General features: G+C 45.1%; 2 protein-coding genes across 6 annotated transcripts; one reads left to right on the plus strand and one right to left on the minus strand.

Annotated features, from left to right (window-relative positions):
* Positions 1 to 36,269: 36,269 nt before the first annotated feature.
* Positions 36,270 to 64,037, minus strand: POP1 (POP1 homolog, ribonuclease P/MRP subunit). Of its 3 annotated transcripts, none has more exons than XM_044293525.1 (16): positions 63,937 to 64,037; positions 61,448 to 61,597; positions 58,342 to 58,464; positions 57,377 to 57,552; positions 56,837 to 57,085; positions 56,148 to 56,235; positions 53,975 to 54,162; positions 52,167 to 52,420; positions 49,790 to 49,883; positions 48,173 to 48,278; positions 47,301 to 47,420; positions 46,799 to 46,914; positions 39,628 to 39,819; positions 39,371 to 39,525; positions 38,242 to 38,484; positions 36,270 to 37,299 (listed from the first exon to the last, which is right to left on the minus strand). In XM_044293525.1, exons 2-16 carry the CDS (start codon positions 61,584 to 61,586, stop codon positions 36,675 to 36,677), a joined length of 2,868 nt encoding a protein of 955 aa, XP_044149460.1. In that variant the 5' UTR covers positions 61,587 to 61,597; positions 63,937 to 64,037; the 3' UTR covers positions 36,270 to 36,674. The 3 variants fall into 3 exon arrangements, with proteins under 3 accessions (XP_044149460.1, XP_044149462.1, XP_044149461.1); XM_044293527.1 differs by having other exon boundaries at positions 63,932 to 63,984; XM_044293526.1 differs by having other exon boundaries at positions 63,868 to 63,955.
* A 135-nt stretch (positions 64,038 to 64,172) lies between these two features.
* Positions 64,173 to 99,317, plus strand: RIDA (reactive intermediate imine deaminase A homolog). Of its 3 annotated transcripts, none has more exons than XM_044293603.1 (6): positions 64,173 to 64,305; positions 91,363 to 91,468; positions 92,208 to 92,262; positions 96,583 to 96,651; positions 97,476 to 97,531; positions 99,091 to 99,317. In XM_044293603.1, exons 1-6 carry the CDS (start codon positions 64,232 to 64,234, stop codon positions 99,157 to 99,159), a joined length of 429 nt encoding a protein of 142 aa, XP_044149538.1. In that variant the 5' UTR covers positions 64,173 to 64,231; the 3' UTR covers positions 99,160 to 99,317. The 3 variants fall into 3 exon arrangements, with proteins under 3 accessions (XP_044149538.1, XP_044149539.1, XP_044149540.1); XM_044293604.1 differs by lacking the exon at positions 64,173 to 64,305 and adding an exon at positions 83,861 to 84,017; XM_044293605.1 differs by lacking the exon at positions 64,173 to 64,305 and adding an exon at positions 87,744 to 87,868.
* The last annotated feature ends 44,862 nt before the right edge of the window (positions 99,318 to 144,179 follow it).

Below are 144,179 nucleotides of genomic sequence, written 5' to 3' on the forward strand. Positions count from 1 at the left end.
TTCTAAGAAATAACAAAAGTGAAAACTACCAAAAAGTTTGTAATACTCCTTTGCTAACAATCTTCACTTGCTCAAAGTATAACACATCAGTGAAGCTTGTGGTAAAACAGCTCTATGGACAAACGACTTCAAAAGCATCTTTCAGCATGATCAACGCTATTTAATCAGGCATACAGCCTGGCAGGGTTTGATTATGCTGATAAAAATGATACCCTTATTATAACTCTCAGTGCTCCCATTACTGAGAAAACTGCATTTTTATTTATATGCCAATGACCTAACTGGAGCATCGAGGGGCTGGTCAGAGCCGTTGACGCACTTTTCTTTTTTTTTTTTTTTTGAGGTTTAAATGAATAAAATCAAGCTTTATGGAATCTTTCCCATAAAACTATATACAGGTGAAACTCGAAAAATTTGAATATCATGCAAAAGTTTATTTATTTTAGTAATGCAAATTAAAAGGAATTGCATTAATGCAGCTTAAAATTAGAATTTTGTGAAAAGGTTTAATATTCTAGGCTCAAAGTGTCACACTCTAGTCAGCTAATTAATCCATACCCCCTGAGCAAAGGGTACCGCAAAATTGTACCTTTTGGGTTTCATAAACTGTAAGCCATAATCATCCAAATTATAACAAATAAAGGCTTGAAATATCTCGCTTTGCATGTAATGAGTCTCATATGTTAGTTTCACCTTTTAAGTTGCATTACTGAAATAAATGAACTTTGCACGACATTCTAATTTTTCGAGTTTCACCTGTATATACAGTACAGACCAAAAGTTTGGACACACCTTCTCATTCAAAGAGTTTTCTTTATTTTCATGACTATGAAAATTGTAGATTCAAACTGAAGGCATCAAAACTATGAATTAAAACATGTGGAATTATATACATAACAAAAAAGTGTGAAACAACTGAAAATATGTCATATTCTAGGTTCTTCAAAGTAGTCACCCTTTGCTTTGATTCCTGCTTTGCACATTCTTGGCATTCTCTTGATGAGCTTCAAGAGGTAGTCACCTGAAATGGTCTTCCAACAGTCTTGAAGGAGTTCCCGGAGATGCTTAGGACTTGTTGGCCCTTTTGCCTTCACTCTGCGGTCCAGCTCACCCCAAACCATCTCGATTGGGTTCAGGTCCGGTGACTGTGGAGGCCAGGTCAACTGGCGCAGCACCCCATCACTCTCCTTCATGGTCAAATAGCCCTTACACAGCCTGGAGGTGTGTTTGGGGTCATTGTCCTGTTAAAAAATAAATGATGGTCCAACTAAACGCAAACCGGATGGAATAGCATGCCGCTGCAAGATGCTGTGGTAGCCATGCTGGTTCAGTATGCCTTCAATTTTGAATAAATTCCCAACAGTGTCACCAGCAAAGCACCCCCACACCATCACACCTCCTCCTCCATGCTTCACGGTGGGAACCAGGCATGTAGAGTCCATCCGTTCACCTTTTCTGCGTCGCACAAAAACACGGTGGTTGGAACCAAAGATCTCAAATTTGGACTCATCAGACCAAAGCACAGATTTCCACTGGTCTAATGTCCATTCCTTGTGTTCTTTAGCTCAAACAAGTCTCTTCTGCTTGTTGCCTGTCCTTAGCAGTGGTTTCCTAGCAGATATTCTACCATGAAGGCCTGATTCACACAGTCTCCTCTTAACAGTTGTTCTAGAGATGTGTCTGCTGCTAGAAGTCTGTGTGGCATTGACCTGGTCTCTAATCTCAGCTGCTGTTAACCTGCGATTTCTGAGGCTGGTGACTCGGATGAACTTATCCTCCGCAGCAGAGGTGACTCTTGGTCTTCCTTTCCTGGGGCAGTCCGCATGTGAGCCAGTTTCTTTGTAGCGCTTGATGGTTTTTGTGACTGCACACCTGTGAAGTGAAAACCATTTCAGGTGACTACCTCTTGAAGCTCATCAAGAGAATGCCAAGAGTGTGCAAAGCAGTAATCAAAGCAAAAAGGTGGCTACTTTGAAGAACCTAGAATATGACATATTTTCAGTTGTTTCACACTTTTTTGTTATGTATATAATTCCACATGTGTTAATTTATAGTTTTGATGCCTTCAGTGTGACTCTACAATTTTTATAGTCATGAAAATAAAAAAACTCTTTGAATGAGAAGGTGTGTCCAAACTTTTGGTCTGTACTGTATATTGTGGGGTTTCGCCCCGGTAGATAGGGTAAGCGGATGCAGTACAGAGGCAAAAGACAAGTTCTTAACGCAAAACTTCAGTGTTTTATTCACACTTGAGGCAAATGCACAAAACAATGCGTTACTTTTCAGTCTTGGTGTTTACTTCACACACAATGGAAAGTACATCTTGGTGTTACTTCACACAAATTGGAAAGTTCATATAAGAGAAGTCACCTTGATGTCAGTTCTGCCTCCAGCAGTCCACGGCAGGCTTTAGGGGGCCTGTATCCTCGGCGCATGGGTCTCAGCCCTCCAACCTGGCACCGAGCCTCATATCCCAACACAGAGATCCTGCTGCTGAGCCCAGCTGCCTATTTAAGGACAGCTGGTATTTGACCCTACCTGGCTGGAAATCAGCCCAGCAGTACACGCTGAAAGGAAAATACCTGTTTTCCCAAACCATTCCCCTCACTGTGTCACAATAAATAAATATATATATATACATACACTGAACAAAAATTCACTGTGTCACAATAAATAAATATATATATATATATATATATATATATATACACTGAACAAAAATATAAACGCAACACATGAGCTGAACTCAACTGCAACATTTTCTACAAACACAAAAGACCCATTACTCTCAAATATTGTTCACAAATTTGTCTAAATCTGTGTTAGTGAGCACTTCTCCTTTGCCGAGATAATCCATCCCACCTCATAGGTGTGGCATATCAAAGTACTGATTAGACAGCATGAATATTGCACAGGTGTGCCTTAGACTGCCCACAATAAAAGTCCACTCTGAAATGTGCACAGTTTTGCCTTACTGGGGCAAAACCAGTCAGTATCTGGTGTGGCCACCATTTGCCTCACGAAGTGCAACACATGTCCGTCGCATAGAGTTGATCAGGTTGTTGATTGTGGCCTGTGGAATGTTGGTCCACTCCTCTTCTGTGTGAAGTTGCAGAATATTGTCAGGAACTGGAACACGCTGTCGTATACACCGATCCAGAGCATCCTAAACATGCTCTATGGGTGACATGTCCAGTGAGTATGCTGGCCATGCAAGAACTGGGATGTTTTTAGCTTCCAGGAATTGTGTACAGATCCTTGCAATATCCGTGCATTATCATGCTGCAACATGAGGTGATGGTTGTGGTTTTTGAACAGGTTGCTGTGCTTAAAGTACACATCCACAAAATCTACCTTGAGATATGAAGGTTTTCACACTGGGCCAAACTGTTACATGGTAGACTCAGGCACTGGAGGCAACTCCTGAACATGGATGCCATAGAGTCAATAAATCCTTTTAGACAGGTTATCTCTACTAGGCTTTCTCTACACATCTGTTACATCTGGCCTGCTTTTGTAATTGTTCTCTCTGGCCTTGCTATGGATGAAACCGAGTCTATGCTAGCTCAGGCGTCAGCAACATGTCATCCTATTACTAATGAGCCTAAGCTCAGACTGTCTGACAAGTCTCTCCCTGTGTACTCTGTACTCCCTCTAGAATGTTCCTACCTCTCTATATGAAGAGGGTGGCACCACCCCATCTAGTGGTGGCTGTGGATATGGCCTATCAATAACTTGTGCATATCAAATACAGTAAATACATGTTTTACACAAAAATACATTATTTTGCACTTTGCAGTGTACCGTGACTCTGGATGTACACATTAACCCTATTTTAACTTCAAGACAATCCTGTCTTTTCTGAGTCCCCAGAGATGGTGATGCAAATGGCACCCCTATATTGTACATAATAATACCTGCGCAGTCCAGACTGTTGCAACCCCATGGCCACATGGTACCTACACAGTGCTGCCAATTTACAGCTATCCCCTACTATTGTGCATTTGTGGGCCAAAGAGTAGGGTCAGTTTAGTAACGGCATCATATAGGCATGCCAAAAGAATAGTGACTAATATAACACTGTACATACAAATGTGCTAGCCTGACGACTGACCATACAAATAAGTCTTATGGTAGCTTATTTGTATACCTCCAGCTTCTTGACTGGTTTTACTTGTCTTGTTTTCAGTAACTTTTTTATTCCCTTGTGTGATTTACCTCTAATTCTGCAACATTCGAGTAATTCTACCCTGTCAAATCGAATTATCATGTAGTCCATTGGGAGAAACTTCCTCTTTCTCTGTAGGTGGATATAATCTGTCAAAACAGTGGAAGAATCCATTTTGTGGTTTGTTCTTTTATTCATCAATGTTACACTTTTACCTTTTGGGAAATCAAACAAATATTGATCCTGAGGAAACCTATTCCCTGGACATCTCTTTAAATGCTGAAGAAAGGGTATGGGATGTTAAACGTTCTGCACTCCCCACAATAGATAACAATTCCAGAAAAAGGCTTTTCTGGTGTTTACCGTATTTTTCGCCCCATAAGACGCACTTTTTCTTCCCCCAAAATGGGGGAGAAATGCCCCTGCGTCTTATGGGGCGAATGCTGCCAGTTTTACATCGCAAGCTGCGATGTATGGGCAGAGCGGGGACTCGGGGAGGGACTGGGAGGAGGAGCTGGGGGCCGGCAAAAGCGGAGGGGCGGTGCAGTCAGTGTAGTATAGCACCGCCCCGCCGCTCCGGTATAAGATCTTAAATTCAAGTAATAGATATTAAACATGCCCCCCAACTGCTATTACTACCTTACATCCTAATCCTTCTGTAGAATTCAGGCCGGGCGGGCGGCAGCGTAACTCGTGTCACGTGCCTGCGCCGCCTACTTTATGAATGAAGTAGGCGGCGCAGGCAAGTGACGTCAGTGAGACGCGCCGGCCGCCCGGCCTGAATTTTACAGAAGCGATTACCGTAGGATGTGAGGTAGTTATAGGAGTTGGGGGGCATGTTTAATATCTATTAATTCAATGTGACATCTTATATTTGTATGGCGGCGGCGGCGGGCGGGGGGGGATGGGGATTCGGATCGCGATCTGTGGATGGCACTGTTACAGGGGGGGGTGATCTGTGAATGGCACTGTTATGGGCTGGGGGGTCTGTGGATGGCACATACGGTATATAATAGTGCCATCCACAGATCCCCCTGTAACAGTGCCATCCACAGATCCCCCCTGTACCAGTGTCAGCCACAGATCCCCCCCCCCTGTAACAGTGCAAGCCACAGATCCCCCCCATAACAGTGTCAGTCATCCACAGATCCCCCCATAACAGTGTCCGTCATCCACAGATCCCACATAACAGTGTCCGTCATCCACAGATCCCCCCATAACAGTGTTTGTCATCCACAGATCCCCCCCCATAACAGTGTCCGTCATCCACAGATCCCCAGTAATAGTGCCATCCACAGACCACCATTAGTTCCAAACCCACCAAACACACAGCACACCTTTTTGGTTAAAAATATTTTTTTTCTTATTTTCCTCCCCAAAAACCTAGGTGCGTCTTATGGGCCGGTGCGTCTTATAGGGCGAAAAATACGGTAATTGGACAATTTATCGAAAGTAGTATAGAGAAGTCTTCTCATGGCAACTAATCACAGCTGGAATCTAACTGATACTGGCAAGGACAGCTCCAAGTATTTGTGGGCCCTTGGACAACAGAGCCCCAGTAGGTCACCTGCCTGTAAGATAATTTCCGCAGCAAAACACCAGAAATCTGCAAGTCAAAGCCACATAGACTCATTTGCCTCTGCAGGTTTTCCTGTGAAATGCACTTAGATAATGAAAAAAAGTTGAAAATAAATAAATAAAATAAACTATATACAAGATGGTAAATGTAAAATGGTCAGGAAAATATGGTGAAAATGATGGTAAAAATTCAATATTTCTGATGAAGTAACATATAATATACACTGATTATCATGTCCATAGAGCCAAATACAACAAAATATACAAAAAAAAGTGTCTAAAGCGAAAAGCCAGACTATTTACAAGGCATCTAAGAATAGACGACCAAATATTCTGAGGAACAGCTCAATGACTGATTCAAATGCCTTTGTCAGTATAATTGCTGTCGAATACGAGTGATATACCAGTTACACTATGGCCATGTGAGGTTTGTGCTAAGGAGCAATCAGTTCAATGTTTTCTCGGTTCTCGCTATAGCTCTATGGTAATGGCTCCACAGTGCCCTGCACAGCTAATGGCCTATTCTCATATCAGTGTGATGGCTTTACTAAAATAAATAAATGACCCATTACAAGCTACATCTTAAAATACATTTTATTTATCAGTATAACAGGGGAAGGATAAATTATTAAGATTCCATTAACTGATAGGGTTATTTATAAGCAGGTCAGAAATGCCTTCTAATATATTTCATGGGGGGGGGGGGGGGGTGACTAAGAACAATGCTTGCCCATGCAGTGTCCCACTGCTAAAAGGATTAAAATGTGAGTGTAGTTATCCAACCAGCTTGAGACAGAGCCACATACCAAGCCTCTGAGGAAGCAATTGAGTTGTTTTGGGGTGTATCAGCCTTTAAGGAGAGAGGTGCGTACTAAAAACACTTTGGAGATAACCTGCATAAAGCTTCCCGACTCCATAGTATACTAGTCTGGAATATTTGGGAGAGCAAGCATCCAGGCATACTGTACTTTAAGAGCCAGATTGCCAATCTGCTAAAGGACCTTGCAAAGCATTGTAGCTCTGCATTGCTGCTGTTTGATGAGAAAGAAAGAAAAAAAGAGATATTGCACCCCTGTGGCTGAACCAGGAAGAAAATACGGATACTAGAAGACTGACTCAGAGAGGGAAATATCTAGGCCTGTCTACCACCTTTCTAGATGATTGAGAATCATAAAAGTTGCCACTTGAGGGAGATCTGTGGCTCCATGCATCATCTGAACTGTGACAACTACTGTGAGTACATGTATTTGCATTTTGCTGCAACTTTCAGCTAAGAACTGTTGCTTATTGCAAATTCGACCAACACCTGCATTGCTACATTATCTCATTGCCTCTCACTGATAGTCCTGTCTACCTGCCTTGTACCCCACTACTCACCAACACCAAGGGCACCACAAGCAACCACTAGGCTGGAAATCATCACCAAGCTGTGCCCCGTGGGGAAGAAGAGGTTGCCCCTCCATACAGTGTGTACCAGCCCCAGGGTTGGGGATAACCAAAGCCACTGTGCTGACTACCACCACCATCGGGCCCCTACTACTACTTCCATCCTTTTGCTTCCTGCCTGGGCTCGCTTCACCCATATGGCCCATTAGGGTATATAGATATCACAGAGGGCTTCCCCTGATCAAGACATACTATAACGAGCCAGGACAGAGATCCACTATGCAAGCCCAGCTCCAGTGCTGGCTAACCAGTTCTTTCCTTTCAGTACTTGGGTGGCTCTACCTTTACCTCTTAGGCCATATAGCAGTAGCATAGCTAATACATATTGTGGATATCGTTGATGTTTAATTTAAGACAGAAAAGTTTTGTATGGGCCTCATTTACATTAGGGACAGATACAAGCTGGGTGTCAGACAGCAAGTATCCAATTATCCCCCAGCATAGCTGAAGGAAGGTCAGTTTCCCATTGAAATCCCATAGAGTACCCATAAAGTCTGAACTTGATTTTCTCACCAATCAATCACCTATCAATAGGTCATAAAATGTTCATCATCGTTGCCTTACCACCACTCACCACCAACACTAACGCTGAGAAAGGGCCTGTTTGCCGAGACTAATCCTGAGAAAGGGTCTGGTTGCCAAGACCATTTCTGAGAAAGGAGCGGTTTGCCAACACAAAACAAAACCTTAGAAAGGGCCTTTTTTTGAAGACTAACTCTGAGAAAGGGTATGCTTACCGAGACCAACACTGAGAAAGGGTATGCTTACCGAGACCAACAATAATAAAGGGTATGCTTACCGAGATCAACACTGAGAAAGGGTCTGTTTACCGAGACCAACACTGAGAAAGGGTCTGTTTGCCAAGACCAATCCTGAGAAAAAGCCTGTTTACAAAGACCAAGCCTGAGAAAGACTTGTTTGCAGAGGGAAAAGAAACAGGACACATTGTACCTGGTCTTTCCCTAGGTAAATTCATGAGATTAATGGAGATTACTCCCATTTGGCAGTTTTGTCCAAGCATGTACATCCAGCTCTTCTCTAAAATAATGGGTCTAAAACCAGTCTGTTCTCAGAAATTAGTGAAGGTCCCAGTGGTCTATGGCTACTTTCACACTAGCGTTTTGGCTTTCTGTTTGTGAGATCCGTCATGGGCTTTCACAAGCGGTCCAAAACGGATCAGTTTTGCCCTAATGCATTCTGAATGGAAAAGAATCCGCTCAGAATGCATCAGTTTGGCTCCGTTCAGTCACCATTCCGCTCTGGAGGCGGACACCAAAACGCTGCCTGCAGCGTTTTGCTGTCCACCTGACGAAGCGGAGCCAAACGGATCCGTCCTGGCACACAATGTAAGTCAATGGAGACGGATCTGTTTTCTCTGACTCAATGTGGCACAATAGAAAACTGATCCGTCCCCCATTGACTTTCATTGGTGTTCAGGACAGATCCGTCATGGCTATATAAGACATAATACAACCAAATCTGTTCATGATGGATGCATGCGGTTGTATTATTGTAACGGAAGCGTTTTTGCAGATCCATGATGGATCAGCAAAAAACGCTAGTGTAAAAAACCCTAATTGATCAAAGTTTTATAATCTAAGAAATCAAGAGGTCATAAAACATTATAATTGGAAACTCCCTTTAAGGCACATTCTCTGCTACTAGTCTCTTCTACAGCACCTTGTTTAAAATATGAATGCTATCTGGAAGAGGGTGTTTACACAAGCCACCATCTAATCCCCAAATTGCTTAGTTTTTACAGCTAGCTATAAATTCTAGTCTCATCTGCAACTGCAGGGGGAAACTTGGGAAAAGTTTAGTTTTATTTGGATTAGAGACTGAGAATGATTTGTTAGGCGTACTGGGAGAAAGATCAAATATTCAAGAGTTTTCTAATGATAACTTTTGCCTGGAGACTTTTGTGTAAATATGCACATACTAATGGGAATGCAGAGCGATCGGCTGCAGTTAACAATCTAAAAAGGGCACTTATTAAAAAAAAGTTTATTGAGATGGATGTTGTTTGAATAAGTGACATTTTACAGCACAGCTTTAGCCGTAATAATAGGGTCTGGCAATTTTTTTCTTCCTTGTATACCAAATATTATATACACACACACCATATATATATGGATATTATAAAGAAATAAAATGAAAATAAATAAAATGTAAATTAAATTACTTCTAGAAATGTATTATGTATGGAACACAATATCTAAAATGTAAATGGAATCCCTCAGAAATCCTTAAAGATGGACATACACCTTAGATAGCTGTCAACTGTAAGCTTGTTCAGCTGACAGCCATTCCTCCAGACCCCCTCATACACATGCAGACTGGGTTCAGCCAAGTGTGCATATGTTCTTCATAGGGAAAGCGGAATAAACTGCCATACACCTCTAGGGGTGATTTAACTCCCTTGAAAACATAAAGATTGGGCACCCAACAGTCAGATCCTTATCTTCCCAGACATCTGTGATTGGGGGGAGTTGGGAAGGCCCCATACATATTAGATTGTCAGTTTCATCAAGCCAAAATTAGCAGGTTCCTTTAACATACAACTAATGCATATGGCCGACTTTGCCTAACGTTTTCCAGAAAAAAATATTGTTGACATATCCTCATGATAGGTCCCAGAAAATACCTTTAGTACGTGATGGACCCAACTCCTAATTGTTCTTCTAAGTTCTTCATTTGTTGTAGACCTAGTGAAGGAGGATGCACTTGTGTAGCCTCTCTCTACTCTGGCTAATGAAGTGTCACAACCAGACAGCTGAGAAGCTCTGACAGAAGCCTTTCAGAACCTCCTCCTTGAGTTCTCTTTGTTGTGCTGTTCAGTTCCTCATCTCGATGGCCTCTCTCAGCTGTCATGTGGTTGGACTGATTGCTTCCCTTTAAATTCCTCCCCATGGTGCATTACTGGGCGGCTTATACTATTTCCTGGAGTGTGTGTGCATGCTGATCTTGTTTTCCAGTCTGCTACAAAGTTAAGTGCTGAACATTTATCTGTTATTTTCTGTTTGCTGGATCCCAGGTGACCCTGACTCCCTCCGTGTCTGGTGTAGGGAGCCGGTGGTCGTGTCCCCTCACTATTGTAGGGTGTTCAGGGGTTATATAGTCGAGGTACGTGGATATGCAACCATCCACCTCTGGGATCTTTGCATAGGCTGAGCAGCCAGGGAAAGTCTCAGGTCTTGTGCAGGGGTCTCTCTTTTGGTTCCTTAGCTTTGGATCCACTCAGTCATATATGCATGTTGCTTTGTCTTGTTTCCTGTACACCGTCCGTGACATGAAGGTCCTGAATTAAGAACCCCTTTAAAATTACTTGTAGAGTATTTGAAAATGGGTGTTGTCAAGCACACAACCCCTTTAAATGCTAAAAACTATTATCTGCATAGAAAGAATGTAAGTGATTCTTCCATTTTGTCGCCACAGAATAAGAATGGAGCCGACACGCTCATTTACCAGCTTCTTCATTGATGTTGAACTTAATGACTAAAAAATGTGAGTAATCAGGACAATATGACAGGTTTTACTATAGAACATTTTTATCATGGCAAAGTTACCGTATGTTTCGTGAACTTGAAGTGACCAGAATAAAATTCTGACATCCATCACCCTTCAAGGATTGTCTGGAGAGTGACAGGTTAATTATTATTCCTTCAAGACTGTTCCGTAAGCTCTTGGAAAATTAAATATTACAAGCCTGAGGTCTAATTAGATTAGGACTTTCGCCAGACACATTGCACCCTAGGGAACTGTTTCGGACATAATTATTTAGTACTATTTGGATATTATTAACATAACATTTCTTAGATTTCCTTTTTCTGCATATTGTAGACAAAATATAATAAATATCAGTAAAACTGTGAAAATTAACCTACCTGTTCCTTAGGGCTTTTGATATTTGCATCATGACAGCTCCCTCTATGGGAATAGAAAGGTTTGACACTTGGTTGCATTTAGATTGATATCTGAAAATTTGCGACTCTTGAAATGCAGGAGAAATTCTGAATAGCTGACATCTGACTGACATCTTAGACACTGTCATATATTATTATTATGAACATTTTATTCTCCATTCAAAACACTTGAGATCATGTGAACTTCCATGAAATGAAGAACTTACTGTAAAGGACAAATCCAAAGTGGACATACAGTGGGGAAAATAAATATTTGATACACTAGAGATTTTGCAGGTTTTCCCACAAAGAATGGAGAGGTCTGTAAATTTTATCAAAGGTACACTTCAACTGTGAGAGACAGACTCCACAAATCACATTCCAGAAAATCACATTGTATGATTTTTAAATAATACATTTGCATTTTATTGCATATAATAAGTATTTGATACAATAGAAAAACAGAACTTAATATTTGGTACAGAAACCTTTGTTTGCAATTACAGAGGTCAGACGTTTCCTGTAGTTCTTGACCAAGTTTGCACACGCTGCAGCAGGGATTTTGGACCATTCCTCCATACAGATCTTCTCCAGATCTTTCGGCTTTCAGGGCTGTCACTGGACTACATTGAGTTTCAGCTACCTCCAAAGATTTTTAATTGGGTTCAGGTCTGGAGACTGGCTAGGCCACTCCAGGACCTTGAAATGCTTCTTATGGAGTCACTCCTTAGTTGCCCTGGCTGTGTGTTCCGGGTCATTGTCATGCTAGAAGACCCAGCCACAACCCATCTTCAGTGCTCTTACTGAGGGAAGGACGTTTTGGGCAAAATCTTGCGATACATGGCCCCCATCCATCCTCCCTTCAATATGTTGCAGTCGCCCTGTTCCCTTTGCAGAAAGGCACACCCAAAGTATGATGTTTCCACCCCCGTGCTTCACGGTTGGGATGGTCATTGGTGAACTTCAAACAGGCCTCGACATGTGCTGGCGTGAGCAGGGGGACCTTGCGTCCCCTGCAGGATTTGAATCCATGATGGCGTAGTGTGTTAACGGTAATCTTTGAGCCTGTGGTCCCAGCTCTCTTCAGATCATTGACCAGGTCCTACCGTGTAGTTCTGGGCTGATTCCTGACCTTTCTCAGAATCATCCTTACCCCACGAGGTGAGATCTGGCATAGAGCCCCAGACCGAGGAAGATTGACAGTCATCTTGTGTTTCTTCCATTTTCTAATCATTGTGCAAACAGTTGTTGCCTTCTTACCAAGCTGCTTGCCTATTGTCCAGTGGCCCATCCCAGCCTTGTGCAGGTCTACAATTTTGCTCCTTGTGTCCTTAGACAGCTCTTTGGTCGTTGCCATGGTGGAGAGGTTGGAGTGTGATTGATTGAGTGTGTGGACAGGTGTTTTTTTATACAAGTAACAAGTTCAAACAAGTGCAATTAATACAGGTAATGAGTGCAGCATAGGAGAGCTTCTTAAAGAAAAACTAACAAGTCTGTGAGAGCCAAAATTCTTGCTGGTTGGTAAGTGATCAAATAATTATTTCATGCAATAAAATGCAAATGAATTACTTAAAAATCATGTGATTTTCTGGATTTTTTTTTTAGATTCTTTCTCTTTCTGTCTCTCACAGTTGAAGTGTACCTATGATAAAATTACAGACCTCTCCATTCTTTGTAGGTGGGTAAACTTGCATAATCGCCAGTGTATTACTTTTTTTTCCCATTGTATACATCTGGCAGAAAATTGCTGGCCCCTTTATCTATAAAAACGAACAAAATGATAACCTAATTTCTTAACAATTTAGTATCATCGAATAAATGATCTATCAAACTATTTATAATCTATCTACACTGCCTGTCCCCAAAAAAAAGTCACCACTAAAAAAAAGCCTTTAGCTTTGATTACGACACACATTGTGGCATTGTTTCAATAAGCTTCTGCAATGTCACAAGATTTATTTCCATCCAGTGTCCATCTCCAGCACATCCCAAAGATTCTCAATGGGGTTAAGGTCTGGACTCTGTGGTGGCCAATCTATGTGTGAAAATGATCTCTCATGCTCCCTGAACCACTCTTTCACAATTTGAGCCTGATGAATCCTGGCATTGTCATCTTGGAAGAAAAAAATCCATTGATGGAATAACCTGGTCATTCAGTATGTTCAGGTAGTCAGTTGACCTCATTCTTGGAGCACATACTGTTGCTGAACCTAGACCTGACCAACTGCAGCAACCCCAGATCATAGCACTGCCCCCGCAGGCTTGTACAGTAAGCAGTAGGCATGATGGGTGCATCACTTCATCTGCCTCTCTTCTTACCCTGATGCGCCCATCACTCTGGACCAGGGTAAATCTGGACTCATCAGACCACATGACCTTCTTCTATTGCGCCAGAGTCCAATCTTTATGCTTCCTAGCAAATTGAAGCCTTTTTTTCTGGTTTGCCTCACTGATTAAGAGGTTTTTTTTACAGCTACACAGCTGTTCAGTCCCAATCCCTTGAGTTCCCTTCGCATTGTGCATGTGGAAATGCTCTTACTTTTACTATTAAACATAGCCCTGAGTTCTACTGTTGTTTTTTCCTTCGATTTGATTTCACCAAACGGCTGGCCTGCCGTAAGCAAATGGAGGCGGTAAGTTTGATAAAAAAAAAAAATTATTGTTAATTTTGCACTCAGATACCGCGATCATCTATAATATAAATATAAACGCGGCATCTGAGGGATACAATGATGGGGCAGCGCTATCGCAGCTCCCTGTCATTGCACCCGCTACTTTTAAAAAAATGCGCTTTGTGACTTTGTAATTCGTCACAAAGCTAATTTTTTGTGTGAAATTCGGCGAATAAGCTGAATAAAACTTTTAAGAAATTCACTAATTTCTAGTGCCTACAATACTTTGTTGCTATGCGTGTGGATAGTTTGTAGTTTTGGACGCCTACCACATTTTTGAGATTATTATTTTTTATTTTAATCTTTTTCATAACATACAAATAGGGCGTAACACCCAATATAAGCATTATTATCCAAATAGAGGCATTGAGTTATAGCAAATATAATATGGGTACGCAGACCCAAATACACAATAAATAGAGAAACAATGAGATTTAGAACAAATCTCCAAGAAAAGCACAGTGTGAAAAATAATAAAAAACAACATCTTAAGAACATCACTCGCAATATCAAAGGATCAACAAGTGTGGAAAATATCATGCATCTTGCCTGAATTGGAATCTTACATATGACAATCTGCCTGACCAAATTTTGTTTATACTTTGTGTGAGTAACAATACTTCAAAGACCAAAGAGGGTCTTGTTCAACAACCCACCTATCCTACTATGTTCATGTCCCTAATCTGTAGTCTGCCCAATCTTCTTTCAGTTGTTCTAGTAAATACCATTCTGTTAAGGAAAATGGTTTCATTCGGAATTGAATCTCATTGTCTGACATGTGCTTGAGAACAAAATGTTTCCATTTTTTGAACAATTTATGAGTGGATCGTTCTTTTGACTGAAAAGTCGCCAAACATTCTAGATGAAACAACTGTTTTAGTTGTGTAATGATAGTGCAAAATGTGGGGATTTCAGGTTGCAGCCATTGCTGTAAGATAAATCGTTTAACAACCATACAAATTGAGTGAAAAAGATCAGGAAGGCTTCCCCCATTATTTTCTTCCTCTTCACAGTGAAAAAGGAACAACATTGGGGTCAATCTAAATTTTTCCCCCCATAATTCCTCCACCATATCACCCACCTCAGACCAGAGCTGTCTACTACTGGAACACGTCCAAAGTCCATGAAAAAGGTCTGTATGACCTATCTGACATTTAGGACAGTGTGTTATACAGTCCTGTTTGAGCGGGTTAGAAGGTACATTGAAACCAAAGATGGCCCTATGGATAATTCTCAACTGAGTGTCTCTCCATATCTCATTTATTATATGCTTCCTAACTCGCAACCATCCCTTATGCATCAATTGTGTAATGTTTACTAAACCCAGCTGCTCTTCCCATTTTTGAAAACTTCCTTCTCTATCATTTAATAGTTCTTCAGTTCGCAATCTGTAGTATAAGTGGGAGACTGAAGTTCTCCCTCCAACTCCAATATTTTGTCCAAAATATTATGTTTTATTTCCTTGTGAGCCATTAGTAGATTTGAGTGTATGGCTGCCTTTACTTGAGCATTTTTTTACCACTGAGGAAGGGGATATTTTAACCCCGAAACGCGTCTGGTCAGACCCTCCATCTGAATGTGAGTGCACCACAAGTAACCAGTGAAGGACCATTGCCGAAAAACTTACTGTGAAATTCCACGGGAGAAGGTGAGAGTGAGCTGGAGCCTGAATTTGAACTGGCGGGCCCACGTGAAACAATCCACGATGCGACAAACGAACATCCTGGAAGACAAAGGGAAAGTATCCCACTAGAGTCCACAGGACGGCAGGACTTCAAAAACTGGTAAGACTGTTCCGATAGTAGAGTGATTACCAACTTCATCATTCACCTCTAGCGGGACGCCGCTAGGTTCAGTGACAGCGGGACGCCGCTGTATTCAGTCTAAGTACTGTCACTTTAGATGCACCTGCGGTTTTGGCACTGACCTACCGTATAGGTTGCAATATCTCATGGTTGAAATTACGGAGACCATTTGCTGATCTTTGTGCATGACTTTGATTATCAGAATGGACATATAACAATGAAATAACTTGCGAATGTTTGCGGCTGTTAGTCGCCTTTATACATTTGGTTACATCCGATTCTCTTTGCTGCAACAAATTTATCATTATTGGAGACACTAGATTTACGCTGCTATACAGAGCCTTGGCCCAAAACACTAACGCTGCTATATATGACACATGCTGCTATATTTATTGTATTGTTATTTTATCGATCTATGTTTTAATCTTATCTTATTCATCCAAATAGGAGGTCAGCTGATTCATTTAGTCTATCGTATATCCTGTATATTGTGCATCACCTACACACTGGTGTTATATACTGTATTTTCATTACACAGCCTATTATATACCTACACATTGGAGCGCTTAGTGAGTGTACTATCCTTTTAGTGACGTGCTTTTAGCCTTATATTTCAATTAATAAACGTAGTGACCAAATTTCCTCAGGTGTGCCCAGTCTCTATATAAATATATTTTTTGTCCTTTACTTGAGCATTTCGTATAGTTTGAAAAGGGGTAATTTATCTACCACTTCCGACTCCCTAAGCCATCTTGGCTCCACAGGATGTAGCAAGTGTTTGACCTGTAGGATTCCCTTCAATGCCCACTCTTTAAAAAGACTATTTGTATATCCTTGTGGAAACTCTGGGTTATTCCACAATGGAAGGTGTTTAGATATCCTATATGAGCTTCAAATGCAATCAAATACGAGTCCAACAACCAATCAAATGTATTCACCTGACCTATTTATGGATGACCCTCCTCTCTGTCAACCAATACACCTTGAAAAAGCTGTACGCGAAACGTGCGTTGGGGAGTGGACCGGTGGTATTGCTGCACGATACAATCAAATCAATTGGTCAGTATATATAACGCTTTCCATCATGTGTCAAATACAATTGTGATTATTGTTTATTGTTATTGCCCCAGTTTTGATAACTTTGGTGTATATTTTTACACCGGCTTGTGGCAAACTTTGACACATATATACATGTGGATATTTTTGGTATCTAACAGCTACAGCTTGTGGATACTATATGCCCACTATTGATGACCATTTGGGTACAATTATGCACTTGCACTTTACTTTGGATATATGTATTGGCAGCCCACCATCGGTTCACTTGGTTTTTAACATGTATTGTAACCTGTGTGTATTGTCTTATTTGTGACCAGTGCTGATCATGTGTCTTTTTTGTGATTTTCTTAATAAAATTGAGTATTTTTGTACTATTGTAGTATATATTCTTTGAATTAAAATATACTCTACTCACCTTACTCCTTCAATCGGTTATATATATTCTAATTAGGGGTAAGCCCGTAATTTTGTTAGGGCTATATATAGGTGTATCCTATATGATAACCAAAACTTTTTCCTCAGAATTCTCCATGTAGCAATGGTATCCTTGATGAGGACAGAGTTTTTAATTCAAGCAGGAATGCTAATCAATCTCACGGACAAGGACCAGGGAGTGCAGAAACCAGCTTCGAAAGGCAAGGCAGAATAAAAGCCAGTGCCATTAAACCAATCAGCAATGTGTCTTGCCATACAAGCCAGGTTATAACCTCTTACATCTGGGAAAGCTATACTACACAATTCCTTAGGGTCCATTAGCTTACGCAAACTAAATTCTTGGGCGCTTGCCGTGCCAAAGAAAGGTTGTGAAGGCTTTGTTTATCCTATTTATGTCAGCATGCTTCAAGAGAATAGGTATAGTTTGTAGGGGATATAATAGTTTTTTTTGTTTTTGTTTTTGTTTTGCACGCTTGTGATTATCTTGGAAAGCTTAGAAAGTGTTTAGAAGAAGGCCAGGGACTACTATTATTAGGAGACTGTCCTACACAAACCAACCATGGAATTGATTCTTTTATATATTGATTGAAAAGAAGCATGTTACATTGCCAAGGAGTCATGATCAATATATGTGGCTGGTAATAAAACTCCACCCCAACACAATGCCACCTTTATAAAGCCTAGAGCAGGGGTAGGCAACCTCTGGCACTCCAGGTGTTGTGAAACTACAACTCCCAACATGCATACTTGCTCTGCTCTTCTCAGAACTCTCAAAGAAATGAATGGAGCATGATGGGAGTTGTAGATTCAGAACAGCTGGAGTGCCGAAGGCTGCTGACCCCCTGGCCTAGAGCTCCTCGAAGAAGAGAAGGGCTGTAGAACAGATGCCATGGTTTCTTGTAAACGTGTTCGATAACAGGTGTCAAGAGGGGGAGTTGCCCGCCATCCACACTGTCCATAAGGAAGGACAATGGAGCCAATTTCACCTCTGTCCAAGTAGTATTGCTGATGTACCTACACTCTTGGTCTACTGTACACTGGCTACCATAAAGTGGACTTCCGTGAATTTTGGTGTGCTACCTTGGTGCAGAGACTGTCTACCACAAAATTAAGGCCTGGAGTTGTATGACAAGTTAGACGAGCATCATTTGGAATGGTGGAAACAGAAATGCAGGGATTCATTAGTGTAGTTGCCACTCTGCCAAACCTTTCTTGACAGGGTTTATTCAGACGAACAACACAAATATCCGGAGGGAAATTCTGAAAGTGATCTTTTTGTGAGATTATAGCTGTAGGCAACCGGAAGCTAAAATGAGAGGTGCATGCCAAGTCTTCATCCACACATTGCCGTACATGGGACACCGCGTTCGCTCCACCACAGATCTGCTCTCCTCTGGTTAGGACGTCATGTCAAATGACATTATACACACTACTTGTTTAAGTAAACCTCCTGTTTCCTACACAGAATTCAGCCCAAAGATATTTTTATTCAGAGCAGAAAACCCTCCAAACCACTAACAGGGAAAAACAAACTTCTCCATTCTTTCCAGATCCGTTTACTGGATGGTAATTAGCTTCCCAGATGCGTACGCTCAGTGATCCTGGAAGTGTGCAGATCACTGCCGCGAGGTGAGCCTGCTCTTCTACATGCTGAAGTAACTTACCAAAAGGAGGTGATATTTGAGATCTGGTCCTAAAAAATATATGTACTGTGTTAGGGAGGAAGTAGAAATTGTCGACAACGTTGTAGATTTTACCGAATTTTAACATCTTTAGTGTAGATTTAGATTTATGAACCCTGATAGGCCAGGACATGCCGATGAATTTGTATACATTAGCAAATCTATGGATGATACAGGGGAAGACTGTGTGTTCTCTGAAGCCCGGGCCGGAGATTAATGAAGTCACCAACCCAATGCAATGACTGCTTTTAATGCAGGGACACTTAATTACTGGGGGAGATTTATCAAAACTGGTGTAAAGAAAAACTGGCTGATCAGATTCCACCTTTCACTTTTCAGAACTGCTTTGGAAAATGAAAGGTGGAATCTGATTGGTTGCTATGGGCAACCAAACTAGTTTTCCTTTAAACCAGTTTTGATAAATCTCCCCCATTTATGGAGCAGATTGTAATTCACGCTGCTGTCATGGTGTAAAAGATAGATTCCATTAGTTGTTAGGTCCCTTAACCCCTTCAGGACGCTGGGATTTTCCATTTTTGCGTTTTCTTTTTTCACTCCCCGCCTTCCCATAGTCCTAACTTTTCTATTTTTCCATTCACATAGCCTTATGAGGGCTTATTTTTTGTGGAACAGGTTGTACTTTCTAATGGCACCAATTACAGTTGCATACCATGTAGTAGGGAGTAGGAAAAAAAAACAACATCCCAAATGGGGTAGAATTGTAAAAAAACACATTTCTGATAAAGTTTTTTTTTTTTTTCTTTTACAGTGTACACTATGCGGTAAAATTGACCTGTTATCTTCATTCTCTAGGTCAGTACAGTTCCAACGATACCACACCTAAATAATTTCTTTCATTTTAATACTGAATTTTTTTTTTTTAAACCTTTGAGGGAAATTTTTATTTTTTTTCACAACCATATTCTGACCCCTATAATTTTTTTGTAGTTACAGTATGTGTACGGGGCTGTGTGAGGGCAAATTTTTTGTGCGATGATCTGTTCTTTTCAGTGATACCAATTTTAGTGTGTGCAACTTTTTGATAACTTTTTATTAAAAAATGATTGGGTAGTTGAAGTGACAAAAAATGGCAAATTGGCTGGTTTTTCATTTTATGTCATTAATATTGTTATATTTTAATAGTATGGGCATTTTCGCATGCGGCGATGCCCATGATGTTTATTTTTTTATTGGTTAGGTATTTTTATTTTAAGGAACTTTTGAACTTTTTTTTTTTATATTTGTAAAAACTTTTTTTTACTTTAATAATACTTTTTTCAAGACAATAACTGGCAATCATTCGATTGCCCACAGTATTCAGTGATGGCTAAATAGCCATCATCGAAGCCTTCAATTTCACTATAATCAGGGCCGCTCAACCTGCGGCCCTCCAGCTGTTGTAAAACTACAACTCCCACCATGCCCTGCTGTAGACTGATAGCTGTACGCTGGCCGGGAATGCTGGGAGTTGTAGTTTTGCAACAGCTGGAGGGCCACAGGTTGAGCATGCCTACACTATATCAATACAAGGCTGCCACCTAGTGGCCTATATTGATATATATATATATATCTAATTGACTCGGAAGCCGGCTTGGGGCTTCGGTCAATTAGATCGAGGTAACAGGTCTGCCGATTTTAGCTGGGGATAGCTATTACCGGACTGGAAGCGCGTGACTTCCGGTACACATTTGACCACGGCATCTGAAAGGTAAGATTTATGTGCCGCGGGTCTCTGCTATTTAAAATAGCAGAGAGCCCGCGGCTAAGGTGCCTGCGGCGGGCACCGTGTTTAGGGATCGGACCCATGACGTACAGCTACGTCATGGGTCCTTAAGGGGTTGGCTCATCTTGGACATTGGGGGCATATGGTATCTCTAAGATATGCTCCCAATGTCAGGTGGTCAGCTATTTTTGGAAATCCCATAGAAATAAATGGAGGGAGCTCCGTTCTAGGTCATCTGGGATCTGCATCTATCAGACATTAGTGGCATATCCTAGTCATATGCCACCAATGTATGAGGTGAGACTAGGGGCGAACTGGGAACTTAAAGTGGCCCTGGAAAAAAGAAATAAAAGTGGCCCCTATGAAGTAGGCGGGTCCAAATTAACAGAAGGCGGGAATACAGGTAGGCAGGCCCAACAGAACTACCTTAATGCATCACAAAATACCGCCCGGCCGTACCATATACCATCGTGCAGCACAAAATACTGCCCCTGCAGAACCATACACCGCAGAGCAACACAAAATACTGCCTCATCAGAACCATATATCACAGTGCAGCACAAAATACTGCCCCAGCATAACCATATATCACAATGCAGCACAAAATACTGCCCTAGCAGAACCATATACCACAGTGTGGCACCACATACTGCACTAACAGAACCAAATACTGCCCCTGGTGCAGTATTTAACTGTATCACAGTCATGAGGATGGTGATCATACAGTTGAATTCAAGAGAGCACCTGTGCATAAATACTTGATACTCCCAGCATTAATTAATGCTGAGAGTATCAGATGTACCCTGCCGGCAGCCATGAGGGGGGCTTGGGTGACCCCTTGGGCATCGGCCCAGAGGGAAATTTAGGGAATGTAGGATCTATGGCCAGTTCGCCCCTGGGTGTGACAACCCCTTCGGTCCCAATTTTCATAGATCTCCGAGGACCATCTCTACAAAAACCATTGAACAAACAACTGGAAATAAGCTTTCATATAAGACGTGATATTCAAGGGCATTGTAAATGAAGTGTGTTCGGGACTTTCCATCAAACGTATATATAGGGCTCCGTGCCATAAGGACTGAAGACTGAGAGAACATGCATTCTGATTAGAAGAACTTTGTAGAGCCCAGGTGTCCCTCCTCAGATAACTCTGTACGAGAAGCGTCTCCGCACGGATCACAGCTGACTGGGAATGTTGTGATTTTTCTGGGTTAGATAAGTAGAATATGGAGCAGCTGTGAATTACAGCTTACTGTTTTTTACATCTACGTCAAACGCTTTGACACTTGTTTATTGACTTTTCTGTGTTTTTTGCAGACTAGAGCAAGGGGAAAATCGAAGATCTCATTACAAAGTGTGAGGTTAGTTCAAAAGCAAGACATCTGTGTATAACAAAGCTTCAGGATATCAAGAAAAACTCTGCTGACTTATGGGTCATCTTAAAGAGGTCAGCAATCATGATAGGTCCGTTTTTGTATTCCCCCCAAAAACTGCTGGAGAATTTTTTTGCAGAACTTTGTACCGTTCCTCTATTATTCCTTCTTAAACTCTATGAATATAGTTACAACTGAGTATTACCATACCTTTCGTCAATAGGTAGACAATCTGAGGCCTCGTTCACATTACCATTTCTCACTGACGTGCGCGATTCGCATTTAGCATGGACAGCACATGTACCCATTAATTGTAATGCGTCTGTTCACACATCAGTGTTTTTTTTTACTGACTGGGTGAGACATGCACTACTTTTGGACCTAACATGCCCATTGAAGTCTATGGGTCCTTGGGGGAAAGAAAAAAAAAAACGGACACGACATGGATGGCATCCGTTTTTCATTGACCACTGATAGATGCTTTAGGAATTACTTTTCAGCTGAGCAGCATCTGTGGAATATGGTGACACACAGAGGGCAAAACACGGACACACGGACCAAACACAGACATCTTCACAGATGAAACACCACGTACAGATTATTTTTCACGGACATGGAATCGTGAACAAGGCCTTATACTGTTGGCGCCTAGATGGCACACTGTCCAAGTGTATTGACAGTAAAATGGTAACACCCTGCTGTCCGTTTTTCATATATTTTCTTGGAGGAATAAAAGAGGAATGACAACATAGAATTCTAAGGAAAGAAGCTCCAGAATTGGCATTTATGCAGAATTTACAAAAAAAAGACGTGTTAGGGTGCATTCACATCACCGTGTAGCTTTCCGTTCTTCTGATCCGTCAGAAGAAGAGAGGAGGGGGGGAAACAGGATCCAGTATAAAAAAAAAAAAAAAAAAAAACACGATCCTGTTGCATCAGTTGTCATCTATTAGAGCCATTTCAGTCTGAGATCCATTTTCTTAGGCTACTTTCACACTAGCGTTTTTACTGGATCCAGCAGGGTTCAGCAAAAACCCTTCCGTTACTGATAATACAACCATCTGCATCCGTTATGAACGGATCCGGTTGTATTATCTTTAACATGGCCAAGACGGATCCGTCATGAACTTCACTGAAAGTCAATTGGGGACGGATCCATTTTCTATTGTGGTAGATTCTGTCAGAGAAAACGAATCCGTCCCCATTGACCTTGCATTGGGGGTCATGTCGGATCAGTCTTGCTACGCATCTCAGGACGGAAAGCAAAGTACAACATGTTGCGGTTTGCTCTCCGGTATGGGAACGCAACTAAACGGAACGGAATGCATTTTGGAACATTCCATTCTGTTAAGTTTTGTTCCTTATTGACAATGAATGGGGACAAAACTGAAGTGTTTTTTTTTCCGGTATTGAGCCCCTATGACGGAACTCAATACCGGAAAACTTAAACGCTGGTGTGAAAGTAGCGTTAGATGGGGGGGAAAAAAAGTCCTGCATGCAGTACTTTTGTTTCCGTCTAAAAAAACGGATCTCAGACAGAAATGGCTCAAACGGATGACAACTGATGCAACAGGATCCATTATTTTTTATTTATTTTTACAGGATCCCCCCCCCCCCTCTCTCTCTGACGGATCAGAAGAACGGAAAGCTAAACGGTTATGTGAATGCACCCTTAGAAGAGCTGACAGGTCTTCTTTTGGGATTGTAGCAGTGATCCAGACTGATATTGATGGCAAATTTCTCATTCATGGGCACGCTCTGTGTAAGAGACGAAGCAGTCTTCACCCACAATGCCCAAAATCTGAAATATTTATGGCAAATTCACTACAGAAACAGACACCCCATGTAGGGGTGTAGCTCTATGGGGGGTGCAGTGTTAGTAGTCAACCCAGACCATGGCCCGAAGGCGTCTCCACCACACAAGACGACACTATTACCTATAGCAGAAGGAAGGTGGCACCCCATTACAGATCTAGGCATGGCCAATGTGCATCAATGATTATACGCAGTGAATATACATAATACACCCACTCAGCTCTGCTACACTCATACAATGGTGGTTTAATGACCTATTGATTATATTAAGTTTTTATATTACACTTTTTTTATTTGTGAAGGTATTTTTATTTTATTTTACATGTACTAAAATGATTCCAAAGCATGGCAGTTTTCACCATGGTCACGGAGGTGACAGTTGCTGTGTACACCTGGACACCAGCCATCTCTAGAGGCAGACAATACGGTAAAGCCACCGAGGCCGAGTGCTGCAGCGGTACGTGTGACGTTACAGCTGAACGCCGTACAAACGATATAAATCCCTATGTTTCTCCTCAGTATTCTGCGGCATCACCAATGATGATGTAATGATCGCACTCGTCTCGTTGTGGATTCACAGCTTGGTGCAGAGCCCCCCTTAATATCCAGCACTGTTAACCTCATTACATACTGCGGACGGTAAAATCCTGCAGTATTTATCTGGAGTAATACGTGAGGATGCTGAAGTGGTTGCCTAGCAACAGCCAATAGTAGAGTCACCTGCAAAGCAATGAGCACAAACTTCAGTCGGAGATGTTTCCATGAACACCTCAGGGACAGCTCAATATTAGGCAAGAAGATCAAACCGGCGGTGTAAACGATACAGACTAGACCGGAGGAAAATATCTAATCACTCTCATCATCTGTTATCTGTCTTTTATAGCTTTCACTCTCTAATGTCTATATCTCTGTATCTATCATTTATTATCTATCCATCCACCTATTATAGATAGATGCCAGCCAGGTACAGAACGACTGGACGCATGTACCTAGCCTATGCCCACAGATGCCCTCCTGAATTCAACGGTATCGCTGTTCTCACTGCTATACTGTAGTATTTTGTTCTGCTGGGGCAGTATTTCTGACCCTGGCTACTTCTGTTGTACCCACCTACTTGCATTCACCCCATCTCCTGTCAATTTGGAACCACCTAGAACATGAGGCCACTATAAGTTCCCAGTCTTTCCCTGCTATCTAAGCCCCACATTAGGGGCACCATTGGCCTTGGTGGCCTGAGCGCCCGTAGCTTCTCTGTTTATTGACTGAGCAGAGGTGTCATTTTAGTTTCATACACTATAGGAACAAACGTATTGGGACACCTAACCCATTCATTTGAATGGGTCTGTGTACATGAACGTTATTTTTTTTTTTCATGAATCAGTTCTGCGTTGCGTGAAAAACGCAGCATGTTCTATATTCTGTGTTTCCACGCAGCCCTGGCCCCATAGAAGTGAATGGGGCTTCAGTGAAAAGTAAGTAAGTGCGGATGCAATGTGTTTTTCACTGATGGTTGCTAAGAGGTTTGTAAACCTTCCATTTTTTTATTACGCGCGTGAAAAAACTGAACGCAATCGCAAACAAAACTGACTAAACTTGCATGCAAAATGGTGTGAGTTTCACTGAACGCGACCTGAATCAATCAGCACATGAGTCCATTAAAATACAATTCAGTATTATCACAACTCCTCTTTCCCAAAGTGACTGAATCATAGTGATTTATGATGCAATAAGTTCCTATCTGATCGCAGATCTATTGCGCTGTGCTCACATGACTTATCATCAATCACTATGATGTAGACTGTTTGGGTCATCTAAAAACCTAATAAAAAACTGCCACAAAAAGCTGTAGGTGACACCACGCTTACTGACATTACCACTTACCACTTCATAATGCAGTGTCCCAGCCTGACCCGAACTTGCCCCCCTCAGAATCTCATGGCCCCTGCGGGTTGTATATTGCCCCAACTCAGTTCAGTACAACCATTGTGTGGTTTGGATATTGTAGTCCTAATAGAACGCTTGTACTATGGTTAGCTGAGACTGGTCCAATTTAATACTTTAAAGCTACTTTCAGATTAGCGACTTTCTGAACGGACCATCAGTCCATGGCACAATTCACACGACAGTGCTCAGTCCCGGAAACATGGTCCATGTGTCGGCTGCATCTCCCGGACAAACTGCAGTTCCCCAGACCTGAATGGATTGCATCGTAGTAATTTAGAAAGCAATGGGTTCCTACCTGATTGTGGGTCTATTGTACTGTACTAACATCATGTGAGTACAGTACAATAGAGGAACGGACTATCATAAATGACTATGATGCAGCGAGTTCAGGTCAGGGGAACTGCGGCCGACACAAGCACCATGTTTTCCAGACTGAGCACGGTTGTGCGAATCAGGCCTTAGGCCCCTTTCACACGAGCGAGTTTTCCACAATGGTGCAATCACGCATCAGTTCTGCTTTGCGTGAAAAACGCAGCATGTTCTATATTCTGTGTTTTTCACGCAGCCCTGGCCCCATAGAAGTGAATGGGGCTTCAGTAATAATTGCAAGTGCGTTTTTCACTGATGGTTGCTAAGAGATGTTGTTTGTAAACCTTCAGTTTTTTTATCAAGCGCGTGAAAAACGCAACAAAACGCATTGCACTCGCGCAGAAAAAACTGAACAACTGAATGCAATCGCAGACAAAACTGACTGAAGTTGCTTGCAAAATGGTGCGAGTTTCCCTGAACGCATCCGGACCTAATCTGTCACACTGGTGTGAAAGAGGCCTTAAAATAAGTGCACACAATGCAAAAAAAAAAAAACGCAAATTTGCAATGAAATCCACTTCTGTTACGTTGCAGGTGCACATGGAGTATAGATAGGGCATGCTGGAGATTTTTAAAATTTGCAGCATCATTTTTACATTGTGAATAGGGTATTATTGTTTACCGTCTTTGATGGGAGTCTGATTAAATCCAGAGAAAAAGCACTTTTATTATATATGCAAATTACTAGTTATGTGCACAGAGGGCGGGTCTCAGCCACCCCGTGCACCCTTGCTCCTCCTGCTCCCTCTCTTCGACTGACAGGCCTGTTGAGACGACTATTCAGGAACCTGTCCCTGTCAATCAAGGAGAGGGAGGGGCTGGCAGAGAAAGGAGGAGGAGCAAGAGTGCACAAAGTGGTTTGGGCCCACCCTCGGTGCACATAACTGCTCATTTGCATATGGAATAAAAGTACTTTTTCTCCAGAATTAATCAGTGGATCACTAGGTGAAAGGGATCAGCAGCGGAGTTAGACTTACCAGTCATTGTGTTAACACAGTGGGGGTCATTTATCAAAGACCAGCTTTTTATGGGCGATTTTTTATTTATTTTTTTACTCCAAAAACTGGTGTACTACTGATAGTAAGTGACCCCCCCCCCAGTGAGTTTCCTGGTGACAGACTCCTCTTTAACAGTGTATGCTATTGAAATGAGCATTATTCTGAGCCCTGCAGCGTCAGGGCCTCATGCAGAACCGTTGCGATATGTAACCCATTTAATACACAAGCTCCGATTTCATCGCCTCTCTCCCGAGCCGACGTGACTGCAGATGTTCAGCTGCAATTACCCTGCTGACCCGGTTCAAAGTAATAGATCGATGTACAGCAGATCAATAATTCTTATAAGGTAACATAGTATGGCTTCTAACCAAATGGATGCATCCCACATCATGTGGAACCATAGAGCTTCCTGAGCCAGCCTGGGGGGTACAAGGGACTAATTAAAAAAACACAGGAAGCTGGGCCTTGAACGATCGGATACAAAAAAACTGCTATTTCCCACAGGGGGAGACCAAGCTCCACTTCGCCAGTAATTCACTTATATTCTATGATATAATCCCCGTCCCTTGATGTATGTACCAGTTAATTTACTAAAATACTAACAGTTGCCATGCTCCAGTGAAAGCAGAACACTGCGTCATTCCGAGCGCTGACCTGCTGCTCCGCTGGCTTTTTCATCTCCAATAAAAGTGAAATAGAAGCAATGGTAAAAGCGTGAAGGGAAACACTGAAAACCAAAGCGCCTGCAGGAACGGTTACAGAAATGGCATAGCACCAGTCTATTACTCTACAGAGTAGGCAGCGTGGGATGTCCAGGTTCCTAAATATCGCATTAGGAAAGCATCCAAGCAATGCAGTAAACCACAGCATAATTCCAGCTTTAGAACATGAATAATTGTCTTTTACCAGGTTACTGAGCTTTTTAGGGAACTCAGAATTAGAGGACTAAAACATAGAGAATAGAATTTGGAATGTTCCAATACTGCCATCTTGTGGCTGAAATAAAATGCTACGTTTAATGTAACTCCCTGATGTAATTTTAACTTTGAATAGGATGCCAGGGCATTAGGGTTCCATTGCTGTAGGCAGAGAAGATACATTTTAGCCACATTCTCTATTTCTGAATCCAGTACTTGGTGTCCACCTCATCTCCTCAGGACCCAGTGCTGTCTGTTGCCCCAATCACTAGTCCACAACTAGGCTAGCAGGCAGCGAGAGTGCAGGGATCCTGACATACAGACAACCATTAACAAGTGGACAGTCAGAGGAAGGCTTACCCTGGCAATAATACAGCATATAAACACGCATACCATACCTGCACAGCTATGGTCACGAGATGTTCCCCATGCAGGTCCTTTTACAGCAATATCTGCAGACATTTTTTTGCTTCAGGGATCTTGTCACCTTGCAGTTGTGTCACAGTTTTTGCTAAATCAAAATTGCGATTTGCATACAATCTTTCATTGTAATTACTGGTATTTGGTTTGTGGTCTAAGGCTCTGCTGACCTGCCCTTGTCTTCTGCATTCTGGCAGCACGGACCCGCCTCCCGTTCTCCCCTTCTTTGCAGCGGGCCCAGCCGCACATGGATGCTTTGTCTATCCATGCCAGCAAGGCCTCTCCTCCTTGGCCCGAAGGTTGAGCACACTCCCTCAATGGCAACCTTGGGGTACTTTAGGCATGTTCCCCTATGTGAGGATGCCTGAACAACAGGTTCTAGTTTTCTAGAGTCCTCCAAGGTATGCTGTTCTACTTTTGTCACACAAACTGATTGGCTCAGGATGCGTTCAGTGAAACTCGCACCATTTTGCAAGCAAGTTCAGTCAGTTTTGTATGTGATTGTGTTCATTTTTTTCCGTGCGAGTGCAATGCGTTTTGATGCATTTTTCACACACATGAAAAAAAAAAACAAAAAAAAAAAACCTGAAGGTTTACAAACAACATCTCTTTTTTTCCACTGCAGCCCCACTAACTTCTATGGGACCAGGGCTGCATGAAAAACGCAGAATATAGAACATGCTGCAACTCTCACACAACGCAGAACTGATGAGTGAAAAAGCCGGAATTAGACTTTCCGGTAATTCAGTTTCCACAAAATCACCACGACGGCCCACAAGGAGATTGACCTCTGTAGGGACAGGAACAGAGAGAGGGTTTAAATCTCCCCCTCCCACCACCAACACCAGCGTGTCCAAAATTACAGAGACATAAATAAAAGGTAGCGAGAGAAAACAAATAAGTCAAGAGGATATTACTTCATAACCTCCAAGATCAAGACCAAAATTTAGGGTAGGGAATATATGTGCCGTCGTGGTGATTTCGTAGAAACTGAATTACCGGTAAGTCTAATTCCGGCTTTCCACCTCATCATCACGACGGCCCACAAGGAGATATAAAAAATTATAAACTGGGGGGGGACCGCCTGGAGGACTTTACGTCCAAAAGACAAGTCTGAACTACTTGATAGGTCATAGGTCTAGTCTATAGTGGTTCATAAAAGTGTGAATGCTAGACCATGTAGCAGCTTTACAGATGTCCTCTAGAGAAGCTCCAGCCCTTTCAGCCTGGGAAGAAGACATGGCTCTAGTCGAGTGGGCTCTCGGGTTGGAGGGGCAAGGGTGGCCCTGGATCTCATAACAAAGAGAGATGGAGTCCTTAATCAATTATGCTAGAGAGGACTTGGAGGTCCTCAGACCCCTATTCTTACCTGAGAATAGGACTAACAGGTTATCTGTTTTACAGAATTCTTTTGTAACCTCAGGGTACCGTAAGACTGAGCGTCTAACATCTAGTGAATGAAAACTTGATTCTCTACTCAGGGGTGTAGCTAAAGGTTTATGGGCCCTGGTGCAAGAGTTCAGCTTGGGCCCCCCTTCCCTCAGTGCAATGTGGCCAGGGGCAGGGAAGCGCATAGGCTTCGTGCTGCCAGTGGCAAAAATGTTAATGCCACCCCCCCCCCCCCCATGCCAAATTCTTGACCTAACCCCTTCCCTCCAGCCAGAGGTGTATTCTTATGTGGCACAAGTCTTTTTGGGCCCCCTTAGGCTCCTGGGCCCGGTAGCGACTGCTACCTCTGCACCCCCTATAGCTACGCCCCTGTCTCTACTGTTAGAGGGATTTCTACAGAAGGAAGGTAAAATTATCTCCTAGTTCTGGTGGAAATCAGATACCATTTTAGGGAGAAAACCAGGATCTAGTCTGAGAATGATTCTATCATCGGTAATACGGAGATATGGTTCTTGTATGGATAAGGTTTGTATTTCGCCCAGCCTCCTTGCGGATGCGATAGCAATAAGGAAAGTGGTTTTCAGAGATAGGTGTTTAATGGAACAATCTGACAGAGGCCCGAAGAGGGCGAGTGTCAGGCCGTGGCAGGCCTGTAATCACAACATTTAGGTCCCAAGTAGGGATCCGGGACTTTAGAGAAGGATGGAGCCGAGAAGCTGCTTTCATAAATCTTCTAATCCACCAGTGGTTGGCTAGATCTTGATCAAAGAAACAAGCTAGGTCTGAGATCTGTACCTTCAGGGTGGAAGGTCTAAGACCTAGCTCAAGACCTTGCTGGAGGAACTCTAGGATTTTCTGAAAGTAAAGAGGTCCAGAGTTTGGGGCGGGAGCAAAACCTATTCCAAATTTTCAGATAAGTAGAAAGAAAGTCACCTATTCGATCTAAGGGTAGATATTACTCGATCGGAGAGACCTTGTGATTTTAGCATCTGGACCTCAGGATCCAGGCTAATAATATTAGGAGGTTCGGATTGTGGTGCAGGATTGGTCCCTGATGAAGCAGATCCCTCCTGGATGGGAGAGGCCACAGGTTCTCTACCGATAGGTTCTTTAGGGAAGGGAACCAACTTCTCTTCGGCCAATAAGGGGCTATTAGTATTAGAGTTGTATCTTCTTGGTTGAGCTTCTGGATTATTTTGGGAAGTAGAGGCAGAGGTGGAAATGCGTAACAGAGGTTCCAATTCCACCGTATCGTGAGCGCGTCCAGCGCCCAGGGATTGTTCCGTGGATCTAGAGAGCAGAACCTTGGTACCTTCGCGTTCTTCTTTGAGGTGAATGGATCTATTTGAGGGGTGCCCCATCTGTCTATCAGCATCTGAAACACGTCCTGGCTCAGTGACCATTCAGTGTGGTCTATTAGCTGTCGACTGAGGTAGTCTGCCTCTAAGTTTAGTGCTCCTTTTAGGTGAATCGCGGAGATGGATCTTACGTGGGACTCCGCCCAATTGAAGATCTTTTCTGCCATGAACATCAGCTTCCCTGATCTTATCCCTCCTTGGTGAGAAAGGTACGCTACTGCTGTCGTGTTGTCGGAAAGGACCTTCACATGTAGGCCCTCGAGTAGATGTTCTGCTGCCTTTAACGTTTCCCAAACCGCTTTCAGCTCTCTGAAGTTGGAGGATTGAGAACAAGTTGTTGGCAGCCAGGGACCCTGAAAATAATGATCTCCCACTTTCGCTCCCCATCCTTGAATGTAAGGAGTTTTCTCCAAAGGAACTCCTAAGGAGAGGTTGTTTGAGCTCGCCCACCAGTCTAGGGAGGCCTTTACTGTTGGAGGGATGAACACTGATTTAAGGAGGTCTGCTGTCTGTTCCAAACTTTGAGAATCCAAGCCTGGAGGGTTCGGAAGTGTGACTGGTTCCAGGGAACAGAAGGTATGAGATTTTATTGACTCCATCCTGAATTTCCAATATACTATGAACTTGTTTAGGGTCTTTAAGTTTATGATGGTGCAAAATGAACCTTCCTTCTTTTGCACCAAGAAGAGATTTGAATAGAACCCCTGTCCTAGCTGTGTTTATGGTACTTGGGTTACCACGCCCATCTCTAAAAGGTTCTGAACCCCCTGCAGGATCTTCTTGCATACATTGAAAGAGCCAGGATTGGTTACAATGAAGCGGTTTGGGGGAGATGAAGAAAACTATCTGGTAGCCGGATTTTATGATCTCCCGGACCCAAGGATTCAGGGTAATGGATTCCCATGGGGCTAAAAAATTCTTTAATCTCCCCCCGATCCTGGCGTTTTTGTCTGTCAGTAGATTTGTTCTGGGAAGAGGTGGGGGGGTACCTCTTCCCCTGCCTCTTTTAGGGTAGCTCCAGCGCCCCGACTTCCCTTTATCTCTGTAGGGCCTACTCTGACTAGTGAGGGCACGAAAGGGATATCTCCTTTTATAGGGTCGTTCCTTCGGAAAACCCTTCTTCTTGTCTGCCGCCTTTTCTAAAATACGGTGTAACACAGGGCCGAAGATGTACTCCCCCGAGAATGGGATGGAGCACAGCTTCATCTTTGAGGTGTTATCCCCCGACCAGCACTCCACCGGAAGTGACGTTGCCGCATACCTGAAGCGCCCGACGCGCAGCCCAGCTACAGCCATAGGAGGCCCGGTGGAAGATCGCGTCCAGGGGAGCAGGCTCACGTATCAAACAGAGCGAGACCTCCCACCAAGGTAATTAGGTGGTGGTGTTTAGGAAACTTCCATCTTCATCTCCCTGGATAGGGAGACACCTCTCTGCCCTTGTCCTCTGTAGGGACAGGAAACACTGGTGTTGGGAGGAGGGGATTTAAACCCTCTCTCTGTTCCTGCCCCTACAGAGGTCAGGGGTCAATCTCCTTGTGCGCCGTCGTTGTGATGAGGTTGAAACAATGTGCACAGACCCATTGATTCAGGATTCAGTACGGGCACAATGCGTTCATGCACCGCAACCGCGCAGAAAAACTTGCTTGTATGAAGGGGGCCTTAAGCCAGTTTTCCAGATTTGACCCTTTGCTGTCTGATCTTTGCACTGACCTTGAGCTGTGCACCCTGTCCTCGTACTGTTTCAGATTGCATGTACTCTGCCTGCTCTGACCTCGGCCTGTCCCCGACTACCGTCTTGCCTGACTATTCGGTGCCTGGCACCAATGTCTCTTGAACCCCCTGGGTCTACAGTTAACCAAAGAGAGACTACTTCTGGAGGAAGTGGCCTGTTCATTACCGTGCAGTGAAGTTCCAATCCCTATACAGGGGTTAGGGTCTATTCACACATCCGCAAATGGGTCCACATCCGTTCCGCAATATCGGGAACGGGTGCGGACCCATTCATTCTCAATGGGGCAGGAATAGATGCGGAGAGCACACTATGTGCTCTTCGCATCCGCATTTCCGGAGCACGGCCCCGCAAAAAAAAAAAAAAAAAATAGAACCTGTCCTATTCTTGTCTGCAATTTCAGACAAGAATAGGCAGTTCTATGGGGGTGCCGGCCGGGTGTATTGTGGATCCGAAATACAACACGGACGTGTAAATGGACCCTTGAAGGGTGAAAACCAGGGGACTGCTAGGAGAACGCTCTTAGGAGTAGCGTCAAATCTATAGAGTTGACACATTGGTTCTACAGCCACTGTCATTGACTGTGCTGACACTTGTGTGACCTGCCACCGACTGAAAGACTGCTGCATCTTCACACAAGTGACAGACCACTGAAGTAAGCGTGCCTGCCAAAACTTTATGCAGTTACCAAAAGGGGATAAAAGAGGAAAAAATAAAAATTGTAGTCAATGAGCTATTCAATAAAATGTATCTATATAGAACCACCTTATGTTTGTTCTCCTCTCTCTCAGGGCCGTCTTTAACAAGGGGCAAAAGGGGCAGCTGCCCCGGGCCCAGTTGCTCCTGGGAGGCCCAAGGCAGCTGCCTCTTGAGCCCTGCTGGCCACTGCCCCGGGTGCCAGCTACACGGGGGTGCTGCCATGCCATGCCTGCCGGCACTCCAGGCAGCGAACTGTGATTCTCTTAGGAGAAAGGACCTTAGATGACATCATCACCATGTGACCAGTAACCTAGAAATATTACTGGTTACATGGCTATGAGGTCATAAAAGGTCCTTTCTCTCTACCAGGAGTGTTGCTGCAGGAGAAGTTTGCCTTAACTGTGGAGCTTTTTTGTGAAGATTACATCAGGAAAAGGTGACAGGGGCTGTTATGCTAAAATACTATAAGCTACTTTATACTGTGGGGGGCTGTATACTGCAGGGTGCTGTACTGCGCTACTGTATACCATGGGGTGCTGTATATTGTTGGGTGCTGTATAGTGTGGGATGCTATACTGCATACTGTGGGTTGCTGTATACTATGGGGTGCTATACTGCATACTGTGGAGTGCTGGGGTGCACTTTAACGCTAGGGTGAGCCGAGCCCTGGTCTCCTTCCTGCAGAGCAGTGCCACTTCCAGCCCAGAACACTGATCCTGAGCCGCTGGAGTCTTCAGAACTGGAAGTATTTACAGTCATTCACTGTACTCTACCAGATGTGTGGATTTTGTGTGTGTGTGTGTGTGTGTGTGGATTCTGTGTGTGTGTGTGTATGGGTGGATTTGTGTGTGTGTGTGTGTGTGTGGATGGGTGTGTGTGTGTGTGGATGGGTGTGTGTGTGTGTGGATGGGTGTGTGTGTGTGTGGGGGTGTGTGGATGGGTGTGTGTGTGTGTGTGTGTGTGTGTGTGTGTGTGTGTGTGTGTGTGTGTGTATGGGTGTGTGTGTGTGTGTGTGTGTGTGTGTGTGTGTGTGTGTGTGTGTGTGTGTGTGTGTGTGTGTGTGTGTATGGGTGTGTGTGTGTGTGTATGGGTGTGTGTGTGTGTGTATGGGTATGTGTGTGTGTGATGGGTATGTGTGTGTGTGGGTGTGTGTGTGGATGTGTGTGTGGATGTGTGGGTGTGTGTGTGGTGTGTGTGGATGTGTGTGTGGATGTGTGTGTGTGTGGATGTGTGTGTGTGTGGATGTGTGTGTGTGTGGATGGATGTGTGTGGATGTGTGTGGATGTATGTGTGTGTGTGTGTGGATGTATGTGTGTGTGTGTGGATGTATGTGTGTGTGTGTGGATGTATGTGTGTGTGTGTGGATGTGTGTGTGTGTGTGGATGTATGTGTGTGTGTGGATGTATGTGTGTGTGTGGATGTATGGTGTGTGATGTATGTGTGGATGTATGTGTGTGTGTGTGTGTGGATGTGTGTGTGTGTGTGTGGATGTGTGTGTGTGTGTGTGGATGTGTGTGTGTGTGTGGATGTATGTGGTGTGTGTGGATGTATGTGTGTGTGTGTGGATGTATGTGTGTGTGTGTGGATGTATGTGTGTGTGTGTGGATGTATGTGTGTGTGTGTGGATGTGTGTGTGTGGTGTGTGGTGGTGTGTGTGTGGTGTGGTGTGGGTGGATGTGTGGGTGTGGGTGGCTGTGTGTGTGTGTGGATGTGTGTGTGTGTGGATGTGTGTATGTGTGTGTGTGTGGATGTGTGTGTGTGTGGGTGTGTGTGTGTGTGTGTGTGTGTGTGTGTGTGTGTGTGTGTGTGTGTGGTGGTAGAGGGCATGATTGCATGCTAGGGTGTGGGAAGGCAGGATCCAGGGGCCCAAGAAAACTTTTGCCCAGGGTCCAATCAATATTAAAGACGGCCCTGCTTTCTCTGTCCACCTTAGTAACACTGCTGAGGTGGATGTACATTCCCTCGATCAACTGGCACCAGCCATATCTACTGTTAGAAGCTGACAATTACTGAGAGAGCTGCAGCAGAAAGGACATACCTGCTGAGAAAGGGCGCACCTCCTCCACTGCAATTTAGCAGAGCAATTGGGCCAATAAATAGGAGATCTCTGGCTCTATTAATCATGGTGATGTTAAGAAAAAAAAAGCCCCCATACACACAGATACATCGGCAGTAAGGGTGGGTTCACATCAAATTTTATGCCTCTATTTGACGTACACGTTAGGAGGAGAAAAAAAAAAAAAACACAGCACACCACATTCTCGAATCCTGCATAGTCTGGTAAAAAAAAACAGATGCTGCTTTTACAATAAAAATAAAAACATTATTTTAATAATAGAACTCTATGGGGAACAGATACCAGTGTATGGTATCGGTTTGAGACATCTCTTTAAAAACGTATACGGAGAGGAAAAACGTGACATGAACCCAGCCTTACAATATTCACTGGCACATACATGCCTTAAGATGGCACAAGGACGAATGTATACTTATGCATGTTTATATACAGGAGGCAAAAGGTAAAGGAGACATGGTGCATTCATACATGGACACAGATGACAGGTTAGCGGCTACAAACAGAAGTCTATTGCAAACTTCAGCCAAATTGTGGCTCCTGAAAATAAAGGCCAAGTAACACCTTTCTGTGTCATCAGCTAAAGCATTTGAAATAATATATCAAACTTTTGGTCTTGGGACTCATGCACATGGCATCATGTAACGCCACATTTTACTGAGCCGTTTCTGTACAAACCCAGCAGGAGGGGGGGGGGGGGGGGGGGAGAGAAGAAGGTCATATGTGCATGCCTCATCATAAATTAGGGGCATCCTCCAGCTGCGCAGGGGCTATCAAAGACCGGCATAAAACATTATATTTGATAAATAACCCCTACTGTGTCCAATGGAGAATGTCACAATTTATTTTCCTGCCTCCTTCACCCAGACTAACAGAAAATAGCTTCATACAAATTGGGAGGCACACGGAGGTACAGTAAGGGCCTGTTACAGACCGTTAATACGACCATGTGCATAAGGCCTTGCAGATATTTATTCATATCTGTTAATAACTTAGGAATTCATCATCTACATAAGGCTGATACTTCTTAAAGCATGTGCAGAATTATTGCACACCTCAGAGTGGGCGACAGAGACATCCTCAGCGTATTAGAATATTTTCCCTGGATCCTGTTGAAATTTATACCTCAATGGTTAATTTGGCAAATCTGTACTGAAGGGATGTTAGATTCCTAATTAGTACCAGTCCAGTCTGGTGTTGCGGTTGACCAGATAACATGTGGGCCAGTCCTGTTAAACTTACAAAGCCTAAAGCCTCACCACAGCCCATAGCCATGGAGAAATCTCCTTGGGTTACATAACCTAGAAGCACTCTACTGCAGTGACCCGTGAGCTCCGGGAGAGGACTAGGCCAGAGCCCGAGCATCAGATCATCACCACATGAGGCCTCCCCCGCCGCATCGTTCTTCTCCAAAACCTTCTTTGTCTTGTCTTTCTTTTTGTCCTTCTTAAGTTTCAATACTTTATTCTTAAATGGATCCCCATGTTTGGGCTCCACGGGACCAGGGAATGACTTGTCTTGTTTTAGGTGATGCAAGTCCTGTTCAGTTGGAATGCAAATCAAGGAGTGGAGCTCAGGGTTGCCCTTTGTCATTGACAGCCTGACCCAAACCAATGACCTTGGATAGTCTGCTAGAACAGAGGTAACCTGATTAGACAATTCCGGAGGTTGATCATTTGCTCTTTTACCTCCACGGATTTCTGGTGAAACAAGTGCAGAAAGTATCTTCAGGATCTTTTTACTCCTATTAGAAAGAGGGAAAAAAAAATAAAAAAAATTATATATATATATATATATATAATGATAATGAAATGCTTCTGATTAGGGACTCCATGCTGAAACAGAGTTAAAGGGGTTGTCTCATCTAAGACAATGGTGGAATATCGCTAGGATATGCCCCTATTGTCTTATAGATGCGGGTCCCACCGCTGGGAGCCGAACCGATATTGGGAACAGAGCCCCGCAAAGTGGTGGCTGGAGCACTCTCCCCATAGAAGTGAAGTGAATGGGAGCGCACCGCGCATAACCGGCCACTGTTCCCATTCACTTCTATGGTCCCGACGGAAATAGCCGAGTCAGTGCTCGGCTATTTTCGGCGGCCCCATAGAAAATGAACGGAGGGTGGTTGCGCAGTGCACCCTCCACCAGTTTTGGGGCTCAGTTCTGGATATAATTGTGGGTCCTGGCGGTGGGACCCGCACCTATAAGACAATGGGGGCATATCCTTGCGGGAAAGCTGGAGGAGGCTGCAGTGATCACAGGAGTGCCAATGCCATCTCAAACAGCTGATTAGAGGAGGTCCCGGGTGTCAGACCCACACCGATCAGATATTGATGACCTATCCAGAGAAATAGGTCATCATTTATAAAGTATCGGAAAATCCCTTTAAATGAGCACTGTCTACACAATCAGATTTAACAATTACTAACCATTTAGTGTCGTGTGTGCATGTATAGTACCAAGACTGGCCATAGACATAACCGTTTTAGTATGCAGCCAGGTTTCACAACCACAATGACTATTGAGATCTCAGAATGTGGATTCAGGTATTCCAGCCAGATAAGCCCAGAAAGGTGGACTGAAGACAGGCAGAACCATACAACCACATCGAGTCGGTGGCTGCTCAGAGAGCTCAGCTTCATGTCTTTTAGTTTACACTGTAAAACCATTACCCCCTTCCACCAACCTCAGCACAGAGAAGTCTTTTCTACCCTTGTGGTCTTCCTCCAGCACAGTCTCCTCAGTGCTTACTGCAGAAGATAACTCCATTTTCATTTCTTCTGGTGATTCACAGGTCTTTTCTTTGGTTTCGGGGTCATCTATCATAGAAGGCCGCATCTCCCATTCTCTAGTCAGCTGATCCCAGGGGCAACGGAAAGGGGCCAAAACGCCATGTTTGATAAAGTTGGTTCTCTTTGCGGGTGGACGCCTGGAGTAGATAGTGGGAACACAACATTATAGCCATGTGTCATAATACAGGGCAGGTCCAGCTACAATTTTGTATTCTCCAATAACGTCTGAGTTGCACATTTTACTGCATTGCTCATGCTTTTTTTTTGTGAATTAGACTTCACAGTAATTCTATGGGGTGCTATGTACGCCTCGCATTTCATGTGAAGCATTTTTATGTCCCACTCTGTATGAAGCCATATAGGATGAAAACAGGACACGTTCAATTAGACGTCACATTACAATATGATGTTGTGCGGAGCACCACCAAAGTGGCCCACAGATAGCCTGGAGAGTTGTAGTACAGTGTGCATGAGGCTTGATGTGTATTGGTGTGGCAGCACTTCAATTCATGGCATTTTTTATTGTTTTAAGCCACAATTTTCTGAATTACAAGTTGATGAGCTATGGCAGTAATTGTCAGGGTAATGCAAGTGGCCAGTGGACACAAAGTATATAAAATATTCAATATTCCGCTCTTTTCTGTCTTACACTTGAGCGTTGGTAATACACACTTTTGTGGTACGAGCAGGACAGTCGGGAGTCCAGCAAGTATTTTTGATGCATTAGTAGTCACCATTTAGTATCTGTTCACTGCAGCCATTTATTATTTACCATTAAGTGAATGGGTTTGCAGGATGAACAGGGCCGAAGCATGTGTTTTGCAGATCCACAGTCCACAAAACAGACAAGGCCGTCACACGGTCATGTGAATGCAGCATTATCCATACCAGCTACAATAACATGAAAACAAGACCTATTAATCTAATGTGCATGGACAGGAGTGGTGAGTAGAGAGGATACCTAAATGCACAGTCTATTCAATGCTCAATATACCATGGTCTACTCTCAGCATAAAGTCTTACCTGGTGTATTTTTCAAGCAATTGTGCCTTAGCCTCCTGTGCAGACTGAGCTCCAGCTGGGGTGTCGGGGAACTCGCCAGGAACATTTGGAGCCCCCATATACTGGTAGTGCTGCAGTCCTTGCTGTAGACCTCCAACCCGGACACCTCTGTAAATCTGAGAGGTTATCATTATAGACTCTATACTGCATAAGAGTAAGATATACACAAATACAATTCTGTAATTCTATATAAAAAGAAGGAAAAAGCATAAACTTACAAGTGGAATCCAGAAAGCCATTCCCCATCCTTTTGGCAGGCAAATGTCCCATCCGCTCCCCCACCCTGGGCGATCTTTACCAGTGACCTTACCAGACTGCTGGATTAGCAGGACTGGGATTTTAGATTCATTATTGCCAAGGTCTAGCTTTGAACCCGGTACAAGCAGCTCACTTCTTAGTCTGTTAATTTCCTGTAATAGAACAGTTTTCATGCGTTAAGGGCTAAAGAATAATAATAATAATAATAATAATAATAATAATAATAATAATAATAATAATAATAATAATAACACACACACATATTCCCCACCCTCAGTAATACATGCTGGATCGGGGTTCAGGATGCTGCCGCCTTCCCCCTACAGACTACATTGTGTGGCTTTCCTCCACATCTACAGGCTATATGAGCTGCCTCATTGAATCCTCTCCCCTTTTTCCATCCTCTATCTCAGAGGTCAGCAACCTTCGGCACTCCAGCTGTTGTGAAACTACAATTCCCAGCATGCTCCATGCATTTCTAAGGGAGTTATGAGAACAGCAGAGCAAGTGTGCATTCTGGGAGTTGTAGTTTCCCAACACCTGAAGTGCCGGAGGTTGCCTACCCATGTTCTATCGCTAAGATAAGTCTCACATCTGCAGTAGCGGTTCCAGCACTGCCGGATGCAACTGGAATGCAAGCCGACCCCATTAACTACAATGGGGTCCAGCGGAGATTCGTTCTCAATCATGAAAAAAAAAAAGAAATGCACAAAAACGAGATTTTTGTATTACTTACCAGTAAAATCTCTTTCTCGCTCTTTCCTTGGGGGACACAGAAGACCTTGGGTATAGCTCATCTCCCTAGGAGGCGTGACACTAAGAAAAAACTGTTAAGCCCCTCCTCCACAGCTATACCCTCAGCCTGGAGAGAGAGGCTGCCAGTTGCGTGTCCAAGTAGTGAAAAAAGGCAAAGTCCAAAAGTGGAACCAACAAGCCAACTACCCAACGGGTAAAACAACTCGGAAACCGTGCAGAGAAAAACAAAGAATGGGTGGGTGCTGTGTCCCCCAAGGAAAGAGCGAGAAAGAGATTTTACTGGTAAGTAATACAAAAATCTCGTTTTCTCGCCCAGTTTCCTTGGGGGACACAGAAGACCTTGGGACGTTCAAAAGCAGTCCAAGAGGGGAGGGACCACAGCACCAAGGCGAAGCACCCGAAGGCATCAAGAAACCGCCGCCTGCAGACCAGGCAGCCCAAGACAGCATCCGCTGAAGCCCGAGAATGCACCCTGTAGAACTCGGTAAGGTGTGCAAGGAAGACCGCCTTGCACAAATGCATGGCCGAAGCCCAATGCCTCCGGCCCAGGGGACACCGACCGCTCTGGTGAAATGAACAGCGACACCAAAAGCAGAACCCTGCCCTTGGTGCGGTAACCACAGCAATAGCCACTCTGAGAAAGCGGAGGAAAGCCACCCCGGAGGCCGCAACCCTTGCACGGACCTCCTAGAAACACAGGAGACCAAACGTCGACAAGAGCCGGAGATCTCCAAGTAAAAACGCAAGGCCCAAACAACGTCCAAACGGTGAAGTGTCCGTTCCCGGGGGCGGGAAGGGGAGGACGAATGCCTCGCGGAACTGAAAGACAAACGCCACCTTCAGAAGGAAGGAAGAGACGGGATGGAGAACAGCCCTGTCCTAGGGAAAGACAGAAGGCTCGGAACAAGAAGGACCGCCACTCAGGCACCCGTCAAAGACCCAATGGCTACGGAAACACAACCGCACAGGACAGAAGGAGTAGAGAGAACTACTGTAACGGCTCCAAAGGAAAGATAGGAGCGCCAAGAACCCAGTATGTAGATCCCAGGGCGGTACCGGAGGGCAGTACAAAAGGAACCCAAGAGCCGCTCCATGGAAGAAGGTCTTGACAGGCCCAGAGGGCCGTGGAACGCTGAAAGAGGAGGGACAGCGCCGACACTTGAAGCAACAGGGTCCCAGTCCCAGTCCCAGGCCGGACTGGAGAAAGACAGAACCATGGAGAAAGAAAGGCAGAGAGGGGAAAACGCCCAGCTTCCCACAGAACCCCAGGTAAAAACCCTAAGTCCTACAACAGATCCTGGACGAAACACGGCCAGGAGCGAACACTAACGAGCCCGCTAGAGTCGCCTGGGCAAGCGGGTGAAAACCCAACGATATCAGGCGCAGACCAGTAACACGGGCAGAACGGGCAGAACGGAAGACGCTCTACAGTCCCGGTGTGGGAGATCCAAGGACAATCCTGACCGAATGGTAGTCCTCCCAAGTTACCGAGAAGGTAAGTCCATAGCAGAACCATTGCCGAGAATGGAAAAAACGCAATCTGCACCCAGCTGGAGGACAGAACGCGGCAGACCCGGTAAATAGGCACACAGCTAGTACAGCCAGTGTGAACAAGGGAGACAGTACGAGGCCAAAAGGAACACCGGAACCATCCACATGAACAACCATGCTCTCCCCAGAGGGGAGGGCAGTGAAGGAACAGCCCCTGAAGCGTGGCCGGGACAGAAGCCACATCGGAGTGAACTGTACCGAGCGGGAGCCAAACAGAGCCGGCGAGAAAAGGCAGTCGAGACAGAGGCCGGCATAACACCCTCCAACCGAAAGGAGGGGTGGGCAACAGGAAAGCCATAGGACAGCTCAAGAGCAGAACCCCGCTACACCGAGACGCCCGGTTCACCGCCTCGCAGAAGGCGAATACCCTGAAGAACCCAAGATGGAGGTCCTCCGGACCTGGGTACGCGAGCACCCAAGAGAAGTTGGGTGACCTTCCCGAGAAGAGCGGCCCGAACCTGGTAACAGATCAGACTGAAGCGCAGAGGGCGCCAACCGGAAGGACTCATACCACACCACATCTGAAGAGGAGGAAATGGTAGTAGGCGAGGGAACCGTAGTCCCGCCAGAGAAAACGCAGAAATCGAGGGACGCTGAGACAGCACTTCCGACCATGTGACCACTAACGCAGGGAAACAATGCCGCGGGAGGACGAATGGGTACGTATCTAGGGACCACGAACACACCCCGGGCGGAAGGGCCAACGAAAGGAATGAGTACCACCCAGCTCGGTGCAGTAGCGAACAAGTAGAGCTCGTCTACTTATATATAAGGTATATACCTTTGAACACAGTGGGCATTCATTTGCTGTTTGTTGAACACCACCTTAGGCTCACACAGGTGGACAGAACGAGCTCTTTAGAGAAATAGCGCAAGGCTTGCTGCAAGCATCGTATCTCAAGAGAAAAAAAGTATGTCGCAGGAGAAAGGGAGGCATACGTACGAGTAGCCCCGTAAGCAGTGAGAAGGCCAACCCACCCATGGGAGGAGAAGGCATACCCGGCCCAAACAACGGACAGAGCGCACAAGAAAGTCCGCTCACTGCAAAAAATAGTCACTCAGCGAAGGATCAGCCAGAGTCCAACCGTACCAACGGAAGTGCAAAGTGCAACCTGAAAGGCAGTCATGCACAAGACCATCACGTCATGCAATGGAACGCAAGCAGTCCGCCCAGAAAAAGGGGGGAAATGTACCTGGCCAACACTGCAGTCGGCAAGAGTGCAGAAGCCCGCCCCAAAAAAGGGGGGGATACCAAGGCCAGTACCAACTTCGGAAAAGTAGGACATACCATATTCCGCCCAGAAGGAGGCCATGCCCATGGCCGCACATGTCCAGCAGAACGCAGGAAGGTACACTTAGGGAAAGGGGGCATGCACAGGGTTATTCTATCATTAAGTGATTGTGCAAAAATCCACCCAACACCGAATTTCGTGAGAGTGCACCACTCCGCCAATGAAGGGGGACGTGTACCAGTCCAGCACCGCATAAACACGGACAGCCGTGGATCGCGTGAGCGTGCAAAATGCCGCCCATGGAATAAGGGGTGGCCATGCACAAGACCAGCACAGATTCCAATGGGAGTGCAAGCATTCCACCCAAGTTAGAGGGCATGCTCATGACCGGCAACGCACCCAGCGAGTGCAGTATTCCGCCCAGAAATGGGGGTCATGCACATGGTCAGATCGCCTCCAGTGAGAGTGCGAGCACCCCGCCATGGATGGGGCCATGCACATGGCCAGCAACGCACTGGCGAGAGAACAAACACAGTCAGTGAGAGTGTACGTAAGTCGCCTGAGGAAAGGAGACATGTCCAAGGCCAGCAGCGAATCCAGTGAGAGTGCGGCACACCACCCACGGAAGGGGGGGGGGGGGGGGGTCATGCACATGGCCGGCAACGGATCCAGTGAGGTCCAGTGTTCCGCCTATGGAAGGGGAACGTGCACATGGCCGGCACCGTATCCGTGGAGAGTACAGTGTACCTCCTATGGGAGGGGTACACGCACATGGCCGGCACCGTATCCGGTGAGAGTGCAGTATTCCGCCTATGGAAGGGTTCATGCACATGGCCGGCAGCGAATCCAGTGTTCCCCCTATGGAAGGGGAACGTGCACATGGCCGGCACCGTATCCGGGGAGAGTGCAGTATACCTCCTATGGAAGGGGTTCATGCACATGGCCAGCACCGTAACCGGTGAGAGTGCAGTATTCCGCCTATAAATGGGGTTCATGCACATGGCCGGCAGCGAATCCAGTGAGTGCAACGTCCCGCCTGTGGAAGGGGGTCGTGCACATGGCCAGCACCGCATCCGGTGAAAGTGCAGCAGTCCGCCTAGAAAAGGGGGGTCATGCACAAGGCCAGGCCGCAGCCAGAGAGAGTGCAGTATTCCGCCTAGGAAGGAGGGCCATGCACCTGCAGCCACCAGAACTGGGTGACGAATTCTGGCCAGAAAAATTTTTTGCATGCACTTGACCAGCGCCGTATCCCGGGGCAAGAAAACGCCCGGGAGGGGGAATATGTCCTGGCCAGCGCCGCAGCCGGGGAGCGCGACATACCGCCTAAGAGAGGGGGGCATGCCTACAGACAGCATACCGAATGATGAGGCTGCCGCGTCCTGCGCAGCCCACAAGTCCAGTTATTTAAAACAAAATTATATATATATATATATATATATATATATATATATATATATATATATATATATATATATATATATATATATATATATTTTTTTTTTTATTTATTTATTATTATTATTTATTTATTTTTAATATCACAGCCTCCCTGAGGCAGAAAGGGGGGCCACCATACAGGGGCACAGGCCGTACAGGCCCATCAGGAGCCGGCCAGTACCCAAAGGGTTAACAGGCATCTGGCCTGGAGGGCGGCGCTGCGAACTCTTGGGGGCGGGGAACCTCCAGGCGGGAAGAATTCGCGCTTGGAGAGTTCCCGCCCCCCCCCCCCCCCAGAGGCCTGAATTTGCGGCCTATTAGGCCGTGAAGCCGGGGCCTAAATTTTAGCGGCGCCCGGCTGACCGGGGCCGCAAGCATTTGAAGTACCGGCCGGGCCTAAGCCGGCCGCGGGTGCCCACATACCGGCCGCGGGAGCCCCCATATCGGTCGCGGGTGCCCACCCCGAGCGCCGGAATTGCGGCCAGCAGGCCGCAAAGCCTGAACAAACAATGCAGCGCCCGGCCGGAATGCACCGACGGCCGGCCGGGGCCTGTTGGAACACAGCTTCAGCCAATGCCGGCCGCGGGTGCCCACCCCGCGGCCGGAAGAATCAGGGACCCGGAGGAGCGTGAGATGCGGCTCAGCAGGCCGCGATGCCTGGGCCAAAATTTGCGGCGTCCGGCCGACCGAACCGATGGTCGGCCGGCCTAGTTGGAGCATAGCTCGCACATGTAACGCCGGCCGCGGGAGCCCACCCCGCGGCCAGGAAGAGTCAGGGGCCCGGGAAGGAGCACCGGATGGTGCGGCCCAGCGGGCCGCGAAGCGTGGACTAAATTTCTGCGGCGCCCTGAGCAGCGCACCGGCAAGCGCCCCCTCTTTGCGCGGACCTCCATCCTGCAGCCAGCTTATGATCTATGGAGGGGAGGAGAGGGAATGGGTGAGTGCTGTAGCAGACTGCCGCCTTGCGACACCCCAGGGACCAGCCTAGGTCCAGCAGGGCCACCTAATAGCCACTCTGCTTGGATAGGCTACCAGTATGGGGGTCAGTCACGCAGGAGACCGGGGTGGGGGGTGGGGGACGTAGGGCTGGAGAAGCCAATCTCTCACCATAGCCGTCTTCACCCTCGGTCAGTTCCAGCAGGGTCGCCCCTTCAGCTACTGGCACCGTAGTGGCAGGACGCTGGAAGAGGGGCTTGGCGTGCGGGCGACCCTTGCGCTGGCGGGATGCAGGGGAGCTGGGCTGCCCTGGTCCACCTTGCCTTCTGTGGGGGAGGCAGCAGTGCGGATGACCGGCACTGGCGCAGCTCGACCCCGGGAGAAACAGAGAGGTCTAGTGCGACTCTGTTGTCCCTGATTGTCTGGAACAAAAAGAAAAGAAAAAGAAAAAAGTAAAAATCAAAATTTAAACAAGGAGAAAACAGCCCTGCAGAGCAGGGAGTGTCTTGCCTCCTTGGACACTAAGCAAAAACTGGCAGCCTCTCTCTCCAGGCTGAGGGTATAGCTGTGGAGGAGGGGCTTAACAGTTTTTTCTTAGTGTCACGCCTCCTAGGGAGATGAGCTATACCCAAGGTCTTCTGTGTCCCCCAAGGAAACTGGGCGAGAAATAGGCCGGACACAAACAGCTGCGCGCTGCAGTTTGCATTCAGCCAACTCCCGGATTACAATGCCACAGACGTGAAGGCATCTTAACGAGCTTGGCCGGGCTTTTATTATTAATGACCTATCCTAAGGATAGTTCATCAATATTAGACCGGCACCCCCGCCGATCAGCTGTATGAGCAGACAGCGCACGTGCCGTCTCCTTTCTCTCTTCCTGTCCGCTGCTGCCGTCTGAGGGAAGGGGAGAGCAGGAAAAGCCATCAAAACAAGTATAGATTAAGAACTTACACACACTGCAGAAGCAAAACTGTATGAAATTTGTAATGAATTTCTAGAAGTTTTTTAATTTTGCAGTTAGGAAGCCTTATTCCCATGATCACTGAGGTCCCAGAGGTGAGCCCCCCATGATCACACATTTATCACTACCCTATGGAGCTAAGCATAAGACTCATGTCTCCAATAAAAATATATTGCAAAATTTATCTGCACATTAAGTTGAACTTTAGCATATATTGCACTGTACAACATGAAACTAGATATATTAACCTGCACTTACCTGCTCAGATATTTTATTATCCGTTACACGAGATCGAACATCAGACGACCAGATAAGACCATCACTGCACTCCACGGGAACTCCGGCCAACATTAAGGAATTCACTTTATCTCTATCTGCAGAATCAGAGCACAGAGAGGACAAATTCCATCCATCAAGAGGCAAACTCTGCCAAGTCCTGTGCGTCCATAGACATAACAGCAAACAGTCCACCAAATAACTACATGGCCCTTAAAGGGGAAAGTCAGATCACCACCAGAAACCACGTGCATATAATTTAACCTGGCACATCATTGGGAATGATAACCATATAAGACGACGCATTAGGCAACAAAATAGTCAGGTCTGGATCGCACATTCTAGTTGGCCTTGCCAGGACTTGAACCTGGGTCATCTGTATGGAAAGACAGAGGCTCCCAACGAGCACAAGGCCAGTAGATAAACAGAAAGGCAATGCAACAGAATAGGCATATGACTGTTCAGACACAGTTATGAGGTTCACCTTCATAGTTTTCTAGATTTGGAAAGGATTTTGTCCTCCTTTTAGGCAAGTTCAGTCTTGGATCCCCAACAGTGAGGCCTAAAACGGTTCCAGATGGTATCTGTGCCGGAGACTCCAAGCCTGGAAACATACAATAATAGGCTTATATAACGTTGGACAATTCTACACAGGAAGCACAGATTTGTCAATATCATAAACAAAAAATTTTGATGCACAGGAGAATCTCCAAACAGGTTGCAATAAATCAGGGACTCTTCGACAGAACATATATATTAAAGTGCAAACAGCACCATTATTGTCTACGGGCCGTGTCTGGTACTGAAGCTCACCTCCACTGAAGTCAATGCAACTGAGCTCCAATACCATGCATAACCCATGGACAGGTGTGGGGCTGGTTGTTTTTCTTACCATTGAAGAGACTTGTTTTATTAAGATAATTACTACAATTGTTAAACATTTCGTTGGTCGTTCTGTAGCAAGGAAACTGAGACGGAGGTTTTGTACAAAAGGGCAGTGGGATAATATCAATGGTGTTGGCTACAGGTAGCAGGCCGTCGAAATACCACCAAGAACACAACAGATGTGTCCTAATACTGATCAGCGGCATATGAACCTAAAGCCAGGGGTATTCTAAATCTCATGTCAAGATCGGGGGAGGTGGGAGGAATGGGGACAACAGTAAGGGTGGTGAACCAGTAGGTGCAGGTAGTTTCTTCAGCTGCACATGGCTGACCACCTCTCCAATGAGATCAACAGGATGAAAGCAAAAACTTCAATGAACAACTATTAACTGTTATTAGTGCACAAACACAGAACAGGAGATGAAGTACATGAAAACACTTGTGAAATACACACTGTACGCAAAAACTTACCTTTTAGTAGCTTAAACAAGGATTCCTGATTGCTATGTCGGAGAAGGTTATCTGGATTTCCACAATAACCTGCCCACCAGCCATGCGGTCCTGAATCTTCACTTTCCTGTGTAGGAAGGAGATTAATCATCATTAAAAAAAAAAATATATATTCATATCAGACAAAAAATGGAAGTGATAAATAATTCAATGAGACTTTCCACAAAGCGCATGTTCACATTATGATTGTACAGCAGACCATGAAAAGGCATCCGTCAGCAGTTTTGTACCTATGACACTGTCTGACCTGTTACATGTGCACCTGGCAGCTGAAGGCATCTGTGTTGGTCCCATGTTCATATGTTGCCCGCATTGCTGAGAAAAATTATGTTTTAATACATTCAAATGAGCCTCTAGGAGCAACGGTTACACTAGAGGCTCTGCCAATGCCACGCCGAATTTTGACAGGGCCACGCAGTGAAAACAAAGTGCAGAGAGTGCGGCAAAGCCCCTGTTGCTCCTAGAAGATAGTTTGCATATATCAAAACTTTGTTTTTCCCAGCAATGCGGGCACATGTGAACATGGGACCAACACAGATGCCTTCAGCTGCCAAGTGCACATGTAACAGGTCGGCCAGTGTCATAGGTACAAATCTGCTGACAGATTAAAGGGGTTGTCTGAACTACAGATACTGACTGAGGACCTATCGTCAATATGAAAATCAGTGCAGGTCCAACTCTCCGCACCCCCCGTCGATCAGCTGTTTGAAGAGGCTGCGGTGCAAGTGCTGCATCCTCTTCATTGTTTACCTGCATGCCATCTACTTTGAATTGAATGGGGCAAACAACTGTAGAAAGCTAGCTGAGGAGGATAGGTCATCAACATCTGTAGTCTGGACAACCCCCTCAAGTCTCACAATGAATACTGTAGGTGATCTGCTGACTCTGGATAGATGACGACAATGGAGGAGATTCATCAAGAAAGGAGTTTCCTATGCCAGTCTTGATCTCGTGTGCTGGACTGAGATGCGGCTCATTTATTAAGCGGCACACATCTTAGTAAATCAGCACCTCTCTGTGGGTCAGCTAGAAGCTGGAGTAGACTGCAGCGCTAAGGCAGTTTCTGTAGTAAATCTCTTGTAAATCCAGCAGAGGGTGGCTCCATCCCCTCCTGCTAAATCCCTGTTCCTTTTCTTGCCACTTTAGAAAAAAAGTGTCGAGAAGCGCTAATAGGCGCAGATGATGGTGTGTGTCATAATTAGCAACTTTTACAAATCAATGGCGGGGTAGAAGCCTTTATAAATCTCCCCCACAGAATACATCACATAGCAGACCTCATTTACAATCCCTGCAAGCCGCAAGCCCATACAGCTCAGTAGATAGAACTGCAAAACTAGGGACCCGGCTTCAAATCTGTTTGGAGAAAACATCTGAATGGAGTCTATAGGTTCTCCTTATGTTTACATACATTTTACACCATGTCCTCCAACACTCAAAGGGGAAAGAAAAAAAAACAACAAAAAGACCCACAAACACACCTTCCTATGATTTTGAGATAAAGGAGGTCAAATGAGGATAAAGACTGAATCATAAAGCCACGTGGACATCCAGGGCCATACCATACCAGTCACTACATACCTTATGAAGTGGGGCAACATGCAGAGCATCACCAAGCACACAGTTAGACAATGGGCCAACAAGTCTATAGCGTACAATTTCCATGGTCAGGTCACTGAAAAGAAAGTGGATTTCTATTGTTTACTACATTGTTGAAGCATGTTACACTCAAGTGGAACAAAGAAATGATACCATGTTGCACCCAAAAAATCTGGCCAGACACATTAGACCTATGTTGGATGACCCTCTAATGAGAATGTGGCCTCCACAGTAGATAAGGGGTTGGAAAGTTGGATTTCAATTGCCCAATCCAAATATTTTTTTATTATCGTATTCCAAGAGATTTCTTTTTCCTACCTAGCCATATGAACACTTGTTTTTTGTGGGACGAGTTGTAATTTTAAATGGCATTATTTTGGTATCCATATAAGGCTACTTTCACACTGGCGTTTCTGGGTCCGCTTGTGAGATCTGTTTCAGGGCTCTCACAAGCGGCCCAAAACAGATCACTTTAGCCCCAATGTATTCTGAATGGATAAGGATCTGTTCAGAATGCATCAGTTTTTTCCTCCGTTCCGCTCTGGAGGTGGACACCAAAACGCAGCTTGCGTTTTGATGTCCGCCTGACGACGCAAAGCCAAACGGATCCGTCCTGACACACAATGTAAGTCAATGGGGACGGACCCGTTTTCACTGACAATATGGTGCAATTGAAAACGGATCCGCCTCCCATTGAATTTCAGTGTAAAAATATATATATTTTTTTTGTTCATGGTAATGCAAACGGATACAAGCGTTTGCATTATAGGTGCGGATCCGTCTGTGCAGATACCAGACGGATCCGCACCTAAACACAGGTGTGAAAGTAGCCTTACTCATTGATTAACTTCATCAATTCTTTATGAAGGGGGGTGGGAAAAACATCAAATACTGAAATTTTTTTAAGTTGTAAATTTTGCAACGTTCACTGTGGCATGAATGACATGACAATTTCATTCGCTGCTCTCGTCCTATATACGCCGGTTTAGTGGGCGGCACAAAATATAATTCCCAATGAATCGGCTAGCTGCATACATGAACACTATAAAAACAAATTACCATTAAAGACCAAAATGTGAGCATAACATAAAAAAGTACATCTATAAAAACATACTGAGGTCGTTTTTCCCATTTAGACCTAAAGGGCCCATAACTTCAGAGCGTATGATCCACCTCGCTTCCTTTCTCAATAGGGCAATTATGATTATCATTATCCAACAGAAGTGCTCAACTTAAGTACAATGTTTAAAGTATAACTGTCATATTTTTTATTTTATTTGCTAGTTTATTAGAGCTAGGCCTCATGCACACAACCGTATGTATTTTGCTGTCCGCAAAAAAATACGGATGATGTCCGTGTGCATTCTGTATTTTGCAGAACGGAGGAGCTAACGTAATACGGACAACAGGACATGTAGAGATACGGTTGGGTGAATTTGGTGTAGAAGAATTTCACTGGCCCGCATAGAGCCCTGACCTTAACCCAATCCTACACACATGGGATGAAGTAGAATGGTGCTTGCAAGTCAGGCCCTCTCATCCAAAATTAGAGTCTGACCTCACATATGCTCTTCTGGATGAATGGGCAAAAATTCTCACCGGCATACTCCAAAATCTTTTAGAAAGTTTTCCTAGAGGAGTGGAAGTTGTTTTTAGCTACAAAGGGTTGGCCAACCTCATATTAATGCCTATGGATTTATAATCCTGTAGGGGTCACAATACTTTTCCACACACAGTGTATGTATCTCAGGAGAAATTTGGCCAGAGTGCATGTATGTTTGAAGTGTGCATGGTTTAAAAAAAAACTTGTAAAAAAGAAAGCCATGTCCCCTTTTACCTACATAAATTGTGCTCTGGCAGCCGATTAAATAGGACGTACTCAATCATGGCCGTCAGGTATAGCCTAAAGGGATATTCCCATCTCAGTAAATGTGGGCCTATCACTAGGATATGCCCCCATTGTCTGATAGGTACAGGTCTCGCAGACGCAGCCGAAAACAAAGCTGGCAAAGTAGAGGCTGGCAGTGCTGGGTCCGGCCACCACCAAGCCCTTCTATTAACCCGCCGAAAATAGAAATGAATGGGAGTGCACTGCTGTGGTCAGCCACCACTTCTATTGGGCTGACAGAAATTGCCGAGCTCGGCCATTTTCGGCGGCCCCATAGAATCGAATGGAGGGCAGCCGCTCATGCTCAGTGCACCCTTCACTTTGCTGGCTCCGTTTAGGAGATAGGTGCGGGTCCCAGAGGTGGGACCAGCACAGAGTAAACAATGGGGGCATATCCTAGCGATATGCCCCCATTGTCTGATATGGGAAATCTCCTTTCAATGACAGAACATGAAAACTATCCGCACGTACCGAATAGTAATGCCAGTCTGTGTTGAGGTCCAGTAATAAGGGTCGGGGGTAGCTCTCGTTCCATCCCCAATTATCTTTTTGACAGGAACAGCCTTTTCTCCCTCTTTATTCTGCAATTTCCTCTTCTTCCCTGCTTTAGTTGCAGTTGCTGGTGGCTCTTCCTTCACCGGGGGTGGTGCTGGTTCCGGGATACATACAAAATTGTCAGGTCTGTCTTCGCATACACACACAAGCCTGAGCTCCTTTAAGACATCCTGACGACAAAAAAATAATAATAATTATGGTGAAAACTAACATACTGGGAGGCCATTGGTATTAAGCCTACAAGTCAGTGTGAAACATGGAAATTGTGATCAAGGTGGCGGGGACAGATAGGACCAATTAAAACTCGGCACAGATTACCAGTGGGTGACAGGAGAAGTGTGTAGACTATAACAATGGTGGGGGCATAAGGGCAACAACTGATGCTGCCAACAGACAGTAACCAGTGTTGTGTCCTTGTGGTCCATATGCCTCACATCAGATCAGAAGACATGGAGGAACATGGTCAAAATACCGCTAACATTGCAAACTTCCATTATGGTAATTCAAACCGTTGATTTTCCAAAGGAGCTGTGAAAAATGAAAGGTGGAATCTAATTGGTTAATATGGGCAACGAAGGCTACTTTCACACTAGCGTTTTTACTGGTTCCGGCAGGGTTCCGAAAAAATGCTTCAGTTACTGATAATCCAACCGTCTGCATCCGTTATGTACGGATCCGGTTGTATTATCTTTAACATAACAATGACGATCTGTCATGAACTCCACTGGAAGTCAAAGGAGGACGGATCAGTTTTCTATTGTGTCAGAGAAAATGGATCCGTCCCCATTGACTTGCATTGTGGGTCATGATGGATCCGTCTTGCTCCGCATCCCATGACGGAAAGAAAACCGCAGCATGCTCTCCGGTATGAGAACGCAACCAAATGGAACGGAATGCATTTTGGAGCACTCCGTTCCGTTACGTTTTGTCACTATTGACAATGAATGGGGACAAAAACAGAAGCATTTTTTTTGGGGGGGGATATTGAGACCCTATGACGGATCTCAATACCGGAAAACAGAAATGCTAGTGTGAAAGTAGCCTAAGCCAGTTCTTTTTTACACTAGTTTTGATAAGAGTTCCCCTTTATGGTATGAATTAAATATATGGTGTCCGTACACAAACTCATCCACCACTTTTTGCCTTATTAATGAACACCTTCCACCAAGCCACTTTTCCATTTACAAAAACGTCACAGCCGAGAACCACTGCATGCTTCCATTTTCATGTTATATCACTCAGTACGTCAATTCAGAACTGGCACAACGTACAAATGCAATATGGGCAACAAGAAGGCATCATGAGCTCATGCCCACGAACATTTTCTTTCTGTTCCATTTTTTATTTTATTTTTTTGTGGCCCGTATGCGGAACCATTCACTTCAATGTGTCCGTAAAAATACTGAAATGACTCTGCGTGCATTGCGTTTCCGTATGTCCATTCTCCCCAAAAAATAGAACATGTCCTATTATTTTCTGCATAACGGACAAGAATAGGACTGTTCTATTAGGGGCCAGCAGTTCCATTCCATAAAATACACACGGACATCATCTGTATTTTTGGCGGATTTGTGTTTTGCAGACCACAATACACATGTGGTCGTGTGCATGAGCCCTAACAGATGGAGAGGACGACCGACACGTTGATGCTGCCAAGCTGCTCCCCTCCAGTCACCACACAGCTTTGCCATGGTGTAACGCTCAGCGAGTCTGCATTTTATTACCTCTTTGAGGGCTGGGTGCATCCATATCCAAAGCTGTCTCTCATCACATGCCATTCCTGAAACACTTCGGGGCTTCCATATGAAGGTGATGTGACCTAGCGCCTCCCCTGGGTATTTATCAGCTCTGTAGAGAACTAGGGAGCCCTGTCGCTTCCCAGATATACATGGGGCGGCCATAAATGTTGGACCTGGGCAAAAATAATAATAAAAAATATATAGACAAAATAATAATATATAAAAAAAAAAAAATACTGAAATCAGACTTCTAGTAGTAAGGTTCAGGGCCGCCATCAGGGGGGTACAGCCAATACCCCAGTAAGGGGCCCAGACCCTGGGGGGGGGGGGGCCCAGCCAGTTCCAAAAAAAAAATAAAAAAATTTTTTTTAATTTTTTTTAAACTATTTTTTCCCCTCTCCCATTTGTCAGTGACTAGAGTCTGAGTCACACTGTACAGGAGTCTAAGAAAGAATCGAATGAGTCACAGGTTAAAAGAATCTAAAGATCCGACTGCAAGCAGCGTTTTGGTGTCTGCCTCCAGAGCGGAATGGAGGCAGAACGGAGCCAAACGGATGCATTCCGAATGGATCCTTATCCATTCTGAATACATTGGGGCTGAACTGATCCGCTTGTGAGATCCCTGAAACAGATCTCACAGGCGGACCCAGAAACGGCAGTGTGACAGTAGCCTATGCCACATACTGAGCTGAGCCATTTCAAAGGCTCCAAATTATTTATTTTCATATTGATCCTTATGTTGTCTACTTGGCTAGGCTGCTCTATGTTGTGTGGTCTTTGCTCGGGGGTAAAATACAAAGCTGTTTTCTGGATTATCCCACAGGACCAGGATCCTCCATCATTTATTGTTATTAACCCCTCCCTTGCCAGCCCACCCAGCTCTATTTAGCTTTGTGTTATGCTTTGAAAAAAAATGTTTAGGCCATGAAGGGGTTAATTAAGTGTTGGAGGGGGTGGGGGTGTGTGTTATTGTGCATATTGTGTTTGGGATCCATTTAACAAGTTTGACCAGTTAGGTTTGAGAGTGGTTGAGTGTCATCCACAGATCCCCCATAAAAGTGTCATCCACAGATCCCCCATAAAAGTGTCATCCACAGATCCCCCATAACAGTGTTCGTCATCCACAGATCCCCCATAACAGTGTTCGTCATCCACAGATCCCCCCCCATAACAGTGTTCGTCATCCACAGATCCCCCCCCATAACAGTGTTCGTCATCCACAGATCCCCCCCCATAACAGTGTTCGTCATCCACAGATCCCCCCCCATAACAGCGTGTCATCCACAGATCCCCCCCCATAACAGCGTGTCATCCACAGATCCCCCCCCATAACAGTGTGTCATCCACAGATTCCCCCCCATAACAGTGTGTCATCCACAGATTCCCCCCCATAACAGTGTGTCATCCACAGATTCCCCCCATAACAGTGTGTCATCCACAGATTCCCACCATAACAGTAAGTCATCCACCGATCCCCCCCATAACACTAACAGTAAACCTTGTGCTTTTAAGGTGTTTTTTCTTAAATGTGCCAGGGAAAGATTGCTAGGGCAGATTAGAACAGGTACTGTAGTTAGTGTTACTGTGGGGTCCTGCTTAAAAGAGTCTATCTTGTCGTGGTAGCAGGCTTCATATTATTTGGTCAAGAATTCCTTACTGAAATCGCTGATTATCACTTTTTACTGTCTTTGTAGTTGTAAAAAAATAATGAAATTGGGGGTAGGTCCTTGGGGGTGGAGGGGAGGTGGAGTCAGGATGAATTCTGAAGGGTAGGAGGGGGGGCCCGGGCCTTGAGCTGTGTAAGGGGCCCCAAAGTTTCTGATGGCAGCCCTGGTAAGGTTACTAAAGCTTAATTAACACCACATTTAGGATTAACGTTCAGTAGGATCATCCCTCAGAATGTACACAAATGAATGCCAATACAGTTAAATATGTCTACCACTAGACTAAGGGCACGTCAGTGTATACGTCACGGTTTTTCCTCAAGGCGTGTCCCAACAGTGCAACCCAGAAAGCGTATGAATCGAACCCAGTTGGACCTGGTCACAAGTTGTGTCCACTACTGAAAAGGCCACGACTCATGACATTTTTAATACTATTGCTACACATCAAGTATAAGAACATCAATTCAAAAGGATGGTTGAAAGCCAATTAATACCTGCATCTACACTGCAAAGCCTTGACAGTGCCAACAAGAGATCTTCTTCTTTTCCCAATAGCTCCACACAACAGTAGTAAGTCAGGTCCTAGAAAATCAGAGCAGAATTGTCATACTAAATATTGGTCACCATAGCACTGAGTTGGTTTAATTCCATTTCCTTTTTTCTGAAAACAAAGTCTTAATAAAGAAGTGAGATTATTTGGGTGGACAACCCTTGCTGATCTGTACATGCTCCAACAAGGGACACTCAATAGGGTAATCTCCAATGATGAGGAGCTCTGCTACCGCTAGCACAGAGTTGCATCGGTGCTAGGACAACACACCATGCCACTCTGCTTTTCAAGTGGGTCACATGGATGACCGCTATGTTTGGCCAGGCGGCAGCTCACAAGGGGCCGAGTGGAGAAGACAGGAGACAAGGTTGGTGGCACTTCTCTACCACAGCAGTTTATGCTAGCCACCTCTAGAGTTAAAAGCAGACATGCCATTGGCAATCGAGGACTGGTAGCTTATCTAAGGAATACTCCTGCAATATTTGAGCCTTTAAAAAAAAAAAAATCTAACAAGCTTGGTAAATGTAAATTGGTAATGAGGTTCTTTAGGTTTCTTTCACAATGTGAGAGAGCCATCAGTTCATTGTAACCAACACAGCAGGGCCAGTCTAAGTGAGCTTATAAAATTATCACCTGAAGAAGACAATGACTAGACATGGCCCGGTAACATGCTCTGTAGCTCTTCATCGTAGGTCGGTGTGCCAAGCAGTACCCCCATTTCTTCAGCATGTGGAAACGCTTAGCATGCCATATGTGGGTCTCCAGCCAGATGTTCTTCCTCTGCCTTCGGTTAAACTCTAGCTGAAGATTCCCGTGGCGTCTCCGTGCCTTCCGACATTTGCTTTTGGACTGTTCTTTCTTCTGGTGCATGGTTTTCTCCATCTAAGTACAGATAAGTGTAAGAATCTTTAAAGTGGTTGTCCAGCTTTATTAAGTGGTCTATCCTGAGGATAAGCCATCACTTAGTAAACACTGGACAACCACTTAAATATTTGGAAGCAACAAAAATTATACTAGCCAAGCGTAAGTTCACATATTTCAAAAATGATCCAATATATGTGAATGGTGGTTAACAGTAGCCAAGAGAGAGAGATTGTTGCCAAAATACTCTATAGGCTGCAAGGTCAACCATAACAACTACAAAATTTAAGAACATAAAATGTCTAAACATACCTCTTTTTTAGCAATTTCACGTAATCTTCTAGGCAAGCGCTTAATGTTGTGCCCCATGGCTCGTCTGCGCATGTGTCTGGGTAAAGACTGAAACACCAGGGAGTTGGAAGATTTCTGAGAGACGGCCTTCACCATGGCGTTTATTTCTGCAGCTCGGGCCTGTGCAAACATTGATGCTGGAGAAGAACGAACACATGACAGACGTGCCAAATTATAGTAACTCAATACAGTGATTATACGGTCCAATATGTAGTCCTACAAAGTAAACAATGAATTTGACAATTTTTAGGTGCCCAAAGCAAGAGGTTTAAAACTAAGCAAGACTGGTCTACATTCCAGTGATAAACCTCTGCACGTATGCCATGTGACAGAATTTCATGTCAATTCTGCTCAGTTACAGGAGTGTACAGAGATGAAGCTGCTTATAGAGAATTTTCCGAGACTTGCATACAGATGACCTATGCTCTGGATAGGTTATCAGTATCTGATCAAGGGAGGGGGTGTCAGACACCCAGGACCCCCGCCGATCAGCCTGTGAGTGCCGCAGCCTTCTCCCTGCTCAACAAGCACAGTGCCATACATTGTATAGTGGTTGGGCTTGGTATTGCAGCTCAGCCCCATTCACTTCAATGGGGCTGAACTGTGCAGAGACCATGTGAACAATGATCGTGATGACACATGGCCTACGGAAAGCTGAGAGAAGGCTGCAGCGCCACAGCGAGCACTGGTGCCTTCTCAAACAGCTGATCGGTGGGGGTCCTGTGTGTCGGACCACCACCAATCAGATACTGATGACCTATCCAGAGGGTAGGTCATCAGTATATAAGCCTTTAATGACATTCACCTTTAATTTTCAATAATTTCAAACTTGCGAACAACTACAAAAGCAATGTGATGGCAGAATATAAAAATCACACACTGTATCTATGCATAGTAGAAAAGAAACACACACAGCATGCACTTACCCGTCACATATTTTGGAATTTGCTGAGACTCGCTGGGTGCTCCCCTTCCTCTACCACCCCTAGAGTGGAAATGTGACTGGTGGGCACCCCTATGCTGCTGCCCAGAGGAGCCAGGGCTAGCGCCTACAAAAAGTAACAAGAATTAACAATGGGTCCATCTGTGTAATCAGCCGCATTGTTGGCCGAGTAAAAGTTATGACGGTGCAATTAAAAAACAAAATAAAAGAACATTCACTTCACCAGTACCCCGCTGACCTTTCTGATACTGCCCGGGGCCCCTGATGTTCTGTGTTGTCTCTAAACATGCAGGAAATGTCCACTCAGCCAATCACTGGCTGCGGTAGCAGACGTTTCACTGGTATCGACCACAAAGCATAGAAAGCAGCAGGAGATCCTGGCAGCGTCAGAACGGAAGTGGTGGAGGATTGGCGAGATTGGCGAGAACCATGTGTGACACAGAGAGGTTTTGTCTGGGAAAACAGATATTTTGCTCCCAGTATGTGCTGCTGGGTTGATTTACAGCCAGGTGAGGTCAAATACCGGACCGCATTTCAAGTGCTGGCTGTCCTTAAATAGGCAGCTGGGCTCAGAAGCCATGTCTGTGTTGGGATCTGGGAGCCTTGTGTCTGGATGAAGGCTTGCCATCTGTTTGGTGTGAAAACAGGTTGGTGCTGCTATAGTCAAGGACTCTGAGGCAGAATTGCTGCATGGTGTGAATTACCACCAACACCGCAAGGTGACTTTTTGTTTGATTATGACTGCTCGTTTTGTCACTTGCCTAAAGTGCAAATAAAACACTGAACTGTTTTATCCAAAGAACTTGTTATTGCCTCTATACTGCGTACGCTAATCCTGTCTATCAGAGCAAAACCCCTGGCCTGGTTTAAAAGTCATTTTTACTTGCTGGCCCAATGGCATATTATAATAGGGACGTTTGGGTCAGCCGTCCCGGGCCCAGACCCATCGCACTATAACACATTCTCATATGATATGTATACACAGCGCTACTGCTGCGATAATAACAGCCGGGGCAGAGTGGAAGAAGAGAGAGTGAGGGACCGGCGTCACTGCACACCTCCTCCAATCTCTTTCAAGCAGAGAATTCCTGCAGTGCCCGCCCCTCTCCCCCCAGCAGCGGCTTGGGGACGCGCAGGGCTGGGTCTGTGCGAAGGCTCTCAGTCAAAGCTCCAGCGGGTGTCTCTAATTGATTACTAATCCAGTGTGTGTGTTCTTGTGCTGGGCACCTGGGAAGAGAGGGGCAAAATCCCACCTTTATTTTTCAGATGTCCTTTGGAAAAGGAAAGAGGAATCCGACAGTTCTGATAAATCTCCTCTAATATTTTTAGATGACTATTTCCTATTGTTTAATAAAGGGTCAAAGTTAGCAAAGAATGTCATGTTGTATAGTCATCTTAAATATTTACTACTAGCAGAAGGACCCGGCTTTGCACGGGTATATTTGATCTATTTCATTTAATGTTTGAGTAGGTTGTTAAAAAATAGACAGTATCCTCCATAACAGTGACCTCTACAGCACCCTGTCCTTTTTAACGGTGAACTCCACAGTCCCCCACCCCTTAACATTGACCCCCCCACAGTGCCCCGCCACTATAAAATGGGACCTTCACAGCACCCCACTCCCTTAACCGTGACCTCCACAGCACCTGCCCCTTTAATGCTAGGGCTACACGACAATTTTTATAATGATAGGCTATGGTGTCGCACTGCAACATGTGACATACTGCGACACGACAGTTGCAAAAAATCCATCAGAGATGGATTTTTCCGCTACTGTCATGTCGCAGCATGTCACATGTCGCAGTGCGACGCCATAGCCTTTCATTATAAAAATTGTCGTGTGACACATGTTGTGTAGCCCTAGCCTAAAGCTGACCTACAGCAGTGAAGAAAAATGGCTGGGTTGTTATGGAAACCTGGAGTAAGACTGTGTGTGGAGACTAAGGGCCTGCAAGCTTCTATTGGCTGATAACGGACATGTGACCATGTGTATGGCAGTTGGGATATGAAGAGAAAGACTTGCAGGCTTGTATTGGCTAATGCAGGTCATTTTGGGGGAATATCTCAGGAATGGTACATCCTAGAGAGCCGAGACCCCCACAAGATTTCTTTATTTCTTTGCAGGTAGCAAGATATGTGTATACCAAGTTTATACTGGACCCCATAGGTAAAACACGCAACAAGAAGTATTCAACTTCCCAATCCTCCTACATTCCACTGTCACCATGCCTTTTGTTTTCAAATGAATTGCATTTTTTTCACTGATCAGCCATTTTTAAGACTGATCAGGATCCTGATCAGTCTTACTAATGCCATCAGTTGGCATACGTTTTGTCGGATCAGGCAGGCCGTTCTGGCGATGGAACCGCTTGCCGGATCACTCTGCCGCAGGTGTGAAAGTAGCCTTACCCCTGCGGCCAATTGCCACACTCCCCTGTGACCTTATGTTCACACTGATGCCAATAGAAGTAATGTAATGTCGCCTTAATGAAACATCACTGGAAGGTGATCGGCCTCTGCAATCATATTACGGGACATAGGCGCAATTTCAAAAGCAAAGAATACCTGGACTGGGCCGGCAGTGGAGGTGCAGGAAGCCGCCATGGCAAAGTAAGGCAACTTATATATTTTGAAGAAGAACTGCCCCCTCTCCAGACGTGTCCATTTCAGTAATTCCTTGCATTCCCCATGTAATAATTCTGGAGCAACTATTCTTTATTATTCCTGCTAGAAGGTATGAATGAGTTACTAGCTGTTTGCAATGAAGGTCTAGATGGTAGTAACCAGTTGGTGGGGTGGGGGGGGTCCCTGCACAGACTGAAACTGGCAGCACTGACTGGATATTGTCAGACACCCAGAGCTGGTAACCCCTATATGGACCTTCATTGCAAACTGCTAGCAATTCATTCATAACTTCTAGAAGAAATAATAAAGGAATGGCACATCATAGAGTGATAAGAATAGATGCAGGTAGTTGATAAATGAGACGTGTCAGGAGAGGCGGCAGAGCCTCTTTAGGCCATATTTGCATAGACGGGAAATCGCTTTAACTGTTTATGACCCTTGGTGTCACAAGAGACTTATTTACCACTGTATGGTTGAAAGGAGCCGCGTCCTCCATGGTGGGGGGGAGCTCCATCACTCTGATCTAGGCTCACATTAGAGGGCTGATTTCGCATCCGTTTTGCATATTTCTTTTCTTTTGCCGTAGACATGATTTTATTCATTGGATGGCATCCTGCAGATAAAACAGTCACACAGCTAACGTTTACTGGACAGAAACTGCGACTAAAACACAAGGTCTTAATAAGGCTGGGATTCACACAGACAGCATTACAGCAGTGAAAAGGGAGAGTGGATCCGCTCCCCTATACTGGTTGGGATCTCCCACCTGACCCCACATGGGTCACAGAGAGATACTACTGCAAGCTGAGTGGCATATTTGCAGTGGGATCACTACTGGCACTGTACAGCTGTCATGCCAGAGTTGGGGCCCAGCATTCAGTAGCATATTACCACCCCATGTTAGCTCAGGAGGGAGACTGCAACTGGAGGTTCACTTTAAAAGGGCACCTGTCAGCAGTTTTGTACCTATGATACCGGCTGGTCCCATGTTTATATGTGACCGCATTGCCGAGAAAAATTATGTTTCATTATATGCAAATGAGTCTCTAGGAGCAACGGGGGCGTTGCCTTTACTCTTAGAGGCAAAGCTCTCTTTGCAACTGCCGCACCCTCTCCACTTTGAATGACAGGACCAGGCAGTGCAAATCAAAGTGCAGAGGGTGTTGTTCCAGCTGCAGAGAGCAGACCCTCTAGGTGTACCGGCAACGCCTCTTTGCTCCTAGACACTCATTTGCATATATTAAAACTAGGGCTGCAGCTATCGACTATTTTTGTAATAGAATATTCTATCGATTAATCCAACGATTAATTGGGTACTCTAATAACAAAAGCTAATTAAAAAGAACTCATCAGCCCCCCCCCCCCCCCGTGCCACCAGCTTACCCCACCACAGTGTCACCAGCTTTTCCCATCCCCAAGCCATGTTCTCAGCTCCAGTGAAATAAAACACTTACCTCTCCTGTAGGGACACCGCTCCACAGCTCCTCCATTTTCTTCACACAGCGGCAGGTCATAGAGCGTGCTTACGTGCACTATGTCCCAACGACGTGTCAGGAGGAAAGTGCAGGGCGGTGCGGGTCGGCGGGTGACTACAGAGCGGTGAGTAATAGCAAGCGCTTCACTCCTGCTCCATGGTCACATGACACAAACAAATCCTCGATGCAAAAAAATTTGCATTGAGGATTTTTGTGTGTCGAATTAGTCGATTCAATTGAGTATGCGTTTCAGCCCTAAATAAAACATTTTTCTCAGCAATGCAGGCAAATATGAAGATGGGACCAACACAGATGTCTTCAGCTGCCAAGCGCACATGTAACAGGTCAGCCAGTGTCATAGGTACAGAACTGCTGACAGATGCCCTTTAAATACCGAAGGAATTCTAAACACTAGAAGTCTAGTACGAATGAAGGTAACACTTACAGGAGAAGCTTCTAATAGATTTCAGCATGCAATGTTTCTGAAGACTTATGTGACAATAGCGATCATGAGGCCACACATTCTGGACTCAGTAATCCCAATAACAAACCCTCCACTTTATCACTACCCAGCCTTATCTGGACAATAGCTTGCATTAATAAGCAATGCAAAAGCAGATACAGTAGAGGCCATATTTAAGTCCCTTTAAAAAGAGGACCTTTCACCGATCCTGACATGTCTGTTTTATTAGCGTCATGCATTCCCCATGTAATAACAATTCTGGAGACTATTCTAATGTCTATGTTGTGCCATTCCTTTATTATTTCTACTAGAAGTTATGAATGAATTGCTAGCAGTCTGCAGTAAGGGTACAGAGGGGCGGTAACCAGTTGGGGGTGTGTACCTGCAATCTGAAAATGGCAGCCCCGATTGGATAGAGTCAGACTGTGCAGGTACACCCCCCCCAACTGGTTACCACTAGAGATGAGCGAACCTCTGTTTTAAGTTCGGCGTCTAAAGTTCGGGTTTGGATTAGCGGAGAATCCCGATCTGGAACCGGATATGGATTCCAACTTCCGTTGTGGTCCGTGGTAGCAGAATCAATAATGGCCGATTATTGATTCCGCTACCACGGACCACAACGGAAGTCGGAATCCATATCCGGTTCCAGATCGGGATTCTCCGCTAATCCAAACCCGAACTTTAGACGCCGAACTTAAAACAGAAGTTCGCTCATCTCTAGTTACCACCCCTCTGGACCCTTACTGCAGACTGCTAGCAATTCATTCATAACTTCTAGTAGAAATAATAAAGGAATGGCACAACATATAGCCATAAGAATAGATGCTCCAGAATTGTTACTACACGGGGAATGCATGGAGCTATTAAAACAGACATGTCAGGTGTGGTGACAGGTCCACTTTAAGGCCTCCACATCACAACCGAAGATACAGAAAGAGAAACTACCTTACTATGCAGCTGTAATGCAATACAATACATGCGCCATGCTACAATTAAACCACGAATTTACCGCACCAGACAGGACTCAGTGCTGGACTCTCCGCAAGTCACTGAGCAGAGGCAGCCGAACTTCCAGGTTCAGGGACTACACTCCGTTCACACGTGGAGGAGGCGCTCTGTGTTCCAAGCCTCAGTCTAGAACACAGGCGGGGAACGTGATTGGTGGATTTGGAGGCGGAGTGACGTCGTTAGAACGTTTCCCAGAGAGTGCGAGCGCTTTGGCACTGCGCGTGCGCACATACCATGTGGCTTTTTTTTTTTTTTTTTACTGGGCGATAGAAAGTAGGTAGTGCAGGTGGAAACACCGCAAATGTCAGTCATGGCTTCCGTGGTCAGGAAAATCATCTCCAGTGCGAAGGCTCCAGCTGCAATTGGACCGTACAGGTAATGCTCCTTCTGCAAGATTAGAAGACGTTGTGTAAGGTGACCGGACAGTTGTCGCTGCTGTCACCTCTTCTGCAGGCAGCAGTTTTCTAGTGCTTATCTCTACTGCTTTCATGCACAGGTTTTCAGTAGCGTTTTTCTGCACTTTGAGGTGTTTTTTTTTTATTACTTTTTTAGGTTTTTTTAGTGCATTTTTTTTGTAGCAGAAGTGGTGAGGTTGGCATAGAAACCGGACTTGTGCCTAAATTAAATGCAGTGGTGTTTAAAAAAAACAGGGGCCTGTGGACTGTGACTTTGTACGGCCCTTGTAGGTGACCCCCAGTGTGCCTTACCATCAGCATTTTCTTCATGGTGCTTTTCCCCATAGAGAAGGTAAAGTGAAAACTACCAAGAGCTCCAGCGTGCCCTTTTTTGAAAAGAAGCAAGAATGACAAAAAACACACTACCTAATGAACAAAAACGGCAGGTGGGACCCGCACCTATCCGACACTCATGGCATATCCTAGCGATATACCATTGATGTCCCAGATGAGCCAACTCCTTTAAGACAAATATAAGAGAGAAGATGTTATCCGTCTTAGGCTACATTCACACTTGCGTTTTTGCTGGATCCGGCAGGGTTCAGAAAAAGCACTTCCGTTACTGATAGGACGGGTCAATGGAGGACGGGTCCGTTTTCTATTGCGTCTGAGAAAACTGATCCGTCCCCATTGACTTGCATTGTGGGTCAATGACAGAAAGAAAACCACAGCATGTTGCGGTTTGCTCTCCGGTATGAGAACGCAACCAAACTGAATAGAATGCACTCTGTTCTTGACAATGAATGGGGACAAAACGGAAATGTTTTGTTTTTTTCCGGTATTGAGACCCTATGACGGAACTCAATACCGGAAAATGTAAACGCAAGTGTTAAAGTAGCCTTAGGGGTCATTTACACGACAATGGTTTTGGTCTCCATCCGATCTGCAGTTTTGGCGGATCGGTTGTGAACCCATTTATTTCAGCAGGGCCGCAAAAGATGCGGACAGTACACAGTGTGCTGTCCGCATCCATATGTCAGTTCCGCGTCCCCCCAAAAAAATAGAATATCTTATTCTTGCCCGTTTTGCGCAAATTTGCAATGTTTAGAGTAGCAGTGATTTCCATACCAGATACATGGCGGCAGAACCCAGCAACTTCCAAAGGAAATCTAATGTGTATGGGGGTCTCCCTCTCCCCCTGTTCTCACTGGACATAAGCCATCTCTAGAGGTTTCCAGTAGTGACTTAGGCTTGTTTCACACCTCCGGTGTAAATTCCGGCAGACGAGGCTGGGAATCAGCGGTTTATGTCCGACCGATTCTCCGCATTGTCTGCCGGAATGCAGCCGGATCTCCACCGGACCTCATTATACTTAATAAGGCAGGCGGATCGTCCGTTTATATCCAGCAGTGCCGTATTTGGAGAATTCCAGCAGGCTGTTCTTTGCCAGAACCGCCTGCCGGAATGCACACCGCAGGTGTATACTAGCCGTACCCCATTTTCTTCACTGAGACTTGCATGTATACAGGCAGCAATAGTTGTTGACTTCTGAAAACATCTGTTATGTAGGGTCCCACATGTGCGTCAGTTATGCCTAATGCACACAACTGTATGACAAATCTGTACTGTACGGTACTCCATACAGATGGACAGACTGCACTTGAAGTTCTTTATTAGTGCCATATGTCTGCATGGTCTACCGTACAGGGACTGTATGATTTTCAAAGTATTTTGGGATTTTCCACTTGAAAAGCAGCTGTCCTTGTCAGCTGTTTAGGGCTTCTGCAAATAATATACCTGAGAGGAGATATTTTGTTGGGCAGCCCAAGGCTTTCTGCAGGCCCCTTTCAGATTAGGCCTCTTGCACACGAACGTTGTGTGGTCATATTGCGGGCCACATACAGCGGGTCCGCAATACACGGGATTCTGTATTAAGAGTGCTTTTATTTTCCCTTGTAACCATGTTATATGGGAAAATAATAACATCTACACAACACCGAACCCAAACTTCAGTGAAGAAGTTCGGATCTGGGTACCACATTCAGTTTTTTATCACGCGCATGAAAAAACGGAACAACGTAATCACAGTGAAAACTGACAGAAATTGCGTGAGCAGTCGCGCAGGTTTTCCGCAATGCGCATGCGACGCATCCGGAGCAAATCCGGGATGCCCGTGTGAAAGAGGCCTAACTGTTTGCAGAACCTATCTAAACAGGCAGATTTGAGGAGGTCAAAGTGGATGTAAAAACCTTAGCAAAACCTAAGCTAAAGGGTGCAGCATACAGAGGAACGTGACTCAAGTCGAGGATCGCACGGTCCCACTCCTCAGGTGACTGCAGGACCTGGAAGCAAAAAAGACGACTGACGCAATAATATTAGAATCATCGGCACGCCATAGCAAGCTGAAGGCAAGTCATAGCGTGATGGATCAAAAGTCTATTTCCATAAGCCACCTTCTCAGGAGCATTTGCAGTGGAAAGGGCACTTCATGGGCCTCCTCGGCACAGGGCTCCTCCGGGTCCACTCCTGGCGTGTATGCTTAAAGAGGACCTTTCACCTCTCCTGACATATCTGTATTAATAGCTCCATGCGATCCCCATGTAATAACAATTCTGGGGCATCTATTCTTATGGATCCGTTCAGATAGTACAGCCATCTGCATCTGTTCTGAACGGATCCGTTTGTATTATCTGTAACATGGCTAAAGACGGATCCGTCTTGAACACCATTGAAAGTCAGTGGAGTGGTTTTGTATTGTGTCAGTGAAAAGGGATTTGTTCCCATTGACTTTCATTGTGTGTTAGGACGGATCCGTTTGGCTCAGTTTCATCAGACGGACGCCAAAGCGGAATGGAGACTGAACTGATGCATTCTGAGCGGATCCTTTTCCATTCAGAATGCAAACTGATCCATTTTGGACCGCTTGTGAGAGCCCTGAATGGATCAGAAAGCCAAAACGCGAGTGTGAAAGTAGACTTTGTCTGTTCCCGGATTTCTCCATGGAATTACAAAAACAAACAGCCACTTAAGTAAAGCGCCGATTCTGTGAACGGAAAATTCCATATTCCATGGTTACGCCTCACACGGCCGTTGTGTGGCCGTTCCATGAATTGGGGAACGCAATTTGCGGTCCCCAATGCACGGGCAACATCTGTGCGGTGGCCAGGACAAATCGAGACCCATTCAACTTGAATGCATCCGTGATTCGTCCGCACCGTAAAACAAATAGAACATGTTCTATTTTTGCGGTGCGGAAACACGGACAGAAGCACTCCGTAGTGCTTCCGTGGGGTTCCGCGCCTCCGTTCTGCACTGCAGCTCCGGATTGCAGACCCATGCAAGTGAATGGGTCCGCATCCGTGATGCTGAAAGCACACGGCCGGTGCCCGCATATTGCAACGGCCGTGTGCATGAGGCCTTACTTGGTTAAAATACGCATCGTTCATGCAGAGCAGACTATGTTCTTTGACACTCCAGGAGAAGCTTCTGAATGGCTGGTACTTCACCCCAGATCTCCACATCTTTGACACGAAACCTCAGGCTTCTCTACTGTTGTCTATGCTGATGTCCTGCGGGACACATGCCCTTCCGTTATCGGAAGTAGGATATTATCCTGACCTCTCCTGTCACTGTTTACTGATCTATAATGTGCCAACTTTTCTCTGTAGCTATACACCAATATCATGGGTCCTTGTCCAGAGTGTCCAGGCTTCCGTTTTCACATTCCGTCTGAGAATTCCGTTACATTCCGATATAACGGAATACCTTAACTCAAGTGCGAACCCACCCTTAATCGTAAGCTTGATAAATGTACAGTCCATGCAACCGGCTCTTCTGTGCAGTCCCCATCCACTTTAGCTACTTTTCTAGCTACAATGGTTTGGATAGATCACTGGAGGTTTTGTAACCCTTACACCGGACAAAAACCGCTGCACGCCAATTCTTGGCTTATTTCCCGGGTAGCGGCTGGATCTCTGCTGGACCCCATTATAGTCGGTGAGGTCCACAGGGAAGAAGGTAATGCCAGGTCCAGAGAACTAAGGCGGGCTGTTTTCTACCAGAACAACCTGCCTGGTTTCCCTGCTGCAAATGTGAAAATCTTCCATTTCATATGAATTTAAAAAAAGTTTAGAAATTTTAATCATATAAATATTATTTCCATAGCATCATCACGACGGCATACAAGGAGATTGACCCCTGACCTCTGTAGGGGCAGGAACAGAGAAAGGTTAAATACCCTCCTCCCACCACCAACACCAGTGTTTTCCTGTCCCTACAGAGGACAGGGCAGAGAAAGGTCTCCCTGTATGCAGGGAGATGAAGCTTGGAATTCAGCGTGGATACCTTAAGAAATCGCCGGCATCCTGCATGGCGTCCCCCTGCCCTCCCGCGGTCCAGTACTAACGCTGGGCAGGGGTGTGGGGCTCTACCTCGTCCCGATTTTCGGGGCCTGTTCCCTGGCGGCTGGGTGCGCGCCGGCGCATTGGGCGCATATGTTTGACGTCACGGCCGGCGACCCGGAAGTGACGTCAGTGGCGGCAGCGTGGAGCTTAATTTAAAAACCGAGGCCTGCTCCGGACAAACGCTCCCAGGATCGGTCCCCCACTGTGCGGAACCCTTACCTTTCGGAAGAGGCGACCATGTCGGTACCGGAGCGGTCCCCCAGAGCTGAGCCGCCGCCAGCACTTCTAACTGTGAGTCCCCTTCGGGGGTATTTATGAATGGGTCAGGGAGTCTGTTGATCCCCCTCTCCCACGATGATATTAGGGGGGGGGGAGGAGGAGCGGGCTCTTGCTACATGCTCAGTGCAGCTACGGCAGGGCGTAGGCTCCTACATCCACCCCGCCCCCCCCCCCTCCCCCCACCCTCCTCTTGGTGGGCCATATCCCTTATACTTGCCGTTTCATCTCTTTTAGGCAAAAGAAACCCCGAAAAAGATGGGGAAGTCACTCAAATGTGTCTCCTGCTCTAGTAGACTCCCTGACGGCTACCCCAAAAAACTGTGCAAGCCTTGTATCTCAAATATCGTACGGGATGAGGCACCCTCCCTAAAAGAGGAGTTAAAAACTATGATTCAGGAGGAGATCCGTTCATCCCTGGCCCACCTGTCCGCTAATCCCCCCGATTTGCCGCAACCAAAGAAGAAGCGGGCTAGATCCCCATCCCCCTCTGATATAGAAGTCGTTGCGGAGGAAAGTGCCCACTCTGTTAAGTCTTGGGAGGAGGGGGAGAGAGTCTCTGACTTAGAAGACGATGGACGTAGATATTATTTTTCTACGGAAGAAATGTCCGACCTTCTGAAGGCTGTAAGGTCGACCATGGGTGTGGAGGAGGTACAACGTACCCATTCGGTACAAGAGGAGATGTTTGGGGGCCTGAGGGTTAAGAAGACCCGTGTGTTTCCCATCAATGAAAGCATTAGGGATATGATCCTTGATGAGTGGACAGACCCAGAAAAACGACTGGGAGTCCCGGCAACGTTCAAAAATAGGTTGCTATTTGATCCGGAGGAATCTAAAATTTTCAATGAAATTCCCAAGATTGATGTACAGGTGGCCAAAGTGAACAAAAAGACGTCCCTTCCATTCGAGGATGCCTCCCAACTCAAAGATTCAATGGATCGTAAGGCGGACAGTCTCCTCAGGAAATCCTGGGAGGCGGCCATGTTTAACGTTAAAACCAATATTGCGGCTACTTCAGTCGCCCGGTCCATGTATCTTTGGTTGGGAGAGTTGGAAACTCATATTAAAGACAGAGCGTCTAGGGAGCAGATTCTGGAGTCTCTCCCCCTTTTAAAGTCGGCCACGGCTTTCCTGGCGGATGCCTCTGCCGAATCAGTTCGGTTCTCCGCCAGAGATGCAGCACTCTCCAATGCAGCTAGGAGAGCCCTCTGGATGAAGTGTTGGTCGGGGGATAAGACATCTAAGTTAAAGCTTTGCTCCATCCCCTTTTCCGGAGAATACGTGTTTGGCCCGGTGCTAGATAAGATCCTAGAGAAGGCCGCGGATAAGAAGAAGGGGTTTCCGGAAGATCGCCCTTCCAAACGTCGGTATCCTTTTCGCCCCCCCTCGGGTCAAGAAAGGAGCTACAGGGGAAAAGGGAAATCAGGGCGTTGGAGTTAGCCAAAAGGAGGAAGAGGAAGAGGTCAGTCCTTCTCCCAGCAGAAACCTTCAGATAAGCAATGACGCCGGAGTGGGGGGAAGACTCTCAAGATTCCTGGGATCATGGGAATCCATCTCCCAGAACCCCTGGATTTCCAAGGTAGTCGGTACAGGCTATCAGATAGAGTGGTCTTCAAGACCCCCAAACAAATTTTCTCTGACACGGTTCCAAACGAACCTTTGGCAAGGAGTCCAGAAACTTCTTCAGATGAATGTAATCTCTCCGGTCCCACCTCTAGAAAGAGGCAAGGGGTTTTATTCAACTTTATTTTTAATCAGAAAAAAAGAAGGTACCTTTCGGACGATCATAAACCTGAAACCTCTAAACAAGTTCATCCGTTATCAGAAATTCAGGATGGAGACCCTAACATCTACAATCCCTCTATTAAGCAAAGACGTCTTCATGTGCACTATAGACCTGCGAGACGCTTATTACCATATTCCCATTCACGCCAGCTCCCAGTGTTTTCTCCGGTTTGCAATCCAGGATATATCAGGAAACGTCCATCACTACCAGTTCAGAGCCCTTCCCTTCGGGATTTCGTCTGCCCCGAGAATATTTACCAAAGTGGTGGTAGAGATGGTTGCCTTCGCCCGAAGACAGGGACTCATGATAATCCCCTATTTGGACGATTTCCTTCTGGTCAGCGAAAGTCGCAACCAAACCAATTCAAATCTGAAGGTCTTTCTCTCCATCCTAGACGACCTGGGGTGGATCGTAAACGAGGAAAAGTCCGTCCTCACCCCCTCAAGGGAAGTTCGTTTCTTAGGTATGATCCTGGACTCCCGAAAGCAAGCAGTGTTCCTACCTCGGGACAAAATATCAGTTCTCCAACAAAAGGTCAGGTCCTTTCAAAAGAGAAGATCTTTCTCTATCAGAGAGGCGATGAGCATGCTGGGTCTGCAGACATCTTGTATTCCGGCAGTCCCCTGGTGTCAAATACACTTCAGACCCCTTCAGTCCTGGATACTGAGTGTCTGGAACAGGTGCCAATCCTCTCTAGATCGCCAAGTAAATCCTCCATCTCGGATTCTGCAGTCCCTAAATTGGTGGAAAAACCACGAGAACCTATCCCGGGGAAATCCCTGGCAGAAGACTCCCCAGTTGCAGGTGATAACAGACGCAAGTCTGTCCGGCTGGGGCGCAAAGGTCGGGGACCGTATATTTCAGGGCACTTGGCCAGATTCGATCAGATCCCAATCATCGAATTTCAGGGAGCTGAGAGCAGTCTGGGAAGCATTGAGGGCGGCAGAGGAGATGTTGTGTCATCATCATATAAAGGTGCTATCGGACAACACTACAGCCATTGCCTACCTCTCCCATCAGGGGGGAACCCGGTCTGTAACCCTTCAGGCGCTGGCAACAAAGATCTTTGCCTGGGCAGAACAGAAGGTGGCCTCTGTATCGGCAGTTCACCTGAGGGGGATACTAAATCAAGAAGCAGATTTTCTCAGCCGCCACAGGATCGATCACACAGAGTGGTCTCTAAGTCCAGAAGTCTTCAGGTTAGTGGTAAGGAAATGGGGGTTGCCCGACGTAGATCTGTTCGCCACCAGGGCCAACTCAAAAGTGGAAACATTCTGTTCCCTAAACCCCAGGGACAGGCCTCATACATTAGACGCCTTCGCCATCCGTTGGCATTGGAATCTATGCTATGCCTTCCCTCCACTTCCTCTAATCCCGAAGGTGGTGCAGAAAGTTCTCCAGGACAAGGCCACGGTGATTGTGATCGCTCCCCTGTGGCCAAAGAGAAGTTGGTTCTCATCTCTCCAGAGACTTTCTCTACAGGATCCATGGCCCCTTCCGGTACGGGAGGACCTACTCCAGCAGGGCCCAGTTCTGCACCCAAACCCGCAGTTTCTGAAATTAGCAGCTTGGATCCTGAGTCCCAAACCCTGAAACTTCAGGGACTATCAAACGAAGTTATTGCTACTCTGAAAGCTTCCAGGAAGAAGGTAACGTCAGCAATCTACCTTAAGATCTGGAGACGTTTTTGTTCTTGGAGTGGGGATGAATCGCCACATTTACATAAACCTAACATCCAAAGAATACTGGACTTCCTACAGCGAGGTCTAGATCTGGGACTTAGGCCCTCTACCTTGAAGGTCCAGATCTCAGCCCTGGCTTGTTTTTTTGACCAAGATATAGCCGGTCATCGTTGGATCAAAAGATTCATCAAGGCAGCGACGAGGCTCCGCCCAACGATCACCGCTCGCGTCCCTTCCTGGGATCTGAACATCGTTCTTACAGGCCTTACCTTACCGCCCTTTGAACCCATGTCTGACTGTCCTATAAAATTATGGTCCTTGAAAACTGCCTTCTTGATTGCGATAACTTCGGCCCGCAGAGTAGGAGAATTGCAAGCCCTATCGATCAGGGAACCCTACCTCCGTATTCTAGATGATAGATTAATTCTCCGTCTGGATCCTGGTTTTCTCCCCAAAGTGGTATCAAATTTTCATCGGAGCCAGGAAGTTACCCTACCTTCCTTCTGTCAACACCCTGCTAATGACAAAGAAGCCACATTTCACTCTCTGGATGTTAGACGGGCAGTCTTAAACTATATCACTGTGACGGAAAAGTTTAGGAAGTCGGACAGCCTACTAGTTCTCTTCGGAGGAAGACTTAAGGGCCAGAAAGCCTCCCGGTCATCTATAGCCAGATGGCTCAAAGAAACTATTAGTTTTTGTTATCAATTACAAAATCTTACATGTCCAGTCCACATTAGGGCCCATTCCACCCGGGCCATGTCCTCCTCTCAGGCTGAGAGAGCTGGGGCTTCCCTGGAGGAAATCTGTCGTGCTGCCACTTGGTCCAGCATTCATACCTTTATAAAGCACTATCGCCTGGATCTTTCCAGATCATCTGATCTGTCCTTTGGGCGGAAAGTCCTCCAGGCTGTAGCCCCCCCTTGACTGATATATTTTTTATATCTCCTTGTATGCCGTCGTGATGATGCTATGGAAAGACCGGAATTAGACTTACCGGTAATTCTGTTTCCATGAGATCATCACGATGGCACGTTATTCCCTCCCTTGATTCAAATTATTTGACCTACCCAGGTCTCTAGAAGGTATGGAGTAATACCTTTTTTCTTGTTTTTACTGTTCTCCACCACCGGGTTGCTCTGTGTGATTTTGGAAACACTGGTGTTGGTGGTGGGAGGAGGGTATTTAACCTTTCTCTGTTCCTGCCCCTACAGAGGTCAGGGGTCAATCTCCTTGTATGCCGTCGTGATGATCTCATGGAAACAGAATTACCGGTAAGTCTAATTCCGGTCTTTTCCCCAGTCGTCTCCATGACACCACATGCTGAGATTGACTCCCTCCTGATTGGACAGGAAAAACACAGAGAGGTTAAAACCCCCACCCCCTCCTCACATCACCAGTGTTTTTCCTGTCCCATCAGGATAAGGAAGCAGGAGAGGTGCACGGAGCTCGTTGGGCTCACCTGGAGTATCGTCTCATCCACAGGCCGAGGCCGGATCTGCAGTGCAGCTCTCCCTCCTCTGTTCGGTCAGGCCTGGGCTCGGGCACACACGTAGTGCCCCTGCGAAGATTCCCTCTGCGGCGGTCCAGGAGGGCTTGATGCAGAGGGAAGGAGGACGCGGCGGATCGGCGCTGAGATGCGTCCCTTCCGGCTGGCAGGCAAGTGACGTCAGACGCTAGGGGGCGGAGCAAGAACGCGCTGACGTCATCCACATGCGCCACAGGTCCTGAAGCGAGGGAACACCATAAAAACGCATAGGACCTGGGTAATGGCGCCCTGCTTAACCCCTTAAGGACCAGGCTCATTTTCACCTTAAGGACCAGGCCATTTTTTGCATTAAGTGTCACGTTAAGTGCTGATAACTTTAAAACGCTTTTACTTATACAGGCCATTCTGAGATTGTTTTTTCGTCACATATTGTACTTCATGACACTGGTAAAATAAAGTCAAAAAAATTAATTTTTTTGCATAATAAAATACCTAATTTACCAAAAATTTGGAAAAATTAGCAAATTTCAAAGTTTCAGTTTCTCTACTTCTGTAATACATAGTAATACCCCCAAAAATTGTGATGACTTAACATTCCCCATATGTCTACTTCATGTTTGAATTATTTTGGGAATGATATTTTATTTTTTGGGGATGTTACAAGGCTTAGAAGTTTAGAAGCAAATCTTGAAATTTTTCAGAAATTTACAAAAACCCAATTTTTAGGGACCACTACAGCTCTGAAGTCACTTTGCGAGGCTTACATAATAGAAACCGCCCAAAAATGACCCCATTCTATAAACTACACCCCTCAAGGTATTCAAAACTGATTTTACAAACTCCGTTAACCCTTTAGGTGTTGCACAAGAGTTATTGGCAAATGGGGATGAAATTTGAGAATTTCATTTTTTTGCCTAATTTTCCATTTTAACCCATTTTTTCCACTAACAAAGCAAGGGTTAACAGCCAAACAAGACTGTATCTTTATTGCCCTGACTCTGCCGTTTACAGAAACACCCCATATGTGGCCGTAAACTACTGTACGGCCACACAGCGGGGCGTAGAGTGAAAGGTGCGCCGTATGGTTTTTGGAAGCCAGATTTTGCTGGACAGTTTTTTTGACACCATGTCCCATTTGAAGCCCCCTGATGCACCCCTAGAGTAGAAACTCCATAAAAGTGACCCCATCTAAGAAACTACACCCCTCAAGGTATTCAAAACTGATTTTACAAACTTCGTTAACCCTTTAGGTGTTGCACAAGAGTTATTGGCAAATGGGGATGAAATTTGAGAATTTCATTTTTTTGCCTAATTTTCCATTTTAACCCATTTTTTCCACTAACAAAGCAAGAGTTAACAGCCAAACAAGACTGTATCTTTATTGCCCTGACTCTGCCGTTTACAGAAACACCCCATATGTGGCCGTAAACTACTGTACGGCCACACAGCGGGACGTAGAGTGAAAGGTGCGCCGTATGGTTTTTGGAAGCCAGATTTTGCTGGACAGTTTTTTTGACACCATGTCCCATTTGAAGCCCCCCTGATGCACCCCTAGAGTAGAAACTCCATAAAAGTGACCCCATCCAAGAAACTACACCCCTCAAGGTATTCAAAACTGATTTTTACAAACTTTGTTAACCCTTTAGGTGTTGCACAAGATTTAATGGAAAATAGAGATACAATTTCAAAATTTCACTTTTTTGGCAGATTTTCCATTTTAATATTTTTTTTCCAGTTACAAAGCAAGGGTTAACAGCCAAACAAAACTCATTATTTATGGCCCTGATTCTGTCGTTTACAGAAACACCCCATATGTGGTCGTAAACCACTGTACGGGCACACGGCAGGGCGCAGAAGGAAAGGAATGCCATACGGTTTTTGGAAGGCAGATTTTGCTGGACTGGTTTTTTGACACCATGTCCCATTTGAAGCCCCCCTGATGCACCCCTAGAGTAGAAACTCCAAAAAAGTGACCCCATTTTAGAAAGTACGGAATAGGGTGGCAGTATTGTTGGTACTAGTTCAGGGTAGATATGATTTTTGGTTGCTCTATATTACACTTTTTGTGCGGCAAGGTAACAAGAAATAGCTTTTTTGGCACGTTTTTTTTTTTGTTATTTACAACATTCATCTGACAGGTTAGATCATGTGGTAATTTTATAGAGCAGGTTGTCACGGACGCAGCGATACCTAATATGTATACAATTTTTTTTTATTTATGTAAGTTTTATACAATAACTTCATTTTTAAAACCAAAAAATTGTTTAGTGTCTCCATAGTCTGAGAGCCATAGTTTTTTCAGTTTTTGGGCGATTATCTTGAGTAGGGTCTAATTTTTTGCGGGATGAGATGACAGTTTGATTGGCACTATTTTGGGGTGCATATGACTTTTTGATCGCTTGCTATTACACTTTTTGTGACGTAAGATGGCAAAAAATAGCTTTTTGTACACCGTTTTTTTTTTTTTTTTTTTTTTACGGTGGTCACCTGAGGGGTTAGGTCATGTGATATTTATATAGAGCCGGTCGATACGGACGCGGCAATACCTAATATGTATACTTTATTTTTATTTATGTAGGTTTTACACAATGATTTTATTTTTGAAACAAAAAAAATGATGTTTTAGTGTTTCCATAGTCTAAGAGCCATAGTTTTTTCAGTTTTTGGGCGATTATCTTGAGTAGGGACTCATTTTTTGCGGGATGAGATGACGGTTTGATTGGTACTATTTTGGCGTACATGCGACTTTTTTGATCACTTTTATTACCTTTTTTGGGAAGTAAGGTGGGCAAAATTTGAATTTTCTCATAGTTTTTATTTTTTTATTTTTATGGCGTTCGCTGTGCGGGGAAAGTAACATGGCCGTTTTATAGATCAGGTCGTTACGGACGCGGCGATACCTAATATGTGTAGTTTATTTTATTTTTTTAATTTTTATTCAGTGATAAATGTTTTTTTTTTATCTTAACTTTTTTCACTTATTCTTTTTATTTTTTGACCCAGACCCACTTGGTTCTTGAAGATCCAGTGGGTCTGATGTCTGTAAAATACAGTACAGAACCTATATAGGTGTCTGTTCTGTATTTTACTTACACTGAACAGATCTATGCTTTCAGCACAGATCTGTTCAGCACCATGGACAGCAGGACGCCTGAGCAGGCGTCCTGTTGCCATGGGAACCTTCCCCGTCTGCTCAGTTATGGTCAGAACTGCGCAGACGGGGAAGGGTAAGGACGGGGCTCTGGGGGGGCTGTCTGGGGGCTCTCTCCCTCTCCCATCGGGGGGCTGTAAAGGCACTGCAGCCCCCCGATCGGAGAGGGAGGGAGCTCCCTCTTACTGTTAACCTTTTCCATACAGCGGTCCGTACGGACCGCTGTATGGAAAGGGTTAAACGGCTGACATCGCATCAACGATGTCAGCCGTTTATACCAGGGTGCCAGCAATGTGCTGGCACCCTGGTATACCCACTGTACACCAACGATTATTCAATAGGAGGCGGGCGGGGGATCGCGATCCCGCCTGCCGCACCTCCCGCAACGCCCCCACCGCCTGCGACACCCCCCCTGCACCACCCGCCGCCATCAAATCATGCAGGGGTGCAGGGGGGGTGTACTATATTGATTTTAGGCACTCTAAAGTCTCTGATCCCCGCGGTCAGGGACCGCGGGGATCAGAAACTGCAAAAAGCGCAGCAAACCGCAGGTCTGAATTGACCTGCGGTTTTCTGCGATCGTCGATGCGGGGGGGTCAAATGACCCCCCCCCCCCCCCTGCATTGTTACAGGATGCCGGCTGAATGATTTCAGCCGGCATCCCGTTCCGATTAACCCCCGCGGCGCCGGCATCGCTATTTAAAGCCATGACGTACCGGTACGTCATGTGTCCTTAAGGACTCGGGAAACATGCCGTACCGGTACGTCATGTGTCCTTAAGGGGTTAAGCGTGGCTCATACTAGGAGCATCTTTGCCGGTCGGGAGTCAAGATGAGCACCCCCCTCGCGCCGGGCTCTGGAACCGAGCCTGCATCAAACCCTGGGACAGTGAGTAACATGCTCTCAGGCATATGATTTGTATGGTGGGTTCAGTTTGCTCATCCTTTCCTCCCTTAACATTTTCAGGGAGAAAAGGATTCCACTTCGGCAGCCAAAAAAACCAAAAAATGTGGTATTTGCGGCAAGAGATTACCTAACACAGGATCCAAAGCCCTGTGTAAAGAATGTACAGCCAGTGTCATCAAGGCTGAGTCTTCTGGTTTAATTGAAGACATTAGAAAAGTGGTAAAAGAGGAGGTCCAGCTAGCCTTAGCTGCCAGAGAACCCACTCCCCCCCCAAAGTTGCTCCCACTCAGGATTCCCGTAGTGTTAAATCACTCATCCTGGATTCCGACTCTGAGGGACTGGCGGTCTCAGACTCCGAATCGGTGCAAAAGCACCCAGGATCTTCAGACGAAGAGAGCGAATATAAGCGCTTCCTGTTCAATCCTGAAGATATTGAGGAACTTATCAGGGCCACCATTCAGATGGAGATGCCTAAAGCCCCTAAGTCTACCCAACAAGAAATATTTGGGGGTCTAGGGGAAAGAAAGAAGGCGGTTTTTCCGGTCCCTGATAGTGTACAAAAACTAATTCGATCAGAATGGGAAAAACCGGATAAAGGATCCTTTATCCCAAGGGGAATTAAGAGACGCTACCCCTTTAGCCAAGAGGATTGTACAGATTGGGAAACTATTCCAAAAGTGGACGCGCCTGTGGCCAAGGTAGCAAAACATACGGCCCTGCCGTTTGAGGACTCAGCACAGTTGAAAGATCCTCTAGACAGGAAAACGGAGAGTCTCTTGCGAAAGACCAGGGAGACTACGGCGGCCCTTCTCAAACCAGGCGTCGCCTCTACATGTGTGGCCAGAACACTGAACCTCTGGCTAGACCAGCTAGAGATACATCTGGTTAACAAAACGCCACGAGATCAAATTCTAGAGAGCTTGCCTCTACTAAAGATGGCAACCTCGTTCCTAGCAGACGCAGCAGCCGAATCAGTGAAACTATCTGCCCGTACAGCTGTTCTCTCAAATACTGCGAGAAGGGCATTATGGCTCAAAGCGTGGTCAGGAGACATCACATCTAAAAATAAATTAATCGCACTCCCCTTCCACGGTCAGTACGTCTTCGGTGAAGATTTGGACAAAATCCTAGACAATGCAACAAATAAAAAAAGGGGGTTTCCCGAGGAAAGATACAAACAAAAGAGACAGCCCTTTCGTGACCGATTTTTTTTCAACCCGAAAATAAAAAAGGTAAAGGGAAGACTGGGAGGTGGAGTTATGCGAAGGGAGGCAGAGGGAGAAGTTTCCTCTTCAACCCAAACCGGGCAGAGGCCTCCTCATCCAATAGCAAACAATGACGCTATACCTGTGGGGGGGAAGACTCAGCTCCTTTCAAAAATCTTGGGAGCACGTAACAAACAGCAGGTGGATCTTAAGTATTATACAGGAGGGTTATCAGATAGATCTTCTTTCTCTCCCCCCACAGAAATACGTAGTCACTACCCTTCCCCCATCTCAAACTGTGACCTTAAAAAAAGATATAAAAAACCTATTAACCTTGGACGCCATAGAGCCAGTTCCAAAAAATCAGACAGGGCTGGGATTTTATTCCCGCCTCTTCATTATAAAAAAACCAAACGGGAAATCCAGGGTAATTATAAATCTGAAACATCTAAACAAATATGTAAGATATCAAAGATTCAAAATGGAGACCCTGAAGTCAGCAGTGAAGCTCTTGAAGAAGGACGCGGTGATGGCCACAATAGATTTAAGCGACGCTTATTATCATGTTCCAATTCACAGGTCATCAAGGGAGTTTCTAAGGTTCGCAGTAAAATTGGAGGGAAACATTCAACATTTCCAGTTCAGGTGTCTCCCCTTCGGGATCTCTTCTGCCCCGAGGGTTTTTACCAAAATAATGGCGGAAGCCTTGACAACCTTGAGAGAAAAGGCAGTTTGTGTGATCCCCTATCTGGACGACCTACTGGTAGTGGCAGAAGACATAGAGACCATGGAAAACCATCTCGGGTTAGTCCTGGGGCATCTACAGAACCTAGGTTGGATCATCAATTGGGAAAAATCGGATTTAATCCCATCCAAACGGAAAGATTTTCTGGGCATAACCTTAGACACAGTCTCCCAAAGATCTTTTCTGCCACCTCAAAAGATAATAAAGCTTCAGTCAGCCTTGAGGAAGTTCAAGAAGGAGAAATTCTGTTCGATAAGACAGGCCATGAAGGTATTAGGGAGTCTGTCTGCTTGCATTCCGGCAGTAGCCTGGGCACAGTTCCATCTAAGACCACTCCAGAAATTCATCTTAGACAAATGGAACAGATCACAATTAACCCTAGAGAGGAGAATATTCTTAGATACAAAGACCAAAAAATCGCTAACTTGGTGGCTCAGCAGATCCAACCTAGAAAACGGGATTTTCTGGGCACAAGATCTCCCTCTAGTCATCACAACAGATGCCAGTCTCCACGGTTGGGGAGCGATCGTCCAGGGGAACTCCTACCAGGGAACATGGGGGAGTTACGTAAGTCAGCAATCCTCAAATTTCAAGGAGCTGAAGGCAGTGTGGGAAGCACTGAAACATACGAGTCAGCTGGCAGAAGGACGTCACGTCCTAGTCTACTCGGACAACGCTACAGCCGTGGCCTTCATCCAACACCAGGGAGGCACAAGGCATCACCTGTTACAGAACCTGGCGAACAAAATCTTTTCCTGGGCAGAAAGCAACATTCAATCTCTTTCAGCGGTTCATCTAAAGGGAGTATTAAACATTCAGGCCGATTACCTAAGCCGGCACAGACTAGACCCTGGGGAATGGATGTTAGCCCCAGAAGTCTTTCACTTAATCACAAAGAAATGGGGCAGGCCGACGATAGACCTGTTTGCATCCAGGAGAAATCATCAGCTAAACCAGTTCTTCTCCCTCAACCCCAGGGATCATCCGGGGGCAGTAGACTCCTTCAATCAGAGCTGGACAACAAACCTAGTCTACGCATTCCCCCCATTTCCGCTTATTCCCAAAGTATTACAGAAGTTCCTGAAGGAGAGTTGTACACTAATACTGATAACCCCCTTCTGGCCCAAAAGAAGTTGGTTCTCCCTCTTGAAAGCCCTCAGCGTGGAAGCTCCTTTCCTTCTACCTCGGAGGCCGGACCTTCTAAGTCAGGGGCCCATCACTCACCCAGACCTGGAAATACTAAAATTATCAGCCTGGATTCTGAAGAATCCAACCTATTAAACTTCGGTTTATCAAAAAAAGTAGTGAACACCTTACTCCTTAGCAGGAAGCAGACTACCAACGATAAGTACCAAAAAATATGGAAGAAATTCGCGGATTGGTCTGGAACCTCCTTCAACCAGTTCAGAGCCAACATCTCACTAATCCTGGATTTTCTTCAAGAAGGGCTAGATTTAGGGCTATCCCCTAATACCCTTAGGGTCCAGGTATCGGCCTTAGGGGCACTATATAATACCAAGCTAACAGAACATCCCTGGATATCCAGATTCCTTAAAGCAGCAGATAGGATCAGACCTACGATTAAAAACATGGTGCCACCATGGAACCTTAATACGGTACTAGGGGGTCTAACCTCCAATCCATTTGAACCTCTGGACTCTATTCACATCAGATGGCTTACAATTAAAACTATATTTTTGGTGGCAATAACCTCAGCCAGAAGGGTCTGTGAGCTGCAGGCCTTGTCCATCCAAGAACCATTCCTTACAATATTTGAGGACAGATTAATTTTCAAATTAGATCCAACTTTCCTCCCCAAGGTAGTCTCGACCTTTCATAGGTCTCAGGACATTGTTCTCCCTTCATTCTGTAACGATCCGAAAAACGATCAGGAATCTACTTGCCACACATTAGACGTCCGGAGAGCGGTATTAAAGTACCTGGAAGCTACCAGTCTTTGGAGAATAGACAAAAATCTGTTTGTCCAATTTTCAGGTCCCAACAAGGGGAGGAAAGCGGCGAAAAGTTCCATCTCTAGATGGATTAAGATGGCCATCTCGGAAGCATACAAAGCTCAGGGAAAAGATGTCCCCGCTTCACTAAAGGCACATTCTACAAGAGGCATGGCCGCCTCCTGGGCGGAAAAAGCTTCAGCCTCCTTACAACAGATTTGCAGGGCAGCAACCTGGAAGAGAGCTCATACTTTCACTAAGCACTACAGGCTAGACTTAGCCGCTAATGATGACCTAAGATTCGGACGTAAGGTCCTGTCGGCAGTCGTCCCCCCCCTAATGATATCTTTGATATTATCTCAGCATGTGGTGTCATGGAGACGACTGGGGAAATGAGTATTACACTCACCGGTAATCCGGTTTCCTGGAAGTCTCCATGACACCACATACATCCCACCCTTTGTTCTGCTATTAGCTATTATCCTTTCATCCTGGGGTTCTTCGTTAAAATACACTGGTGATGTGAGGAGGGGGTGGGGGTTTTAACCTCTCTGACTCCCTCCTGATTGGACAGGAAAAACACAATCTCAGCATGTGGTGTCATGGAGACTTCCAGGAAACCGGATTACCGGTGAGTGTAATACTCATTTCTCTAAGGCCTCATGCACACGACCTTTGTGTGCATCCGCGGCCATTGTTCTGTTTTCCGTTTTTTTTTTCGCAGACCTATTGACTTTCAATGGGTACATGGAAAATTCGGAAAATGCTCCGTTTGGCGTCTGCGTCCGTGATCCATGTTTCCAGTCCGTGAAAAAAAATATGACCTGTCCTAGTTTTTTCACAGACAACGGTTCACGGACCCATTCAAGTCAATGGTCTGTGAAAAATCACGGCTGCACACAAGATTGTCATCCGCATCCGTGTCCGTTTTTTCCTATCATTTCAAAGGCAAACTTGACTTAGATTTTTTTTTTTCATTTTTCATGTCCGTGGATCCTCCAAAAATCAAGGAAGACCCACGGATGAAAAATCAGACACGGATCACGGAACAACGGAAACCGTTTTTGCGGACCGCAAAAAAAAAAGTCTGTGTGCATGAGGCCTAAGGCTACTTTCACACTTGCGTTGCTGGATTCCGGCAAGCAGTTCCGTCGCCGCAACTGCCTGCCGGATCCGGCAATCTGTATGCAAACGGACACCATTTGTAAACTAATCCGGATGCGGATCCATCTCACAAATGCATTGCAATAACGGGTCCGTCTCTCCAGTTGTCAGCCGGAAAAAACGGATCCGCTATTTATCTTTTTCACATTTTTAAAGGCATGCGCAGTCTGCAAAACCGGATCCGTTTTTCCAGAACACTTGAGGCCGGATCCAGCATTAATGCATTTCGATGGAAAATAGTGCCGGATCCGGCATTCCGGTAAGTGTTCTGGAATTTTGGACTGAGAAATTACCACATCATGCTGCGGTATTTTCTCTGTCCAAAAACCGTACAGTGACTGATTTGAAGACATCCTGATGCATACTGAACGGATTGCTCTCCATTCAGAATGCATTAGGATAGAACTGATCATTGTTTTTTTCCGGTATTGAGTCCCTAGGACGGAACTGAATACCGGAAAAGTTTAATGCAAGTGTGAAAGTTCCCTAAGGCCCTTATTTATTAAAAAACAGTGACCAGTGCAAGGTTGTGTATTCTGAGTAATTTTTGGGTGGTTGGAGTCAGAGGAGCTTGGCTTACCATCTCCAGAGCCCTGTTCAGCGCTCTCCCACCCTGCACCCATTTATATGTAATGTATTTCTGCTGGTGATGTGGGGGATGTAAATGGTTAATCATATTACCTCTGATTGTACGGTTTCGGAAGGCCACAAGTGCTTGATGTTATTTTTATTGGTCAGGCTCCGCCAGTTATATCCCCGATCATAACTTGGGTGACTCCCTAAGTCAATAAGAATCAAAGGTTAGATCTCTACCGGAATCTCAGGTCTTGGAGTCACGGCTCGTGTAGCGGCTCCAGAGTACACCATGGCATTCACACCAAGACGCATCATTCATACACCAAGAGCTCCTGCCTTCAAGGGCATTTTCAGGTATGAAGTCCGCCTCTTCCCAGTGTACCCAATCGTCTGCGTTCTACCCATGTACCCCCTGCGCTTTAATAATGTAGTCGTAACACATAGACCTGGCCATGGTATCATCATTGCAATATGTCCTGAGTTGTCCGTCTTTAAAGAATATTTTATTGAAGTTCCGTCTTCCAGAAGACCTTAGTGTGTGGGAATTGCATAGTCCCCACTGTAACGTTGTGAGAATTATTCTAGTTTTAATTAAGAATATTCTGATAACAATACGGGGCACTGATGCAAAATAATTCTCACTTACGGTAGCTTGTACTGTGAATGCATCTAGCGGTTTCAATAATATAAAAATGTTATGATATAATTATTATTAAAGAGGTTGTCTAGTGGCATTAAAGGGGTTTATCAGTATCTGATCAGTGGGGATCTGACACCCGGGATCCCCGCTGGTCAGCTGTTTGAGAAGGTACCAGCGCTCGCAGTAGCGCTTAGTCTAGGCCATGTGACGTCACATTCATCGGTCACGTAGCCTACGCGCAACTCGGCCCCGTTCAGTTGGATGGGGCTGAGCTGTGATACCGAGCACATCCGCTATACAATGTACATTGCTGTGCTGAGCAGAGAGAAGGCTCCGGCGCTCTTAAACAGCTGATTGGCGGGGGTCCCAGAGTTATCAGTATAAGGATAGGATATCCGTATTAAAATCCTGGAAAACCCTTTTAATTCTTATATGTACATATTGCTCACAGTTTAAAGGGCATCTGTCAGCAGATTTGTACCTATGACACTGGCTGACCTATTACATGGGCGCTTGGCAGCAGAGAAAGCAGAGCCTCTGGGTGTAACGACAACGCCCCCGTTGGTCCTAGAGCAGGCATCCTCAAACTGCGGCCCTCCAACTGTTGCAAAACTACAACTCCCAGCATGCCCGAACAGCCTACAGGTATCAGCCTACAGCAAGGCATTGTGGGAGTTGTAGTTTTACAACAGCTGGAGGGCCGCAGTTTGAGATGCCTGTACTAGAGGCTCATTTGAATGCATTAAAACATATTTTTTCTCAGCAATGCCGGCACATATGAACATGGGAACAACACAGATGCCTTCAGCTGCCAAGCGCACATGTAACAGGTCAGCCAGTGTCATAGGGACAAAGCTGCTGACAGATGCCCTCAGTAATACTCCACCGCTGCCTTTCCAATGCTGCACCAGTCCCGCATTCTCGCCACTTGCTGGTGTCTGCTCTATGCACAGGGAAGGACTGCTCAGCCAATGACGGGACTAGACGGGCCACTCCTGCTCAGGAAGTGGAGGGCAGCGTCCGAATGGCAGCAGCGGGGAATCGGTGAGGGGGGAGTATGGCTATTATGGCAGCACAGCAATTGCCACCAATCTTCCATAGCACCAGTGTATATAGCCGGGGTCAGCAACCTGCGGCACTCCAGCTGCTGTGAAACTACTATTCCCAGCATTCACACAGGCTCAGATGCTCTTGCAATTCCTATAGAATTGAATGAAGCATTCTGGGAGTTGTAGTTTCAGAACAGGTGGAGTGCCGAAGGTTGCTGATCCCTGGTATATAGTATTGCATGACCGCTATATGTTACCTTTAGCTGCTCTGTCATTTATAGGCCATCAGTCTAGAAGTAGAGATTACTTATTTATTGGTCCTTAGTCCAATGTCTGCTGCCCTATCAATCCCTGAAAACGCTGAAGGAGACTTACTTAGCGTAATTTGTGTAAAACATATTGGTGGACATGCTTCGCAGCACATTTATTATATGCTTGACTCTATTTGCACCTCACTAGGCAAAGGTATGTGGTTTAGATTATAATCCAGCCTTATATTTAGATAAGTTTAGACTAGACAAAATATATCATAGTGTTTCATGCTGGGTGGTAAATTCGCACTTTTGTCTAACTTTGCACCACTTATTGGTTGGCTTGCTTTGGACCCAGATTTTGTGATTTCAGGAGCCAGGCCACCCCCTTTTCCTGCCAAAAAATACCCCCTTGTTAGGGGAGGTGCAAAACCTGTCACCGGGATTTTGTGTATAGAGCTGAGGACATGGGTTGCTAGATGGCCGCTAGCGCATCCGCAATACCCAGTCCCCATAGCTCTATGTCCTTTTATTGTGTAAAAAAAACACACATTTGATACATATGCAAATTAACCTGAGAGGAGTCCTGTACGCGAGATGAGTCAGAGACAGGACACCTCTCAGGTTAATTTGCATATGTATCAAATGTGTGTGTTTTTTTACACAATAAAGGCACATAGAGCTATGGGGACTGGGTATTGCGGATGTGCTAGCGGCCATCTAGCAACCCATGTCCTCAGCTCTATACACAAAATCCCGGTGACAGGTTCCTTTTAAATATACATAATGAAAGGGGTGCAAAGCATGTACACCTATTTACTACTCACATGAAATCAGAATTCTGGTGAATTTTGATTTAATAAAGCAATGCTTCTTCTGCAAAACTATTGCTGGCGCAGTATGTCAGGCCAGAAATGCCAACCTACCGTGTAGCTGAACTAGACATGAGCAGAACCTTGCGGTTTCTTCCTACACTCCAAAAACGTACTGAGGGGCCTCTTTCACATGAGTGCATTCACAATCCGTATTTGGCGCGTATTTCATGTACCAGAATCAACTGCTAGGGTGTATATTTTCCGTCAGTTATGCCATAAATGTCTCCGGTGATAATACCCCTTTAACTGCTCCTCTACTGTATAAGGCCTCTTTCACACAACCGTATGGCTTTTTCAGTGTTTTGCAGTCCGTTTTAAACGTTCCGTTGTTGCCTTTTTTGTTTCCGTTGTGTTTCCGTTCCGTTTTTCCGTATGGAATATACAGTAATTTCATAGAAAAAACTGGGCTGGGCATAACATTTTCAATAGATGGCTCTGCAAAAAACAGACGCATTTCCGTATGTGTTCAGTTTTTTTTGCGGACCCATTGACTTGAATGGAGCCACGGAAGGTGATTTGCGTGCAATAATAGGACATGTTCTATCTTTTAACGGAACGGAAAAACGGAAATACGAAAACGGAATGCATACGGAGTACATTCCGTTTTTTTTGCGGAACCATTGAAATGAATGGTTCCGTATACGGAACGCAAAAAAACGGCCCGCACAACGGAAAAAAAAAACGGTCGTGTGAAAGAGGCCTAATACAGGGATCAACCACCTTCGGCTCTCTAGCTGCTGTGAAACTACAACTCCCAGCATGCACACTTTTTTGGCTGCTCTTGTAACTCCCATAGAATTGAAAGGGGGATTCTGGGAGTTGTAGTTTCAGAACAGCTGGGGTGCCGGAGGTTGCTGATCCCTGGTATAATACTTGCTTCTCTGTAATCTGGGTTAGAAAGTTAGTAATTTGTACACCCAATAACTGCCCAGGTCTGTGCAGACACTGAACAAGCAAGAAACACTGGTTGATTTGAGCTCATTAGTTTTCATAAAACAAAACTGGCCATCATTGCTATTATACAGTGCAAAGGTGTATATTATATACTAAACTTCTTCTGCAAATTGTGCCCATGTTGTTTAACATGGCTCCACGCAGTGCATATATTCTCACCGGTATGTGTGAAGAAAGTGTACCCCTATGTAACGGTGATTTAATGTCGGATACCAGGTCTGCGGGTCAGTGTGCTCTCTTGTATAGCAGTAATGCTGCAGGATCAATGAACCTATCTCTGCCTGATGCTCGGAGTCAATACAGATCAAAGGTTACAACTTTCACTGAGAGCAGAGACTCAGTATGTCCGGACGGACACACAGTAGCGGAACATGTCCAGTACGCTGAGGCGCATTATCTATACACCAGCTGCCCCTGTCCGCAGGGATGTCTACAGGTATGAGGTCTTCATGCCGGTCAGAGGTGAACCATACAGCTGTTGTATACCTGTTCTACTGTTAAGTTGTTTTATAGTTGCATTTTGTGTCTGGTCTTGTTTTACAGCTTTATATTGTGTAATATAGAAATATGTGTCATAATAGCTGGTATGTTATCTGATACAACTATGGATATAACACTTGGACCCTCGCTCACTGCTCCACTGAACCAAGCCTAGATCACTGTGAGGTTCTGGGATAAGTTCAGTGCAGTAAAAACAGAGGGTTCTAGGTCAGATGAATGACAGTCTTTGTAATACAAGCACAGCTTGAGTTTGCCAGAACAGGAGGTGCTCTTAAAGGGAGTCAGCAGTTTTAACCATGCTAAATTGCTGACTGCACTAGGTAGGGGCTGGGGAGAGCAGGGCAAATGTTCCATTTGTGGAGCTTTTTTTTTTCTCCATCCGAAGTATTAAGAATATGAAGTTTTATTCTGCCAGATTCTTCTAAGTGCCCAAGAGGCAGAGCTTCGCTGTGAAGTGCTTTCTGCATTGTGCTGCTTTGTAGTTCCTCCTCTTGGCTTTAAGTAACAGCTGTAGTGGTCTCCTTGTTGTATGCTACAGTTGTCACTCAGAGCAGAGGGGAGGGTCTGTAAAGCAGCTCAGTGCAGAAAGCACTTCACACTGAAGCTCTGCCCCCTGAGCATTTGCAGAATCTGGCAGAATAAAACTTTTTATTCACACTACTCCTGATTTAAAAAAAAAAAAAAGCTACACAAAAGGTATGTTTGTGCTGCTCTCCCCTGCCCCTACCTAACCCTGGGTTCAGACCTGAGCGCTCTGAAACGAGCGCTCTGTATGTGCGATCGTACGGGCGTTTACAATCGCGCATACAGAGACAGGCGTGCACACATTGTCGCGCGTTCCCGAATATCTATGTGCGGGAACGCGCGACAAACGCCCCAAAAAAAGCTCAAGAACTTGTTTGAGCGTCGGGCGTTTTACAGCGCGATCGTACGCGCTGTAAAACGCCCAGGTGAGAACCATTCCCATAGGGAAGCATTGGTTTCTCCTTGTTGAGCGTTTTACAGCGCCATAAGAGTATATTTAGACAGGGGAGGTCTTCATGAGACAACTGCTTTAAAATCAGGAGTTTTCTGGGACCTAGATATTGATGACCTATTTTCAGTATCAGATTGGTGGGAATCCTTTTTTCTGTACATAGCTGAGATGCTCTAGTAGCAGCCTATGGATTTTCTCTCTTTTCCGTCATTTGGGGAGCTGATGGGCTCCTTAGCTCTGCTCTTTGACATTATAAACGCTTATAGCTCAATCCTTATCTTACCGATAAGAATGTGGCTTAAATAAGTGTTTATGACCTCTTAGTAATTTAGGGATAAGGTTTATTAGATGACCAGCACAAAGTGAAAGTGCCAGTCACACAGTTACAAAAACAGTTTGTGATAGAATGGCTCAATATTTTTTATAAAGGTCAATTGAAAATATATTTTTTAGAGAGAAATGAGTAAAATGCAGTTATAAACAAAAATTGCCTCTAAAGAAGTACATAGCCTTTAAAGGCCCATTTGCTTGGGCTGATACACAGGACTATGATCGGAAACAAACTGTACATTCCCGATCATTGCCCGCTCATGTAGCTGCATTTACATGCAGCAATCCTCTCCTCTATATGGGGATGAACAATCGTTACCGTGATCATTCATCCACATACAGGTTCATTGTTTGTCGGCAGCACATCTCTTATTCCCTCGATGACAAATGATGATTTTATGCGCCACATTATCGATTGAGTCACTGGCGATCAGCGACACTTTCACCCAGGCCAAGGAACAAGCGCCCATAGGAGCATTCATTCCCGATAATTGATTCAATCCTTACCCCATGTAAAGGGGCCCTGAGCGGACCATTTGGTTTTCAAAACTTTCTTCAAATACTGTATTAGGGAGTGAACGGAACCTAATAGAATAAATGTGGCACCTCTCACAGTCCTGGTAGAGCGACGCCTGTGGTGAGATTCCTCTTGTTCTTGACATTATAGGCTTGTCAGTTTCCCCCCCCCTTAACTAGTAAAATTACGCCATCAATCTAATGTGAAAAATGAAATATTCAGGTCTGCTACATCTGTAGTGCAGACTTGTGTACCAGTAGCTGAACATGACAGGCTGTATAATTTTACCTCCAGTCGGAGACATGCCGACCTCTGAACTTTCTGTAAATAAGTAAAACAATATCCATGGGGAGTTGCTGTGCACGGTCCAGTCATATGGGAGTCCTCCGCCTTCCTCCCCCAGGGTCCTCTCTGCCTTAGTGCTGCGCTGACACTGCATTTCAGTGTGACACTACATGACTTCTCTGGTAGAGAGAAACTAAGGAAAGGGTTAATACAATAACCATTCATTCACCCGTCGTAAGCAGTCTGGATATTGGGGTAATTATTAACTCTTCGTAGCTGAGTCATCATTAATGAAGGCAATGTGACTGCTCCGAAAATATGTTACAGAAAAGAAAAACATATAAAGGAATAATGCTGAATCCCTGGCTAATGAAAAGTTATGCCATTTTCTAATATACTTTAGACTTTTTTGAGACAGCAAATCTCAAGGCTGTGATTTGGCTGTAAAAACGCAGCACCACAGTGGTGCTGCATTTAGGATGTGGCAAAAAACCACGTTAATAAAACGCATGCAGCTTTTGCAACAACAAACCTGTGTTTATCCTGCATTTCCTTACAGCAAGGGAAATCGCACAGCAAACTTAAATATTAATATATAATATAACTTAATTTTGTGATTAAAGTAATTCAGTTTTGCTGTGTGTGATTTCCTTTTTCCCTCCCTTTGCTGGAAGAAAACGCAGAATAAACGCTGTTATGATGTCGCAGAAACCGCATGCACAGCCGTGAAGTGTGTCCGCACCTCAAGGCTAGTTTCAGACAGGTGTGTTCAGTCCAGCTCCGTCTGTGAGCATTATTTCCTGGCCTGAACACTTCTCTTGTGATACGGACTCGTGGCATTATACTGATCTATAATGCTGTGGGTTCCTGCCTGACCTCCTCTGTAATGAATTGTACAAAAACCTGACCGTAGAGTTCATTACATCCGAGGTTGGGCAAGAACCCACAGCACTATAAATCAGTATAATGCCGTGGGTCGGTATCGATTTGCAAGAGCGGCATTTAGGCTGGAAAGTAATGCTCACACTCTGTGTGTTTCCCGGTATGAACCCGCTCGTCTGAAAGTATCCTACACAATGCAGTCCATCAAGGGGATCTGCTTGCAGATCACCGCTAGTTGCTGGGCAGCACCTGTACTTGCCATCCCGCACCTGTACATGAGATTTGAAGAAAGATATGGTGGTGCGGCCCGGCAATTAGCAATAAACCCCATGCCAAATAGAAAATACCCTTTTTCAATACTTTAATAAAAACCTGACTTTCTACATGTTTGGTACGGCATAAATGTTAGGTAATGGACGGCTTGTGTTCTTTGTTGCAGCCAAGCAGTGTTGGTGGATAAAACCATGTATGTGTCTGGCCAGCTCGGCATGGATCCTGCAAGTGGACAGCTTGTCCCCGGCGGGGTTAAGAATGAGGCGAAGCAGGTAAAATAATATTTCTCTTGTATTTGTTCACATGCTTATCAAAACTTTGCCATGTAACTGTTCGGGGGAGTCTTAACGGTACCCTCAGTTCCAGACTGATGTATAATCAACATACCTATGCTCTCCTAATGATCCATCCTGCCTTCATCACAAAATGATGTCCACAGTCTCAGACAAGGTAATGCATGGACAGTCTAAGATGCGTCCTGTGTTTTAAAGGGGTTGTCCGGGTTCAGAGCTGAACCCGGACATCCCTCCATTTTCACCCCGGCAGCCCCCCTGACTTGAGCATCGGAGCAGTTCATGCTCCGATGCTCTCCTTTGCCCTTCGCTAAATCGCGCAGGGCAAAGGCATTTTTTGGAGATCCGGTGACGTACCGGGCTCTCCATGGGGCTGCCAGGAAGCCCGGTGACGTCACCGGCACTGATGGGCGGGATTTAGCGCTGTCCTAGCCAGTAAAACGGCTAAGGCAGCGCTAAAGCCCGTCCATCAGAGCTGGTGACGCCACCGAACACACCCGGCAGTGTGTTATTGAAAACAAGAGAGACCTTGCCCTGCGCGATTTATCGCAGGGCAAGGGAGCGCATCGGCATGGGTGAAAATAAGGGTATGTCCGGGTTCAGCTCTGAACCCGGACAACCCCTTTAATGTCTTAGATACTGCCTGGTGAAATGACTTTATAATGTAAAATAGTGCCATATATCCAGAATAGCATTAACGTGTTTACATTGTCCCCAGGCCTTGGTGAATATGGGTGAAATTCTTAAAGCAGCAGGATGTGATTACAACAATGGTATGTATGTCATAGATATGTACTGTATCTTAACAGGGTTAGACATCAGCACACTGAAGGCAGAGCTGTGTCATAGCATGTACATGTCATATACAGCTACTAAACTAGTACATGGATTGCAGGATAAAACTTACCATGAAATATTAAAGGACCTTAACATGTATAGCTTGGAAGAAAGACGAGACAGAGGGGATATGATAGAAACTTTTAAATACATAAAGGGAATCAACAAGGTAAAAGAGGAGAGAATATTTAAAAGAAGAAAAACTGCTACAAGAGGACATAGTTTTAAATTAGAGGGGCAAAAGTTTAAAAGTAATATCAGGAAGTATTACTTTACTGAGAGAGTAGTGGATGCATGGAATAGCCTTCCTGCAGAAGTGGTAGCTGCAAATACAGTGGAGGAGTTTAAGCATGCATGGGATAGGCATAAGGCCATCCTTCATATAAGATAGGGCCAGGGGCTATCCATAGTATTCAGTATGTTGGGCAGACTAGATGGGCCAAATGGTTCTTATCTGCCGACACATTCTATGTTTCTATGTTGAGAATAGAGGTTTACTATGCTTAGAAAGCTAATACTTATCACTGGAGGTAAGTGGTCATCCTTGCATATAGATGTCCCAGGTTCAAATCACAGGAGAAACTTCTAGATTTTTTTTTCTTTTCTCTCTCTCTCGTTTAACCCATAATAAATGGCTATAGACTTACTATATTGAGAAAAGAGCTTTTCGGGGCTTAGAAAGCTAATACATATTACTGGTGTCTTTTTAATCATACTGTATATTGTGCCTGTGAACAAACCGGTAATATGTATTAGCTTTATATCCATAGAAAACCTCTATTCCCAATATGGTAAAGGTATAATTAGTAGTGTATATGATACAGTACATGCTATGACACAGCTCTTGTTCTGCCCTCAACATGCTGATGTCTAGCCTCGTCAATCAAGGGGAGGGGGGCGTGTGCAGAGCACAGGGGAGTTACAAAAGCAGTGCTTCAGGATTCGGCCTCACTCCCTGGTGCTTCAATGTACTCATTTGCATATGAATACAAATGCAAAAATCTCTGCAGCTGTTTAACATATTGACCAAAGAAAGGTATCGTTTTAATCAGAATGATCAAACCTACCAGGCAGTATGTCTGGTTTAATAGGGTTAATCATTCTGGCAGACGCTTTTTAAGCTTCTTTTGTACAGACTGATGATCGGGCTAATTTACGGGGATGGGCGTTTGTAGAAATGCTCGTTCCTGATAATTGGCCTGTGTAAAAAATGCTGGCGATCACCTGATGAACGAGCTTGTGCTGTCTAAAGAGCAGTCTGCTGCCCAGAAACAATGATTCTCCATGGGCTCCGACAATTGCTGCAATGATCCCTTATCCTCCTACAGTGAAGGTGATTGCTGCATGTTAATGCAGCTTTCACCTCCTCTGACTATCGGGCAATTATCTGGATCGTTCAGTTAGTTTGCGATAATTGTCTGAAACATCTGTCCGTGTAAATGGACCTTTAGTCATGGGTGTAGATGACTTGTTTGCAAGTGATCTGTACACTGATCACAAAATTAGGCCTCTTTCACATGTCTGTGATGGTATCCGTGACAGGATGGTCAGTGGCTCATCCCTGAAGATGTCCATGAACGATTTGTGTTTGGTCCGTGTGTCATCCCTATTCCATGGGAACTGCTGAGCTGAAAATTAGTTTCCAGAGCATCTGCTACCAATGGTCCATGAAAACCATGGACCAAACACAGATAGTATCTATGGTTTTTGTCCATGGATTTCATGGACAGAGACTATAATGTGTGTAAAAGATCCAAAATCTCAGACAAAATAAGGCGTGCGTCTGTTGTATCACCACGGACCCAAAGTCCAAGGACGGCACATGGCCATGATTCATAGACGTGTGAAAGATGCCTTATGTAAGCTGCTAATTAGAACCTTTTTGTTTCCAATTTTCATTTACAAGTGAACCTGCTAATACAGACTTGGAACATTTTTGTTTACGTGGTTGTATTATTTTTGAAAACCCATTTTCGTATACCCTATTAAGTAATTTGGAGTTAATAGTGAGGGACCCCTCTTTGGGATCCTCATTTCTTTGTAGTCATTCTCCACGTTTGCCAAGAGGTAGAGTCTTGTTATAATGCACTCTGGCGCCACATTCACTTCACACTGCTGAGATTTGCTGTCGGGCTGCTCAGCCTGACAGCGTATCTCCTGTATGAGCACTCCATTACTGTGTATTGTAGGGCAGAAACTCTGCTCTCCAATAAATGGTAATGATGCTATCCTCTGTCAGGGGTGGGAACCTTTTTGCTGACGAGGGCCATTTGGATATTTGTAACATCGTTTGGGGGCCATGCAGAATTCTCAACTTAAAAATTTGACGGCTATATTTGGTCAAACATATAAGCGACTTAGGGGTAAGTTACAGAAATTGCGCTTCAGTAAAAGAAAATCTAGAGCGCTGTATTTTTCCCAGCACAAAATGACGCCTGCACTATATATACTATACTACAAATAGTACAGGCGCCATTTTGACCACATATAGCAGTCTAATATTTTAGTTGAGAATGTTATATATTTATTTGGCATTAATGGCAGCCAAGCTCGTCACAGTGGGGTCCAGAGAGGGGTTCACCCAGCTTTTACTCTCCCTGCCACTGTCCCTGCCTTTCTTTTTCGCAACTGTCCCTACCTTTGTCCCTTTCTCAGCCTCAGATCTGCCCCGAACCCCATCAGCCTCAATTTCAGCTTCCTATCAGACCCCCCCCAGCCTACATCAGCCTCAGACAAGACCCCCCGCCTCAGATCACACCCCCATCAGACCTTATAACCTTAGATCAGACCCTCCCTAGCCTCAGATCAGCCGCCATCCGCCCCCCAGCCTCAGATCAGACCCGCAAGCCTCAAATCAGACCCCCAATAGGCCTTCCAGCCTCAGATCCCCCCCCCTAGGCTGGGCACTTTGTACATTATTTGCATATACTGTAGTACATACTACATTTTCTTGCAATTGGAAATACACAAAAAGACGTTTGAGTGGCCAACAGAATCTTAGCATTAGTTATATAGTCCCTTTAGGCTACATGCACACGTTCAGGATTCATGTGCTGTATAGTCGTTTCCTGATGCACTTTTTGTTAGTTTTGCAGCATGTATGCTCAGTCAGAAATCGATGTTATATTCAGCTGCTGCCCCGTGCTTCAAGTCAGGCTTGAAGTCACGGGGGCAGCGGCCTCGGCGTCTTACATGGCCCTCTCCCCGCCCCCTGCCTCTGTGACTGACAGCCGAAATCCGATTCCGGGACCGCGCTCAACGGCCGCATGCGCAGTAAAGGGCGGCAGGAGCGCGGTCCCGGCTGCCGCGCGTACTACGCGCCGTCTTACTTTCGCCGCACTGCGCATGCGCCCGACATCCTGTATCAAACGCGCCCGCGCCCGGCATCTGGGCGCGGGCGCGTTTGATACAGGATGTCGGGCGCATGCGCAGTGCGGCGAAAGTAAGACGGCGCGTAGTACGCGCGGCAGCCGGGACCGCGCTCCTGCCGCCCTTTACTGCGCATGCGGCCGTTGAGCGCGGTCCCGGAATCGGATTTCGGCTGTCAGTCACAGAGGCAGGGGGCGGGGAGGGGCCATGTAAGACGCCGAGGCCGCTGCCCCGGACTTCAAGCTGACTTTGACGCACGGGGCTGGCAGCAGCTGAATATAACATCTTTTTTTTTGATTCTGACTTTCTGAGCATACATGCTGCAAAATCTAAAAAAAGTGCATCAGGAAACGACTATACAGCACTATAGGTACTGTAAACAGCTTAATAGGCGATTTTTTGGGTGACAGGTTCCCTTTAAAGCTCTCGTTGGACTCGGGGAGTATATCAACTGAGCGCCCCTAGTGTCTGCTTTAGGCAGCTACAGTGTTATCTTTATGATTTTATGAAGGGGAGGATTTTCAGACTTTCTGAGCTTTATCCCTGAAACACAGACCTCTGAACCCTATAACAATATACTCTGAATCACATCGTTTTGAACTAGTTTGATTATTTAAGTAAAATTGTATGATAAAAGCAAATGTGGGGGATCCCCTGTAGGTATAGTATGTCTGCTACATAAGTGATGCCAGAGGAGACTGTATATTACCGTACATACCTGACTTTGTTATGTGTGCTGACATTGCTGTCGCCGTTTTTCCCTGTTTTACTGGAATGAAAGAAACCAAGCAAACCTTTAATAGTCTGAGCTTTTCTTGATGTACTTCACATGCATGTATCATCTTACTCATTGCTGAATTTCTTCTTTTTTTTTATTTTTATTCTAGTTGTGAAGACAACGGTGTTATTGGCAGATATCAATGATTTTAATGATGTTAATGAAATTTACAAGCAATGTAAGTATTCATGTACATGGCACCGTCAGCTTTTTCTGCAGAGAAAAACATAAAAAGTACAGGTACAATTATGTAAGCAGAAGCCGTAAAGTAACCAGTATGACATAACCGGAGGCTCGGTCATCACTAACCTGAACATGCAGCTGAACGGTCACGTACCCAAGGTAGTCCCAAAGCCCGGATGTCACAGAATATTCCATGTGCCATGAGCCTACCCCTGGTTAAATGCAGTGCTGCAGGAGGTCAGTGCATAGTCAATCACGTGGGCGCCTCAATATCATCTCTGTAGACCTTTCATCAATATCTCATTCCAAATAATGGCCCCATTCTTTGCTGCCATATCTTTAGCGATCTCTCTTCTTTATACCTTTTTGCTAAAATAGTCGCCCTTAATCCAGTTTTGCAGAATTGGCTGTTTGTCAGAATAACATTACATGTTTAGTTTATTGTTGCTTTCTCCTGTAACGTGGGCTGACCCCAGTGACAAGCAGAATACAGCCCCCAGGCTGTTGAGCCTCAGTGCGGAGCTGTTCTAGGGCTGCCTAGACCCAGGTACCTGCCGCCCAGTGATCACACGATCGCTATGATCGGAGCAGGAAGCAGCATTGCCACTTCCTGATCGGTATTTTCCAGCTGTCGCTGTCCTTGGACCCATTAATGTGAATTCTAGTTTCCTATTACATACCAATCACATGGAGTTGTCTCTTCCTTAGTATTTGATATAAACACAATTTCTACAGTGGTTTAAACACTCCTGATATTTACAACAGAGATGGTTTTAATGGTTGCATTTTCTGCTGTGGTAATTACATGTTTTATTTCAGTTTTTCAGAATAATTTCCCAGCAAGAGCTGCTTATCAGGTTGCTGCTTTGCCAAGGGTAAGTATTATATATATATCTTTAACATTAAAGGGGTTATTCAGCCCCCTATAATGCCTCCCAAAATGCCCGGGCTCCTCACAGGTTATACTTGCCTCGCTCTCTGGCACCCGTGGGTGACGCTAGGGAGGTTTGTTCCTGTCGCATCCTGCTATTGGCTGCACACCACCCACCCCCATCGCAACGCGGGTGCCGGGGAGCAAGATAAGTATAACCTGTGTGAGGGGCCTGGGCATTTTGAGGGGCATTATAGGGGTTGATATAACCCCTTTTAATCTATACTAGTTTATAAGCTGCAACTGGATATGAAATCTAAAGACCGGTTCCAGTCGCATAGGACTGTTTTGTTACCTGTTTGTGTGTGTGTGTGTGTGTGTGTGTGTGTGTGTATATACTGTCCCAAATACTTAGCAGTGAGGGACATCCACTTTAGGAGACTGTCTGATCTCTGCCCAGACTTCAGCTCCTTGGAGGAGGAAGAGAAACTGGCCCTCCTGCTGGGAGAGGAAGAGAACACTGTGGACATAGCAGCACAATATATTAGTGCCTGCCACAGACTGAGAGGAGCGTGATATACCATTGGCTCCTATACTCTGACCCGGAGTGCCTCCGCAGCCCCCTCATCCCCGTCATGATACGCCACGGACTCTAATACACTAACCCCGGGTGTGTCCCCATATCTCAACCCCCTATTTCCCAAATGCTTTGGCAATACTAATGTATAATTTAGACCTGCCAATAAAGCTTATTTGATTATAATGTAAAATTACTTCAGGCTGGCATTAATAGGACCCAATAGATGATGGATAATGTGACCTTCTGGATTATTGGGCGATCATAGGAAAAGATGTAAAACTTGTTAGTGACGAGGGGCTCTGATGGACCTGGGCTACCCATACTGTATATGGTCGGACCTTCATTTGAAGATTATGAATTCTACAGTAGGCTGATCACCAGGACTGCTGTCTAGAGATGACCCCTTTTAGACGCAACATGGCAGTCTTGCTGTTAGAAGAGGACTACTTTCACACATTCATCAAAGAAATGCAGCCGGCTGTTCCAGTAGAGAACAACTTGCCGGAATTCTCCAGTTCTGTCATAGCCAGATAGTGCCTGCCAGACCCCACTGACCATAATGGGATGCCGCGGGGGATCTCACCAGTTGCTGGGATTCGCCTGTTGCATGCCCGAGAGTGGCCAGATAAAGGCAGCATCCAATTATAGTCACTGGGGGCCAGGCTGGGGTACGGCTACACGGTTTCAATGGTGTTGCGGAGCGACATGCTGCGACTGCAACACGACAATCGCAAAAGATCCATCCAAGTTGGCTTTTTTGTAATTATTACGTCGCAGCATGCTGCATTGTGACACCATTGAAATATACTGTACGAAATGTCGCCATGTAGCCATACCCTTTTGTGAAGTGCGACTTTTCTGCAAATTGCTTCTGGCGCGATACATGACGACGTGCAGCCGTACCCTTATACATCAGAATTTGACTGTATCCTTGCATATAGGATTGTTCCACTATAACTTCTTTAGTGTGTTCTTTCTTTAAGGGAGGAAGAGTAGAGATTGAAGCTGTCGCTGTCTTTGGACCCATCACTGAGGTTTCCAGCTGCCTATAAAGATCAAGCACAAGGAATTGTCTCTTCCCTAGTATTTCATAGACCATGTATTCCTAATGTTTCTTGCCAGGATGCCTTCAGGGCACTGCATATGATATCTGAGCTCTGCATTAACATAGGTATTTGTGACTGGAATAAATGTTACTTTTCTTGTGGAATTTTGATTTTTTTTTACTGTTTGCTTAACGCCATAAAAACACTTCGGGGAGAAATGCCGCATTGTGTGAACAGGAGGGCAGCGCATGACACTGGAATTTCTTTCTTTTGTGCGGTTTGTCATGCTACGCCCTTTTGTTTCCACTTTTGCTGCAGCATGTAAAAGATCGCCTAAGAGAGGATGCCTGTGTCACATTCCTCTGCATTTGAATGTGAATAATTCTAACGTATGCTGTCAAAGCGCATGGCGGTATATCCTGGCCGGAGGAACAGACAACACACGGGTTTGTTTTGGACTGAGACCTTGTGGCAGCAGCTGCATCAACTTGGTAGACATTGGTCTTTATAGGAGCTGTATACACTAAATGGTATATTTTAACCAAGCGAGTTTGACCATTTCTGTTCTACAAGTTTCATATATTTTTTTTGAGGTTGAGGTCAGGGATCTGCATGGGCCAGTTATGTTCTTCCACACTAAACACACCCAACCATATGGATCTTTGTTTGTACACTGGGGCACAGTCATGTACAGAAAAGTGCTTTCTCCAAATTGTTCCCACAAGGTTAAGCATACAATTGTCCAAAATGTGTTGCTATGCTGAAACATTATGATTTTCCTTCACTGGAACTAAGGGGTCTAGTAGGCCAATCCCTGAAAAACACCTCCACAGCATTTTCCCTCCTCCACCAAACTTTACAGTGGGCACAATGCAGTCAGGCAGGTAACGTTCTCCTGGAATTCACCAAACCCAGATTGATCCAGCAGACTGTCATATAGAGTGGCAGCATGCTTTTTACCAGGGATGCTCAACCTGTGGCCCTCCAGCAAAACTACAACTCCCAGCATGCCCTACTAGCTGTAGGGTGTCTATGCATGTTGGGAGTTGTAGTTTTGGAACAGCTGGAGGGCCGCATGTTGGGCATCCATACTTTACACCACTCCATCCGATGCTTGGTGATGTAAAGCTTGCATGTAACTGCTCAGCCATGGAAACCCGTATGATGAAGCTCGCTGGACACAGTTTTTGTACTGATGTTAATGACAGATGAGGTTTGGACTCTGCAGTAACTGAGTTAGCAGAACGTTGGTGCAGTATGCCCCTCGGTGACTCTGCTCTGTAACTTTATATGGTTTTCCACTTCATGGCTGAATTGTTGTGGTTTCTAAATGCCTTCCACTTTGCAATAATACCTCTCACAGTTGATCATGGAATATGTAAGGGTTCATGCACATGGGTGTTGCAGTTTTTGCAGTCTGGAAAACACAGATACCGGCCAGCATTTTGCAGAATGGAACGTTCTGCCCTCTATAGAACTGTCCTATCCTTGTCCGTAAAATGGATACGAATACGACATGTTCTATATTTTTTGCATGGCCAAGGAACAGACAGCACACGGGTGAGCTGACCTAATTTTTTTTGTAGCCCCATTGAAGTGAATGGGTCCGCCTCCATCCCGCAAAAAAATGTGGATCGGATGCGGACCAGACATACGTTTGTGTGCATGAGCCCTAAGAGAGAAGAAATTTCACAAACTGACTTGTTATGGTCCTATTACCGGACCATGCTGGAATTCAGTGAGCTCTTTAGAGAGAGCCATTCTTTCACAAATGTATGTATCACAGACTGCAGGGCTAGGGGCTGGATTTTATATACCTGTGGCAACGGGACTAAATGAAACCCCTGAATTTGATGATTAAGAGGTGTGTCCATTTAGTACATAAAACATTATGTAGAAATGAGAGTCAGAATTTTGTCGCTAAACTTTCTAGTTGTAATGCAGGAATAACCCCGCAAATCAGGTTTTGAACAAAGCAGTGTAATAGATTATTCTCACGTCGCTAAACACCAGAACCAAGACAAAATTGCTGGTTAACCCGAAAACACGAGTGCAGTATCTGCCTGGCATGCAATTCTGTACATGTGACTTAATCATTCGTAAACTTCCTAGCTGCAAGTGGACAACCAAGAAAGTATTCAGGATATGAGGGACAGAGTGAGGGCTCATGCACATGACTATTTTTTTTTTATGTGTCCGTTCCGCATTTTTTTGGGGTTGCACACAAACCAGTTCATTTGTATGGTTACTAAAAAAAATAAAAATAAATACAGCACACAAATGTTTTCTAGTGAGTGAGAAAAATGTACAAGGAATGTACAGTCATGGTCGTAAATGTTGGCACCCCTGAAATTTTTCAAGAAAATTAAGTATTTCTCACAGAAAAGTATTGCAGTAACACATGTTTTGCTATACACGTTTATTCCCTTTTGTGTGTATTGGAACAAAACCTAAAAAGGGAGGAAAAAAAGCTAATTGGACATAATGTCACACCAAACTCCAAAAATGGGCTGGACAAAATTATTGGCACTCTTTCAAAATTGTGGATAAATAAGATGGTTTCAAGCATGGGATGATCCTTTAAACTCACCTGGGGCAGGTAACAGGTGTGGGCAATATAAAAATCACACATGAAGGCCTCATGCACACGGCCGTTGTTTGGGTCCGCATCCGAGCTCCCCTCATTCACTTCAATGGGGCCGCAAAAGATGCGGACAACACTCTGTGCTATCCACATCCGTTGCTCCGTTCCGTGGCCCCGCTAAAAAAATATAACATGTCCTATTCTTGTCCGCGCTTTGCGGACAAGAATAGGCATTTATATTGAAGGCTGTCTGTGTTTTGCGGACCGCAAAAACACGCCACGGTCGTGTTCATGAGGCCAAAAGCGGATAAAAAGGAGAGAAGTTCACTTAGTCTTTGCAATGTGCGTCTGCGTGCCACACTAAGCATGGACAACAGAAAGAGGGGAAGAGAACTGTCTGATCAGTTGAATGGTGTAGGAATTACAATAGTTTGCATATGTGCCTCCCACTTGTTAAGGGACCAAAAGTAATGGGACAATTGGCTTCTCAGCTGTTCCATGGCCAGGTGTGTGTGTTATTCCCTCATTATCACAATTATAGGCAGATAAAAGGTCCAGGGTTCATTTCAAGTGCGCTATTTGCATTTGGAATCTGTTGCTGTCAACTCTCAAGATGAGATCCAAAGAGCTGTCACTATCAGTGAAGCAAGCCATCATTAGGCTGAAAAAACAAAACAAACCCATCAGAGAGAGCAAAAACATTAGGCGCGGCCAAAACAACTGTTTGGAACATTCCTAAAAAGAAGGAACGCACCAGTGAGCTCAGCAACACCAAAAAACCCGGAAGACCACGGAAAACAACTGTGGTGGATGACTGAAGAATTCTATCCCTGGCGAAGAAAACACTCTTCACAACAGTTGGCCAGATCAAGAACACTCTACAGGAGGTAGATTGTTAAAGTCAACAATCAAGAGAAGACTTCACCAGAGTGAATACAGAGGGTTCCCCACAAGATGTAAACCATTGGTGAGCCTCAAAAACCGGAAGGCCAGATTAGAGTTTGCCAAACGACATCTAAAAAAGCCTTCTGTCACGGCCTATGGTGTACGCTGTGACACTGTTGCCACACTTGCGGTTGCCCACGGCAACGTGTTGCTGTGAGAGCATGCGGTGGCGGTGTCTCGGCCTTCTGGGTAATTGCCGTGACATGGTTGGCACACATGCTGCTGCCGGTGGTTACGTGTCTGGTATGCTTGTGTGTGCACTTCCCCTTTAAGTGTTAGCCTCCCTCTGTCTGGTGCTGTAAGGGTTAACTCCCTGACTGGGTGTGGTCACTTGGCTTTTATTTTCTGTGGTTTCCTGGCTGGAGTCAGTTGTACTTCAGCTGTTGTTGGTGCTGGAGCTCTGCTCCAGTCCAGGGTGGTCCATCTGTCCAGTGAGAGCCACCCTTGTGGTCACCAATGTTATCCAGGTGTCTCCTTCCCTTTCTGTCCCTATTTGTATGGAGTGGGTTATCTTCAGGGTGTTTGTATGTCTAGTTTGGTGTTGCATGTTTGGTGTCATGTTTGCTAGACATTCCCCAGTCTCATGTTATTGCAGCTATGGTGTCCTGGGTTCCTGTGGGGTTTGTGCTGTGTCATTTAATGTTGGTGTGGACAGCAGCACTAGTGCTCGGGTTCCAGTCAGCGTGTCTGTGGCAGGTAAGTGTGTTATTGGTTTCACTTACCTGCTATCTCCTTATGCTGTATGTATTCCCCTCTCCTTGCAGCCTGGCCTCATTACTGGGATGAACAGGTCGTCTCTTCCCTGCTCCTTGGTGAGAGATTACCAGGGCGACTTAGGGTCTCTAGGAATCCTGAGCATGAGTCGTCCTACCATCGGGGTCCGCTCATACGGTGAGGAGTCAGGGAGAGGATTAGGGATGCTATAGGAGGTGACCAGCTCCCTTATTACTCCTTTTGGCCAGGCTGATCCCCTTTTACCTTTTGACACCGCACGGTGGGGGGTTTCCCCCACTCCCCACCGTGACACCTTCACAGTTCTGGAACAACATCCTATGGACTGATGAGACCAAGATCAACTTGTACCAGAGTGATGGGAAGAGAGAGTATGGAGAAGGAAAGGAACTACTCATGATCCTAAGCATACCACCTCATCAGTGAAGCATGGTGGTGGTAGTGTCATGGCGTGGGCATGTATGGCTGCCAATGGAACTGGTTCTCTTGTTTTTATTGATGATGTGACTGCTGACAAAAGCAGCAGGATGAATTTTGAAGTGTTTCGGGCAATATTATCTGCTCATATTCAGCCAAATGCTTCAGAGCTCATTGGACAGTGCTCCACAGTGCAGATGGACAATGACCCAAAGCATACTGCAAAAGCAATCAAAGAGTTTTTTAAGGGAAAGAAGTGGAATGTTATGCAATGGCCAAGTCAATCACCTGACCTGAATCCGATTGAGCATGCATTTCACTTGCTGAAGACAAAACTGAAGGGAAAATGCCCCAAGAACAAGCAGGAACTGAAGACAGTTGCAGTAGAGGCCTGGCAGAGCATCACCAGGGATGAAACCCAGCATCTGGTGATGTCTATGCATTCCAGACTTCAGGCTGTAATTGACTGCAAAGGATTTACAACCGAGTATTAAAAAGTGAAAGTTTGACTTATGATTATTATTGTCCTATTACTTTTGGCCCCTTAACAAGTGGGAGGCATATATGCAAACTGTTGTAATTCCTACACCGTTCACTTGATTTGGATGTAAATACCCCCAAATTAAAGCTGACAGTCTGCAGTTAAAGCACATCTTGTTTGTTTAATTTCAAATCCATTGTGGTGGTGTATAGAGCCAAAAATGTTAGAATTGTGTCGATGGCCCAATATTTATGGACCTGATTGTATGTCAAAAAGCACCCAGAAATGGATGGCAACAAAGCGCTGAAGAGTTCTGAAGTGGCCAGCAATGAGTCCAGATCTAAATCCCATTGAACACCTGTGGAGAGGTCCTAAAATTGCTGTTGGGAAAAGGCGCCCTTCCAATAAGAGAGACCTGGAGCAGTTTGCTAAGGAAGAGTGGTCCAAAATTCCGGGTGAGAGGTGTCAGAAGCTTATTGATGACTATAGGAAGCGATTTTTTTTCCAAAGGGTGTGCAACCAAATATTAAGTTAAGAGTGCCAATAATTTTGTCCAGCCCATTTTTGGAGTTTGGTGTGACATTATGTCTAATTACCTTTTTTTTTTCCTCCCTTTTCTGGTTTTGTTCCAATACACACAAAGGGAATAAACATGTGTATAGCAAAACATGTGTTAATGCAATACTTTTCTGTGAGAAATACTTCATTTTCTTGAAAAATTTCAGGGGTGCAAACATTTACGGACATGACTGTATCTATATTTTGGGGATCCATGGTTTGCAGACTGTAATACAGACACGAGGCCTAAGTGCACTGGCAGAGAATGCATTGTATCTATGTAGTTTAGTCAATGATTACACAAAGAACACAATCTGAGCAAAAACATGTAATAAATAAGGCACAGGGTCGGCATACACAGTGGTGAAGTTTAACCACCTCCCGACCGCCTAACGCACCGATGCGTCCGGGAGGTGGTTGATTTGTTCCTCCTGGACGCATCGGCGCGTCATCTCGCGAGACGCGAGATTACGTCACAGCCGGCCCGCGCATGCGCATCGCGGGCCGGCATTTCGCAGCAGAGTATTTCGTCAGCAGCCTGCCGGCCACGATCATTGGCTGGCAGGTTGCTGATTTTTAAAAAATCCAATCAGCAGCCATTTAACCCATCATATTAGTAAATATGATGGGGTTATATGGCTGCTGTGCTCCTCTGCTCCTTCTTTTGGTCGGTTGGTTCCAGCAGAGGAGCACACATCACAGTGAGTACCCACTACACCACACTTAGCCCCCAGATCACCCCAATTAACCCTTTGATCACCCCTTTGATCGCCCCTGTCAATCACTAGTGAAAGGAAAAAAGTGATCAGTGCAAACTGTCACTTTTTTTTTTCACTGGTATTGACCGTTAGGTTTCAGTATAGTTTAGGCCCCTTGGTTAGGTAGTTTAGGGATCGGTTAGCGCCCAGCCCACGCACCGCAGTCCGTTATTCGCTGATTAGCGTATCGCTAATCAGCATTTGTACTTTTATAGTATCTGGAAGTGATCAAAACTGATCACGGTCAGATCTATAATTGTATTAGTGTCACTTTAGTTCTCCCTCCACCCAAAACGCAGTGTTTGCCCGATCAGGCCTGATCGGTCGCCCACACGTGCGTTCGCCCACGCCCGCCCCAGCGCAGTGACAAACAAAAATATTTTTTTTATCGCTGCACATTCACTTTACACGCACTGCGGCAATAAAAAAATCTGTTTTGATATTTTTTATCAACCGCAGCAGCCTCCGGTACTTCGCTAGCCTCCCATTTGTAAGACAGGCTTGCTTTTTTTTTCTTGGGTAGTCTCAGGGAATACCCCTAAATTTAGTTGCCCACATGTCAAACAGGGGGTATTCCTCTGAAGAGGCCTACAGGCTTCTGACCCAGTCGGATGAGGAGTGGGAACCCTCATCTGATGAATCCAGCGGGTCAGAATACGAACCTGTAGAAAGCAGTGGCTCTCTGACCCAAAGTTCGGACGAGGAGGCTGAGGTCCCTGATAGCAGCAGGCGTACCCGGCCCCGTGTCGCTAGACCGCAGGTTGCGCAGGATCCGCTTCAAGAGCAGCAGAGTGGGGCTGGTGCTGTCGGATTACGTGGTGAGGCATACACCAGCAGCCCAGCCCTCCCTGGACCTAGTACCAGCACTGCCGTAGAACATGGTGAAGTAGCGAGCACCAGAAGGGCAGTTGAAGCTGGTACGGTGGCACGTGCAGTAGTGACCCCGTCGCAGCCACCGCAAAGACGTGCCCGTAGAGCTCCTAGAATCCCAGAGGTGCTGGCAAACCCTGATTGGCAGTCCCCAACTTCAGCCGCACCCTGTAGTTTCCCTTTCACCTGCCCAGTCTGGAGTTCGGGTTGAGACAGCTCAGATCGGTTCGGCCCTGGGATTTTTTGAGCTGTTCTTGACTGCGGAGCTCTTAGACTTAGTTGTGGCAGAGACAAACAGGTATGCCACACAATTTATAACCGCTAACCCGGGAAGCTTTATGCCCAGCCTTTCCGGTGGAAACCAGTCCAAGTTTCCGAATTAAAACTTTTCTGGGCCTCCTCCTCAACATGGGTCTGACTAAAAAAGCATGAATTGCGGTCATATTGGTCCACGAACCCGATTCATCACATGCCCATGTTCTCTGCTGCTATGTCCAGGACACGATTTGAGGTCATCCTGCGTTTCCTGCACTTTAGTGATAACAGCACCTCCCGTCCCAGAGGCCACCCTGCTTTTGACCGGCTCCACAAAATTCGGCCCCTCATAGACCATTTCAACCTGAAATTTGCAGATATGTATACCCCAGAGCAAAACATCTGCGTAGACGAGTCCCTTATACATTTTACCGGGCGCCTTGGCTTCAAACAATACATCCCAAGCAAGCGCGCCCGGTATGGGGTCAAATTGTATAAGCTCTGTGAAAGGGCCACAGGCTATACACACAAATTTCGTGTCTATGAGGGAAAAGATCAGACCCTGGAGCCGGTCGGTTGCCCTGACTACCTGGGGAGCAGTGGGAAGATAGTCTGGGACTTGGTGTCACCCTTATTCGGCAAGGAGTACCATCTTTATGTGGACAATTTTTACACAAGTGTGGCCCTCTTTAGGCATTTGTTTCTAGAACGGATTGGCGCCTGTGGTACCGCGCGAACTAGTCGCGCGGGCTTCCCCCAACGGCTCGTTAGCACCCGTCTTGCAAGGGGGCAGAGGGCCGCACTGTGTAACGAAGAACTGCTCGCGGTGAAATGGAGAGACAAGCGTGACGTTTACATGCTCTCCTCCATTCACGCAGACACGACAATACTAATTGAGCGAGCAACCCGTGTCATTGAAAAGCCCCTCTCAGTCCACGACTATAACCTTCACATGGGAGGGGTGGACTTCAATGACCAGATGTTGTCTCCGTATTTAGTTTCCCGCAGAACCAGACGCTGGTATAAGAAGGTGTCTGTATATTTAATTCAATTGGCTCTGTACAATAGTTTTGTTCTCTACAGTAAGGCTGGGAGAACTGGATCCTTCCTCAAATTTCAGGAAGAGATCATCGAGAACCTCCTGTATCCAGGAGGTTCCGTGGCCCCAACCACCAGTGTAGTTAGCCGTCTACACGAGCGACATTTCCCCAATGTCGTTGCTGGTACCTCAACCCACCCGTCACCCCGAAAAGATGTCGTGTCTGTAGCAGGAGTGGAATAAGGCGTGACACCCGCTATTTCTTTTTGTCAACTATGTTTTTATTGACAACAAAACAAAAACAGTAGTTACATCTTACATTGGATCAGCCAGTAGAAGGGCAATAAAGGAGTTCGCAGACTCCCAAAAAAAAAACATCAGTGTCAGACATTTACATAGTGTATCGTTTGCATAAGGACAATCTCTTGTCTCTCCGCCAACTGGTACTTATATTGATCAATGCGAGTAACAATATACATGTGTATCAACATAATCAATGGGAACCAAACACTCTATGGGCTGTTATTGTTCAGTTTAAATGCTATAGTAGTGAGATTTGGTATTGAAGAGCTTCCTAAAATGGTAAGTGAAATAATATTAGAATTAAAATTATAGTGGAGAGTAAAGAAGAGAAAGAAAGCGGTGGGTGAGGGTGAGGGTGAGGGAGGGCACAATATCAGCAACTAATAGCATCTCATTCCAGATATCAACTTTTCACTTATTTCTCAAGCCGTGGTGGGATGATAGCCATGGAGCCCAGACTGAGAGATATTTGTGGTGCGATCTGGATGATCTGCTACACATCTCCTCAAATCTTCATATTTGTCCTACTTTCTCCAACCATTGATCCAATGTGGGAGGTGAGGTTACTAGCCATCTCAGGGGGATCAAGGACCTGGCTGCCATCAACATATGGGTTATCAAGTTTGAGACAGAAGGTCTATAGTTTTCCGAGACACCATCTAGCAGAGCTATAATAGGGGTTAAAGACAAATGTTTATCTCTGAATTCATTTATCACTCGCTCCACATCATTCCAAAAGGGTTTAATCTCGGCGCAAGACCACCATATATGAGTGAGTGTGCCAATCTCTGTCTTACACCTCCAACATAAGTTTGTGGGCGACAAGCCATGTGTATAAAGGAATTCAGGGGTTTTATACCATCTTGAGATAACCTTATATTGAGTCTCTTGCAGCCGGACACACCTTGAGTGACCATGCGAGTTTTGAAGTATATGTTTTTTATCTGTATTTGAGAACGTGACGCCTAATTCCTTTTCCCATGAGGCTATGTAACCCGGGACACCCGTGTCCATTGCCTCTCTGTATATAAGCAATAGTTTTGACAATTTCCTCTCACGACATTCAGGCCTGGATATTGATAACTCAAACTCTGTCTTTTCCCTTAAGGGGAAGAAGCTGCCAATAAATTCTTTGCAACACCTGTTAAAGTGGGCTACGTGCAGGAATGTGAGTGAGAAGTTTGATAGGTAGCCTTTCAAGTTCGTCAGGTCAGGAACCACTCCGCCCGCAAGGAACTCCCCAACCGGCACGTGGCTGAAGTGTTCCCACATTGGTTCAAAGGACGGCGAGTCTCTCCCCACAGCCACAGGTATCAGGCTTGCCGGAAGTAATGGTGAGGTGAGAGGGGCTAGATGTGGGGAAAGTGAGTGCCAGGTTTGTGAAGGTCCTCCCCTTAACAAGTCTACTTTCGATTTGTTGATTCGGCTACCATGTTTGGGAGGGAGCCATAGATTCCTGAGAGAACTCCCCTTCAAAGTGTCTGACATCTCTATTTTGTTTGGACTATAATCTTGAGGAAAAGCCATAGTCAACCAACGCCCCAGTTGTATTGCTTTATAGATGGTCTGGACGTCAGGCAGTCCGAGTCCACCTCTATCCTTAGTTTTGGTTAGTAGCGAGTGAGCTAAGCGCGGTTTCTTCTGTTTCCACAAGTACCCCGAGAAGGCAGTTTTCACAGCCTTGAAGAAGGCCTGCGGAAGAGCAATTGGAAGCATCTGTAACTTATAGGTTATTTTGGGGATTACATACGTTTGTATGACATTTTTTCTTCCAATCCAAGATATTAAAGGTATGTCATAATCTGCCAAGGTTGATTTTATTTCCTCTAATAGGGGTTTAAAGTTGGTATCATATAACTTAGCTAGTTTGGATGGGATATGAACCCCTAGGTATTTAATAGTTGACTTAGCCCAAGCAAATGGGGAGCTATTTTTGAGCAACTCTACGCGACGTCTGTCCAGTATTATGTTTAAAATCTCTGATTTTGACACGTTCACCTTGAAGTTAGAAGCATCACTAAAGCTATCAAATATCTGTACTAACTCCGGAAGACTCTTTAAAGGATCCGTAAGGAGGAATAGCAAGTCGTCTGCGAACGCTAACATCTTGAGTTCACCCTTAAGTGTACGAATTCCACTAATGATGGGATTTTGTCTAACGCTTTGTAGCAAAGCTTCCATCGCTATGATGAAAAGTGAGGGAGACAGTGGACACCCTTGGCGTGTGCCATTAGTGATTAAGAAGGGTGCAGAAATGTGGTCGTTCACAATTATGGAGGCTGATGGTTGGGAGTATAAGGTAAATATTGCATTTAAAAATATGGTTGGGAATCCCACTTTGAGCAGAACAGATTTCAGGAATGCCCAACTCACCCTGTCGAACGCCTTCTCGGCGTCTACACCGAGAAGGACCATCGGGATGTTTGAGGAGTATACATGTTGTATTGCTGTAAGGAGTTTCGCGGTGTTAGTTTTGCCCTCCCTGCCAGGAACAAATCCAGACTGTTCCTCTCCAATCAGATGCGGTAGAAGCACCTTGATCCTAGCCGAGAGGAGCTTTGCCCAAATTTTAATATCTAGGTTGAGGAGTGAGATAGGTCTATAGCTTCCGCAATCCACGGGATCCTTGCCCTCCTTGGCAATAAGTGTGATGTGGGCCTCTTGCGACTGTTTGGGTAGGGATTCCCCTCTCATTAGAGATTCACACAATTTAGTGAGCTGAGGGACCAATATTGTATTGAACTTTTTGTAATAAAGCAGAGGCAAACCGTCAGGTCTGGGACTCTTGCCCGGGGGGAAGGATGAGACAACCGCTCGTACCTCCTCCTCGGTTATTGGGACTATAAGCGAATTCGCCATTGCCTGATCTAGATCCGGCATATTCAAGTTTTTCAAAAAGCTATCAATTAGTTCTTGTTTTTGTTTTGGTAGGGTTTCGTCTGGGGGAGACTCCTGTTCTAGGTTGTACAATGCTGAATAATATTGACGGAAGGCTTCCGCCATCTCCAGGGGGGATGAAGTCATCATCCCTGTTGCTTTCTTAATTCCATGAATGTGTTGCCTAGCTCTTTCCTTTTTAGTAAGGAGGACATAAGCTTCCCCCCTTTATTCCCATGTGCATATAACCTGTACCTATAGTGTAGGTATGCTTTCGCTGACTTATCCTGTAGTGCCGAGGTAAGTCTTTCTCTCAATATTTTTACTATATTGTGTACTAAGTAATCTGGTATGTTTATGTTCCTTTTCAAGTTCTGCTATCTGGTTTAGTAGGTTGTCTATTTCTTTTTGTCTGTCCTTTTTTAGTTTTGAGCCCCAGGAAATAAAAATACCTCTTATAAAAGCTTTGTGGGCTTCCCAAATATACGGTATTGCAGGGCCTGAGTCATTGTTATATTTAAAATATTCTATTAGCTGGGATTCAACATCCGCTGAGGCCTCAGCATTCTCCAGAATGCATTCATTAAGTCTCCAACGGCACATTTTTTTCGGGAGATCTGTCAAACTAAGGGACAAGTGTACTGGTGCGTGATCTGAAATGGAGATGACCGAGATACCTGTGGCTGTGATACATGGAAGGAGCGACTTGTGTACCAGTACATAGTCAAGTCGTTGATGAGAATTGTGAACCTGCGAGAAGAAGGAGTAGTCACGGGCGGAGGGGTTCCAGGTACGCCATGCATCTACAAGAGAAAGATCAGACAGTTTAGAGCGTAATTTAGCTAGAGCAGTCATAGAGGTAGATGATCTTGTAGTAGATGAGTCTAGTAAAGGATTAAGTAGTGTATTGAGGTCTCCACCCAGTACGATTGGTCCTTCTGCAAATAGTTAAAGGGAATCCAACGCCTTTAACAGCCAGGGGACCTGGTCCTGGTTGGGAGCATAAATATTTGCTAGCGTGATTTTTGTTGTGTATATCTGAGCCCTTAAAAAAAGTAGACTACCTTCGGAATCAGAAAACTGACCTGTCACTTTTAGTGGTAAAGACTTGTGTATGGCGATTGACACGCCTTTGGAGGCAGAGGTAGGGTGACATGAGTGGAACCAACTATTGAAAAATTTCATTGGCAATTTGGGTATTTTAGTCTGCTTAAAATGTGTCTCCTGTAAGAAAACCACAGAAGCCCTCAATCTTTTGGCAATATCCATTACATGGTATCGCTTGTTAGGAGTATTCAGACCTCTAACGTTAAAGGAAACTATTCCTAGGCTGCTCATGATTTCACTGCCTCCTATCCCCCTGAGATGGCAGATAATGGGAAGGTGACTTCTTAATGTGAGGGGAGGGAAAGGAGAGGGGAGAAAAGGACCAGCTATTTATTGTTAAAGGTGTTCCGGACTTTAGTGTGGCTACCACGATTTGTGTTTTCCCCTTATACGACTGAGACGCTCTCAATGTGGTGCTGGACGAGAGGGAAGGATAAGGGAAGGGGAAGGGGGTTGCTAAGATAGTTGGAAAAAGAAAAAGACACCCACTATTTCTGTCCTGACTGTCCTGACCACCCTGCCCTATGCTTAGGGGAGTGTTTCCGAAAGTACCACACACAGGTACACCTAGCATAGGGATCATCTCACCAGGATAGGCACACAGGGCTATTAGGGCCCATTCACTCACAGCTGCTGCAAACGTCTCCTTTCACATGGGACAAAGTGCATAACGCACTTCGCCACATCTTTGGGCGATTTGCGCTTTGCACATTGACCCATGGGGAAGGAGAGGTTTGTTCTATAAAGGTAAAAAAACAAAAACAAAAAAACACCAGTAAGCAAACACGTTAATGTTTAGTTCAAAAAGTTAAAGTTTACATGTTCTGTTCCAAAGTTAATAAAATTATTGCGTTGTGGCCTGGTTTTTTCTTTCTTTTTTTTTTTCTTTTTTTACCTTCCAGGTGGACCAACCGATCGACTAGCTGCAGCACCGATCTGCATTCTGACAGAAGCATTGCGCTGCTGTCAGATTACACGCAAGTCGGTGTATGCGGCGCTGCAAGACGGGATTTTCTCCTCTGCAGTGACAGATACGTTTGCCAAGGCATACGAGCTGAGGAGGAGGCGGCGTTCCTATGCTTTGGCAAACACTTTGTATATATATATATAAAAAAAAAAAAAAAAAAAAAAAAAAAAAAAAATCCCGGCAATGATTTATTCATCCACATCGATTGATGCGAATGGAGAAATCTGGTTTGCCAGGGCATACGAGCTAAGTGGGTATGGATGTAGGGCGGAGCTCCTATGTCCTGGCAGACGCCTTTCCCCTCCATTTTTTTTTTTGGGCAGAGATTTTTTCATCCACATTGATCGATGCGAATGAAGAAATCTGTGCCGTTCATTTTTTTCTTTCAGCCCAGAGGCTGAACGGAAGAAAAAATCTCATTACCTGTATGCTCAATATAAGGAGAATAGCAGAAACTCCTAATGCTGGCCATACATGTAATGATTGCGGAGACCCTCAAATGCCAGGGCAGTACAAACACCCCACAACTGACCCCATTTTGGAAAGAAGACACCCCAAGGTATTTGCTGAGGGGCATATTGAGTCCATGAAAGATTTAAATTTTTGTCCTAAGTTAGCGGAAAGTGAGACTTTGTGAGAAAAAACTAACAAAAATCAATTTCCGCTAACTTATGCGAAAAAAATAAATTTCTATGAACTTGCCAGGCCCCTCATTGGATACCTTGGGGTGTCTTCTTTCCAAAGTGGGGTCACATGTGGGGTATTTATACTGCCCTGGCTTTTTAGGGGCCCTAAAGCGTGAGAAGAAGTCTGGGATCCAAATGTCTAAAAATGCCCTCCTAAAAGGAATTTGGGCACCTTTGCGCATCTAGGCTGCAAAAAAGTGTGACACATCTGGTATCGCCGTACTCAGGAGAAGTTGGGAAATGTGTTTTGGGGTGTCATTTTACATATACCCATGCTGGGTGAGAAAAATATCTTGGTCAAATGCCAACTTTGTATAAAAAAATGGGAAAAGTTGTCTTTTGCCAAGATATTTCTCTCACCCAGCATGGGTATATGTAAAATGACACCCCAAAACACATTCCCCAACTTCTCCTGAGTACGGCGATACCAGATGTGTGACACTTTTTTGCTGCCAAGGTGGGCAAAGGGGCACATATTCCAAAGTGCACCTTTCGGATTTCACCGGTCATTTTTTACACATTTTGATTGCAAGGTACTTCTTACACATTTGGGCCCCTAAATTGCCAGGGCAGTATAACTACCCCACAAGTGACCCCATTTTGGAAAGAAGACACCCCAAGGTATTCTGTGAGGGGCATGGTGAGTTCCTAGAATTTTTTATTTTTTGTCGCAAGTTAGTGGAATATGAGACTTTGTAAGAAAAAAATAAAAATAAAAAATCATCATCATTTTCCGCTAACTTGTGACAAAAAATAAAAAGTTCTATGAACTCACTATGCCCATTAGCGAATACCTTAGGGTGTCTACTTTCCGAAATGGGGTCATTTGTGGGGTTTTTCTACTGTTTGGGCATTGTAGAACCTCAGGAATCATGACAGGTGCTCAGAAAATCAGAGCTGTTTCAAAAAGCGGAAATTCACATTTTTGTACCATAGTTTGTAAACGCTATAACTTTTACCCAAACCATTTTTTTTTTTTGCCCAAACTTTTTTTTTGATCAAAGACATGTAGAACAATAAATTTGGCGAAAAATTTATATATGGATGTCGTTTTTTTTGCAAAATTTTACAGCTGAAAGTGAAAAATGACATTTTTTTGCAAAAAAATCGTTACATTTTGATTAATAACAAAAAAAGTTAAAATGTCAGCAGCAATAAAATACCACCAAATGAAAGCTCCATTAGTGAGAAGAAAAGGAGGTAAAATTCATTTGGGTGGTAAGTTGCATGACCGAGCGATAAACGGTGAAAGGAGTGTAGTGCCGAAGTGTAAAAAGTGCTCTGGTCATGAAGGGGGTTTCAGCTAGCAGGGCTGAAGTGGTTAAAGGGATTCTGTCACCTGCTTTTAGCATTTGAAGCTGGCACCATCGCTATGTTGACTAAAGTACCTTATTTCCAGCAGTCTTCTTTTTACTTATTTTCGTTTGGTAGTTTTGATATAAAAGCGATTTTTATGTTATGCTAATTAGGGTCCAAGGTGCCCAGAGGGGCGTTTTTTTTACTCTCCGGTGCCCAGTGACGCCTCCTGATCATCAAAACACCACCCACAGCCCGGCAAACGGTTCCGCCCCCTCCCCACGTCATAATCTACCTTATAGAAATGCCCCGTCCTCCTTCCTGTCTGCGGCCAGAAAACTCGCGCAGGCGCGATCATCAACCTCCTGAGGGCAACAGCCTCAAAAGTCTCACTGGGCATGCGCCGAGCCCGGTGATGTGACCTGAGCGCTGTTGCCCTCAGGACGTTGATGATCGTGCATGCCACAGGCGGTACTGCGCCTGCGCGAGTTTTCTGGCCGCAGACAGGAAGGAGGATGGGTTAAGTAAATAAGTAAAAAGAAGACTGCTGGAAATAAGGTACTTTAGTCAACATAGCGATGGTGCCAGCTTAAAATGCTAAAAGCAGGTGACAGAATCCCTTTAACTACCAGAGGTGTGTTTTACTCATTATTATTGTGTTACCAAATCTATCACAGGATTCCAAGTGAAATTTAAATAAATATTTTAAAAGGATGAATAATATTTACTGAAAAGAATACAAAGTACATAAAAAAACTTGTTTTCCTTTACAAATTTGTTGTAATGAGAAAAAATATATATACAGGACCTCAACCATAACGACCCATATTATAAAATTAACATGTTATTTATCCCACACTAAGTGCTGTGAAAAAAAGGAAACCAAAACACAAGGCCTCATACAGCTAAATCAAACTCAGAATTGGAAGAACGAGTGAAACGTTTTCAAGAAATCTACAGTAAGTCCAGTTGCCTTGATTTATTCTTTACAGATATAGCTAAATCAAAGGAAAAATAAAAATGTTATAATCCTTTAAATGCGGATACCATATTTTTCGCCCTATAAGACGAACCTAGGTTTTAGAGGAGGAAAATAAGAATAAAAATATTTAAAAAATCAGACCTAAGCTCAGACCTCCAATGTTAAACAGACCCCTAATGTTAATAAGTCCCACAATCAGCCCTCAGATCAGACCTCCATGTGAATGACCCCCAATCAGACCACCATGTGAATGACCCCCATCCTCAGATCAGATTAAAAAAATAATTAACTTCCCTCTCCTGCTGCGGATGCCGTCTCTGCTCCTGATATCCACACTCTTCTTCCTGCCGCTCAAGGAAAACCAGGAAGCGATGAGTACAGAGCCAGCGGAGTGCTGCATTCACTGCCTCACGGTCCTGTACTAATGAGCGCTTCCATAATAGAACCTGCTTATTAGTATTCGCTCCATAAGACGCACTGACATTTTCCTCACACTTTGGGGGGAAAATAAGTGTGTCTTATTACCTACCGAATTTTTCACCCTATAAGTGTCTTAAAGGGGTTGTACAATCTTGCCTTTTTCACAGTGACATTGGACTAAGTGCCAGCCCTTGGTGGCCGGGCTTACGGAAACAGCCGAGCAGGCCGACACTCTGTTGTTTAAGTAATTCTAATTGCAGTGAATGGGAGCCATGCAAACAGTACAGCGAACAAGCTATGTTGCATCCGTAGCTTGGGACAACATAGCTTGCTGTGCTATGCTATTTGCGTAGCTCCCATTCACTTCAGTGGGAGCTATGAAAATAGCGGAACTGCCGCTTCCTCGTTTCTAGAAGTTCAGCCACCTAGGGCTGGTGCTTAGTCCTATCCCACCCTGGAAACAGCGAGATGGCACACCCTCTTTAACGACCACTTGGACCAGCACTGATCCGTTGGCCTGCCCGACTGCCGTTTCATTCACATAGGGAACATGGGACCCCTGTTCTTATGATCAGTGCTGGTCCAAGTGGTCATACCCCAATGTTCAGATACCACCTGATCAATTGTCATTCTGGGATAGCCCCTTTAACCCCTTAAGGACCGAGGACGTACCGGTACGCCCTATTTCCCGAGTCCTTAAGGACCGAGGACGTACCGGTACGTCCTGACTTAAAATCTGAATTCCGGCGCCGCGGGGGTTAATCGAAACGGGATTTCGGCTGAAATCATTCAGCCGGCATCCCGTAACAACGCAGGGGGGGGTCATTGGACCCCCCGTATCGGCGATCGCAGAAAACCGCAGGTCAATTCAGACCTGCGGTTTTCTGCGTTTCCGGTCCATTCGGGTGTCCTGTGACCCGATGAACCGGAAAAAGACTGCGATCGGTGGCGTAATTTTACACCACCAATCGCAGTCCGAGGATTTGCAGAGGCGGAGCTGGCCCTGGTGCTGAACGCCGCTGTCCAGGGTGCTGATTGGTGCAGGGGAGAGAGGCGCGAGATTCAAACTTCCTGCGCTCCTCTCTCCCCTCCTCTTCCTGTCCAGCACCCTGACCGTGCAGCATCGTCCAGCACCAGCTCCTGTGTCCCCCTAAATCGGCATCCATCACCCTCCTGCACCCATCGCCACCCAGGTAGGTTAGGGTCAGTGAGGGAGAGGCACCTTTAGGCAGGGATAGAAGGGAAAAGTTAGAAAAAAAAAAAAAAAAAAGCACATTTATTCCAAACTTTTTTTTTTCAACTTTCAGACCCCAGACCCCCCCTGCCACTTGCCCCCCCCCGCATCCCCCCCACCACCAGCCCCCCCCCCCACCCACCAACCCCCTCCCCCCACCACCAGACCCTTCCCCCACCACCACTTTTTTTTTTTTTCTGCGTGCGCTGACTGGCCGGCACTTTTTAGCGTCCGTCCACTGTTAGCGCATCGCCCGCCCCACCACCCCACCGACCGCTGATCAGCGTTGAACCGCTGATCAGCAAGTTTGAACTTTTTTTTTTTTTTTTCCTAACACATTTTTTTTGCCTGGACTTTTTAGTACGTGAACACCCGTGCCCCCACACACACGCACATAGAATAAAGGTTTACACGCACGCACATACACACGCACACACACACACCCATGGCCCGCCGGGTGTTCTCGGCCGAGGAGGCATATGCCCAGATTGCCTCCGACTCTGAGAGCCCCAGTGAGGATGAGGATGACCCCACGTTCCTTTTGTCATCCGCATCCTCCTCATCATCATCGGATGACGATGAGCCACCAAGGCAGCGGAGACGCCGCCAGGCGGAGCCAGGGGCCACACATGCTAGGGATCCTGTGGCCCACCCTAGTACGAGCCGCCCTGGGGTTCGTACTGGTTTCCCGGCCCACCAAATAAGTTCACCGGAGCCCCCTGCCGATGAACTTAGCTGGTGTCCCCCAGTGGACTTTGAGCCTGAGATTCCGGATTTCGCTGGCAATCCTGGAATCCAGATTCCCACAGTGGGGTTTACTGAAATAGACTTTTTTAGTTTTTTTTTCAGTAACCCACTGGTGAATTTGATGGTGGAGCAGACGAATCTGTACGCCCAACAGTTCGTCGCTCAAAACCCAGGCTCAGTTTTGGCTAGACCCGGTGGCTGGACGCCGGTCAGTGCAGCCGAGATGAGGACATTTTGGGGCCTCGTGCTGCATATGGGTCTAGTCCAAAAACCCAGTGTCAGGCAATACTGGAGTGGGGACGTCCTGTACCAGACCCCACTGTACAGTATGGTCATGACACGTCACCGGTTTGAGGCCATCCGGAAATGTCTGCATTATTCCGATAATGCAGCATGTCCACCCCGAGGTGATCCTGCCTATGACCGGCTGTACAAGATACGGCCGGTCATCGATCACTTTGGGGCCACATTTCAGCAGGCCTACGTACCTGGAAGGGAGGTCGCGGTTGATGAGTCTCTCGTTGCGTTCAAGGGGAGACTCAGTTTCCGCCAATACATTCCCACAAAGCGGGCGAGGTATGGCGTGAAGCTATACAAAATTTGTGAGAGTACCTCAGGGTACACTTACAAATTTCGTGTGTACGAGGGGCGAGATTCCCGGATTCAACCACCAGAATGTCCCCCCACTCTGGGTGTTACCGGGAAACTCGTGTGGGACCTTATGTACCCACTGCTGGATAAGGGTTACCACTTGTACGTGGACAACTTTTATACCAGCATTCCCTTGTTCAGGTCCCTTGCCGCCAGATCCACGTTCGCTTGTGGGACCGTGCGGAAAAATCAACGCGGCCTCCCTGCCTACCCCCTCCAGGTACCTATCCCCAGGGGTGAGACCCGTGCACTTACCAGTGGAAACCTGTTGCTGGTCAGGTATAAGGACAAGAGGGATGTCCTTATGCTGTCCACAATCCACGGTAACAGCACCACCCCAGTCCCTGTGCGAGGTACCGCGGCAACGGTCCTCAAGCCCGATTGTATCGTCGACTACAATCGGTATATGGGAGGAGTTGATCTCTCTGATCAAGTCCTCACGCCATATAACGCCATGCGCAAAACCCGGGCATGGTACAAAAAAGTTGCGGTCTACATGGTGCAGGTTGCCATGTACAACTCTTTTGTACTATCCCGAAGCGCTGGCAGCACAGGGACATTCCTCCAATTCTATGAGGCAGTCCTCAAAGACCTGATCTTTTCGGACCGGGAAAGAGCAGGCCGGAGTACCTCGGGAACTGGAGGCGCCCGGATCGTCCCTGGCCAACACTTTCCAGGTGTGGTCCCCCATACTGGAAAGAAGGGACGAACCCAAAAAAAGTGCAGAGTGTGTCACAAGAGGGGGATACGGAAGGACACCACAACTCAATGTGACACGTGCCCCGATCATCCGGGCCTCTGCATTATCGATTGCTTCAGGGAGTATCACACTTCCATGGAGTACTAAATTTTTATAATCCCCAACAGTTCACTAGAGAACATAAAACACTATGGCTCTCAGACTTTGGAGACACGAAAACAATTTTTCTTTCCCCAAAAAATATTAGTTTTAGTGCAGGCATCCTCAAACTGCGGCCCTCCAGATGTTGTAAAACTATAACTCCCAGCATGCCCAGACAACCTACAGCCATCATCAGGGCATGGTGGGAATTGTAGTTTTACAACATCTGGAGGGCCGCAGTTTTAGGATGCCTGCTTAGTGTCTCCAAAGTCTGAGAGCCATACATATTGGGCATCGTCGCGTGCGTAAAAGTCGTCGCTATAAAAATAACTTTTTACCAAACGCCTCGGATGAACGGTGTTAAAAATATAAAATAAAAACGGTGCCAAAACACCTATTTTTGGGCAAAATTTAAATTTAAATCCATTTTGCCGGTAATAAAGCAAGGGTTAACAGCCAAACAAAACTAAACATTTATTGCCCCAATTCTGTAGTTTGCAGAAACACCCCATATGTGGTCGTAAATGGCTATATAGCCGCACGGCAGGGCATAGAACGAAGGGAACTCCATACGGTTTCTGGAAGGCAGATTTTGATGGACAGTTTTTTTTTTTTTACACCATGTCCCATTAGAAGCCCCCCCTGATGTAGCCTAGACTAGAAACTCCAAAAAAGTGACCCCATCTAAGAAACTACACCCCTCAAGGTATTCAAAAATTACTTTACAAACTATGTTAACCCTTTAGGTGTTCCACAAAACTAAATAGCGAATGTAGAAACAATTTTAGAATTAAATTTTTTTGTTACATTGCCTCAAAAAAGAGTAATATAGAGCAACCAAAAATCTAATTTACCCCAAAAATTGTCCCAAAACAACAACCACCTTATCCCGTAGTTTCCTAGATGGGGTCACTTTTATGGAGTTTCTACTCTAGGGGTGCATCAGGGGGCTTGAAAGGGTACATGGTGTAAATAAACCAGTCCAGCAAAATCTGCCTTCCAAAAACCGTATGGCGTTCCCCTTCTTCTATGTCCTGCCGTTTAGCCAAACAGTAGTTTACGACCACATTTGGGGTGTTTTTGCAAACTACAGAATCAGGGCAACCCATTTTGAGTTTTGTTTGGCAGTTAACCCTTGTTTTACTCCTGGAAAAAACTGATTATATTGGAAAATTTTCCAAAAAATAGAAATTTCTAAATTGTTTCTCCATCTGCCATTAACTCTTGTGGAACAGCTAAAGGGTTAACAAAGTTTGTAAACCCAGTTTTGAATACCTTGAGGGGTGTACTTTCTTAGATGGAGTCACTTTTTTGAAATTTCTATTCTAGGGGTGCAACAGGGGGCTTCAAATGGGACATGGTATAAACAAAACCAGTCCTGCAAAATCTGCCTTCCAAAACTCATATGGTGTTCCCCTCCTTCTATGTGCTACCGTTCGGCCAAACAGTAGTTTACGACCACATATGGGGTGTTTTTGCAAACTACAGAATCAGGGCAACCCATTTTGAGTGTTGTTTGGCAGTTAACCCTTGTTTTACTCCTGGAAAAAATTGATTATATTGGAAAATTTTCCAAAAAATAGAAATTTCTAAATTGTTTCTCCATCTGCCATTAACTCTTGTGGAACACCTAAAGGGTTAACAAAGTTTGTAAACCCAGTTTTGAATACCTTGAGGGGTGTACTTTCTTAGATGGAGTCACTTTTTTGAAATTTCTATTCTAGGGGTGCAACAGGGGGCTTCAAATGGGACATGGTATAAACAAAACCAGTCCTGCAAAATCTGCCTTCCAAAACCCATATGGTGTTCCCCTCCTTCTATGTGCTACCGTTCGGCCAAACAGTAGTTTACGACCACATATGGGGTGTTTTTGCAAACTACAGAATCAGGGCAACCCATTTTGAGTGTTGTTTGGCAGTTAACCCTTGTTTTACTCCTGGAAAAAATTGATTATATTGGAAAATTTTCCAAAAAATAGAAATTTCAAAATTGTTTCTCCATCTGCCATTAACTCTTGTGGAACACCTAAAGGGTTAACAAAGTTTGTAAACCCAGTTTTGAATACCTTGAGGGGTGTACTTTCTTAGATGGAGTCACTTTTTTGAAATTTCTATTCTAGGGGTGCAACAGGGGGCTTCAAATGGGACATGGTATAAACAAAACCAGTCCTGCAAAATCTGCCTTCCAAAACCCATATGGTGTTCCCCTCCTTCTATGTGCTACCGTTCGGCCAAACAGTAGTTTACGACCACATATGGGGTGTTTCTGCAAACTACAGAATCAGGGCAACCCATTTTGAGTGTTGTTTGGCAGTTAACCCTTGTTTTACTCCTGGAAAAAATTGATTATATTGGAAAATTTTCCAAAAAATAGAAATTTCAAAATTGTTTCTCCATCTGCCATCAACTCTTGTGGAAGACCTAAAGGGTTAATAAAGTTTGAAAAAACAGTTTTGAATACCTTGAGGGGTGTAGTTTCTAGAATGGGGTCATTTTTGGGAGGTTTCTATTATCTAAGCCTCACAATATGACTGCAAACCTGAACTGGTCCATAAAAAGTGGGATTTTGAAGATTTCTCAAAAATTTCAAAATTTGCTTCTAAACTTCTAAGCCTTGTAACATCCCCAAAAAATAAAATATCATTCCCAAAATGCTACAAACATGAAGTAGACATATGGGGAATGTAAAGTCATCACAATTTTTGGGGGTATTACTATGTATTACAGAAGTAGAGAAACTGAAACTTTGAAATTTGCTAATTTTTCAAAATTTTTGGTAAAAAATTTATTTTTTTATGCAAAAAAATTAACTTTTTTGACCCAATTTTAGCAGTGTCATGAAGTACAATATGTGACGAAAAAACAATCTCAGAACGGCCTGGGTAAGTCGAAGCGTTTTAAAGTTATGAGCACTTAAAGTGACACTGGTCAGGTTTGCAAAAAATGGCCTGGTCCTGAAGGTGAAAATGAGCCTGGTCCTTAAGGGGTTAAGGGCCTAGCAATTTTTCTGTTGATGTAGCCGTGTGATGCCTTGTTTTTTTGCAGAATGATTTATATTTTTCAAGGGCACCGTTTTTGGTGTACATATAATTTCAATTTCATTTTAAATTTACTGAAAACTTTTATTATACTTTTTTGTGAGTAAAATAATAAAAGAAAATAAATTTTGCCGTTGGTTTTTTTTTTTTTTTTTGCAAATTTTTTAACCCCTTAAAGGACACCTTAAGGACCCCTTATTTTTTGCAAATCTGACCAGTGTCACTTTAAGTGCTGATAACTTTAAAACGCTTTGACTTATCCAGGCTATTCTAAGATAGTTTTTTCGTCACATATTGTACTTCATGACACTGGTAAAATGAAGTCAAAAAAATTCTTTTTTTTGCACAAAAAAATACCTAATTTAACAAAAATTGGGAAAAATTTGCAAATGTCAAAGTTTCAGTTTCTCTACTTCTGTAATACATAGTAATACCCCCAAAAATTGTGATGACTTTACATTCCCCATATGTCTACTTCATGTTTGAATTATTTTGGGAATGATATTTTAATTTTTGGGGATGTTATAAGGCTTAGAAGTTTAGAAGCAAATCTTGAAAACTCAATTTTTAGGGACCAGTTCAGGTCTGAAGTCACTTTGCGAGGCTTACATAATAGAAACCACCCAAAAATGACCCCATCTAAGAAACTACACCCCTCAAGGTATTCAAAACTGTTTTTACATACGTTGTTAACTCTTTAGGTGTTGCACAAGAGTTATTGGCAAATGGGGATGAAATTTGAGAATTTCATTTTTTTGTCTAGTTTTCTATTTTAACCCATTTTTTCCACTAACAAAGCACGGGTTAACAGCTAAACAAGACTGTATCTTTATTGCCCTGACTCTGCCGTTTACAGAAACACCCAATATGTGGTCGTACACTACTGTACTGCCACACAGCGGGGCGTAGAGGGAAAGGTGCGCCGTTTGGTTTTTGGAGGGCTGATTTTTATGGACCGGTTTATTTACACCGTGTCCTGTTTCAACCCCCCTGATGCAACCCTAGAGTAGAAACTCACTAAAAGTGACCCCATTTTGGAAACTACGGGATAAGGTGGCATTTTTTGGGGGACTATTTTTAGGGTAAATATGATTTTTGGTTGCTCTATATTACATTTTTGTGAGGCAAGGTTACTAAAAATTTAAATTCTGAAATTTCATCTCCATTTGCCATTAACTGTTGAGGAACATCTAAAGGGTTAATAAAGTTTGTATAATCAGTTTTGAATACCTTTAGGGGTGTAGTTTCTTAGATGGGGTCACTTTTAGGGAGTTTTTACTCTAGGGGGGCTTCAAAAGGGACATGGTGTCAATAAAAAAAGGCCATCAAAATCGGCCTTCCAGAAACCATGTCGGTCCTTTCCTTTTGCGGCCTCCCTTTTACTGATACAGCAGTTTACGACCACAAATGTGGCGTTTCTGTAAACTGCAGTATCAGGGTAATAAATTTTTACTTTTGTTTGGTTGTTAACCCTTGTTTTGTTACCGGAAAAAACGTATTGAAATGGAAATGGCACCGTTTTTTTTCTTTGTTTTTTTAACCGTGTTAATCTGGGGGGTTAGGTCATGGGATATTTTTATAGAGGAGATTCTTACGGACGCGGCAATACCTAATAAGTCTACTTTTTTTACAATTATTTAGGTTTTTGACTATATTATCCTTTTTGATACAATTTTTTGGGGTATCTCTAAAGTCTAAGTGTCATTTTTTTAATTTATTTTTTATCCTATTATCTTATGTGGGGGCTCATTTATTGCGGGATGAGCGTACGGTTTTATTGGCACTATTTTGGGGGCTATATGACTTATTTATCGCTTGCTTTTTGTTATGTAAGGTGACAAAAAAATTATTTTTTTGCACCTATTTTATTTTATTTTTTTGACCGTGTTAATCTGGGGGGTTGGGTCAGTTAAACTTTGAAGAGGACACAGTGCTCGCATGAAAACTGCTGCTACCCATTCAAACTATTATGATCGGGGGTGCCAGAAGTCGGACCTCGCCAATCTGATATTGTTGACTTATTATACCATTACACACCCCCTTGAATCACAGACTGCCCCTAGGACCACTTTGGAGTAAACGTGCAGGTGCCCTAAAGGCTCAAGAAGTCATTACAGTACTGTTATATCTAGCGACTCACAGGTGACGCCAGATGTCCAGCGGGGGGGGCAGACAGACTCTGTTTTTTTTTTTGTTTTGTTTTGTTTTTTACAAAAGCATACCAATTCTCTTTCAGGATAAAAAGCTGAATTACATCAACAAAGAAGGATGCAAATGTGTAGCACAGACAAGCAAAACATAACGGTACGGTCTTTTGTATTTCCAGTTCTAACGGCGGGTTTGTTGCACCAATTTATTATTATTATTTTTTTTTAAATGCAGAGGTTATAGGTGCAATGTAAGCAAATATGCTTGCAAGAGTGACATATAAAATAAACTCTTTTTATTGAGTGTGACACACATCGTGTTATTTATTTATGCAATACAATGCATGATCTGTAATTTATGCATCACTACTAGTAAGCTTAAAGGGGCTGTCCAGGCTTAGAAAAACATGGCTGCTTTCTTCCAGGAATAGGTGGTGTGTGGTATTGCATCTCAGTTCCACTAAAGTGAATAGGGCTGAGCTGCAATACCACATACAACCTATGGACAGGTATGGGCCGTTTGTGTAAGAAAGCATCCATGTTTTTCTAATCCTGGACGAACCCTTTAAAGTAGTGTTCCCATCTCATAAAGTTAAGGCTTATCACTAGGATATGTTATCACTGTATGATAGGTGGGGATCTAACCTCGTGGACCCCTGCCGATCATAAGACTGAAGAGATCGCAGTGCTGGAGCCCCTCCCCCCTCCCCCCCCCATAGTCTTTCCCTGCACTGCAACACCAGGCAATGTACTGTACATGGAAACTGCAGTACAGCTCCATTCAAGTCAGACACTTAAAGAGGACCTTTCACCGATCCTGACATTGTGAACTAAGTATACAGACATGGAGAGCGCCACCCGGGGATCTCACTGCACTTACTATTATCCCTGGGCGCCGCTCCGTTCTCCCGCTATGCCCTCCGGTATCTTCGGTCACTAAGTTATGGTAGGCGGTCACTAAGTTATGGTAGGCGGAGTCTGCCCTTGTTCTGCTGTAGCGCTGGCCAATCGCAGCGCAGAGCTCACAGCCTGGGAGAAAAGAACCTCCAGCGCCAGCGCTACAGCAGAACAAGGGCAGACTCCGCCTACCATAACTTAGTGACCGAAGATACCGGAGGGCATAGCGGGAGAACGGAGCGGCGCCCAGGGATAATAGTAACTGCAGTGAGATCCCCAGGCGCCGCTCTACATGTCTGTATACTTAGTTCACAGTGTCAGGATCGGTGAAAGGTCCTCAATATCATTTTGGAATAAAATATGGATTTTCATGTTTGTTTGTTCACTCGCTAGATATGTCTCTCTAGTATCAATGATTCTACCAGGACCAGATAAGCATATAAACTTATTTTCATGTTTGTGACTTACCTCCTACATATTCTTTTATCCTAGCCCAATGAAAACTAGACGACATAATGTAAAAACCTGAAAACCTGATATTTTGTAAGTAATGTCTACATCATCTAATGCTAGAAAATGACAACTGATTCTACACATTGTAGTGTATTCTATTTCAGACCACAAGGTGACAACATTTCCACACGTCTTGAGGCTCTTTCCTTCTTCTTGACACCACATACAGAGGAACCTTGATATCATGCAAAGGTCAGTAGCTCTCCACTTCACCGAGTTTATATTTATAAGGCACAAAACTGTGGTGTAGTACAAATCTTTACGTGACTACATGCTGAAGTCTTGGCAATGTGGCATGAGTTCTGAGGGGCTTAACTCTCACATAAACATCTAAAGAATCTCCAGAAATGTTCCAGTACAAAAAAAAGTCCAGATCATGAAGGTTTCAGAATGAATTTACTCTTCTACATCAGCTGTATCTGCAAAAAAAATTAAAATATATAAATATATAAATATATATATATATATATATATATATGTATGTATACACAGTACAATGTAATAGAAGCAGTCGGCACTCCTCTCCAGGGATCCCGGTGCTCGCGTCAGGGTAGGAAAACCCGCTTGAAACTTTAGTAAGAAAGACCGGCACTCGACTTCTTGTTTAAAGCAACTTTGCTTTATTCAGGCATAGAGGAGTAAAGCACAGAAGCGACACGTGTTTCGGCTCGCATGCAAGCCTTTTTCAAGCATAGTGCACTATGCTTGAAAAAGGCTTGCATGCGAGCCGAAACACGTGTCGCTTCTGTGCTTTACTCCTCTATGCCTGAATAAAGCAAAGTTGCTTTAAACAAGAAGTCGAGTGCCGGTCTTTCTTACTGAAGTATATACACAGTATATATTTTTTTCAAATAATATTGCTTAGGCCTCATGCACACCACTGTGTCTGTTTTGCAGTACACAAATCGTGCAAAACATGGATGTAGTCCACATCGCATCTGCATTTTTTGCGGACCCATTGACTTCAATGGGTCCATGGTCTGCAGTTTGCATACATATTCTATCTTTTTGCAGAAAGCACACGGATCATCTGAAAACCGGATACGGTCTTGTGTACGGGGTCCTTATACCTAATTTTATTGTAAAAGTAGGATAAAACACTGCTTTGCACAAGGCCTCTGCATACTCGGCCCATAGTAGTAAATGCGGTTGCCAGCAGCATTTAAACAGCCCATTTTGTAACTTGTGCACAAACCCCTTATCATAGAGTCCTTCCCACGTGGGGGCAATTAAAAGAATAAATATGAATCGCTTGCTCCTGCTGTCACTCCTCATCACTTATGTTCTTGAATCATGCAACAAGTTAACTTCCCATTAATATCATCACCCCCGCCAATCAGCAGTTTTCACAAATTTCAAAGCCAAAATCAGGCACCAAAACTATGGTGAATGGGAGAAGCACTGCTGTGATTGGGTACGGCCACCAAACAATGGACGGAGCTGCGTAGTTCTGGATAAATGTAACTTGTGAAAACATCTGATCTGTGGGGGGACTAGAAGTCAGACCCCCACCACTCTGATATTAATGACTTATCCTAAGGATAGATCATCAGAAAGTAAGTACTAGACAACCCCCTTAAGGCCTCTTTCAGACAGGCGTTGCAGGAAAATGTGCGGGTGCGTTGCGGGAACACGCGTGATTTTTCCACGCGAGTGCAAAACATTGTAATGCGTTTTGCACTCGCATGAGAAAAATCGCGCATGTTTGGTACCCAAACCCGAACTTCCTCACAGAAGTTCGGGCTTGGGATCGGTGTTCTGTAGATTGTATTATTTTCCCTTATTACATGGTTATAAGGGAAAATAATAGCATTCTGAATACAGAATGCATAGTACAATAGCGCTGGAGGGGTTAAAAAATTTTTTTTTACTCACCTTAGTCCACTTGCTCGCGTAGCCGGCATCTCCTTCTGTCTTCATCTTAGCTTTGTGTAGCAACAGGACCTGTGGTGACGTCACTCCGGTCATCACATGATCCATCATCATGGTAAAAGATCATGTGATGGATCATGTGATGACTGTGACGTCACCAAAGGTCCTTGTTGCTACACAGAGCTAAGATCAAGACAGAAGGAGATGCCAGCTGCGCGAGCAAGTGGATTAAGGTGAGTTAAATTATTTTATTTATTGTTTTAACCCCTCCAGGGCTATTTTAGGCCTCTTTCACACTTGCGTTGTCCGGATCCGGCGTGTACTCCACTTGCCGGAATTACACGCCGGATCCGGAAAAACGCAAGTGTACTGAAAGCATTTGAAGACGGATCCGTCTTCAAAATGCTTTTAGTGTTACATGGCAGCCAGGACGCTATTAAAGTCCTGGTTGCCATAGTAGGAGCGGGGAGCGGGGGAGCGGTATACTTACCATCTGTGCGGCTCCCGGGGCGCTCTAGAATGACGTCAGAGCGCCCCATGCGCATGGATGACGTTCCATGCGATCACGTCATCCATGCGCCTGGGGCGCCCTGACGTCACTCTGGAGCGCCCCGGGAGCCGCACGGATGGTAAGTATGGTGCTCCCCCGCTCCCCGCTACACTTTACCATGGCTGCCAGGACTTTAGCGTCCCGGCAGCCATGGTAACCACTCTAAAAAAGCTAAACGTCGTATCTGGCAATGCGCCGAAACGACGTTTAGCTTAAGGCCAGATCCGGATCAATGCCTTTCAATGGGCATTCATTCCGGATCCGGCCTTGCGGCAAGTCTTCAGTTTTTTTGGCCGGAGCAAAAAGCGCAGCATGCTGCGGTATTTTCTCCGGCCAAAAAACGTTCCGTTCCGGAACTGAAGACATCCTGATGCATCCTGAACGGATTTCACTCCATTCAGAATGCATTAGGATAATCCTGATCAGGATTCTTCCGGCATAGAGCCCTGATGACGGAACTCTATGCCGGAAGACAATAACGCAGGTGTAAAAGAGCCCTAACTATGCATTCTGTATTCCGAATGCTATTATTTTCCCTTATAACCATCTTATAAAGGAAAATAATAATGATCGGGTCTCCATCCCGATCGTCTCCTAGCAACCGCGCGTGAAAATCACACCGCATCCGCACTTGCTTGCGGATGCTTGCGATTTTCACGCAACCCTATTCACTTCTATGGGGCCTGCGTTACGTGAAAAACGCAGAATATAAAGCATGCTGCGATTTTCACGCAACGCACAAGTGATGCGTGAAAATCACCGCTTATGTGAACAGCCCCATAGAAATGAATGGGTCCGGATTCAGTGCGGGTGCAATGCGTTCAACTCGCGCATCGCATCTGCGCGGAATACTCGCCCGTGTGAAAGGGGCCTAAGAGTGGATCTATGAAACACATTTTTGAGAAAAGGACCCTAAAAACACCAGAAAATGCCACAAAATTGAAATTGTTTGTAATGCTTTTTCTCTGTACTGTTCTCGTTTAGCTAACATCTGGCTGCAGAGTTTTTTCTCCCCCAAAAAGGTAAGAAAAAAAAGTCGAGAAAAACACTTTGAAAATTGTTCCAAACAGCGCTATGACCAAGATTTACTAATCATAAAGATGGTGTAAACTTAGACAGATTTATCGGGCTCAGGCTGGATGATACATGTGGTCCAGGGATAGACACTTTTGTCTAGCTCTATACCCTGACTTTATAACAACCATTGGTTGGATTACTTTGAGACAGAATTTAACGACAGAATTTTGGGACAAAATAGCGACTCTTAGGTCCCTTTCACACGAGCGTGATTTCCGCGCGGGTGCAATGCATGACGTGAACGCATTGCACCCGCACTGAATCCTGACCTATTCATTTCAATGGGTCTGTGTACATGAGCGTTGTGTTTCACGCATCAGTTCTGCGTTGCGTGAAAATCGCAGCATGTTCTATATTCTGCGTTTTTCAGGCAGCCCTGGCCCCATAGAAGTGAATGGGGCTTCAGTGAAAAACGCATTGCATCCGCAAGCAAGTACGGGTGCGATGCGTTCACTGATGGTTGCTAAGAGATGTTGTTTGTAAACTTTCAGTTTTTTATCACGCGCGTGAAAAACGCATCAAAACGCATTGCACCCGCGCGGAAAAAACTGAACAACTGAACGCAATCGCAGACAAAACTGACTAAACTTGCTTGCAAAATAGTGCGAGTTTCACTGAACGCACCCCGAACGCATCCGGAACTTATCCGTCACGCTCGTGTGAAAGGGGCCTTAGGCCCTCTCCCGCTTAGCCATGTCCTTTGTAAAGCATGTTGGAAAAAAATGTAGAAACCCTAGTTGGGCCAATTTGAGCCACTTTTTAGAGAGATGTTTGGAGCAGACAAATTAGTAAATCTGGACCCGAGGGGGTTTAAGGCTGGAATCACTTACCCTGGGTTCAGACCTGAGCGTTTCTGAGATGCGCGTAAAACGCGCGTATTTGTCGCGCGTTTTTATGCGCGTTTTTTGCAATAGTAAACGCGCGTTTGACGCGCGTTTGTGTAATTGACTGCAGTGTTGTCCAATGAGTCTATGGCCAAAACGCGCGACAAACGTCCAAGAAAAAGCTCAAGAACTTGTTTATGCGTCAGGCGTTTTACAGCGCGTTCAAACGCGCTGTAAAACGCTCAAGTGTGAACCAGGGCCATAGGGAAGCATTGGTTTTCACGTGTTGAGCGTTTTACAGCGCGTTTGAACGCGCTGTAAAACGCTCAGGTGTGAACTTAGGGTAAGGCTGGTTTCACACAGGCGTTGCGGATTGGGGCCGGATGCGTTCAGAGTGCGTTCAGTGAAACTCTCACTATTTTGCAAGCAAGTTCAGTCAGTTTTGTCTGCGATTGCGTTTAGTTGTTCAGTTTTTTCCGCGCGGGTGCAATGCGTTTTGATGCGTTTTTCACGCGCGTGATAAAAAACTGAATGTTTACAAACAACATCTCTTAGCAACCATCAGTGAAAAACGCATCGCACCCGCACTTGCTTGCGGATGCAATGCGTTTTTCACGCAGCCCCATTCACTTCTATTGGGCCAGGGCTGAGTGAAAAACGCAGAATATAGAACATGCTGCGATTTTCACGCAACGCAGAACTGATGCGTGAAAAACAACGCTCATGTACACAGACCCATTGAAATGAATGGGTCAGGATTCAGTGCGGGTGCTATGCGTTCACGTCACGCATTGCACCCGCGTGGAAAACTCGCTCATGTGAAAGGGACCTTATGCAGTTTTCATGTCAGTTTTTGTGGATGTTTTTGAGCAAAACCCAGTATTGGTACAAAAGGGAGAAGTATCGGCAGCGTAAACAGAGAGACCTGGCATCCTCTGCGTCCATAGTATGCAAGATGGCGATGGTCATGTGACTGAGGGGTGGACTGGCCATAGACCCTACAGGGAAATTTCCCAGGGAGCCACCTGAGCCTTCCTCACAGCTGCAATTAATGCTAGGAGTATCAGGTTCTTATGCACATGACCATTGTCTGAAGTTGCCCTTTTGAATTCAACTGTATTGCCATCCTCAGGACGGTGATACCGTTGAATACTGCCACAGGGGCAGCAGTATATTGTGCTGCACTGTGGTTGGTATTTAGTTCTGATGAGGTACTATTTTGTGCTGCACTTGGGTATTTGGTTCTGCTGGGACAGTAGTTTGGGCTGCACCGTGGAACTTGGTTCTGCTGAGGCAGTATTTTGTGCTGCACTACAGTATTGCCCCACCACCACCACTTCCACTCCTGTTGTCCCACCCTACTTGTGTCAATCTGGATCGGCCTAAAATATGGGGCCACATTTTTACTTGTGTCAATCTGGACCTGCCTAAATTATGGGGCCACATTTTTTTCCAGGGCTGCTCTAAGTTCCCTGTCTGCCCCTGGTGTTCCTGGCTTCCAGTACTCTGATGCAGGCGCTGAATGGTAAGTGGATGTGTCCAGTGTGGATGCAGGGGATTCTGCTCCATGTATTTGCACATGCACTGGACGCATCCAGTTACCTTTAAGTCCACATACAGTATGTATGTGACATACACAGTGACAGATAAGGCTACATCCACATCTGCATTTGCAGTTCCGATATTCTGTTTCGGAATAGGAACAGAATACTGGAATTGACGTATCCAGAATATGCTGGACATCACTGGCGTCTGACAGATCCTTCAGAGCTTCACATGAAATCCTCTCTTTGGCCCCTTTCACACGAGTGTGACGGATTAGGTCCGGGTGCGTTCAGGGTGCGTTCAGTGAAATTCTGCAATTTGCAAGCAAGTTCAGACAGTTTTGTCTGCGATTGAATTCAGTTGTTCAGTTTTTCCGCGCGGGTGCAATGCGTTTTGATGCGTTTTTCACGCGCGTGATAAAAAACTGAAGGTTTACAAACATCTCTTAGCAACCATCAGTGAAAAACGCATCGCACCCGCACTTGCTTGCGGATGCAATGCGTTTTTCACGCAGCCCCATTCACTTCTATGGGGCCAGGACTGTGTGAAAAACGCAGAATATAGAACATGCTGTGATTTTCACGCAACGCAGAACTGATGCGTGAAAAACAACGCTCATGTGCACAGCCCCATTGAAATGAATGGGTCAGGATTCAGTGCGGGTGCAATGCGTTCACCTCACGCATTGCACCCGCGCGGAAAACTCGCCCGTGTGAAAGAGACCTTTCTCTGCTTCACAGCCCGTTCTCTCTGCTCTTAATGACATCTGTAGCTTCTGAGCAGAACACCCCTACAGCTGTCACTCAGTCCAGAGGGTGGGGGGCTGTATAGCAGTGCAATGCAGACAGCACTTCACAGTGAAGCCCCACCTCCTGAGCACTTGCTAGATCAGAATAAAACTTAATATTGGCGCTACTCCTGATAAAAAAAAACTCCACAAGAGGTATATTTTTCCTGCTGTCACCAGCCTTAGGCTACTTTCACACTAGCGTTCGATCGGATCCGTTCTGAACGGATCCGATCATAATAATGCAGACGGAGGCTCCGTTCAGAACGGATCCGTCTGCATTATATTTGCAAAAAAAAGCTAAGTGTGAAATTAGCCTGAGCGGATCCGTCCAGACTTTTACATTGAAAGTCAATGGGGGACGGATCCGCTTGAAGATTGAGCCATATTGTGGCATCTCCAAACGGATCCGTCCCCATTGACTTACATTGTAAGTCTGGACGGATCCGCACGCCTCCGCAACCGCGCCTCCGCAACCGCTCAGCAGGCGGACACCTGAACGCAAGCAGCGTTCAGGTGTCCGCCTGCTGAGCGGAGCGGAGGCTGAACGCCGCAGTCTGAGCGGATCCGCATCCATTCAGACTGCATCAGGGCTGGACGGAAGCGTTCGGGTCCGCTCGTGAGCCCCTTCAAACGGAGCTCACGAGCGGACAGCCGAACTCTAGTGTGAAACTAGCCTTAACTAGTAATGTCACCAGTTTCCCATAGTCAAAACTGCTGACAGAATACCTTTTTATAAAGGCTCAGGGGGATGATGCGTTAGTTTTCAAACTCTCTTTTTTCTGCCTAGCCAAATGACGGACAAGCTCAGTGCATCATAACTGTGTATTCCTGATTTTAGGATGACAATTTGCATGACTGTTGGAGACCCTACAGAGGTCCTGACCTGTATCTAATGAAAGCAGCTTTTCTCCCCTACAAGGTCTACGGTGATTTACAAAGGAAAGAAAGTCATAAAAAGTAACACAATACATGGATGATGGGCATACAAGTAACCTCCTATTCAGAATATGGCTGTAATTATCCAACAAACAAACCAGTTCCCCTGTACACACTGGACATATGTGTGAGTTGGATTATCCCTTTACAAGCCAAGTAACAGGAGAGCAGTAGTGACAGATCAATCTTCTCATTATGTGGACTATAAAGTTCGCCTAGCCAATGCAACAAAGAGGAGGACCTTCACTGCTTTGTCAACATACCCATCTCTGGTTCTGCCTCAACCACGGGGTGTCCTGTTTCATCCTCTTTTGTCTCCGGCCCCTCGCTCACTGCCTCTTCATGCATGTTGGCTTCCACAGCTTCTTCTATCTCACCTGTGCACAATCATCATGGAGAAATACAATTAGCCCTCTGTTTACTACTGCAGGTTATGTACAGCGTCGTTACATGATCTAGAGTAGAGATGAGCGTATCAATTCTGGGAGCAGCGCCTGCACAGTGGCAGCTCTGGAGTTGAGTCTCTGCCTTATTCTTCTAATCGGAGAAGCGGCTAAGTCAGGAAATTATCAGGGCTGGGCTAAACTTCTAGCCCTGTCAATCTAGCAGAAGGTGGGCGCTTCTTCATCTGTGGGGACCGCGCTCCAGGGAAAGAAGCCCTGCTGATGAGGCAGGAAATTGTCAGGGCCACGTTAAATTTCCAGCCTTGACAATCTAGCGGCAGGTGGGCGTTTCTTCACCTGCAGGGACAGCTCCCCACAGGGGATGAACCCCTGTTGATGAGACAAATCGATTTGTTAATTTTTGCAGATGACACTAAACTGTGTAAAGTAATTGACACGGAAGAGGACAGTATACTACTACAGAGGGATCTGGATAGATTGGAGGCTTGGGCAGAGAAGTGGCAGATGAGGTTTAACACTGACAAATGTAAGGTTATGCACATACGATATACAGACATAACGATAATACCAACTACTAGGAATAATGCAAGTCACCCGTACATACTAAATGGTAAAACACTGGGTAACACTGACATGGAAAAGGATCTATGAATTTTAATAAACAGCAAACGTAGGCTCCATTCACACGTCCGTAACGTGTTTTGCGGACCACACATTGCCGGCACTAATAGACAATTGCGGACAAAAATAGGACATGTTCTATTTCTTTCGGGAATGGAAATGCGGACCCGGAAGTGCGGGTCCACATTTCCGGAGCCGGCCCTATAGAAATGAACGGGTCCGCAATTCTGTTCTGCAAAATGCAGAACGAAATTGCGGACGTGTGAATGGGGCCTAAGCTGTAAAAACCAGTGTCAGGAGGCTGCTGCCAAGGCCAATAAGATAATGGGTTGCATCAAAAGGGGCATAGATGCCCGTGATGAGAATATAGTCCTACCACTTTACAAATCGCTAGTCAGACCACACATGGAGGACTGTGTACAGTCCTGTGAACAAGGCAGACATAGCAGAGCTGGAGAGGGTCCAGAGGAGGACAACTAAAGTAATAACTGGAATGGATGGACTACAGTACCCTGAAAGATTATCAAAATTAGGGTTATTCCCTTTAGAAAAAAGACGACTGAGGGGAGATCTAATTACTATGTATAAATATATCAGGGGGCAGTACAGAGATCTATCCCATCATCTATTTATACCCAGGCCTGTGACTGTGACGAGGGGACATCCTCTGCGTCTGGAGGAAAGAAGGTTTGTACACAAACATAGAAAAGGATTCTTTACGGTAAGAGCAGTGAGACTATGGAACTCTCTGCCTGAGGAGGTGGTGATGGTGAGTACAATAAAGGAATTCAAGAGGGGCCTGGATGTATTTATGGAGTGTAATAATATTACAGTCTATAGCTACTAGAGAGGGGTCGTTGATCCAGGGATTTATTCTGATTGCCTGATTGGAGTCGGGAAGGAATTTTTTCCCCCTTAAAGGGACACTGACAGGCCCAATTAGCATATTGAGTTATATATATCACAGTACAGGTCATATAAAGTGTATTAGAATCATGTAAGTATCCCCCCTGCCCACCTTATAAATACGGAAATATAAAGTTTTATAACCTGCTTGTCCGGTCTCCAATCTGCCCAAGGGGCGGCGTTTCATCTGAAAATGCGCCCAGCCAGCCGCTCCCAACTGCCGTTCTGAAGCCCCGCCCAGCTCATCAATATTCACTTCGCTGGGCGGCGGCTACAACTCTCCAGGTCACGATCCTGCGCATGGGCAATCGAATCCTCCTGGCATCGTTCGTGTGTAATCTTCTGCGCCTGCGCCCCGTCGTGGTTAGATCGCGCCTGCGTACACACCCTGCCTGCGTCCCCGAGCCTCTGCCTCATGCGCATGCGCCAGACACTGTTCATAGCAGCAGCGCTTCAGGCGCATGCGCATGAGGCAGAGGCTCGGGGACGCAGGCAGGGTGTGTACGCAGGCGCGATCTAACCACGGCGGGGCGCAGGCGCAGAAGATTACACACGAACGATGCCAGGAGGATACGATTGCCCATGCGCAGGATCGAGACCTGGAGAGTTGTAGCCGCCGCCCAGCCACGTGAATATTGATGAGCTGGGAGGGGCTTCAGAACGGCAGTTGGGAGCGGCTGGCTGGGCGCATTTTCAGATGAAACGCCGCCCCTTGGGCAGCTTGGAGACCGGACAAGCAGGTTATAAAACTTTATATTTCCGTATTTATAAGGTGGGCAGGGGGGATACTTACATGATTCTAATACACTTTATATGACCTGTACTGTGATATATATAACTCAATATGCTAATTGGGCCTGTCAGTGTCCCTTTAAGTGGGGAAAATTCGCTTCTACCTGACAGTTTTTTTTTGCCTTCCTCTGGATCAACTTGCAGGATAACAAGCCGAACTGGATGGACAAAAGTCTTTTTTCGGCCTTATATACGATGTTACTATGTTAGAATTGCTTTGCTCATCTCTAATCTAAGCCCACTTTCATATGGCTATAATACAAATGGACTACCTAGACCTCCTACTGTTAAACTAAGCTGTACTCACATCACCATAGAACCCTATATTGAGCTAAATTAATTCAACTTAACCTCGGGACACCTGTATGTTGTAGCTGTAAGAGGATAAAATGAGCCTGCATTACAGCCACCTAAAAGAGTACTACTGTTGTCAGTCAAATAAAGCCCTATATGCAGGTTCTCAAAAAAAGTAGTAAATCTTGGCGCACACAATTTTTGCAAAAAAAAAAAAGTGTGACTATTTGTGATTTTATGCTACTCTCGCCACTTTCTGGAAAGTAGGCATGGTTAACTATAGGTTTACGCCAGTTATTTAAGAAATGAAACTCTTTGAAAAAGTTGCGATAAATGCCCACTGAAAATAAATCCCACTCACCTCTCTGCAGTTTCGCAGCTGCGATGTTCCCAGACGCTTCTGGTTCCCAGAGGACCAGAAAGCAGCTTGGTCCTGTGACTGCTACAACCAATCAGTGGTCACTGTGGTTTGAATGTTATGTCACAGCAATGATGTACTGTTCAAGCGGAGTCCTGTGATTGGTTCGTGAACTATGGACTGCACACAGGAAACCTCCATGCATGTGCATCCATTGATTTTAGTGAGAGAATGGATGTGTGAAAAAGCCTAAGGCCTCATGCACACGACCGTATTTTGTTTCCGTGTCCGATCCGTTTTTTTTGCGGATAGGATGCGGACCCATTCATTTCAATGGGTCCGCAAAAAACGCAGACAGCACACCGTGTGCTGTCCGCATCAGTAAGTTCGTTCCATTGCTCCGCCCAAAAAATAGTGCATGTCCTATTTTTTTCTAGTTTGCGGACAAGGATAGGTATTATTACAATGGATCTGCAAAAAAAAACGGATGCCATACGGAACGTCACCCGTTTTTTTTGCGGACCGCAAAACACATAGGGTCGTGTGCATGTAGCCTTATACTGCATTGATATAAAGCAGGTTCTGCTCTTTACTTGTAATAATGGGTTGTCATTAAATCAATTCCTTTTTGGTGCTTTTTTTTTCTTTTTTAACATCTACACTATTGCAGTACATGACATAAGGTGAGGTTCTACAGCCATGCATAAACCCAAGCTCACAGGGGAACTCAACATTCCCCAAGTAGGTAAACATGCCCCAATGAGCATTTTAGAAGTGGCTGTCTACAGGTGAAACTCAAAAAATTAGAATATCGTGCAAAAGTCAATTTTTTCAGTAATGCAAATTAAAAGGAATTGCATTAATGCAACTTAAAATTAGAATATTGTGAAAAGGTTCAATATTCTAGGCTCAAAGTGTCACACTCTAGTCAGCTAATTAATCCATACCCCCTGAGCAAAGGGGACCTGAGATTGTGACTTTGGGGTTTCATAAGCTGTAAGCCATAATCATCCAAATTATACCAAATAAAGGCTTGAAATATCTCGCTTTGCATGTAATGAGTCTATCTCATATGTTAGTTTCACCTTTTAAGTTGCATTACTGAAATAAATGAAATTTGCAAGCTATTCAAATTTTTCGACTTTCACCTGTATATATGGACCACTCCTTTTGACATTAAGGCAACGTTTAGTATCTTTAACATAATACATTATCCATACTGATTCAATCAGCCACCAACCTTCCACCACCGAGCTATCCTGACCAGTGATCAGGTCTGCAGACTCTTCAACATGCCCAGGTTCGTCCTCTGCTGATGGACAGCTGGTCCTGCTGTCTTCTGCTGCAGGCTCGGATGTTTCTTCTGGATCTAACTCTACAGCTGCCACGGCTTCGGTTTGCTCGTCTTCTGGTGGTATTCCATTCGTTGACGGTTCATTCGCTGTCAATGGAACCAGTTTTGTCTGATCTGGAATCGTTTCAATGTCGTCTATGATTTGGTCGCTGACTTCTGATGGTGCTGAAAAAAGTGAATGCTTGGTTTACAGTACATTGGTGTGATTTACCAGCTGAACCAATAATTACACTTATCCATGCAAAGGCAGTAAAAAAATGATATTCTATTGCAAATTAAGTTAAATGATGGGATATCATCTGTTCACTTTCCATTAGGGTGCTATGAGTTTGTGGCCTCACGTACTCAACCGTATTTTTCATCCATGTGCTATCTGCATTTTTTGTGGATCAGTATGCCCAATCCGCCCACTATAGAACATGTATTGCAGACCTAAATAGCTATTTCTTTTTAATGAGAGTGGGGAAATTGCAGAATGCACGTGGAAGGTATCCATGTTTTGTGGATCCGTGGTTAGCGGACCAAAATACGGATACCTTTTTTTAAGTCGAAGTAGGGGGGCTGTGATGCTATGATCACCAATATAATACACTGCAATACTTCTATATTGCAGTGCATTAAGTCACCTTCAGTAAAACTTACAGAATGCATATTAGGCCCCACCAAAGGCGAACATGACGCACGTATGGTCCATTGTTAGGCCCATGCAGTGGCGTAGCTATAGGGGTCGCAGCGGTCGCAATTGCGACCGGGCCCCTGAGTCAGGGGGGCCCACAGGGCCCCCTCAAGCCAGGAGAGCGCAGCCGCAGCTGAATAACTAAAATAAGATTTACAGGGGGCGGAGCGGAGGCCGAGAGGAGAGGCCCTGCGTGACGCGCACTGTGCAGGGCAGCTGGGCAGGCGAAGTGAGGAGGGGCCGGGGGAGCGGCTTCAGTTGAGGTGCGACGCAGGACTTAGTCACGTACCTCACTGTGACCTCCTGCGTCGGATCTCGCGAGATGACGCGGCGCGGGAAGGCACAGTGAGCGAGGCATTGGTGACCGCCTGTACCAGGATGCCACAAGCTGTGAAGGAGAGAGAGGTAAGTATTAATTATTTTTTTTTTTTATGTACCCTACGTTCTACCCTTATTGCAGAGGCACTGGGGGCACGAGAGGAGGACCACTGACAGTACTCAGTGGACATCATAGTATTAATAAGAGTGGAGAGACGACCATTATATTAATAATAAAGAGGGGGACATTATATTAACAACGAGGGGGACATTATATTATTAATAAAGAGAGGGCCATTACATTAATAATAAAGAGGGGGCCAATACATTATTATTAATATAATGGCCCCCTCTATTATTAATATAATGGCCCCCTCTTTGTTATTAATATAATGGCCCCCTCTTTGTTATTAATATAATGGCCCCCTCTTTGTTATTAATATAATGGCCCCCTCTTTGTTATTAATATAATGGCCCCCTCTTTATTATTAATATAATGGCCCCCTCTTTGTTATTAATATAATGGCCCCCTCTTTGTTATTAATATAATGGCCCCCTCTTTGTTATTAATATAATGGCCCCCTCTTTATTATTAATATAATGGCCCGCTCTTTGTTATTAATATAATGGCCCCCTCTTTATTATTAATATAATGGCCCGCTCTTTGTTATTAATATAATGGCCCCCTCTTTATTATTAATATAATGGCCCCCTCTTTGTTATTAATATAATGGCCCCCTCTTTGTTATTAATATAATGGCCCCCTCTTTGTTATTAATATAATGGCCCGCTCTTTGTTATTAATATAATGGCCCCCTCTTTATTATTAATATAATGGCCCCCTCTTTGTTATTAATATAATGGCCCCCTCTTTGTTATTAATATAATGGCCCCCTCTTTGTTATTAATATAATGGCCCCCTCTTTGTTATTAATATAATGGCCCCCTCTTTGTTATTAATATAATGGCCCCCTCTTTGTTATTAAAGAGGGGCCATTATATTAATAATAAAGAGCGGGCCATTATATTAATAATAAAGAGCGGGCCATTATATTAATAATAAAGAGGGGGGCCATTATATTAATAACAAAGAGGGGGCCATTATATTAATAACAAAGAGAGGGCCATTATATTAATAATAATGAGGGGGCGATTATATTAATAATAAAGAGGGGGCCATTATAATATACAGGGGGAATAATATTATGGGGGACTATCTGTCTGGCTCTAGCACAATATTGGGGGGCAGCAGGATGAGTTGTTGAGACACCAGGAAGGAGAGGTTTATAGTAAAGTGAGGAACCTAAATTTTTTTCTGTGAAACTCTGCAGAGACGAGAAGCGGCAGAAAGAAGGTATCATGGCGGTCTTATCTCTGGATGAAGACGTTGAGAAAAGGAGACGTCACTGGATGTAACAGGTATGGTGCGACATTCTCCTGTAATAATATTATCCATGCACATATCTGTTTCTCGGTAGGGTAAGGGGTATATCGAATTTGACCCACACTGCCTCAGCCCGGCCCCAGACTTCAGGTAACACTGTGTGTGTTCTGAATTCTGGGGCCTCACACCCATCTACAACATTATCTGTACTCAGAGAGTTATCACTGTGTTACATAGGACTTCTAGTGATCTACTACAGTATTTGTTAAAAGGGGCGTGCCCGGGGTAGGGGGGGGGCACCATTTTTGGCTTGCCCCAGGTGCAGGCAACCCACGCTACGCCACTGCTCTCCTATCCTGCGAGTGTGACTGCGACTGCGAGACACACTGACTGACCTGACTGACTTACTGAGGTGAGCGTCCGACCGACCGGGGTCCTGGTCCGGTCGGTCCAGTGAGTGACCCGCCTGGTGGGAGCGCCGGTGAGATCGTGATAATAAGCCCAGACCAGACCAGTCAATACACCCTTTAGGAAATCTCAGTATTCTCATCATGCATCATGTGACTGCAGCAGGCAGCGATCGATCAGCCAGGATTAATGTGCACAGCCTGGGAGGCCCCCCTTAGGCAAGTGACAAACTGCCCCCCCCTCAGTCTTGGGCAAGTGACAAACTGCCCCCCCCCTCAATCTTAGGCAAGTGACAAACTCATCTCTGCTACATCTACAATGCACAACTACAACAAATGTAATGCCAAACTGCAGTTCCTTGTGATGCCTTGGATAGCTTCCAATGGACCCACACAGCCTGTATTAACTGACCAATAACATGGAGATCCCAGTGCCAGCTGCCTTGCTGGTGGACGATTGGCATATACTTCTGCTGTGGGGTAGGGGGGGCCCAAATTGAACTCTTGCACCAGGGCCCATGAGCCTATAGCTACGCCCCTGGCCGCCCATGGCTGCCACAATAACCCTTCAGCAACCTGAAATTGTGGCAGAGGGGAGGCAATAAGGTGATAGAGGGAGCCCTCTGCCTCTCTCTAAGGCTAGTTTCATATTTGCGGCACAGCTCTCCTGCAGGGTTCCCCTCACAGATTACAGCTGATCACTGGAGCTTCTGGCAGCAGGAAAACCTCTGATAAGTTTATTGTCAAAAAGACCCTTTTAACAAGAAGGTCCACACCTTTAACCTCCCTGGCGGTATGATTATGTCAGGAATTTTAACCCCGAGTCATGCTCGGGAATACCGGCAAGGAGGTTAAGGATACAGAAATGACAGGATTCAGTATCAGAAACTCCTCTCAATAGTCCTTTAGTCCCTCCTCTGACAAACCTCTCAGGTGCTGTGGTTGTTTTTGACAGTGGCAGCTGGAGTGGATGCACAAAGTGTTAAAGGACATCTGTCAGCAGTTTTGCACCTATGACACCGGCTGACCTGTTACATGTGCACTTGGCAGCTGAAGGCATCTGTGTTGGTCCCATGTTCATATGTGCCCACATTGCTGAGAAAAATTATGTATTTTTTTATGTTGCCATTACACCTAGAGACGTTGTTCTCTCTGCAACTGACGTTCCCCTTGAACTTTGATTGACAGGGCTAGGCAGTGAAGACATCACAACACCGGCCTGGCCGTGTCAATCCGCATAGAAAGCAGAGCCGCTGGGAGTAATGGTAACACCCTCATTGCTCCCAGAGGCTCATTTGAGTAAAACATAATTTTTCTCAGCAATGCGGTCACATATGAACATGGGACCAACACAGAGGCCTTCAGCTGCCAAGCGCACATGTAACAGGTCAGCCCTTTACATCCTTTGTTTCTCTGGGATATTTTAATTTGCTTTTTCTGGCTCATGGTAGCGCGGTTTACATAATGCTACCAACTAAATGTCACAGTGATGTAGCAGAAGCACAAATAAATCAGCACTTGTACTGAAAGTAAACAATATGTGATGAGAATTAATTCAAAGCTATGAAATACTTGGAAATTGGTAATGTACCGTATTTGATAACATATCATACTAAAGGTCATACACATTAGTCTAAAGTGGATCAAAACGCACAATTTCAGCCAAAACTAACATTCATCAGTCGACTTTTAATGAACGTTCATTTAATTAGCTGACCAGTGGCAGACCATTATCATCTGAAAGGAAGTCAGCCGTGATTAATATTTTCGTCCAATAGTTGGACGAAAGATCTTGTGTTCGAAAGAAGGTTTCCAGGAAGGTCTTTTGTCCGTTGCGCAGTTTCACTGAACGTTTATGGGCAGTTTGAACAACCTTAATGGCCAATATGGACTCAACTGTGTATGGCTTTAAAGAATAAAATGGGGGTTAGTTAGCACATCCCAATGCGCAGGTGCACATCGCCATGGCTGACAGCACAAACAAACACAATGAAACAGCACTCTGCAAGCACAAATAACAAAATATATACAATAGTGCCATACTCCCCATAGAAAATGTACTAATCCTAATGCTACGTTATAAATGTGAGACTCTTGGCAAATACATTTTAAATAAAATTATTTGTGCCTTTCCGCCAACAACAAGGCGATCTCTCTAGGACAGGAACCTACACTAAATACTACCTTCTCTGGTGCCATACTGGCCTCCATTAAATTCAGGAAATGCAGGCTTTTTTTTTCTTTGCAGTCTGCACTGGAGATGTGGCTGTCTCCATTGGTCATGCACTCCTGATTAACCTGTCTGTCCCATAGGCTAATTTTATTTAGTGCAAATATAAAGCTGTAGCCTTCTCTCCCTGCTTTTATTGGAGGTCATTTGGCTCCAGCAGAGGTATAGAGTGGGCTCAGCATGCATGTGGAACCTGCATTTCGTGAATTTAATATCATTTTCTATAATGGACCTGGCGGGGATCTGGCCTGTTTCCAGCATTAGTGCCGAGATTGAGCCGGCCAAATACTGCTGGGTCCCATTATACTCAATAGGCTCTGGCGGGGAAAGGTAGTATCCAGTTA

This window comes from Bufo gargarizans, chromosome 5, assembly GCF_014858855.1.
Source record: "Bufo gargarizans isolate SCDJY-AF-19 chromosome 5, ASM1485885v1, whole genome shotgun sequence".
NCBI lineage: Eukaryota > Metazoa > Chordata > Amphibia > Anura > Bufonidae > Bufo > Bufo gargarizans.

Coding starts and splice junctions, on each gene's coding strand:
- RIDA (XM_044293603.1), top strand. CDS start 64,232: ATGTCAGTCATGGCTTCCGTGGTCAGGAAAATCATCTCCAGTGCGAAG. Junction 91,469..92,207: donor TTAAGAATGAGGCGAAGCAG/GTAAAATAATAT, acceptor CATTGTCCCCAG/GCCTTGGTGAATATGGGTGA. Junction 92,263..96,582: donor AGGATGTGATTACAACAATG/GTATGTATGTCA, acceptor TTTTTATTCTAG/TTGTGAAGACAACGGTGTTA.
- POP1 (XM_044293525.1), bottom strand. CDS start 61,586: ATGAATAAAATCATGTCTACGGCAAAAGAAAAGAAATATGCAAAACGG. Junction 49,884..52,166: donor CAGACTGGCATTACTATTCG/GTACGTGCGGAT, acceptor CTTTCTTTTCAG/TGACCTGACCATGGAAATTG. Junction 47,421..48,172: donor CTTGTTTAAGCTACTAAAAG/GTAAGTTTTTGC, acceptor GTATGTTTCCAG/GCTTGGAGTCTCCGGCACAG.